Here is a 144,179-nt window from a genome sequence, read left to right as displayed (position 1 = left end):
GAATGAAGTAGAGGGGTTCCATGGCTTCTGGGGGAGTTGACAATGGGCAGTATTCAATGAGAAAAATTTGCCCTGTTTTACGGCGAATTTGTGCTTTTTTCACCTTGCACGGAGCATTTTGCTCTCCAAAAGCGAGCAACCCTATTCAATGTGAAATATTTGCCGTCTTTCTAAGTGATTTTCGCCGTCTCTCTCCGTGTAGCAATTCTACATCTTTTCATGGAGTGCTGGAATGTGAACTTTTAAACTAAAAGGTTTTTTTTTTAAATTTTGGTGTAAAAAAATCAGGATTTTTTTTCTGTGAAGGGGCATGTTATTTTTATTCATGTGCTTATAGCACATGAATATATATTAAATTTAAAAAAAAAAAAAATGTAATTTTTTTTTTTTTTACACAGAGCAGCCAGCAGGGGGCCGGAGCTCTCGAGCCGCTCATTAGATATTCATATATTCACTGCATCCGATCATTACATATGCATGATCGGGTGCAGTGAATACTGGGTCCCCCGCTGGCTATAGGGGGGGGGGGGGGGGCAGCTTGTGCTGCCTGGGTCCCGGGGAGCCCACCTCCCCTCCACATATGTTCTGGGGCAGCCAGGGAGACTTTAATCTCCCTGGCTGCCACCGTCCCACAGCTCCCTGCCGCGGACGCTCGTCCGCTGCAGGGGTTAAGACTCGCCGCGAGTGGCGGCGAGTCTTAACCACATTGAATAGAGGGAGCAGGAGTGGCAGCGAGCCCTCCGGAACAGGGCGAGTGCATGGCGAGAGAAAAAATCTCTCGCCATGCACGGCGAATTTTTTTCATTGAATACTGCCCAATGACAGTCAGCTAGGTAGTTTGGCCACTTGAGTGTCTTGACTGCTTGATCAGAGGATAATGTCAGCTGTAGGTGGATAATACAATAAGGGGTCTTTGCACCACATTAAAAGCACAGCAAGACCAACAAAACTAGCATAGCTCCAAATATACCCACCACTATGAAGGACCTAGAATCACAGTCAAAGTAGGAAGAGGATATTTTGAATTGAAAATACGGTGAGTAAGGATACCAACTAACTGTGGGGGTGACAAAAAATAAAGATTGCATAAAGGCCTTCTTCTGGGGCATAGTGGGAGGGGGTGTGAGGTAAGTCTCTCACAGAAAAGATATACAGTATGTATAAAGCACCCATATTGCAGTGCCAACAACACAAAAGGACTATTCTTAGGGGAGATTAAGCAAGACACATTTCAGAAGCATAGGTCAATGTTTTGTAAAAGGCAGACTTACCATATAATGACCCTGAGACAGGGCAGGGAGGCCAGAATAGTGAAAATGAGACAACCAAATCCAGGTTGAGAGTGAAGACACTCAAGGAGGAGGTTGAGATAAACATTTATATAAAAAAAATTAGGGGAAAAGAGAGAGAGAACATGTAAATTGCACAAGCAGCATAAATATAACAATGAAATCAATTGCAGGGTAAAACTATACTGTTATTATTATCCTTTATTTATATGGTGCAACAAGGGATCCACAGTGCCCAATTACATAGTACATAAACATATAAGCAATACATGAAACAGCCACTTATAGTAAAATACATAGAAGATAAGTACAGGGTACATAAACATATCTGCATCAGAAGATGACACGGAAATAAATGTCAGGGTGGCAGAAGACCACAGGATTTGTGCCGCTGAAGATGGCTTAAGTGAGAGAAGGAAAAGAAAATGAGAGAACGCCCTGCTTGTGAGACCTTAAATCCTATATAAGCAATGGGAAGAGTTTGATGTGTACCCGTCTTACAGTTTGTAAGCGAAAATGCTGTATGCCTTCATTGATAAAGTCCTGTAGACAGGGACTGATTAAAGGTTCCAGGTTCCCTAGGCTAACACACATGTAGCTCTCATTGTAATGCTGCTAACCACAAATGTATGGGTGCTCAGGGACTCCCCAGTCATACTGCCTATGTGCATGTAATGGAGGTTATACAACTGGCATGTAGGATCTAAATCACACAAAAAACAAGAAAAAAGAAACTCGGGTGGGGTGCACGCTAGACCCTCCTGAACTATTGTGCCTTATTGCAGTTTAAAACATTTTATTGAATTAGTTAACTATGTGAGTTCCCACACAACACAAATAATTTTAAAAGAAACTGTTATGTTTCATATCTACAAGCCTTTAGTTTGCGAATATTGATTTACAGTCGGTTGAATAACACTGTTTGTACAGTCATGGAAATATAAAAAAAAATGATGATATAATATACGTAGTACCAAATCTCATAAAAAATGATGATGAAGAATGACCATCATACCTCCTTGTATCCGACCAACCATCGGTACTCCTGTTATTCACCCATCAGGTGATGGATAGTAAAGCGCTCACCTATTGTGTGTTGGTAGTAGTATATATAAGAGATGCAGAGTCAGAAAGTAAAGAAAAGTAGTTTATTGTAGTACAATATATATCTACAGAGAGTGGGGGTAAAAATAAAAATACAATATACTATAAATGGGGTGTGGGTGCCTTGGGCACAAATGTTCACTCTGTAATAGAATGGGTGGTGATAAGTCAATAGCAATGACAATGAGCCCGGGTTGGGAATGAGGGTGTCAGCAGACCCCTTTTTACCATAAACCTCCTGCAGTTTATGTCTCAGAGTTGATGGTGTAATGGTAAGGTGTGCTGGGCCCCTTGGGGAATGAGGGAATCAGCGGATCCCTTTATTACCATAAACCTCCTGGGTTTATGTCCCATGCACTGTGGATTGCATGGTGCAGGCCTTCGTGAGCCTGAGGTGCAGTTAGAGTTAATGTTATTCGGTGAGGGGGTGTGATGGCAGTGAGCGGCATCCCACTCACTTACCACTTACCCAGTCAGCCGGCGGCAGATGTGCGTGACGGAGCTCAATGTGCTGCTCCGTGTAGAGCGTCCCTCGTTCTTATGGGTTCCAGCCCGGTGGGTGCTGGATACAACAGATGGTGCGGCTGCGGATGGACGTGCTGTCCGCCGCTGCCCGTCTGCCCGGCTCCACGGACTGTGCGGCTGGCGCGTCACTTCCGGGTGGCGGTGATTGGCTGTGCGCCGCTTGTGCCGGAATGACGTAGCCAGGTGTCCGTGCGCTCAACTCGGAGGGGAGGAGACTTAGCCGTTGTAGTGTGGATCTGGATGTTGCTCTACCAACGCGTTTTGGCCTCTAAGGGCCTTTGTCAAGGATGCATTGTATTGTTCAGGCAGTCTATTTCTGTGCACTGGGCTGGTCTTAGTGACATGTATAGCCGTCCAGTGATAGGTCTATACTGGCGTGTCTCTGATGTTGCTCATCTGTTCTCAATGAGTGGGATTTTTGATGCTGTAGTCTCTGTGTGCACTTATGGCATTGTGCAGATAATGAAGAGTCATTATGGGATAGTTTGATGAGACAAACGATGGGGGCAAGTTCATAATAAGACTGAGATTTTTGGTGGGATGGGCTATTGATGAGAAGTGAAGTAAATAAAAAATCATAGGATCAAAATGGAAGTGGACAAAAATATAATAAAGATGGATGGATGTTACTATAAAAGTAATAAACATAAAAATAGAAATAATAAAAGAAAAGGCAATGAAAATAATGAAAATAATGATAAATTAAAGATATTAATAATAATAGAGATAAAAATGGAAATAAAGATATCCAAAATTTAGATGGGATAAGAGTAGGAGGGAATAGGTGGGAATGGAACAAAGGAATGAGACGAAGATTGAGAATGTGTTGTACTACTGTTGGAGATGTGTAAAATGGAATGAAGTAGGATAGGATTGAACAGAATGAGAATGCCATGTGACGAATGTTATATGTTAATAAACGTGCTGATTGTAATTAAGAGACGGTATCTGTTGTGTTATCTGCGGTTATATTAGATGACTATTATGAAAGTCAATGTTTAAGCCCCTAGGTGCCATTGTTTTGAGAGTGAAAATCCAGAAGAGCTCTCTCCTGTTGAGGGTTTGTGTGTGGTCCCCCCTCTCCAGTTTCTTTTTGGTGACTCAATGGCCATGAAGAATAAATCTTGGGGATTACTGTTGTGTTTTTGTTTGTAATGTAGTGACACACTGTGGTTTTGGTACCCTATCCGTATGTTTCTTACGTGTTCGTATAGCCTCTTCTTTAACGGTCGTGTTGTCCTCCCTACATACTCAAGACCGCAGGGGCATCTCAAGACGTATATAATGCCTGCGTGTTCACATGATTTGAAGTGTTTTAAGTTAAAGGTTTGTCCCGTAGTGGTTGATGTCCAGGTTTGGATGCTTTTGGTGGTTTTTGTCGTCATATTGGTACAGCCCGTACATCTCCCACAGTAGTGGAAGCCTGTGCTAGAGTTTAGTGTGGTTTGAACTAGGGTTTTGGGCTTGATGTGGTTGTGTACCAGTTTCTGTCGGATGTCAGGTGCTTTGCGGTAGATGATTCTTGGTTTGTCTGTTAGGATGTTTTTGAGATCTTGGTCCTGTTGAAGGATATGCCAGTGTCTATGTAATATGTTGTTGAATTTTCTGGCTGATCTATTGTATGTGGTGATGAATGTGGTTTCCTTGTTTTTGGTGCTGATGGGTTTATGTTTGGTTTGAAGTATTGTGGTTCTGTCTAGTGTTATTGTGTCTTCAAATGCTGATTTGACTATGTGGTTGTCGTATTGTTTGTGCTGGAATTGTTGTATGAGTTCTGTACCTTGTATCCTGAAATCCTCCAATTTGGAGCAGTTCCGTCTGATGCGGCGGAACTGTCCCTTTGGTATGTTTTGCAGCCATGGTTTGTGATGTGCGCTTGTGTATAGTATATAACTGTTGACGTCGACGTTTTTTCTGAAAGTTTTGGTGTGAATTGTGTTATTGTCGATGTAGATCTCAAGATCTAGGAACTGTACTGAGGTTTGACTTGTGTTGGTTGTGAAGGTCAGGTTCATGTTGTTGTCATTAAGGTAGTGTGTGAATGCTGTGAGAGATTCCAGTGGGCCTTTCCAGATGAATATTATATCGTCGATGTAACGCCGCCATAGGATCAAGTTAGAGGCCCAGTCATGCCCACTCTGTATATGGTCCTCCTCCCACTTACCCATAAACAGGTTGGCATAACTAGGCGCCACCTTTGATCCCATGGCGGTCCCTGTGGTCTGTAGATAGAAGATGTCATTAAACCAGGTGTAGTTATGATGCAATATATAGTCTATGGTGTGGAGAATAAATTCTGTTTGTTCAGGTGGAAGTTCTGTGTTTTTGTCCAAAAAATGTTTCGTGCTGTCCATGCCTTGTGAGTGTCTTATGATGGTGTATAATGATGTGACATCGCTGGTAGCCAGCCAGTAGTCAGTTTGCCATTCGATGGTTTGTAAGGTGTTAATCATGTCGGTAGTGTCCCTAATGTATGATGGTAGTGATTTGACCAGATTTTGTAGGAAACTGTCTGCGTATTGTGATAGGTTGGAAGTGAGTGAGTTAATGCCAGAAATGATGGGTCTACCAGGGGGGTGTGATTGGTTTTTGTGAATTTTCGGTAGGTAATAGAAAACGGGTATGATAGGGTGGTCTTGTTGGAGAAATTGGAATTCTTGTTTGTTGATAATGCCATGTTCCTTTCCTGATTTGAGCAGAGTGTCTAATTCAGTCTTAAACTTGTGTGTTGGATCACCTCTGAGTGGTGTGTACGTGGTGGTGTCTCCCAGTAGGCGTAAGGCCTCTGTTTGGTCGTCCTGTTTGTTTAAGATCACTATTCCTCCCCCCTTGTCTACCGGTTTGATAATGAGTTGTTCATTTTTTTCTAGGTCTCTTAGGGCCTTGATCTCTTTATGTGTCATGTTGTTTGTTTGTGTGTGGGGATGGGTGTGGGTGTCTTTCATGTCTTCGAGATCCCTGGCAACCAGGGTCTCGAAGGTTTTGATGTGATTTGACATGTGTAGGGTAGAATGTGGATTTGGGTTTGAGATTGGAGTGCTGGTATTTGTCAACTGTGTCAGCGTGATTTCTTACTATGGGATTGGAGTTGAAGTACTTCTTAAGGGTGATTTTCCGTATGAATGCCTGTAAATTGCAGTAAATGTCAAATTTGTTTGGTTTGTTGGTTGGGGCGAACTTAAGTCCTTTGGATAGCACTTGTTCCTGTTCAGAGGTTAGTGGTGTGTTACTAAGATTGAAAATGGCTGTAGTGTCTGTGGTTTGTGGAGGTATGGTGGTTATGCTGTCGTTTGCCTTTGTTTTTTTGGGGTCGCCTCCTCTGCACCCTCTTCTGGTTCTATAGGCCTTTTCTTTGTGTTTGTCTGTGTGCTGGTTTTTGGTAGACAGGCTAGCCGGCCTGTCTCCGTATCTAAAAAATGTTCCCCCCATTGAGCTGTGGAAGAGGAACCTTTCTCTGTGTTCTGAGTGTCTGTTTGGTAGTCTCTAATGGTGGTGACCCAGCCCTGGTCAAAAGATAGTCGTGCAAGGTTGTCGTATTCTGTGTCTTCTTCTATTTCATGTATAGAGAAGGATGTTTCGCTTTCTGAGTCGGTGGTAGTAGTGTCAAGGGTGATATTGCAATTATTGTCCGTTTTGATGTCTATTGTTGGGTTAGTATCAGTTGTTTTGTTGGTATGTAGTTTGCTCATGTATTGTTGGTACGTCAGGCCTGTGTTTTTGTATATTGTGGTTTTGTGTGTGTTTTTATGCTTCCAGTTTATGTGTTGTCTCTTGTTAGGAGTGTGTGTCAGGAGTGTGCGTCTGGTACGTGTGGGTTGCTTTGTGTTGTGTGTTGCACCGTCTTGTGTCTTGCTGGGTTGCCCTGCGATCTTGAGTTTGAGGTCTCTGTGTATTTTGGCAATCTTGGTTTTGACTATATGGTCCTCTTTGTTGTTTAATCTTTGTTTGGTAATGTCCTCGATGGCTATGTAGCCTGGTTCTGTGGTGTATGGTTCCACTAGTGAGTTGGTGTCGTTTATCTGTTTTGCTAGACTAGCTACAGTAGTTCATGGTCATGTTTTTCTATAATGAGAAAAATCAATTTGCTGGAGCACTCATTTAGAGTATTGTTCCATTTTGTAAGAAATTCTGTGTCGTCTAGTCCGTGTGTTGGTGCTTTCTTTATGTGTAGTCCTTTTGGTATCAGGTTATTTTTGTGGTACCAATTTAAGATGTGTCTATCCCACCATATTCTAGTCTCTTTTTGTATGAGTGTTTCTAGTCTTCTGAAATTTTGAAAAAATTCAGAGGGAGGTATGGTCGGTGTAGTATTGTTGATGAGTCCTATGGCATCTGTGGCCTTCTGTTGTCTCGTGTTTCTGACATCGGTGATCCCCATATATGTATGGGTATATTAGCTGGTGTTAGTGATAAGCAGCCTTCACCCAGTAGACCAGTGGTAAAGTATTGAAAGGGGGGTTTGGGGTAAGGCGCTAGAATCACTATGTGTGCGGGAGCTGCTCAACTCGAGTGGTCTAGGCTCGTACAGGTGCAGTACAGAAGAAGGATAGTAAAGCGCTCACCTATTGTGTGTTGGTAGTAGTATATATAAGAGATGCAGAGTCAGAAAGTAAAGAAAAGTAGTTTATTGTAGTACAATATATATCTACAGTGAGAGGGGGTAAAAATACAATATACTATAAATGGGGTGTGGGTGCCTTGGGCACAAATGGGCCTTTCCAGATGAATATTATATCGTCGATGTAACGCCGCCATAGGATCAAGTTAGAGGCCCAGTCAACGGCTAAGTCTCCTCCCCTCCGAGTTGAGCGCACGGACACCTGGCTACGTCATTCCGGCACAAGCGGCGCACAGCCAATCACCTCCACCTGGAAGTGACGCGCCAGCCGCACAGTCCGTGGAGCCGGGCAGTGCTGGACAGCACGTCCATCCGCAGCCGCACCATCTGTTGTATCCAGCACCCACCGGGCTGGAACCCATAAGAACGAGGGACGCTCTACACGGAGCAGCACATTGAGCTCCGTCACGCACATCTGCCGCCGGCTGACTGGGTAAGTGGTAAGTGAGTGGGACGCCGCTCACTGCCATCACACCCCCTCACCAAATAACATTAACTCTAACTGCACCTCAGGCTCACGGAGGCCTGCACCACGCAATCCACAGTGCATGGGACATAAACCCAGGAGGTTTATGGTAGTAAAGGGATCCGCTGATTCCCTCATTCCACAAGGGGCCCAGCATACCTTCCCATTACACCATCAACTCTGAGACATAAACTGCAGGAGGTTTATGGTAAAAAGTGGTCTGCTGACACCCTCATTCCCAACCCGGGCTCATTGTCATTGCTATTGACTTATCACCACCCATTCTATTACAGAGTGAACATTTGTGCCCAAGGCACCCACACTCCATTTATAGTATATTGTATTTTTACCCCCACTCACTGTAGATATATATTGTACTACAATAAACTACTTTTCTTTACTTTCTGACTCTGCATCTCTTATATATACTACTACCAACACACAATAGGTGAGCGCTTTACTATCCTTCTTCTGTACTGCACCTGTACGAGCCTAGACCACTCGAGTTGAGCAGCTCCCACACACATAGTGATTTTAGCGCCTTACCCCAAACCCCCCTTTCAACCCATCAGGTGATATCAAGGATTTAATCATCGGTCACATACTAATCATCGGTCACATACGATAAAGTGTGATATCTCTTTCCATGCAGTAGGGATTTTTATGGTACACCGGACTTCTGCTGCTCACTTGTCTTGCGATACAGTATCGGACAAGGAGTGAGAGAGTCCCGTGCCCATATATGATCCCTGAGGGATAGTTCAGAAAGGTGATCCTATTAGGCGGACAGCTAGGACACCCCCTTGTTACCAACTGGCATTGCAAGGTTGGTGGTCCTCGAATGTCCGGCTGGACCCTCATTTGATATGAAAATGACGTATTCTCTGTTAGGGATAGCGAAAAACTGTTTTGTTTAATTGAATTTCTACAGTTAGGATTTTTTTTGTGGTACGCAGGACTTCTACTGCTCACTCGTCTTGCTGTATCGTATAGGACGAGGAGTGAGAGAGTTCCGCGGCCATGTATTATCCTAGAAAGAAGATAGAGAAGGTGGCCCTTTAAACGGGAAACCACAGCACCCCCCTGTTACCACAGCATTGCAGGGTGGGTGGTCCTGGTACATCCGTAAAGACTCCACCTTTGAGAGACAGCGAATATTTGAGCAATTACAATATAGATTGCTGAAAAGTATCTGTATGTTGTAACCACTCAGGAGTATATGACACACTTTACATGGATTGGGAAATTAACTGGTTAATCAGGGTCTATTCTACATGCCAATATAGAACACCAGTCCACAGTAGAAAATTTATGGAGACAGCAAGTTTGCTGAATGTGCAGCTATCTATCTGATAGCAGAAAAGGTTGCAACAATAGTCTTTAAGCTAAGCAATCTTAATTAAATTCAGTGCAATTTACCACAAAAGCGATACTAGGTAATGAATATTTTTACCACTGGTAATAAGCTCACAATATTATACTATGTTGCAAGGTGGATTGTCATACATTCATCCTTACTCAGTTGCTGCAACCAAACTCTATTGACATGAATCAAACATATTACTAAGCATAAAGTGTGGTTATATCAATGTGGTTCAGAGCGCTGATAGCTGGCTCCATTTACTTTGTATAAACCACCAGCCGGTAATTACAGACACCTGCCCAATTCAATCCCTGCCTCTATTCATATATACTGTAGAAGGCACTTGGTGCTCACAGTCCCTGTCAGAAAAGCCCCTATTGGTTGTATAATTAAATACCATCGGGTGGGCGACTAAGTCCACCAGTGGTTACTTTACCATCCCTTGATCTGACTGATGCTGGCTGCTGCCCGGCGTCTTTTTTGAGCGGCGATATCCCTGCTCAGTAGCGAGCGCGGCAGCAAGTTTGCCGGTCACGTGTGTACACCACATGATCGGCTTCTCCTTCGTGACGTACGTTTTGCATTGAAGCTTGTTCGCACGGCAGCATGTAGGATCTAATGCTTGTGACGTGTGATGGAGACTCTGACTTTAGTCCACCCGGCTGGTGCTGTAGCACAATGTACATAAAGTAATGTCCTGCACAATCAGTGGTTAATTGTGAAAAGAGAATTAAGAAAGTTGTGTTTAAGACATCCAATCACTGGTCGCTTTTAAAGAAGACCTGTTGAAAAACCTAAAAATATTACCCAGCCATTTTGAAAACGTATCAACTGATGGATAAAAAAGTTAAATTACTTTTAGAATTTTCCCTTTCAAATTTGAAAATGCAAAATTTTATTATTCTATATGGAACAATTCTTTCAGTGCAAACATTCTGATTTGTAGCAGTTAGGCAGAAGACGGCTCTACTGGTACTGTATACTGCATTTACATATGTCTGTTATACATGCATAAGGGGTACTGTAGCAAAAATCCTAAAAGACCAAATTTTTTTCTCTTAGCTGCCAGAAAATATGCCATGAATGGAAATGCCAGCATTAACTGTAATGTAACGTTTGTCATCATCTCTGACAGTAACACTGCTTAGTGCTGCCAGTAAGTTCTGAACCATAGGCTTGCATTCACTGTATTGGCCAATAATAAGCACTTTTTAATGTGCTCTAGTGCAATAGTTTAATGTTAATTATCTTTTTCTTTACTTTTTTATGACATGCTTGTTATACTGTATGTGCTCCATAATTATACACTAAGAGGCCAATGCAGGATAGCTCCTAACGATCCGATTTTGTCCACAGCCCCTATGGTCGGGTTTTGCGCATGTGCATTTCTGCGTATGCGCAAACTCCAGCTCCAAACAGCTTCAGCGAGTTACACACTCGCTGGGCCATTCGTTGCAAAGAGGAAGGACCAGGGGCGGAAATGGGGTTGGAGGAGTCGATACCTGCCGGGGGTGGGCGTCTGACGTCACATGACTTCAGTACCCGCCCCCTCTTCAGCGGACTCTGTGGGAAATAACTTTTATTTCTTAAGGGGACAGAAATCATTCTACGGTCAGGAGCAGACGGTCGGCCGGGCAGCATTTCAGGGCTCGCTAAGCAGCGAATAAATAGTGCTTAACGTGCCTTGCTGAATCAGGTCCAAAGCCCAGGACTACTAGTTGTGAAAGACACGCTTTAAGGATAATGATAATTTCACCTACTGTTTTCTCTTTTATATTCTAGTATCTATTGTATATACCTAGCCCCTAGCTCTTCTCCATTCTTAGCTTAACATAATAATAATAATAATAATAATAATAATAATAATAATAATAATAATTTATGTGGGATAATTTACACAAAAAAATGGCACGCCCTAAAAACATATAATTAATATTGTATAAAAAACACATTTCAGTTGAACATCAATGTGAGGAACTCATCAGAAGATATATAATGTTTCTCCATTGAGTAAGCTAACAAGGTTCAATTTGTCAACTGTGATGTTTTGTTTAGAGGAAAGAGCCTTATCTTCAGTATTGGAATGCCTGCCTTTATTCTTGCTGCAATCATTTTAAGAACATAATGTGTCATTGTCAGCTAAAGCTTTAAGCTGCTTATGTGAACTTGTACTGGTCTTGTTTCACTAGATAAACTGGCAGGAAACTTTTCAAATTGCATTACATTACAAATGAAGAACTATAATTGTATATTGGTAGAATAGAAAGGATTTATATATACAAAAACATTCAATAACATTGTTCCATACATATGATTTCTTATATTGTTAACTAGCAATACTCCAAAATAAAAATGACACTGGGCAGCCACCTCATAGGTGTGTTGGAAGCTGCTAATTCGTTATGAATTGTTGACAGTTACATCCGATTTATTAATAACTTAATATCTTGAATATTTAAACAAAGCACATATAGTGACCCACAGCATAGTTACTCCTCACCGCAAAATAACATAACAGCCTACTATAGACACAGTGACCCTGCAGCGTCTTACCTGAGGATGGCACTGTCCCCCTGACACACCCTTCCATTGTCCATGGCTTTGGCGGAGTCTGGTACAAAGAGGATCAGCCAATAATGTGTACCCAGCTTAGGACATCATGTATACTGTTCAATTACAGGTGCAGGTTTCACTTGTGTATGTAAATTGGATTTAATACTTAAGATCCGTACACATGGGGCGACAGGAGCCCCATCCTGAGCAATGTGCCTAAGCACAGATTAATCAGCTCACTTGCTTGCACACATGTGATGCACCAGCGATCTGCTGAAAATACTGCGTCTCTATGGGGTGTACATACGGGGCAATGTGTGCTTAATTTCTGAGCGATCTAGTCAGATCGCTTAAGGTGCCCATACATCGAGCCGATTGTGACAAATCAAGCTGTGAAATCATCCCAAATCAGCTTGGTTTGATGACCCCTCAGATCTGATGCGCAGTCCCACCTGAGCAGGTGGTCGGACCTGCTGGACGTCTGACCATCCATCCAGGGACCTCCTTCTCATGTAGCGGGGGGCGGGCTGCTGGATCTGGCCAGGTGGTGGCGGGGGGCGGGCAGCGGGGTCTGTCCGAGTGGCGGTGGCTGGGAGGCTGCTGGAGCTTGTAGCATATTGCCGGGCAGCGGGATGCGGCTGCTGAATATTTTGAAATGACTGGCCGGCCGTTGATTGGCTCAGACTCAGCCAATCAATGGGCATGTGCATGGGGCTTAAGTCTGGGTACACTGGTACAGATATAAAAATAAATTATAATGTGTAATAAAAAGCACATAAATAAAAATCAGCACATGGCACCCTTAGCACAATGCTATAGATTATATGGAAAATGAATTGGATCCATTCCTCTTGATTCCGCCAATTGATAAACCACAATGATGTCCATGCACCAGGACACCCCTTGCTTCTTTTTGGGTCCAGACCAGCCACCTATAACAACTTTACCACACCACCACCACCACCATTTATTCTGGGAAATTTTTTTATATCTCCCACTGCCACTTACTATGGAGGGCACTGTGGCAATGCCATCCTAACATGGATTAACTGCTACAGTGGGCACTCAATTCAGTAACTACTATTAAAAGAGAGACCTTCCTGTTGGACATCATTGTGATTTATCAAGTGGTGGTACTAATAGGAACGGATCCAATTAGTTTTCGATATAATCCATAGCATTGTACTAACCATGTGCTGATTTTCATTTATGTGCTTTTTATGTAAAATCTTTATAATTTATTTGAATTATTGTTAGCACTACTTGGTTATTTTTTTTATTTTTTTTTGTTTGAGGGATCTCTCCCTCCCTCACAGTAGCCGCTTTGCGATCCACCCTTCTCAGCACCTCTTAGTGTTGCTTAGGCAACCCACCCCTTTCACCCTTACAGATATATCTGCATTTACATGTACCTGCCCAGTTGAGATGTCAATCACCGCTGGCTTCTGGTGGGGGCGGTAGATGGATCTCCTGTACACACGGCACCACTGTTTTATGCACCTTGAACTAAATGTTTTTAAATTAAGAGAGATTCTCTCTTTATTTTTTACTAGTTGACCCGCCCAGCGTTGCCCGGCAAAACCTTGGGGTTTTTTTATTTCCAAAATTGCTGAAAAATGTCACCTTACAGTATGCTGTGCCAAAGACCTAAGATTGTAATTTGGTAAAGATTCCACCATAAAGTTAGAATGTGTTTGCATTGATACTCAATGATGGCAATGAAATCAGGTGTGGTGTTGTTGTTTGAAACACAACGCTCCTGAGTTGATAACTTGTATGTGTTGATGAATTCTACATCCACTCCTGAGATTTAGCACCTACTGTATGACATATCCTCCAACATCTGAGGGTCAGAAATCAGTACAAAATCAGAAAGGGACGTGGCCACACCTCCATTTCTATACTCAATGGTACAGTTTCTAGGGTGTGTAATTACAGGCGCTGAGTGCGTGGAAAAAATTCACCGCTCCCTGCCACTGCCGCTCCCCTCACTGATCCTGCCTGCAGCAGTCTCTGAGGTCTGGAGATCTGTAAAGCACATGCACCGGGTGTCTCTACCAAACAGTGGGGCAGCCCCTGAGTGTGGGAGCAGGTCCGAGGGCCTGGCCACATGACGTCATGACGCGACGCACGCTACCCGCACCACTGCAATGCACCACTGGGAATGGGTGCAATGGGCCAAATTCTTCCCTACACCCGCAGGGCCAATCCACCAATCCAGCCATCGCAATCATAAATGGGTGCATTAATAAGGTTTGGAGTGTAAGTAGTTGAAGAATAAGACTGAGATAAAGATTTGCAATGTAAAGTGTACAATTTACGCAATAAGTCATGAAAAAAATATATAAGTGTACATAGAAGTATAATCAAGAAATGAAAGTAGGATTAAAAAATAAGTTCTGATTCAAACTGATAATTGTTTGGATGGGGGTGGGTTGCGAAACAAATCTATAGGTGGGGGGGGTATGGATATTGTTGGCATAATTGGTGTTTGGTACACATACAGTGGGTCCTCAATTGATGGGATTTTCACTACAGTGTCATGGTCACAGTGTCACCATAGTGGGATTCCCAATTGGGATCCAGGTGGTCTTTTAGGGACCCTTTACAATCCCGTAGGTCTCTTCTCCTTGAGCCTACGGTCTCCCTTAATGATAGTCAATCACTGAGGGAGACCGTAGGCTCCAGGAGAAGAGAAAATGGGATTGTAAAGGGGTCCCTAAAAGACCACCTGAACCCCTCCACCTATAGATTTGTTTCGCAACCCACCCCAATCCAAACAATTATCAGTTTGAATCAGAATTTATTTTTTAATCCTACTTTCATTTGTTGATTGTACTTCTATGTACACATATTTATTTCATGATTTATTGAGTAAATTGTACACTATAACGTGACAAATCTTCATCTCAGTCTTATTCTTCAACTTCTTACACTCATAACATTCAAACAAATACATGCAGCGCTCATGCCCATCGACCAAACATTATCTGTGAACCAAATGAGTCTGGGAAACCCTTAAGGCAGAGCAGTGCCTAACATCCAACTGACTAACAGGGTGAGTGCAGTGTACCCACTTTGTATTGATCAATGGGTGCATTGACCAGGACAAAGATTTCTCAGTGCAACTGGCCGGGGAGAGCAGTGACAGGCTGGAGGACTGGAGAGACGGATATGGGGAACAAAGTAGAAACGGTACATTAGGTACAGTTTTTATTTGCCGGTACAGACGGTTAAATAAACGGCAAATTATTTTTTATGTGTTCTGTGTGTTTGTGTGTGTTGTACTGTTTTTGTGTGTGTGTTGTAGTGTATGTGGTTGTGTGTGTTGTATTGTATGTATCTGTCCAATGCGTAAGTGTGTGAGTTGTGCTACGTATATACATTATGTGTGTGTTGTGTCTTTGTGTATCTGTGCAATGTTTAAGTGTGTGTTTTGTGTGTGTCGTACTGTTTTTTGGGTGTGTGTGTGTGTTGTGCTGTTAGAGGTATGTTATGTGTGTGTGTTGTGTGTATCTGCCCTATGTAAATGCGTAAGGTGTGCTATGTATAAATCTGTGTGTGTGTAGTGTGCTGTGTGTATCTGTGCAATGTGTAAGTGTGTGTTTTGTGTATTGTACTGTTTTTGGGTGTGTGTTGTAGTGAATGTGGGTGTGTGTTGTACTGTGAGTGTTGTGTTGTGTGTATCTGCCGAATGTGTAAGTTTGTGATGTGTGCTACGTATACAGTATATGTGTGTGTAGTGTGCTTTGCGTATCCTGGCAATGTTTAAGTGTGTGTGTTCTCTGGGTTTGTTGTACTGTTTTTGGGTGTGTGTTGTAGTGTGTATGGATTTGTATTGTACTGCATGTGGTGTGTTGTGTGTGTATATCTGTCCAATGTGTAAGTGTGTGAGGTGCTCTACGTATAAATGTGTGTGTTGTGTGCTATGTGTGCGTATGTGGTGTACTGTGTGTGTGTGCGTGTACAATGTGTATGTGTGTGTGTGTGTTGTGTGGTCTATGTATATCCTCAATTATTTCCTAATTGTTTAAAGCCTTCACCATAATGTTAGAATGTGTCATTCATACCCAATGACAGCAATGAAATCAGGTGTGGAGTTGTTCCTTCGCAAACGGTTTCCCAGATCATCGATCTTTTCCCCAGAACATCAATGAAGGAAAATTACAACTTGGTGTTTTTTAAATTTCTAAGTGAAATTTCCCAAAAACGGCTTCGAGGTGCACACCACCGGGTCCAGAGGTATTTTGCTGCTGAATTTGGTGTCTCTGAGTGCCACGGTGTGTCCGCAATGCGACGGACACGCACACGCACACACGCACACAGACTCTTCAACTTATTATATAGATTATTAATGCATGTAGATACCACCTAGTAGATGTGTTTGATATTTATTAATATCCAGGTTTAACCCAAATTGCAGTATACAAGGAAGAGCTCCCGAAGATAGAAAATGCTAAGGAATCCTGGATGGGCTCCCAACTGGTTGAAGACCCCAGAGGCCCTGGCAGAGGCAGTGGCTATGTAAAAGAGCTTAAAGGCCACTGGCCACCCCCGCCAACCACAGATTATGACACAGGAATTCCCTCATATCCCAGTGTCAGTGGTTCTTAAGGCCCCCATACACCAGAATGAGATTGTACTCAAGCGTACAATCTCAAGGGGTTCTTCGATGGATTGTGTGCACATCATGTAATCATGCAGTGCGCGGTCCCATGGGTTGAATGGTTGGTCCTCTAATCAGATGTCTAATCAGTCGTGATTGGGAGCAGGTTGCATGTGCTTTTATGACATCTTTGTAGAGCATTTTGTATACTTTATGATCGCATCCTCTATTGGCGAAGCTTTCCCCCATTTCAGTGAATGTATCATTTGAGCGCACAGTTTGAAACTGACCCCTAAAGAGGGAATCTCCTGTACCCCTATGGGCCAATTCAGCTCTGGATTTACAGCATTTCTTCCTAGGTGAGCTGTTGTAAAAAAAAAACCACGAAAACACGATAAGATTATCACACAATAAGAGTAGAAAAAAGAAATTCCCTGGGAAGTAGAATATAGTATATATTTATAAATACAGCTACAGCAACTTACCTATAGGCACCCCATGAACCTACAACATGGCACTGTATATCATTATACTGTTGGGCATGAATGTTATCAGTGATTGATGGCTATACTGGTACTTGTAGTACCAATATGCTTTCTGTCTGCCCTTCCCAAGGCACTGTGGGGTAAATGTATGAAACTTGGAGAAGTGGTATCTATCTCCATAAAGAACATTATGTGCAAGGTGATGCACCAGCCAATCAGCTCCTAACCTTCAATTTACATATTACAGCTGATTGGCTGGTGCATTATCACCTTGCACATAACGTTCTTCATACATTTACCTCTGTGTTACTGTTTTCAGCTGGCAATCGCTTTATTATCTACATATTTCACTGTTGGAATTTTCTGTTTATTTGTCCTTTTTATATTGAATTATTAAATGTTTCCTTGTACAGTGTTATGTACACTTGGTAGTACCACAAATAAAAATATATTTTTCATAATAATAATAATAATAATAATAATAATAATATAATAGAGCAATCAGTAATGGTCATGCTATAATTTAGAGCCAGAATCGGGGAAATTAGAATTTGTGCAGTTTTTTTGCTGAAGACTTCATATTGTTCAAACTGCATGAAAGTGAATATATATAGAACTATATTTTATTTCAACGCTACCTCAGGCATACACAGATTTTGCATGTCAAGCTTTGCGTACGATGGGATTATTTTCTTTTATCTGCTATGTGCAGACACTGATTGTCACCACACCCGGTGTTCTATTACGGAATCCTTTTTCTAAAATCTTTTTTAACACGTTGACAGGAACGCAGGCAGATAGGATCAGATCCCAAAAAACAACGTGTTCAATATAATTCCAGGTACATTTTAAACAATAGAAAAACTAAAATGTCTGCTCTTTTTTCATTACAGCTGTCTATTATTGTAGCCACCAACAGTTTTCCATAAAGGACAATAGAAAACAAATGAATGCTTGACAACCAGAAATACAAATTAGACAGTGTTATCATTTCTTGCCGCTCACTGTTTCCGTTGCCTTCTGTACAATCCATCAGGCTAATAAGAATGTAAACACGAGAAGGAGTTGCCAAGTGACAGTTCATTTTGTGTATTTTTATGATTTAGTTCTGTACCTGCAGGCCAAAACAAAGCAGAGAAATATGTTCCGCGCCTAACGCCAATCCACCATAATGATTGATAACACTTAGTTACTGTAAAAGGTGCTGAATGCGTGAACAATACAAGTAACTCTCATACCCCTTTCACATCGCACTTTTAAAACGGTAAATTGCCGTTTTTTTCCCTTTTTAAAATGTTTAAGCCTGCACTGTGAATGCACCACAGCCGATTTACCGTTTAAAGTTAACTGGCATTTCGAACCGTGTAAAAAGCAGAGTCCTACACGGTTCCTTGCCGTTTTTTGTGCAATGTGAATGTGTACAATGCTATGCATTCACAGTGCAGGCTTAAACGTTTTAAAAAAGGGAAAAAAAAAACGTCAATTTACCGTTTTAAAAGTGCGATGTGAAAGGGGTATAAACCGGTATTTAAAACGGTAATCTGCGGCAATGTTAAGGCTCTGACCCGTTTTAATTACCGTTTTAAATACCGGTTTTTAAAACGTGTCGGCGATGTGAAAGTGGTATAAAGAAAAACTCCATCTTAAACTTGATTTTGTTGACATTTATGTCTATTTTTGTTTTCTGTAATCATTAATACTGTGATCTATCCTTGAGCGCAACGCGGCACATAAAATATACATATATTAACATGACTGCATTAAGTAACTGAACTGTGTTGTCCCTTAATGAATTTCTACCATGGAAAGGACATCAAACAAATGAGATTAGGGAATTGAAGGCAAATTAAATTACATTTTAATAAAGTAATTATTTCTGCACAACTATAAAACTATTATGAGACCATACGTGCGAATGGAGAATTGAACACAGTAAGGCTTACGTCTTATGACAGCCATTTCAGAAGTATTTTGTGCCTTGCTCTAGCCCAGAGGTACATTTGTATTTTGAATGTGGTCTTTGGTGAAAAAAAAAGTAAAACACTTTCATAGGGAAATGATGGAGAAAGAGCGACAGAACCATGTTATTAATTTTTTTTATGAAATGTTCACAAATTGTTTTATGAGACAGTACGCAGTGATGTATCTATAATTGGCGCAGTGAATGCAGCAGCGCACTTGGACAAGAGGGGTCCACAGAGGTGCAATCCCTGCACCAATCTTTTTAGTACTTAACTTTCCGGGGCCCTGCCTCAGCAGTGGCAGTGTTGCAAATGGGTGTATGGCAATCACTGGGTAAATGGCATGATATTTTCCTGGAGATTTGCACATGCCCAGTTGACTCTAGCACAGTGCTAGAGCCTATTAGTACTCACAAATTATGCAGCTTGCTAGAGATGAGGGGCCCGGTAGGAGACTGCCTGCAGGCCCAGTCCTCACTACATGATTATAACCAAAATGAGGAAGAGTAAAGCTCTATCAATTGAAAAATTAAAAACAAAAAATAGAGTATAATAAAATATAAAAATTAACCACTAATTTAAAGAACCATATAAACATTGTAAAATATGTTTTTATTAAAAAAGCAGATGTAGAAATGAGCAGCATGATTGCATAAAATCATATAAGAATGCTATAATCTGACAGCTGCCAAAAAAACATTTTTATATTTTAAAATTAATAGCCACCAGATTATAATTACTTCCCCGATTTTAGCTTGGGTGTAATTCTCATTGATACCTGAACCCGATCGAATCAGTTAAAACAGCAGAATGACATCATGGTACATCATTGTAGCACTGGATATAGCTAAAAGATTCGGGTGGGGTGTGTTCTAACTGAATCTAAATTGCACTATAAAAATATAGCAGCCAGTATTTACCCTGCACAGAAATAAAATAACTTACCCAAATCGAACTCTCTATGCACGTTACATATGCCCCACTTGCAGTGCACCTGGTTTTGAACATCAGCGAAAAAAAGATTTGCATTTACGATTGGTGCTGAATCAGGCCCTAAGAGAGAAGCACATGGCCTGAAAGGAAACAGAAATGAAGTACTTTCATTATATTTCTTCTGACAGCTATCATGGAAATAATTTTTCATGATGGACATCATGAAAACTAAATGATGATCATGAAAAACCTGCAACTGAGATGTAAAAATCTCAGTACCGCCTTAACTAGATTGAGCAGTCTAACAGATATTAGAAAGTTTAAAGAAACAAAGAAGTAGACTGTCCCGAACAACTGATATGATGACATTATTGATTTTCTGATAACAGCCATACTTGACATCAGTTTGCAGGTCAGTGAACCGATGGAGCATTTACTTGTAATGAGTCAAAGCCTGTTGAGAAAGGATATATGTTTTTGCACTGCTTCTTATTAAATATAATACTGAAAAGGCTTTAGAGCAAAGTAACAAAATACCAAGAGTGAAAATAAGTTATACAGTTAGATATAATATCAACAATATGACAGAAGTTAAGTTCCCAGCAAGGCACTGTATTTGGTATAAATACCGAAACATTTTGGGGACATGTATTTATAGCTTTATTATTTGGTGATTAGCTTAAACTACTGTATGTTTCAGATTTCAGCAGTAATTTACGTTTAAAACCAGTGATAGCCGTCATAATACCAACCCCGGCATCCCGATAGTGAAACAGGGGCTCCAATGGCTCCCTAACCCTCTCCTCGACCCCCCTTACCCTCCCTTGTTGCAGCCTAACCCCCCCCCCCCACAGCCTGACCCTAACCCTCCCCGCTAGTGCCCAAACATAACCCCCTGCACCTTGCTACTAAACCAAACCCCCACCCTAAAGCCTAGCACTACCCCCTCTTGTAGATGCCTAACCCTAAGCTCCCTCTTCCCGCAGCCTAACCCTAACCTTCAGAAGGAAAAGAGAAAGCTAAATCGCTGAGTCTGGGAAAAGCAATGTAATTTGTAGCTGGATAATTTGAGAGTAAAAGCATAAACAAGTAAATAAATAAAAATCATATTAATAATAATGATAATAATAATAAGCAATTATCTAATATTATTATTAATATCATTATTATTAATATTTTTATATATTTACTTGTATATGATTTTATTCTCAAATTATCCAGATACAAATCAACAAACAAAATTGCTTTTCCCAGATGCTGTGATCTAGCTTTCTCTTTTCCTTCCTTTGATTTGCCTATTCGGTAGGGACTGCCAATCCCGACTGATCACATGCAGCAGGGAAATTATACTGTATACTAAACGAACTCCACTAGTATAACAAGCGCCAGGAGGAATACTGTCCTAGGCAGTGGTGTAACTAGGGCTCCGCATCTCTATCGGTGGCACAGGGTCACAGCTCTCTAATGGAGCAGTAGCCCTGTATGCGCTCCAGCAGCCTGCATGCACCCCCCCTGCCGAGTGGCGATGGATTGTGGCTGCACTGGCTTCTGAGCGATGGATCAGCCAGCCCATCAGGCATGGATGCAGAGGGGGGCGAATAGGGTGATCACCCCTCCTAACACACTGCCGCAGACTGGTCACAGTGTCTGGGCAGCCCAGCCTGCTCCCTCCTCTCCTCACTGAGTGCCGGCTGGCTTACACGCAGTGTCAGTAGTGATGGGCAGCGCTCCGAGACACAGCAACTGCCAGCAGCAGGCAAAACTTGTGCAGAGGGAGGAGAGGACTCTCAGGAGTCCTGACCAATCAGTACTGGCCTTCCCCACTGCTCCTCCTTTCTTCCTTTACTGGCTTTGCCCTGCCCACATTCTTCAGACTGCGTGTGAGCCAGCCTCCTGTGCAAAGCACTACTGGGAATAGGAGCCTGTCTCACTCACGCTTGTCCTACATTATTGTTTCACCTCAGCTTCAGGATTAGCATACATGATAGAAGCAGTGGGGGTAAGGACCATGGGAAAAGTGGTGCCTTGGTTGCTTGGGGGTGCCCCAGAATTTTTTTGGGCTGGGGGGAGAAAAATGTCTAGTTACGCCACTGGTCCGAGGACACTATACTTTACATTCTAGTTTGTCTATAACCTTCCCCGCAACCTAACCCTAACTCCATCCCCCCCCCCCCCCCCCACTGATGCCTAAACCTACACCTCATCCCTCCCGGGCTGCCTGCTATCTAGACCAGCATACTTACTGATCATGATACCGGTTGTGGGTATTCTGGCATTGTGATCCTGATGTATTTGGAATTCCAGTGCCAGTCACGTGAAAGCAGTCAGGATACTGAACACTGGCGTTATAACCGCTGGGACTGCATCCCGCAGTTATAGCCAGACCATAGTCATATGGAGGAACAGGTCATCTTATTAAGCAATGCACTGGACCTTAGTAGTGGTTTAGACCTTAAAAAGTTTGGAGAACTACCTGAGCTTGGATGGTTACATTAATGAGCACTTTCACAAATGAATGGTACGTTTAAGTTTACATGCGCAAGTGAGTCTTACTGTCACTGAACAATAAATCTAACAGGAATCTGGATAGCTGAGCAACCTTAAGGACCTTCAGTTTATGGGAACCATCATAGGCATCTGACTATGACTAGAAGTGAGATAACATGTGCCATTGTAAACTGGGTGACACCATGGAATAATGAGGTTTTAAAGTGATTGATCAGCAATTATAACTAACAGAACCTTTGTCAGATGGGAACTTTCACAGATCTCTGGCAAAAATCCAAACTTACCACAGTGTCCCTCCTGCTATCAGCCATCCAGCAATTAGCATGCTTATAGCAGGTAGAGAATGTTTCCCGGCAGCTCTGATTTTGATTTTGTATATCTCACAACCAAAGCAGCCAGGGAGCAATTTCTACTAGCCTCACAAGAAACTCCAGAGGCACCAGCAACCCCTGCTCCAAGGCCCCTGGAATTGTGGGGCCCTAGGGCAGCTGCCCAGTAAGCCTACTGTATGTGTTAAGCTGGCCTTGTCCTCATGCCTGGTGTACTCTGATGCAGTATTTTTGCAAGAATGTTTACCCTAATTTAATATTTTTAAATAATTATCTAACCTGAAAAACTATTGATTTCTGCATATAATGGAAGTTTAACGTACAGTAGACAAAATCAATATTCTAGAAGGTAAAACAGAACAGATAATAAATGTAGAAATGCAAAGCAGAACATCAGATCAGCAATCAAGGCAAAAATACAGGGAAATATTTGTAATATTGCTGGGAGTGTGCTTAAAACACTAGGGTGCAATTTTTTTAGACTGATTTTTTTTGGTCAAAAATGGCCAAAACTGAATGTTTACCATAAATTGCACCAGCTCCAGGCTCTTTGAGCTGGTCTTGGTTTGACAAATACAGAGGAAAATGAACTGGGCTCCCCCTGTATTTAAGAAACCAGCACTGGGATCTTGGACCGGTCCTGGTTCCAAAAATACAGGGACAAAAAAAATTGACCCTATTTTGGAACCAGCATCGCGCTGGTGTAATGCCACATGAAGGACACTTTTTATACAAGGTCCCCTGGCCGTCACATTCTCCCCGTGACTGATCAACCCTGGACGGGGTCCCTGGGGGAGTGGGGACTCTCCCAATAAAGGGGTCCCCCCTGGCTTCACCCAGGCATGACCATCAAGGGAGCATGTGGGAACAAATAACAATAACATTTATTAAACACACATACACATCTACAATAATCACTAAAAATGACTAAAACACACAAACAATGTATGCATACACCGAATAATTCATTGATGTCAAGGGGACATTAGTGTGACCCTAGGGAATTGAGTGGTAGTGCACTTCAAAGAGGACTCAGATGTAACTCAGTTTCAATGGAGATATTTATTGGTGGCTCACGGTAATATTATTGCAACAATCAAAGGTATACTTCTGGTTGATACTGAGGACACAAAGGGGGAAATTTACTAAAGGAAATTTGTAAAAAAAATAGGTGTATTTGTATCCAGAAATACACTTATTTTTGACATATCCCGAAAATATGGCAATTCGTAGTCGTATTGATGTGCTATCAATGCGAATAGGAATTGCCATATTTTCGGGATAGTAAATGTCAAAAATAAATGTATTTCTGGATACAAATACACCTATTTTTTACAAATTTCCTTTAGTAAATTTCCCTCAATGTTACTTTTGTAGTTGACACAATGTAATTATGTTACCTTCACAAGTTTTCCAGTGTAAGCTGCCACAGACAACAGTCTGCAGTGTCCGTCTGTTGAATAATGGAGAGGGGTTCCTGCGTGTAGACTCGCATGGTTTTATGATTTCCACGAGACTTGAACCAATCGGGCCTGCCCGTGGCTGTTGTATGATCCTCAGGCTGCAGTGTAAAGTACCGATCCCGACTGTCTCTCTGCCACAGCGCCGGTGGTAACACTGACGATAGCCACTTCCAAATAGAGTGTCCGTCAATTGGACATGAGGTATACACGGTTACTTCCAAGGACAGCAGACTCCTCTAAAACGCGTTTCGCCGCTCTCAGGCGGCTTTTTCAATCAAGAGTCTCTTGGGGAAGAACAATGGGGCCCCCTCAATACCCGCGAATCGCGGCGCCCCCCCTTCCTGTGGAGCTGCAGCTTTGTGGGGAAGGGGGCGGCCACACCGCCCTAGTGACGCCGCACCAATAGCGATGCTCATTACACAGTACATTAGCTGGGGCTGTGTTTTTTTTAGTTCGGAGGGGGCGGGACTTAGGACGCTGCAGCAGAAGAAGAAAACTTTTTTTCATCTGCAGCAGAGAGCTTTCCAGGTGCTGTGGGGCTATTTGGTAAACCGGCCCTGCGATCTCTGCACCTGTGACTGAGAGCAGCCACAAGCAGCTTTCGGCCTCAGGATTAAACGGCCTACTGGGAAACTCCCCAGTAACTTTAATGGCCAATCCGCCCCTGGCTTCAGCCCTGGATGGGTGAAGCCTGGGCCTCCCCCAGCGACCATCCAGGGTGTTAATGTTTCTGCTGGAGGACCTTGCATAAAAGTATCCCACAGCTGTGGCATTACACCACTGGCTGTTGGAGCCCAGTACTGGATCCAAATACGGGGGACCTACTGTATATTGTTTTTGCCCCCCTTGTTTTTGGAACCAGGACCAGAACAAGAGCCTGTTATTAAACAATTGCACCTTTACTAAAAAATCACACATTCCCGTTACTTAAAAGTAGGCAGAAATGGCAAGTGATTTCTAGCTTGTTCTAAAAAAAAATCACACCCTATTACATGTAAAATACTGTATGGTGCGACTTTTTTTTCCTAAAAAAAATAGCAGCATTACATTTTGCCCCTAGTCTGTTATTAAGTCCTGTTAGGAGCAAAGGTATACTGTATTTACAACCCCACTCACCAAACATAATAACAGTCCTCATTACGGTGTATTTTCTTGTGTCGCAAAAGGCACTATACAGGTTGGCTGAGATCCATTTCAAGAGAGTACATGGTGATGGGTTGCCTCTCAAAGCTTAAAAGCACTGGGGGTTCTTCCTATCTAATCATAATTCCATTCACAATTTGATGGACAGGGTGTAGCCATTTGGAGGTGGACACCTGACGTTTTCTGGGAATGTCATAAAAACACAGGCGTGCCCAGGTGTTTTTAAGGAGGGTGTGTGACATCAGCTCCGGTCTCGATCAACGTGTATCTGTCGCAGAGTTGTGGAAGGGTCAGACTTACTGTACTCACATTTGCACAGACTGGGAAAATCATTTGATGCTGAGTGAATTGCGTAATGATGTGCATCAAGATAGCGACTGGTACATTTTTACAATTCTCTCACAGATTTACAAAGGGCGGGTTTTCTTTCTGTCTGGCTAGTGGCTAACTACTCACAGTAATCTGCCATTTGGTTCTTGTACTGTATGACCCTTATTGTTTTTAATAAGAGTTTTCCTCAGTTATGCATTTTTTATACATTTGTGTTTGTTCCTTTTTGACCAAGAAAATAAACCTAAAGTACTTAAAACAATCATAAGCAGTGGCGGCTCCTGCTATCGGGCTGCAGGAGTGCAGACCCTCCAGTGAAAACCAGGAGGTTTCCAGTGAAAAACAGACAGCCAGCATCAGAGCTCTGGTGTGTGCGCATTAGCGGGTGTGCGGGTTCATGAGTGCGCGTGCAGTGGGAGTGCGAGATCTACCTCTGGAGCTCTCTGATGGCTGTCTGTGTCTCTCACAGTACTAATGTGTCACATGATCACGTTTCCTGTCAGGAGTCACAACACCAGGCTCCATGTGTGACTTGCTCTCATGTGGGGAGAAATTCAGCATGTAGTAGCATCCTATTGGAAGCTGCTACTGCCCATCATACAGAGGACTGAAAACTTCTCCCCCAGTTGGGCTGCCAGTACATGGAGCGATGACAGTAATAGCATTCCAGCAGGAAGACATTCTGTGCACATCACCAGAGCTACAGTGCTTCAATGGGCTGCTGCCTGTGCAGCCCAGCAGAAGCAATTCCTCTGCAGTGAGCATGCTCAGACTTCAGTGAGTCACTCAGGGGGTTATTCTAGTTCACTCTTTTTTAAAAAATCCCTTCTTAGATGGACAAAACCATGTACACTGCAGGGGGGCAGATGTAACATGTGCAGAGAGAATTAGATTTGGGTGGGGTTTTACTTCAAAGTGAGATCTATATTGCAGTGTAAAAATAAAGGAGTCAGTATTTACCCTGCACAGAAACAAAATAACTCACCCAAATCTAATTCTCTCTGCACAAGAAACATCTGCCCCACCTGCAGTGCACATGGTTTTGTCCATCTAAGAAGGATTTTGTCAGAAAGAGTGAACTAAAATAAGGCCCTCAGTGTGATGCAGCTGAAGGAAGGTATGCACTGCACTAGAGAGGTGCATGGAAGTTGTTGTTTTTTTATAATATTTGAGCCTCTGTGAATAATATTTATTTAAACTATTATTTGTTTGTAGATCTTTTATAGGAGTATAATTTTCTGTACTTTAATTGATATTAAAGTTATTCAAAGTGTGTATTTTGCTCTGTACCTGTGTATGTGTGCAAATGGGTACATCATTTGTTTACAGTATATGCACAAAAACACTGGTACAGAGCAATCACAATCAAGGTTAATTTAGTCCATAGTTTAAGGTGATTTAAAGTAGATTATCTGTATGTTGTGTTTCGTTTGCAATGAGCAGTACCCAGGCAATTGCAGCCCCCCTTAAGTCTAAAGGCAGGAGCCGCCACTGATTACATGGTTTGTACATTAAAAATATACCCACAACCTATAACATAGAACTGTTCGTTCCTTTACTGTACTTCAGGACTTGACTTGATATACTGTACCTGTTCTGTAATATTCAGAAAAATCAACAAATTATTGAAATATGACACAATAGAGCTCACAAAGCATCTGGGGCAGTGGTTCCCAAACTGTGTACCTGGGGTGCCTCAGGACACTTACAGGGGTGCCTTGGGTTGGTGGACCAGGATCAATTCATATTAGTTATGTGCAATGTAACAGGCAAAAGCAGTGTTAGTGGCTGCCAATCATAACATACAGTATGTGGACAAACAGGAGCAAATCCTGCCCCTCACCATGGACCTTATTTTGGTTGCGGCGGCCAAACGTACGTACGTTCCGTATCAGCGTACGTTTCCCGTACGCGGACATTAAAAGTCCACCCACAAAACAGCCGCATACGGACGGTCGCAAACACCGACAAAGGGGAGTGGCGTACACTTGAGCATACGCCACCGTACATGGACGGATCACCGCTTAGACTTCAACAACTGGCATACAACAGAGCGTACGCCACCGTTTATGGACGTCTCTCATCCGTTTTCCCACCGACATCTTGCGGCTATCTGAGCGTACGCCACCGTTTACGGACGGGTCTCTATTGTTTTCAATGGAAAACTCAGCGTATGTCACCGATCGTGAGAGTGAGCGTACGTCCGTGCATGCTGGCATACCCTTCACATATATGGACCTGCTAATCTAGCCTTTCAACTATGATTATGCCAATTAAATGAAATTCTAATTGTTATTCAATTATTGTTTTCTATTACCTCAATTGTCTACCTTAATGAACAGCCTAATAAAAATACATTTTACCCCTCCTTACATGTATATTTATTATGTTCTAATGTTGCATTTTAATCACTATCTATGTGTCCCCACATTGGTTTTACTTTTAAATAAAGTTATGTTGGTGTTACAGTGAAAAAGTTGACACATGTCGACTTCTGTGAATTGAGTGTCCTGCTTTTTAAAGTATACAAAAACACTTATTGAATGGGTGTAGATGGTTATAAAATAACTACCTTGACATATATAAGCAGGTCTTAGAATGAATCTTACCTAAAATTAAACCAACCTTTACATGTAGAGAAGTGTAGAAAGATATGCTTCCAATGTGTTTGAGTGCTGTGTGTGGCTTGCAGGTAGTGAAATAATGGTTTGGACTTAATAGGCTGCAGCATTGCTTATTACATTCAGGTGTTTGTGTTTGAGTAGTAATCAGCGTTAATTAGCAGACCCAGGCGTCCGCTCTCATGCGTTATCTGTAGGGGTGGTCTGGAGGTGGCGGTGGCGGCCGCCTGTTTTGTTTCCGAAATGCACAGTGCTTTCGCCGATCGTGCGGTAGTAGCAGCGTACATTTTTTGTGCACACCCCCGTGTACGCCCATGTTTACGCCCAGTTTTCCTCATTATTTCAGCCTCTCCCCTCAACACGCCCCTATGCCGCCCACAATGACCGTACTCTTGCGGATAGGTTTTTTCGCTCGTAAAGAACCGTCCGTGAGCATTGTGCAGTCGTCGCGCCTGCGCATTGCTGAAGGTACACATGCGCAGATCAAAAAAAAAAACGGAACGTACACTTACGGCCCAGCCGCACGAACCAGAATAAACCCCATATAACTGTGACATTTACACACAATGTACTTACTTTTATATTTTTTCCTGAATTTCTCAATAAGAAACATGTGACGTAGGGGTGCCTTGAACACATTTTGATGCTCTAGGGTGCCGTGATTCAAAAAAGTTTGGGAACCCCTGATCTGGGGGATGAAGATGAAAATTTATAATGAAACATTTTTACCATAGTTTAAGTGCTCAATGTATCAAGTGAGTCACTTCCCCATCCAACGACCTATGTCTATGTTACATAAATTATGTCTATTTTGGACATGACAGAGCTTACATTTCTCTATATTATTTCTTTTTTTTACAAGTTTCTATTACTCACTAATACCCACTTGTGACTTTGCGCTTACTGCTCATTAAGTAGTAAAGGAAAGTTTTCAGTTTGTGTTGTATGACTTTGTGACCCTTTGCCTACCATAATATTCACACACAATGTGAAGACACGTCTATTTTAGTGTTTTTCCAGGAGGGCAAGTGACCTCTTTCAAATAAATTGGCTTCTCATGCATATTGCTTCAGTTTCGTGATAGTTTGGTAGTACATTTAAGCTTAGATCAATCGTAAATGCAACGGCTGGCTTCACAAAGTTATGTAATGTCTTTTACTTTCCCACAAGTTTACAAAAAGTAAGATCCAGTACAGTACTTGGAAGAAGTAAGATATGTATAAGTATATACATCCGTCTATAAGTATATTTAAAGATATCAATCCCATTTCAAAGAAGAATACTCTTGTATATGGGGTGTACAGTATGTTAAATTAAACTTAAGCTGAAATGAAAACTTAATTGCTATGAATAAAAAAAAAAGAGAGAACTACAGGAATTGCGATGGGGACGATAGGGAGTACAGAGAACTTACGCAGGATTTTGCCCTCTGGTGTCAGAAGAATCATCTCCAGCTTAATACAGGAAAGACTAGGAAGCTGTTAGTTGATTTTAGGAGACGTCAACACTCTCCTCCTTCACCGGTGAGGAACCCGGGAGCAGATATTGAGATTGTAAAATCCTTATAAGTACCTGGGTTTTCACCTGAACAATAAAGTGGATTGGACTGATAATTTATTTGTTGAGGAGATTGAGGTCTTTTGGTGGGTGCAGGAAGCACTACTGAGGACTTTCTTTGACTCTGTGGAGGCATCAGCTATATTCTTTGGGGTGGTTTGCTGGCATAGCAGCATTTTGTCTGCTGGATAGGAAAGCCAGGTCTGTTTTGGGAAACCTAGTCCACTTATGACAGAAAAAGAAGAATTGGATATAAGTTATGTACACAAGGAATCTCAGTGACTGCCATACAATTCAATTCAATTAAAAGAAATGCAAAATAATAACTTTGAAAAAATTAAATAGTTGATAAACTTGGTAAGGAATATATTTTTAACATAAAAAAAAATCAGCTATCTTCAACAATAATATCAACTATCATCTATCTTCAGCAATAACTCCTGGTCTTAAGGTCTTTTCGAAAACATAGTTTCTAATAAATAGAAGTAATACAAGGAAGGGTGTATACCCCCAGAATCTTTAATTCCATGCAAAAGCACCGAATCAGTACTTACTGTATCATTTGTATCCACTGTATTCAAGCAGCCTAGTCTAGGGTTGAAACATTCACCTGAAATAGGTTGCAGCAGTCTCCTGAACTAAGCTGCAGTGGTAAGGGAATCACCTTTAAGTAATTCAGTAGCTGTAAGTGCTGCTCATACGTGATATGGCAAAATAGAATGCAAAGTGAACTTAAGGGCCCCATACATCAGCAATCAATTGTGACAATTTTCAGATATGGAGATGATTGCCACAATTAATTTTAGATGTGTGGGCTCCCCCTTTTGGCAATCCCAATCAAAATCGCCAATCTTAATCAGGTTTTTAACCATGTTTAATAATCTGGTATTATCTGCAGATCTTTTTTATATGTGTGGGCGTTCCCAATTCGTCTTCTTCATCTATTTACATTATGAACAGCAATCGATTGGGCAATTTTCAGATATGAAGATGCAATCTTTAGATGGAAAAATCTGCCGATCACTGAAATAAATCTGTAATGTGTGGGCAAAGTCAGATAGATTGTAAAATCCATTTATCTGGCCAAAAAATCCCTGTATCTGGAAATCCATAAATTGTGATTGCTGATGTATGGGGCCCATTACCTTTCTAGTGTTCTTTTTCCTCTAGAGTCCAGTTCATGGCTGGTAGGAGAAATATCCTAACTGCTATTGTTCTCAAACTGCTGTCTTAGCACTGCAGAGGACATGTGTAGTTGGATTGCAGGTGGTTGGCTCAATATGAGCATGCACTTGTTACATCCAAATTAACTAAATGGACCAGATGTGGGGGCGTGGCCTAGCGGCAGATGGAGTAGGACGTGTGCCTGCACTGCTCCTGACCCAATAATCCTGCTATTATCCTGTGACGGGTGGGAAAGGGTCTCCCAGAGGTGGGCATAGCTGGTACCTGTCCCCCTGAGCGCACTGACCTCCAGAAGGGACCCCTGTGCTGTCGGAACTGCCCTGCGCCAGACTCCGGAGAGATCCCTGTGAATGTGTCACGCTGCCGGCGCCATCTTGGAAGCGCAGGGAGACGAGCGCTGACCAGCCGCCTGTCGTCTGCTGTGCGGCACTGCCCGGAGGAAGAAGCCCAGAGACCCCGCTGTGCCCGCTGACGCCGGACCCCCCTCGCTGGCGAGGGCGCGGGGACAGATGACTCCTGAGTCGGTCGGAAGCCTACAACCTCCGCGTGTGCCTGGGCTAACACCCCCAGGCTGTGAGACGCCGGAGCTGACGGGCTCCCTCACGACCCAAGCCTTTTCCCTGCAAGAGCATCTGCACCTGTGGAGCGGAGCGGAGAGGGGGCGCCGACTGCTGCGCCTGACGCTTGTGATCCCCTGGCCGGCTTACATGTAACAGCGAGCCTGCCAAATTGTGAGTATCTGCCGCCATCTTGGAGGCGCCCCCCCTGCAGCTACTGGGTTATTCAGAGACCTGAGGCCCCTCTGAGATAGGCCCCCTAAGTAAGGGGAACAGAGAGAGGGGTGCAGTACAGTATTGGATCCCCCTGCCTTGGAGTACCCTGCCTAACTACTGATACCTACAGGAGGAAAGCTCCTGCCAAATAGTGAGCTGCCCCCCTCCACCTTGGGACAGAAACGCTGCAGTACCTCTGTTCTGCCTGTGCTACCTGCTGGTGCACAGGATACTGCTGATATTCTCCCCATATAAATAGCTGCCTGCTTGGGGCTGCAGGTGGAGTGTGCTGCCTTACCTCACAGAGCTGACTGAATCCAACATCCTACCCTATTACTGTGCTCCGCTCATGTGACAGCTTACTACAACTGCCATTGAGGAGCGTGTACAATACCTTATACTCCTCTAAAGTGGGCTTATACCTGTGCATCCTATGCTGTGACTCTGACTGTGGTGCGACCCCAAGCACTGATATTCTGGGCACCTGATAAAAAACCCCTCCTGCTGACAACCTCTCTAGTGGCGATAAGAAACAGCTGTAACTATCCCTATCTGGGAGTCCTCCTGTTGTTCTATGGGCCGAAAGACCGGCTCTACTGCTGCGGCACGGCTGGCCAAGTTTGCTAGAGAAGAGCGAGCACCAACCCCCCCGCCCTCTATAGCGCCCCCTCCGCCTGGTGTACCGGACTCTCCTGGGCCCTCCTCCCCTGAAACCAGGATGGCGGAGCCCGCTGAAGTGACTCTGGCACAACTCCTGCAGGCCATTACTGATTCTGAGAAACGCCTGACTGGTATGGTAGCGGAGGTAAAAATCGACATATCCTTTATACGTCAGGACATGCAGAAATTGAGGGACCGGGTAGAGGAGACTGAGACCCGGATCTCTACGCTAGAGGATACCACTGCACCTATCCCTAACCGCCTCTCCGCACTGGAATCACAAATGTCTACATGTCAACAGAAGTTGACTGATATGGAGGGGAGGCTCAGGAGGAATAATGTGCGCTTTGTGGGGCTTCCTGAGAGGGCGGAGGGCGCAAACCCAGAATCCTTCCTCGAATCCTGGATGGTGTCACTGTTTGGGAAGGATGCATTCACCCCCCAGTTTGCAGTGGAAAGAGCGCACAGGGTTCCCACGCGCCCACTACCCCCTGGCGCACCACCGCGCACGTTTATTGCGAAGTTCCTTCACTATAAAGATCGGGACACTGTTCTCAGATTGGCAAGGGTGAAGGGACCCCTTGAATATGACGGGCAACGGGTGGCAGCTTTCCAGGACTTTTCAGTTGAGGTCCAGAAGTCCCGGTCACAGTTTACAGGTGTTAAGCAGCGGTTACGTTCCCTACAGCTGAAGTACTCCATGCTCTACCCTGCACGACTGCGAGTGGTTGCTGGCACTCGGACCCATTTCTTTGACTCTCCACAGGCAGCCTCGACGTGGATGGACACACAACCGGCCCCCCGGGAACTCCCTCCCTAAACTACTTGAGTCTCTTGCTGTGCGGGGAAGTAACTAACCTGTGTGGGATAAGTCGTTGTGTTACAATGCCTTCACCTTTAATGCTGTGCAGGGGACATGCTCTTACGGTTGTGCTTCCTTTATGGGAGGTCTACTCCCCTCCCTGACCAAATATCTTGTGGTCAGGACCACCATGTTCTATAGGCCATAATAATAGCTGCCCCTTAGGGGTTCATTGTTCTTGTTTTTTCTCTAGTAGAACGACTCCTTAGAGGGGTCATACAGGGTTTACTGTTAGGGGAAAAGTATACCTATGTTCGGGTGGGTATGCCGGGAGGGGGTGGGGTGTTGTTGGTTTTTTTATGTTATGTTAGATTTTCTTATTTTTATTGAAATGTGTGCGCTACTCCTATATATGTTCTCTTGGGTGGCATGTGGGTCGGGAGGAACTGCTCATTCCAGACCAATAATATGTTGTTTGCTCCTGCCTTTTCATTCCCCCCCTGACATAAAATGGTGAATGTCATAGGTTGGAACGTCAGGGGTCTTAATGACCGAGTCAAACGCACATTGGTATTGAATCAACTTAAGGCTCATTCCCCTGGTATTGTATGTCTTTTTGAAACTCACCTTGTGGGCAGTCGTGTATTAGCTCTTAAAAAACCCTGGGTGGGGTGGACCTTCCACTCCGTCTTTCACCCTAATTCTAGAGGTGTCTCAGTTCTAATACATAAGAATATGGGCTTCAGATGCCAAAAGGTCCAAATAGACCCCAGGGGCTGTTATGTTTTTCTGGCGGGTACCCTGCATGATTCCCCTGTCGTACTGTTAGCTATATATAACCCTCCTCCCTATCAACCCACGATAATTAATAAAGCGTGTACCTTTATGCAGGACTTTCCCTCACACCCAGTTATTTGCATTGGAGACTTCAACGCTGTTATGGATGAGTCTCTGGATAGATGGAGACCTGCCCCCGGTGATGGACGGAGTGGGGCTACGCCCTTCGCTCGTCTTATTGCTGAGGTGGGTCTGGTGGATGTTTGGAGGCTTAGGTTCCCATCGGCCAACTGCTACTCCTGCTTCTCGAGCACACATAGAGTCTTCTCTCGTATTGATATGGCCCTGATCTCTAGACGGCTAATCCCATCTGTGACCGCCACTGAGTATTTACCCCGGGGCATTTCGGACCATTCCCCTGTATATCTGTCGGTGGAGTTAGAATGCCCCAGGGGAGCGAAATTTTGGCGCTTTAACCCTTTTTGGCTGACGCAGATGGGGGCAGCTTCTGAATTGCTGGCGATGTGGGAGGAATTTTTTGCTAATAACCCTATGGAAGAGAACACCTCGCTAGTGTGGGATACATTTAAGGCGTTTCTTCGAGGGTCACTGATTACCCGTGTTGCACAGCTGAAAGTTTTCAGCCGCAGGGCTGAGGTGGAATTGGAGAGACAGAGTACAGGGCTGGAACAGAGATACCTGGCCTCCGGGCTTGAGGTAGACCGTGTGGAATGGCTCGTGGTCCATAAACAATGGAATGAGCTGTTACTAGACAAATCTAAAAGGCGCCTACTGTTTCAGTCCCATGATTACTATACTCAGGGTGATAGATCTGGTAAATTCCTGGCTTACCTGGCTAGGGAGAACCTTCCCCCTACCATTGTGCACAGCGTGCGGCAAGAGAATGGCGTGTTAAGCACTGGGACCCTACCAGTTGCAAACTCCTTCTATAATCATTTTAAGGAAGTATATAGATCACGGGTAGCTTACACCTCTGTAGAGTTGACCGAATACCTGAATAATATCACCATCCCTAGTTTAAGTGCTGACTCTAGAAGTTTCCTGGATGCTCCCTTTACGCTAGAGGAGGTGGAAGGGGCAATTAAAGCCTTCCCCAACTCTAAGGCCCCAGGAGTGGATGGACTCCCTATTGAAGTTTACAAAACCCATATAACCTTCTTTGCCCCCAGACTACTGTCCCTTTATAATAGATTGCTGGAGCAGGGCTCGCTGCCTCCCTCTATGGCGGAAGCACTGATAGTCCTTATCCCGAAGCCCGGTAAGGACCCACTGTCCCTCGACGCGTACCGACCCATATCCTTATTATCCACCGATATTAAAATATTGGCTAAACTACTGGCTGTACGTTTAAACGCGGTTGTATTGGAATTGGTACATCCCGACCAAACTGGCTTTATGCCTGGCAGATCAACGACCCTCAATCTGCGACGCCTCTTCACCTACATACAGTGGGCTAGAGAAGACATGGATGACGCGGTCATAGTCTCACTAGACGCGGCCCGTGCATTTGATTCCGTAGAGTGGGCCTATTTATGGGATGTCCTGGTTAAGTTTGGAGTTGGACCGAACTACCTGGCGTGGATTAAGTTATTATATTCTGGCCCGGCCGCCCGGATAGTGGTTAATGGTTTCACCACAGCCTCCTTTGACCTGGGAAGGGGGACCAGACAGGGGTGCCCTCTGTCCCCCCTACTATTTGCTCTTGCGGTGGAACCATTGGCCTGCTATATAAGAGCCTCCCCACAGATCAGGGGCTTTGGGATCGGGAACAGTGAGGAAAAAATTGGGCTATATGCTGATGATATGATTCTGTACCTAACTAACATGTCTTCCTCCCTCCCAGCACTCCTTGCTTTAATGAAAGAATACGCCCGGTTCTCTGGGGTAGGGATAAACTGGGATAAATCAGTAGTGTTCCCTTTGCTCCCTACCACACAACAGCCTGAGTCATATAACTATCCCCTTCGTTGGTGTACACAGTTTAAATATTTGGGAATACAGGTCTCCCACTCCTCCTCTGATTTCATAGCTTTGAATTTATCCCCGCAGATTGCTTCGTTGCGCCAAAGAGCTCGGGTCTGGCAAACACTCCCGCTATCGGTCACTGGCAGAGTGAACCTCATAAAAATGACTGTTCAACCCAAATTTCTATATATCCTTCAAAATTCCCCAACATATATCCCAATCTCCCAGTTCAAACTTATCCTACAACATATTGTCTCCTTTATATGGGGTGGCAAACGTTCAAGGATAGCAGCCAAAACTCTGTGTAGGTCTCGTTATGATGGAGGCCTGGCACTTCCAGATTTGAGATTGTACTATCTGGCGGCCCAGCTGGCTCAACTGGTAGAGTGGGTTATACCTGCGCACTATGGGAACTTACCTATTGCCCTGCTGAATAGGGTGGGATTAACTTTTTCACCCTTGCAATTCTTATTAGCAAAGACCCCCTTGGCGACGCTCCCCCCTCTCCTGCAACAGGCTCGTAGAGTGTGGATGGCAGTGGGGGCCATCAGAGGTAACCCAGTGGTAGACTCCTGCTCCCCCATATGGAGGAATAGGGACTTCCCTGAACTCTATAAACTAAAGGCTGGGGCGGAGTGGGTGCCTTTCGGGGTCTCCGAGCTCAGACACCTTTTCCAGGATGGGATACTGTATTCTTTTGAACAAATGATGTCTAAATATGAAATACCACGCCAACACTTTTATAAATATCTCCAGCTCAGACACGCAATAAGTGCGCAGTGGAGGGGGAATGTACCTGAACTTGCGGAAAGCCCAGTCCATGGAATGATTCGTAAGCTCCCGGAGCGGAGCAGGGTCTCAGCTCTGTACTCTCCTCTCCTCACCTTCTCCGGCACGGATCAGCTGAACGCCCTTAGAGCTAGGTGGGTGGTGGACATAGGACCTATTGAGGATGAGGATTGGTCTCATATGTTGAGCTCCCCTAGGGATGCCACAGCGTCTGCCAGGTTCCAACAGATCCAGCTGTATATCCTGCACCGAGTCTACTGGACCCCCCGTCGGCTAATGCAGATGGGTGGCACTGGGTCGGACGCCTGTCCTAAATGTCTGGAGCCTGGCGCAGACTTCTGGCATCTGCTGTGGCGTTGCCCGCGGGTGCACTCCTTTTGGGAAAATGTCCTGGCTAATATTCGGGATACAGGTATGCAGACCCCACTCAATGACCCCCGCATTTGTATTTTTGGCCTAGAATTAGAGGAGCTACTTTCTAGGCACCAGAGGATATATGTAAATAACCTTCTCACCCTGGCCCGTGTCTGCATTGCTAGAGCCTGGATGAGCCCCGCATCCCCATCCTCCAATATGTGGGTTGCACTTGTGAATACCACTATATCGCATGAGCGATTTATGTACACTAAACGGAACTGCCTGGGGAAATTTGGCAAGGTATGGGGCCAGTGGCAGGCCTCTACTCTGTATTTACAAGACCCCAACACGTAATTCGTTAAAGGTACCTGTTTGTGTAATAAATGTAGCCTAGAGTCTATGACCAGAACCGGCCCGCATGCCTCCAGGAACGCACCCCCTAATCTATCTATACCCTGTGATCGCAAATGTCTATGTACCTGCTAATTAATACTAGATCATAAATGTATATGAGCGATTATAATACGATACAATATCTCTTGAATGATACAGCACACATATAATGATAATATTTAATTGTCTTTATTGTTAATATTTAACATAATTTCAACTCTCTCTTCTTTCTTCTTTCTTCTTTCTTTCTCACCTATTTCTCTTTTATATGTTAGTAAAGTTAATATATAAATTGTATGTGCTAATTTGAAAATTCAATAAAAACACATGATTCAAAAAAAATGGACCAGATGTACTGTAATAGTGTTTGAATTCAGTGGCCGTGCTAGTTGCCGGCCGAACTCAGAAGTTTTTTTTAAGGGGCAATTATTTATTCATAACATGCATAACAATGCCTTGTAAATAATTGCCCCTTTATAAAAAAAAAATAAAAAAAAATAAGTTTTTTTGGCACACCACACGGCCGCTAAACACGGATGCTGTTACCTCTGGCCCAATAATTTTTAGCAGAAGCATGAGGTGAGGTGGGTGCTGTAAGCAGGGGCGGATTGGGGACAAAAAGTGGCCCTGGAAAATTTCTGGAAGCGGCTTTATGTGGGCGGCACCAAATCAAAATGGGCGGGACCAGCATAACTGTAGGCGGGGTTACTACATCAGTATACCTGCAAAACTTGAAGCTGAAAGATGCACAGGTTTCCACCTAGTCACGGGTGTTGCGCCGCCCAAACATTCAGCCACGGACACTGCAGGAAACAGGGCCGACTACTTTGAATACATATACTTAAAAAATATGTATATGAAGTTTTCAGACCATGTATATTCTGAACAATGGGAGGAGGGAGGGGGAACATGTTATATATATATATATATATATATAGGAGATTTGTGGTGAGGCACTCGTGGCAATTGTAATCCAGAACAAAGCTAGCCAACAGGAGATAGCAGCAACGTTTCAATTTATTACTTCAAATTTTCGTCAGGTTACACAGAAGCAAAGATAAAAACATACCTTTATAGCACACTACACCAGAGGAGTGAGGCTGAGATGCCGGGGGTTTGGGACGACGCCCACAGGACGCCATATGATGACATCACCTGTTCAGCCAGTGCACAGTGACTGGAGAGTAGAGTTACCATAGAAACGGTAAACAAAGACAACTCCTGCACTGAGGGGAAAACACCATAAATTACAAGAGAGTGTGGGAAGGGGGAGCTGGAAAAATATATATAGATGCAGGTAGCGCTATCTGCATACAATCTCAGGATGACTTTCAACAAAAATGCAGGCAGCGCTGTCTGCATGCGATCTCAGACTCACTTCACAAAGGGATGTAAGAAATGTAATAACCGCAAAAATAGATGAGAATAAATGTCAATACCATATATAACAATATCATAGTGACTCAAAACAGACAATAAAACATTATAGCGGTATATACAGAAAAGGACAGTACTAATAAAAAGAAAAACAGACGATATAATGTTAGCAGCATCAAGTAAGAAAACATATTAGCAGCATCAAGTAAGAAAACATGTAAGGGCATAGCAGCATTAACGAAAGACAGCAAACGAAATTTGCTCATTAAGGCCTTTCGGCGCAATGGTGTTAAGGCGGTGTATCCACCGCGCTTCACAGCGCAACAATTGGGTCCCACGGTCCCCACCACGGATATTGGGAGGCACCCAATCAATCATCCTATATCTGAGACTATGTAGAGGATGTTTATGCTCGACAAAATGTCTCGCCACAGGGTGTTCGCTGGCACCAGAAGTCAGTGCCTGGCGAATGGTACTCCTGTGCATAGTCATTCGCTCCTTGAATTTCCTGATGGTTTTGCCTATATAAGACAAACTACAAGGACAAATCAACTGGTAAATAATAAAGGAAGAATTGCAAGTTAGATAATGCCGGATTTTAAAAGCCTGTCCAGTGTGGGGGTGATTAAAGGTATCACCTGTCAAGAGAAATTGGCAAGTAGTGCATGCACATTTAAAACAGCCTTTCTTTTTATTGGCACCCAGCCATGTCGTGATTTGCGGTGCAGGGTCAAAGGAGACATTGGTTTTAACCAAAATGTCCTTTAAACTCCGACCCTTATAATAACAGGGCATAATGCGATGCTCACCAAACGGTAGAGTCGTATCACTTTTAATCAGGGGCCAATTGCTTTTGACCATGGTGGTTGTATCAGTGGAAACAACATTATACCGGTTGACCCAGGGCATAATTTTAGACATTGTTTTGTCTTTGGGTCTAGGTTGTAATAAAGATTCACGGTTAAGTTGTAGAACTCTATTTTTACATGCCAGCAAGTCTTGGCGATTAAAGCCACGTGCCAAAAATTTATCGATGAGGGCATCGAGCTGGAGATTGCAGTTGGCTTGATCGCTATTAATGCGATAATAGCGCAACATTTGAGAATATGGCAGTGACATAACAAGACTGCGGGGGTGACAACTTGTTGGAGATAGCATGGTGTTGCGATCGGTTGTCTTAGTGTACACACTGGTGGTGATTTTACCTGAAACAAGGGTCACCTTAACGTCAAGGAAATGGACCTCCACATTTGAGGTCTCAAAGGTAAACTTAATTGCATTATTGGTAGTATTGTGTTTGGATATTAAATTATGCAATAAAGCAATATCACCTTGCCAGATGGCAAACAGGTCATCTATATACCTTTTGAATACAATAAAATGATCTGCAACCAAGGAATCAGACAAAAAAATATCAAACTCTGCAGAAAACATAAAAATGTTGGCATATGACGGAGCTACGGAGCTGCCCATTGCACAGCCCCGTAGCTGTAAATAAAAGATATTGTTGTAAATGAAAAAGTTGTTATGCAAAATTAAATCCATAAGTTCAACCAAAAAATCAATTTTCACAGAGTCAAAATCACTGTGAGAAATAAGAAAACGTCTCAAGGCAGAAAGACCCATGGAGTGTGGAATGACAGTGTACAAATTTACCACATCAATGGTGGCCAAATGGCAATCGTCGGGCAAATTGGGGAGTTGGTGGAGAATCTGTAAAAAAGTGGTGGTATCCAAAAGAAAAGTCGGTTGTGTCTTGATAAGGGGCTGCAAAATATCGTCCAGATAAGTAGCTGAAGGTTGTAACAAGGACCCGCATGCCGACACAATCGGGCGTCCCGGGGGAGGGGATAAGCCCTTGTGGATTTTAGGGAGTGTGTACAGGCACGGGGTAATAGGAAAATCCGGTATTAAGATGGCTTGTATATCCTTGGAAATAATCTTGGCATCAACGCCCATCTGAAGAATGTTGGACAGTTTTTGTCGACATTGTAGAGTAGGATTAACTGTCAACTGACGATAAGTGTCGACATCAGCCAGTTGCCTCATTATTTCTGTATGATAATCGGACAGATCCTGGAGGACCACAGCCCCACCCTTGTCCGCCTGTCGAATAATGAGGTTTTTGTTATTACTTAAATTTTGTAATGCCAGCCGTTCAGATGGCATGAGATTAGGATGGACATTAGAGGAGCGTTCTATTATATCCGGTAAACCTGCATCCAGCATTCTTGAAAAAGATTTAATGCTGGCGTTGTTGGAGTAAGGTTCAAATGATGATGCTGGTGCGAACTTTTTTAATGTCGGTGGCAAAGGTGGTTTAGCTGGTTTATTGGAGCTGGGCTGGGAAGAGAAAAATTCTTGTAGTTTAATTTTTCTGACCAGTTCATGCTTCTCAATTTGCCACTGAAGATCACTAAAAGGGACAGAGGGTACGAAAGAGAGTCCATGATTAAGGAGTTTAATCTCACTTGTAGATAATTCATGGGACGAGAGATGAAGCTGAAAGATGCACAGGTTTCCACCTAGTCACGGGTGTTGCGCCGCCCAAACATTCAGCCACGGACACTGCAGGAAACAGGGCCGACTACTTTGAATACATATACTTAAAAAATATGTATATGAAGTTTTCAGCCCATGTATATTCTGAACAATGGGAGGAGGGAGGGGGAACATGATATATATATATATATATATATATATATATATATATATGTATATATATGTATATAGTGATCCAAACACAGGCAGAGTATAAATACCTTAACATAACAGGGAGGTTTGAGTGAGGATTTCCAGTCCCGGAGCGGGCCGCCGGCATCTGTTGTCACTTCCGGTGACGTGCGCAGCTTGCTGCTGTTTCTCAGTTGCTAGGCAGCGGGTCTGGCCGGGAAGCTTCCTGTGCTAGCAGGGAAGCGTCTCCGTTGCCTGGATACCGCATCTGACAGAGCCCCATTGCCCCGCTCTAGGAGACGGGAACCCTCTACAATGAAAGTGCGGACAATTAAATGGTGCATGGCAAGAAGAAGCAGGACAAAACCTTACCTGCTATATACATATAAATAAATAAAGATAAAAGAGATGAATAAAGATAATAAAACCATATAGAGACCAATTAAAATAAACAAGATGAGCAGTAAAACTGATTAAACTGTGTTGTATATACAATAAATAATATGTCAGGTCTCACGCCTCCTGGATTACCATCATGTCATAGTGAGTAGAAATACTAAACCAGCGGTTCTTAAATTGTGGGTCCAGACCTTCTAAGCATGTGGTCACGACTCCACGACATCATCAGGCTGATGACTTTTGTAATCTCAGTCAGTGATTCAAGGAGTCTGAAATATCTGTTATGTTAGACTCCTCCCATCATTTTGCGCCTCCACAATGCTGCCATGTATGTGCTGTCTGCTGACTACATGTGATGTGATGACCTTCTGCAGTAACTTGTTGGGGTCCTGTATGATGGGGTCCCAGAGCAAAATAGTTTGAGGACCCCTGTACTAAACTAATAATATCGTTTAGTATTTCTACTTACTATGATATGTAATGCCTAGCCTATATTATAGTAAGCAGTCAGGATTAGTTAGCAACAGTTTACATGATCAGATGGTAATCCAGGAGGTGTGAGACCGAAATCCGCAGCTTTGTGAGTCAACCAGAATCAGGGCCTATAGCTGCTATCCTGCATACTACAGTTGCTAGCCTGCATCCATTTACCACTACTGTTGGAACATAATAATATGCCACCCCCCTCCCAGCACACATAATACTCCATTCCCCCATCCCACATAATAATACGCCACCCCCCCTCCCAGCGCACATAATACTCCATTCCCCCCATCCAGCGCACATAATACTCCATTCCCCCATCCCACATAATAATACACCGCCCCCCCCACTCAGTGCACATAATATGGCATTCCCCCCACCCAGCACACATAATGATATGCCCCCTCACAGCTCACATAATACTCTATTCCACATCTCACATAATACTATGCCATTCTCCCACTTGGAGCACATAATACGCCATTCCCCCCACCCAGCGCACTTATTAATATGTCATTCCCTCTTCCCTCCTGTTGTCATTCTCTTCACACTTCACTCACAGCTCTCCTATACTCCAACACTCAGTGACCATCTTCGTCTGCATACTCATCTCCATCATTGGCCTCCAGCCTCTAGTTGTATGTTGATTGAGTCCTCACTACTTACATTTAAGCTGTAATGTGTATTGATCTGTGGCGCTCTTTATTTGTACTGTATTTTTGTTATTTATTCAATGTTATGCCAAGCTTTGTCTCCCTGTATTGTTCCTTTGTACGGCGCCTTATAAATAAAATTATAATAATAATAATAATAATTCCCCCCTCTCAGCGCACATAATGATATGCAATTCCCCCCTCCAAGTGCACATAATAATATGCCATTCCCCCTTTCAGTGCACATAATAGTACGCCATTCGCCCTTCCCAGTGCACATAATAATACACCCCCCTACCAGCGCACGTAATAATACGCCATTCCCCCTCCCAGCGCACATAATAATACGCCATTCCCCCTCTCAGCGAACATAATAATACACCCCCTACCAGCGCACATAATAATAATAATAAGCCATTCCCCCTCCCAGCGCACATAATAATACACCACCCTACCAGCGCACATAATAATACACCACCCTACCAGCGCACATAATAATACGCCATTACCCCTCCCAGCGCACATAATAATACGCCATTACCCCTCCCAGCACACATAATAAAACGTCATTCACCCCTCCCAGCGCACATAATAATACACCCCCCTACACATAATACGCCATTCCCCCCACCCAGCGCACATAATAAAACGCCATTCACTCCTCCCAACGCACATAATAATACACCCCCCAGTGCACATAATAATACGCCATTCCACCTACCCAGCGCACATAATAATACGCCATTTGCCCCTCCCAGTGCACATAATAATACGCCATTCCCCCTCCCAGCGCACACAATAATACGCCATTCCCCCTCCCAGCGCACATAATAATACGCCATTCCCCCTCCCAGCGCACACAATAATACGCCATTCCCCCTCCCAGCGCACACAATAATACGCCATTCCCCCTCCCAGCGCACACAATAATACGCCATTCCCCCTCCCAGCGCACATAATAATACGCCATTCCCCCTCCCAGCGCACACAATAATACGCCATTCCCCCTCCCAGCGCACACAATAATACGCCATTTCCCCCTCCCAGCGCACACAATAATACGCCATTCCAGGACAGGCAGGGATAGGGGGGATGGCGGGGTGGGAAGGGGCACCGGGGGGAGGCAGTGGGGTAAGCGGTGGGGACCCGTAGCCAGCTCTGTAGCCACGGGGCGCACAAGCGTCTCGTGCACGCTTGACCCCTGGCAGGAGCTGGCAGCTGGCGGGGCTGGCGATAGTTTCGCCAGCCCCTGCCTGAATGAGCTGGGCTCCATCTGTAATACACCAATCCCCCCCTCCCAGCGCACATAATAATAATACGCCATCCCCCCTACAAGTGCACATTACTCTATGACACTCTCCCCTCCCCTAATATGACTCTGTCACTCCCCCCCCTACATCAGAACCCCCCCCACATCACTCTGTAACACCAGTTGTCACTCTCCCCTCCTACCCCAATATTCTCTGTAACAGTCTCCCCCCCTCCCCACACATCACCCTGTGACACTCTCCCCCCACATTGCCCTGTGAACACCCCCATCACTATGTGACACTCTACCCTCCTCCCCCAATATTCTTTGTGACAGTGACACTCTTTCCCTTCCCTCCCCACAGCAGTATTTACCAGAGAAACTGCTGCTCTGTGTGGTGGCTGCCAGCCAGGGACACTGCTCCGCTTACTGGGCTGAGGCTCCTCAAGAGTGCTGCACCATGTGACTCCATTTTTCATCTCCAGCAGCAGCTTGGAGAAAGGGGAAGGATCACTGGTGCCCTCCCTCTGATGGAAGGGGAGGCGGGGAGATGGGGAAACAAGGGGAGGAAGTGAGGGTGCTGCTGCTGCTGCTGCTGCCTGTCTTCCAGCATGACTCCTGCAGCAGGGGGAGATATGTAGTCAGCTGCCAGCGCTGGCTGCTTCCTGTCAGTGTCAGCACACACATGGTACTGTATGAGAGCAGCCGGATGAGCTGCTGCTGCTGTTCACCCCGGCTGGCCTCCTCTCCCTCAGTGTACAAATGCGGAAGAGGAGTAGCTGGAGCCGGGGGACAGCTTCCGACCACTGCTACCATAACTCCGCAGTGGCTGGCTCATGCTTCCTGCCATCACGATGGAGCAGTGCAGTGTGGGGGATTTCAGCTATCCTGGATTAACTGAAGGGGATCTAGACACTACCATCCTGGATTGTCACCTGCAGCTTTCGGACTCAGGGTCGGCCAGCCTCCCAGGTAACTTCCCGGTGACTTTAATGGCCAGTCTGCCCCTGCATACTAGGGCAGGGATGGGGAACCTTTGGCCTTCCAGCTGTTGTTGAACTACACATCCCAGCATGTCCTGCAACAGTTTTAGCATGGCCAAATAGCAAAAATGTAGCAGGGCATGCTGTGATGTGTAGTTCAACAGCTGGAGGGTTCCATCCCTGTACAAGAAAACTTGAGTGAACTGTAATTGACAAAAAATTACCATAATTCATTGCCCAAAAATATTGTGTGGTACTTGTGAGTTATCTGGGCGTCCGATTTCTAAATCGGGTCGGATCGGGCACATCGCATCGCATCGCATGCGACCATCGGATGCGATGCGATGCGATGACCCGATTTTTCCATAGGAATCAATGTTAAAATTTTTACATGGAATTCAATGGGAAAAAGGGGTCCTTTTCATACCCCTACTATCCAAGTGGGTATGGAGTCGGATATAAACCTGTAGCGAGCGTAGCGAGCCCCGCGAGGGGACACGGAATACCGTCCCCTCGCGGGGCTCGCTTCGCTCGCTACGCTTCGGGCTCGGTGGCTCGCTACGCTCGCCACAGGTTTATATCCAACTCCATGCCCACTTGGATAGTAGGGGTATGAAAAGGACCCCTTTTTCCCATTGAATTCCATGTTAAAATGGACTCAGTCCATTTTAACATTGATTCCTATGGAAAAATCGGGTCATCGCATCCGATGGTCGCATGCGATGCGATGCGATATCGCATCGCATCGCATCTGATTGTATGCCTTAACTTAAGGCATACAATCAAAAAATCGGACGCCCAGATAACTCACAAGTACCTTTTGTGTATCTAAAAGCCATGGAAAAGCCACATTGATAACAGAAGGAAAACTTTAAACCCATCTCGTAATATAAAGCTGATTAGAAAACTGAACAGAAAAAAAAACCCTGGGGATTAGGGCTACTAGCAATACTCCAAAATAAAAATGACACTGGGCAGCCACCTCATAGGTGTGTTGGAAGCTGCTCATTCGTTATGAATTGTTGACAGTTACATCCGATTTATTAATAACATAATATCTTGAATATTTAAACAAAGCACATATAGTGACCCACAGCATAGTTACTCCTTAACCGCAAAATAACATAACAACTTACCTGAGGATGGCACTGTCCCCCTGACACACCCTTCCATTGTCCATGGCTTTGGCGGAGTCTGGTACAAAGAGAATCAGCCAATAATGTGTACCCAGTTTAGGACACCATGTATACTGTTCAATTACAGGTGCAGGTTTCACTTGTGTATGTAAACTGGATTTAATACTTAAGATCCGTACACATGGGGCGACAGGAGCCCCATCCTGAGCGATGTGCCTAAGCACAGATTAATCAGCTCACATGCTTGCACACATGTGATGCACCAGCGATCTGCTGAAAATACTGCGTCTCTATGGGGTGTACATACGGGGCAATGTGTGCTTAATTTCTGAGCTCTCTAGTCAGATTGCTTAAGGTGCCCATACATCGAGCCGATTGTGACAAATCGGGCTGTGAAATCATCCCAAATCAGCTCGGTTTGATGACCCCTCAGATCTGATGCGCAGTCCCATCGGACCTGAGCAGGTGGTCGGACCTGCTGGACGTCCCACCATCCATCCAGGAACCTCCTTCTCGTGTAGCGGGGGGCGGGCTGCTGGATCTGGCCAGCGGGGGCGGGCAGTGGGGTCTGTCCGAGTGGCGGCGGCTGGGAGGCTGCTGGAGCTTGTAGCATATTGCCGGGCAGCGGGATGCGGCTGCTGAATATTTTGAAATTACTGGCCGGCCGTTGATTGGCTCAGACTCAGCTAATCAATGGGCATGTGTATGGGGCTTAAGTCTGGGTACACTGGTACAGATATAAAAATAAATTATAATGTGTAATAAAAAGCACATAAATAAAAATCAGCACGTGGCACCCTTAGCACAATGCTATAGATTATATGGAAAATGAATTGGATCCATTCCTCTTGATTCCGCCAATTGATAAACCACAATGATGTCCATGCACCAGGACACCCCTTGCTTCTTTTTGGGTCCAGACCAGCCACCTATAACAACTTTACCACACCACCACCATTTATTCCAGGAATAATTGTTATATCTCCCACTGCCACTTACTATGGAGGGCACTGTGGCAGTGCCATCCTAACATGGATTAACTGCTACAGTGGGCACTCAATTCAGTAACTACTATTAAAAGAGAGACTTTCCTGTTGGACATCATTGTGGTTTATCAATTGGTGGTATTAATAGGAACGGATCCAATTAGTTTTCAATATAATCCATAGCATTGTACTAAGGGTGCCATGTGCTGATTTTCATTTATGTGCTTTTTATTAAAATGTTTATAATTTTTTTGAATTATTGTTAGCACTACTTGGTTATTTTTTTTTATTTTTTTTTGTTGTTTGAGGGATCTCTCCCTCTCTCTCAGTAGCCGCTTTGCGATCCACCCTTCTCAGCACCTCTTAGTGTTGCTTAGGCAACCCACCCCTTTCACCCTGACAGATATATCTGCATTTACATGTACCTGCCCAGTTGAGATGTCAATCACCGCTGGCTTCTGGTTGGGGCGGTAGATGGATCAGGGCCATCTTAACAGCATTATGGGCCCCCGGGCAAAGCAGTCCAGCGGGGCCCCTCCCTACACAACCTTGTGGGTGCCACTGTACTGTATGTATGTGTGTATATTTATGTATATGTTCATACAGGGGCGGATCCAGGAGAAAATGACAGGGGGGCACCATCAGGGCCGTCTTAACAGCAGTGTGGGCCCCTGGGTAAAGCAATGCACTGGGGCCCTTACCCATTCTCCCCTCCTAGGGGTGGGGGGTGCTATTAGCAGCAGCTTTGATGTCCCACGGGTGGCAGGGGGTGCTCTAGCTTCCATTCAACATGTAGGACCTGGAGCAGTAACTTCTGCTAATTACTCCTTTACTGCACAGGTGGTGGGAGGGAGAACACTAACATGTGGAAGGGGGCACTGAGCTGAATGACGGGTCCCTTGTAAATGACTTCCAGGGAGGTAGTGATAGGGTATAGTTTTATACACAGGGGAGGGTTGGATAATGGAGTGGGCTTAATATTCGCCATTTTCCGGTGGAATGGCAGCTTGTTTGACTGCAGATATCGGCAATTATCTGTAAATAGATTTCTTAGCCTTCAATAGTATAAAAACCTAGAGTCCCATCGTTCAGGAGGTGCTGGGGACTTGGGGATCAGGAGCCAGAGCAATCCATTGACAAAAATATAAAACTGTACACCAGACGTTTGGAGCAGGGACCGGCTGCTGGAAGCCTAATATCTCTGGTTCTGAAAAAGATAGAGACAAGCCGTTAGTGTTGACAGAAAGGGGAGAGTCCCAGCTTTTGGACTATACTCTCAGAAAAACCAAGTCAGAGAGAACCTGAGAAATATGACTGGGAAGTAAATGAGTAATTAGCAGAAGTTAATGTGGACTGCTGCTTTGAAGTTGGATATCTCCAGTTCCCCAAGGCCGATTTTCAAAATTCTGGTATCCCTGGAAAAAGGGGATCCTCAGCTATCAGAAAAGGGCCCTTATACACCTGGGGCCCATGGGCAAGTGCCCATTAAGCCCATACGAAAAGACGGCCCTGAGATGGATCACCTGTACACATGGCATGATGGACTAGAGATATATTGACCTCAGGTGCATTGCACAACTGGTGTGATATGATTATCAATAATGCAGGTCACAGACATACAGTGTAGCTAGTACACACTAGTTATTTGACCAGCGATATATTGGCTGCTCATTTGAATGGTTAATATATCAGCCAGGGTTCTTAAATGCTGGAGATAGAAATACTTTAAATACACCAGGGTTTCCCAAAGTAGTTTATTATTATTATTAATAATATTATTTTTATAAATACAAAATCTGAACACGTAAACAATTACCCTCCTCCAAATGACAAATAATGCATTCTGTCACTACTCGTATTAGATCTTTCTACTGTATATCCAGAAGCATTACATGATTATAGGCCTGAAGCTGGGTTGACTGTATGCCTGTATGTGGAACCTATCTTGTGTGGTCTAGCAGTCGGGGCAGGATTATCCATAAGGAGGTACAGACAGCTGCCTAGGGCCTAGGAGACCCACCTGCTTATTGTCTACCATAACAATACACAGCAGACGATGAGCCTTGTTCTAAAAACAAAACATATAGTACTGGTCTCTCTGCTTAGCACTGAGGTCTTGGGTTCAATTCCACCACAGCCCTAACAGAGTGAAGTTTGTATATTATTCCCATCCTGTCCTGTGTTCATTTTACAATCCAAATATATACTAGTAGGATAAATGGCTCCTCACAAAAATGACGAACCCTAAATGTGTATGTAAATGGACTGAGTACATGGGCCAAGTGGTTGGTATATTCCACCAAATTTTATATTTATATTATTATTATCATCCTTTTTCTGTTCTTCCCAGTCCATCAATTCACTTCAGTGTGGATTCAGCAGCAGCGTGAGCAGCAAACCTGAGGAGTCAGACTATGTGGACACTGGATACAGGAGTGAGGTAAGAGCTGCATTGATGTCTGGGAACATTTGGATACATGGGAGGCCTGAGCATCATGCTCCTTTGCAGTATGCATAGATGTCTTCGGGGCTATTGGGTTCAGACCAGTTGGCCTTCACTGCTGTACAAGATACACCTAAAGTATCTAGGTTGCATTAGTTGTCAGTCACTGCGTGAATGGTAAATACTGTCTCTATATTTTTCAAACAGATCATCAACATTCCAGGATCCAGCCAATCAGCAATTGGGCTTAAGACATGAGCAGGTGCAACAGTTGATCAAAAGATGAAAAGGTAAGAGACAGCAACCCAGTGGAATCCCAAAACACACACACACACACACACACACACACACACAAACACATATATGAGTGATTGTGTATGTGTGTCTCGCAGGTATTGGACAATTGGCATATTTCCTGTACACTCAAACAATTTATTTACCATACACCAGAACACATAATAGTTTCAACACAGAAAGGAGTACAGTCATTATAAAAAGGTCTTGATATAGTTACCAAATTCATCATTTAATAGTTTTTTGGTATGATTTTCTACACATTCCCCAAACTTCCGTAATGGGTGACAGCTCCATTTCCCAGTACACCAATGGAATGGAAATTTGGGTAAACACGGAGATGAGACAAGAGCCCAAAAGTAAATTATTCTTAATAGTATTCTCAAATGCTCATATGTTCTGCGTACCATAATAATGGGGGCAATGTCGCATATAATATAACCTCTGGAGTCTGGTCTCCCTGTGGTCATCTCACAGGTTTTTTCATACGTTCAGTCCCCCGTCAGTTGTAATGAATCACACACCTGTTCCTGCTGCCCCCTGCTGCACATGTAACAGCTTCTGCCCCACACCACAGACCAAGCAATATCTCATAAATAGTGTATATAAAATACATACATATCAATCGAAAACATAATAAACATATATAACTAATACATTTCATAAAAAAAATAATTATTTAATTAATATTCACTAACGGATTGAAAACTATATAAATATTTATTTTAAATATATATTCTTTAATGAGAATAATCTAAATAAATCTAAACATATATACACATGTATGTGTCAACATCCAAAATAAACCCTCTGTCTCTGTGTCAGTGTTGCTCACATTTTTTATATAAATTAAAATAAAAAATGTTGTGTAAAAAAAGATTGTGGGCGAAATGTAATATACTGTATGTATTGATGTGATAGCTATGTGTATTGTAGCCGTTTTGGGTGATAGTGTTAGGACCTGCAGAAAAGTGGGGTCCCGTGAAGGGGGCTGCAGGCTCAAATGCATTGATCAATTCATGACCCAAATCTCCAGTATTTATTATCAGTTAATTTAGTGTGTGCAGAGCCCCTACAATGTGTATATATATATATATACGATACGGTTTCCAGTGCAGCACTCCGAACAAATAACGATATCTTCAATAAGCTTCAACCATTTATTGGGAAGCTCAGCAGCAACGTTTCAATGCCACGGCGGGCATTGTCATCAGGCTGAAGAAATACAAAACAGGCACATACCTTTATAATACACCCAGTGACACCGACGCCAAAGCGGGAGCGGTGCGCGTCCCCTAGGCGCACGCCTATGACGTCAGATGCAGCTGACGTCCCGGCGTACATAGAAGAAGCGTGCTCCCATCACCAAGGATACAGTGTAAACAATAACAAAGTCACGGCTGTCGGAATGTTACAGACAACTGCCGCTGCAGCTTCATCGCACACTGTTATAAAAATACAGAAAAGAGATACAAAAAGCATGTTAGACAAGGTACACGTAGACACTTTATATAGAGCAAGTATTAAATATTAAATAGCAGCACAAATGAATCTTATAACAGGACAGAGATACCAGAGTATTTATTAAGCCCGTGGGGTGCTACTGTGCCTAGACGGATGATCCATCTAGCCTCACATCTCATAAGGGCAGAGCCACGATCACCCCCACGGAGCGTGGGGGGGATGTGATCAATCATCCTATATTTAATGGAGGTGGCATTGTGTTTATGAGTCACAAAGTGACGTGCTACCGGCTGGTCACTATTACCAGACAACAGAGCTTTTTTTATGGCGGATCTGTGTCCAGCCATACGTTCTTTGAACGTCCGCTCTGTTTTCCCAATATACGATAATCCGCAAGGGCAGATTATTTGGTAGACCGTATATTGGGAATTGCAAGATAGGGTGTGACGTATCTCCATTTTTTTGCCTGTTTGGGGGTGATTGAATGTAGGCCCAGGGATCATGAACTCGCAGGTTATACAGGTACAACAAATGCAACCCAGTATGCGGGGTTTAGGGACAGTTGTATTAGGGGCTGCATCAGATTTCACCAGCATGTCTCTGATGTTTCTCGATCTTTTATAGCTAGTGAGGAGTTTGGTATTCTGTATGCCAATATCCGGATCCGATTGGACCAAGGGCCAGTGTTTACGGGCAATGCGGTTTATGTTAGGGCTCATTTGGTGGTAAGTGGATACCCATGGAATCACATCCAAGGTTGCTGGGTTGGTGGTTTTTTCAACTAACAGATCTTAACGCTTAAGTTGCATGACCTTATGTTTAGTGGACATCAGCTCATTTACAGGATAGCCCCTGGCAACAAATTTGTCAGCCATACAGTCCATTTGCGCGGATGCCTCAATAGGATCAGATACTATGCGTTTCACACGGAGCATCTGTGAGTGTGGCAGACTTCTCACAGAGGCACGGGGATGACAGCTAGAATATAATAAAGCATTATTGCGGTCTGTAGGCTTAGTATAAAGACAGGTGGTAATTTTCCCATCATTAAGTTTGATAAGCACATCCAAGAAATGGATTTGGTGTTGATCGGCATTGTAAGTGAACTTTATCGGGCTGGGGGATGCATTATGTGCATCAATGTACCCACAAAGTGTCGTTGGTGGCCCTTTCCAGAAAATTAACAAATCATCGATATATCGATGGTAACAGATAATATTGGATGATATAATGGGGTTATTGAAAAAGAAATCCTGTTCAAAACTAAACATAAAAATGTTGGCATATGAGGGAGCTACCGCCGCCCCCATAGCCACGCCCACTAGCTGTAAGTAAAATTTGGAATTATACAGGAAAATTTTTTTTGTAAGTATGATGTTCATGAGGTCAGCAACAAGGCCAATGTCTGGCCCCCCATAAGCACTGGAGTTACATAAAAACGTCCGCAAAGCAGACAACCCATCTGTGTGGGGAATAGTAGTGTATAAAGAGCATACATCAATTGTGAACATATAAATCGACTCATCAGGCAACCTCAGGCTGTGTAAGGAACGTAACAGTGCTGTAGTATCCTGTAAGTATCTGGGGTGGGCCCGTATGCTGGGCTGCAAGATACTATCAAGATATACAGACAGGGGCTGCATCAGGGAATCCCTGGCAGCCACTATAGGTCGACCGGGAGGGTCGACAAGGGTTTTATGGATTTTAGGGGTGCAGTAAAACAAAGGCACCAAAGGGTGACTAGGTAAAAGGGCTTGCTTCAGTTTTTCCGTGATAAGTTCATTATCCAAAGCTGATACAAGGATGGTCTCAAGTTCACGCTTGAATACTGTGGTAGGGTCATTGGCTAATTGCCGATAGGTTTTTTCATCGTTCAGATGTGTCATAACTTGTAGGTGGTATTTTTCAAGGTCCATAATGACAAGGGCCCCGCCTTTATCAGCGGGGCGGAATACCAGAGCGTTATTTGAAGACAAGTCCTTTAATGCATCCCGCTCAAGTTTACACAGATTATTGCGGGGCGCACGGAATTCACGTGCAGAAGCTTGGGTATCATTATTTAAGACCCTAGAGAAGGTCTTAATGGACGGGTTAAATGATTGTGGATCATATGTTGAGCGGGGAAGGATTTTCCTGAGTTGTGCAGGAAGTGGTTCTTCTTGGGGTGAGTCCACAGCATGTAACTTGGGGGGCTGTGGTTTGTTAAAATGTTCTTTCAGCCTTAGTTGTCTGGTGAGTCGGTGATGCTCAATAGCCCAATCGATTTTATTGAAGGACGTAGATGGCACAAAGGATAACCCTTTAGAGAGGACTTTTGATTCTATATTAGAGAGTTGGTATGAGGACAGGTTAATTACTGGGGTTACTTGCCCCTCGGCGGTTTCTTTGTCATTCCTCCTCTGCCTCGAGTTTTGTCCACCTCTTCGGGTGTATCTGCGTGCCCGCCGGTGCGTGCCCGTGTGAGCACCGCTAAAGGGATCATCTTCTTGGGGTTTCTGGATTTACTGCGGGATGATTCTCCGCTGGAGGAGTTGAAATCGGTGGACGATTCGTGATCATTGTCGCGTCTGTTGCGATTGCGACGGAAGAATGGTTTTCCTTCACCACTATTACGATTAGGGACTGTCCATTGATAGACACTGTGTGTCTCATAATCTATATCAACTTTAGCACGCTTATCTTTTTTAAAGCGGATAAGTTCACGCTTATATGTTTGTAATTGCGTATTAAGTTTCTCCAGCCAAGCATTGGTGGTATCCTGCTCTAAATTGGCTTTGTGGATGGATTCAAATGCCGATATTTTGGCTTTGCAGATGTTCACTTCTTTATTGGAGAACTCAATAATGAGCAGCATAAAATCGAATGCGCATTTGTTAGCGATTGCCACCCACCTCTGGCAAAATGCCGAATCATATTTGCCGATGGTGGGTGAATTTTTTACCCTAAGTCCCCTAGGGATTTTTCTAGCCCGGTGGTGTTCACTTAGTGACAGGGCATGGTAATAGTAGTCGATTTCATGTTTTTTCATTTTAAGCAAGTCCCTATAGACTTCTTCCAAGGGAGTTGCTTCCACAAGATCGTCCAGTTGCCCTCCTTGGCAAATCCTATCAGCTTCATCATCCGTGTACGTATATGTCGCACCCAGGGTGTAAATCGGCCTGGAATAGCCGCTAGCACCTGCTGGGTCTTGTGGTGCGGTGTCCATCATGCAGATAATAGTGATACACTTCCAATATGGGCAGTATGGTTATCTGTATCAGTCAGGTTCCGTGACTAGTGAAGGAGAAGTTAAAAGGTGATAAAAAGCTACGGTTGTTGGAAATAGCACTAAGCACAGTGCGGTAGTGTGATAGATGCACAGAGGCAATCACACTTAGTAGCTAGGTAAACAAAATCCGGGGTCACCAGATGACAAATAGGAATAACTTGAGGGGGTGCCTGTAGCAGGGAACAACCAAAGGTATATCCCAATATGCAGAGACTGTCTGGCCCGGCACACCTCCTATGGATGCAGCTGGTTGGGTGACTTCACACAAGTAGTGTATACGATACGGTTTCCAGTGCGGCACTCCGAACAAATAACGATATCTTCAATAAGCTTCAACCATTTATTGGGAAGCTCAGCAGCAACGTTTCAATGCCACGGCGGGCATTGTCATCAGGCTGAAGAAATACAAAACAGGCACATACCTTTATAATACACCCAGTGACACCGGCGCCAAAGCGGGAGCGGTGCGCGTCCCGTTGGCGCACGCCTATGACGTCAGATGCAGCTGACGTCCCGGCGTACATAGAAGAAGCGTGCTCCCATCACCAAGGATACAGTGTAAACAATAACAAAGTCACGGCTGTCGGAATGTTACAGACAACTGCCGCTGCAGCTTCATCGCACACTGTTATAAAAATACAGAAAAGAGATACAAAAAGCATGTTAGACAAGGTACACGTAGACACTTTATATAGAGCAAGTATTAAATATTAAATAGCAGCACAAATTAATCTTATAACAGGACAGAGATACCAGAGTATTGAATCCATCCACAAAGCCAATTTAGAGCAGGATACCACCAATGCTTGGCTGGAGAAACTTAATACGCAATTACAAACATATAAGCGTGAACTTATCCGCTTTAAAAAAGATAAGCGTGCTAAAGTTGATATAGATTATGAGACACACAGTGTCTATCAATGGACAGTCCCTAATCGTAATAGTGGTGAAAGAAAACCATTCTTCCGTCGCAATCGCAACAGACGCGACAATGATCACGAATCGTCCACCGATTTCAACTCCTCCAGCGGAGAATCATCCCGCAGTAAATCCAGAAACCCCAAGAAGATGATCCCTTTAGCGGTGCTCACACGGGCACGCACCGGCGGGCACGCAGATACACCCGAAGAGGTGGACAAAACTCGAGGCAGAGGAGGAACGACAAAGAAACCGCCGAGGGGCAAGTAACCCCGGTAATTAACCTGTCCTCATACCAACTCTCTAATATAGAATCAAAAGTCCTCTCTAAAGGGTTATCCTTTGTGCCATCTACGTCCTTCAATAAAATCGATTGGGCTATTGAGCATCACCGACTCACCAGACAACTAAGGCTGAAAGAACATTTTAACAAACCACAGCCCCCCAAGTTACATGCTGTGGACTCACCCCAAGAAGAACCACTTCCTGCACAACTCAGGAAAATCCTTCCCCGCTCAACATATGATCCACAATCATTTAACCCGTCCATTAAGACCTTCTCTAGGGTCTTAAATAATGATACCCAAGCTTCTGCACGTGAATTCCGTGCACCCCGCAATAATCTGTGTAAACTTGAGCGGGATGCATTAAAGGACTTGTCTTCAAATAACGCTCTGGTATTCCGCCCCGCTGATAAAGGCGGGGCCCTTGTCATTATGGACCTTGAAAAATACCACCTACAAGTTATGACACATCTGAACGATGAAAAAACCTATCGGCAATTAGCCAATGACCCTACCACAGTATTCAAGCGTGAACTTGAGACCATCCTTGTATCAGCTTTGGATAATGAACTTATCACGGAAAAACTGAAGCAAGCCCTTTTACCTAGTCACCCTTTGGTGCCTTTGTTTCACTGCACCCCTAAAATCCATAAAACCCTTGTCGACCCTCCCGGTCGACCTATAGTGGCTGCCAGGGATTCCCTGATGCAGCCCCTGTCTGTATATCTTGATAGTATCTTGCAGCCCAGCATACGGGCCCACCCCAGATACTTACAGGATACTACAGCACTGTTACGTTCCTTACACAGCCTGAGGTTGCCTGATGAGTCGATTTATATGTTCACAATTGATGTATGCTCTTTATACACTACTATTCCCCACGCAGATGGGTTGTCTGCTTTGCGGACGTTTTTATGTAACTCCAGTGCTTATGGGGGGCCAGACATTGGCCTTGTTGCTGACCTCATGAACATCATACTTACAAAAAAAATTTTCCTGTATAATTCCAAATTTTACTTACAGCTAGTGGGCGTGGCTATGGGGGCGGCGGTAGCTCCCTCATATGCCAACATTTTTATGTTTAGTTTTGAACAGGATTTCTTTTTCAATAACCCCATTATATCATCCAATATTATCTGTTACCATCGATATATCGATGATTTGTTAATTTTCTGGAAAGGGCCACCAACGACACTTTGTGGGTACATTGATGCACATAATGCATCCCCCAGCCCGATAAAGTTCACTTACAATGCCGATCAACACCAAATCCATTTCTTGGATGTGCTTATCAAACTTAATGATGGGAAAATTACCACCTGTCTTTATACTAAGCCTACAGACCGCAATAATGCTTTATTATATTCTAGCTGTCATCCCCGTGCCTCTGTGAGAAGTCTGCCACACTCACAGATGCTCCGTGTGAAACGCATAGTATCTGATCCTATTGAGGCATCCGTGCAAATGGACTGTATGGCTGACAAATTTGTTGCCAGGGGCTATCCTGTAAATGAGCTGATGTCCACTAAACATAAGGTCATGCAACTTAAGCGTGAAGATCTGTTAGTTGAAAAAACCACCAACCCAGCAACCTTGGATGTGATTCCATGGGTATCCACTTACCACCAAATGAGCCCTAACATAAACCGCATTGCCCGTAAACACTGGCCCTTGGTCCAATCGGATCCGGATATTGGCATACAGAATATCAAACTCCTCACTAGCTATAAAAGATCGAGAAACATCAGAGACATGCTGGTGAAATCTGATGCAGCCCCTAATACAACTGTCCCTAAACCCTGCATACTGGGTTGCATTTGTTGTACCTGTATAACCTGCCAGTTCATGATCCCTGGGCCTACATTCAATCACCCCCAAACAGGCAAAAAAATGGAGATACGTCACACCCTATCTTGCAATTCCCAATATACGGTCTACCAAATAATCTGCCCTTGCGGATTATCGTATATCGGGAAAACAGAGCGGACGTTCAAAGAACGTATGGCTGGACACAGATCCGCCATAAAAAAAGCTCTGTTGTCTGGTAATAGTGACCAGCCGGTAGCACGTCACTTTGTGACTCATAAACACAATGCCACCTCCATTAAATATAGGATGATTGATCACATCCCCCCCACGCTCCGTGGGGGTGATCGTGGCTCTGCCCTTATGAGATGTGAGGCTAGATGGATCATCCGTCTAGGCACAGTAGCACCCCACGGGCTTAATGAATACTCTGGTATCTCTGTCCTGTTATATCTCTGAGCCTGACGATAATACTTAAGTGAATTGAAACGTTGCTGTGTCATCGTTGTCTGCAATAAAAAGCTTTTGAAAACGGGCCGGAGTGCGACACCTTTGTGGATTATAAATAGCGTACTTGCTGTTTGGGCACCCGCCGAAGCTGAAATTATAAGTGGCTGTGCCGGATCTCCTAGGGCTATTTTCCACTGAATCTAACAATATTCATGTGAACCTGTACAAGCATATGTGCCTTATCCTGTATTAAGCAGTTTTTATGTATATGTGTATATCAGATGTATTTGTGATACCCAAATAAGGGTTTTTTTTACCACTTTTATATTAAACGGTATAAACCGATCTGCACCTGATTGTTATTGATTAGCGCCCTCTGGAAAAACCCCTTTTTTCTCATCTCTATTCTGGGTCTTGTCTAACAGAGGACCCCCCCAGAGGTGCTGCTCCCACTCTCTCAAGCGCAGAAAGGGTACCCCCATTTTGATATATATATATATATATAAAAAACAAGATTTTCTGTCACTCAGCAGCTAATTTGCCAGTGAAAGAGAAAATCGCGTTGATCGCGTCCATCGCGGCCCATTATAATGGTCCGCGATGCGACTGACGCGATCAACGCGATTTTCCCATAGGGAATAATGTTAAATTATGTTTAAAGTCAAAATTGGGTTGATTGCGTCGTTCGCGGGCCATTATAATGGCCCGCGATCAACGCAATTTTACATAGGGGACAATGGGAAATGGGCCAATATGGCCAATTTCTCATTGAAGATGGTGATAAAGTATGGTTACTGCCCCCCCCATTATTAACGCCACCCCACTATTGACGTCAACCCGAAGCGTGGCGGTACGTGTCCTCCAACCTTTTCATACCCCCACTATCCACGTCGGCGTGGAGTTGATTTTATAAAGTGCCACCGAGCCCGAAGCGTGGCGAGCGGATACGGATACCTTCACAGGTATCCACGTCCCCTCGCGGGCTTCACAGGTATCCGTGTCCCCTCGCAGGGCTCGCTGTGCTCGCCACGCTTCGGGCTCGGTGGCACGCTGCGCTCGCCACACTTTATAAAATCAACTCCACGCCGACGTGGATAGTGGGGGTATGAAAAGGTCGGAGGACGCATACCGCTGCCCCTCGCGGGCTCGCTGCGCTCACCACGCTTTGGGTTGGCGTCAATAGTGGGGTGGCATTAACAATGGGGGGGCATTTGAAACATGAGGGGGGTTTGCTATTAAAATGGGGGGTTTTGGGGCTTTTTACATTGAAATCAATGTAAAATCGGGTGTCAGGGACCATTTTACATTGATTCCAATGTAAAAATCGAGTCGATCGTATCGCATGCGATTTGGTTGGCATGCGATGCGATCGACGCGATTTTTCCGACCCGATGCATACAATCAAAATCGGTGGCGCCGTGCTAGAAAACAAGTACTATATATATATAGATATCTATATATATATATATATATATATATATATATATATATATCTATATCTCTATAAATATCTATATATCTATATCTCTATATATATATATATATCTCTATATATATATATATATATATATATATATATATATAGATATCTATATATAGATAGATATATCTATCTATCTCTCTCTCTCTCTCTCTCTCTCTCTCTCTATATATATATATATATATATATATATATATATATATATATATATATATATATATATATATATATATATATATAGGAAACAATAGGAACCGGCACCCAGAGACTGACACGCTGGACTTTAGAAGGTGAAAACGGTGATGTTTATTCCATCAAGTATCTACGTTTCGGGGACCGTGTCCCCTTCATCAGGATAACAAAATAATGTAACTGTGCAAGTATAAGTACATCCACTTACCAATCGGTGACCCGCTCGTTCCCGCTTCAGGGCACCGCCGCCCGTCTCAGCTACCGATACTTCCGGGTTCCTCGCGTCATCTCTGCCGGAAGTCACGATGCCTGGACGCCGGCTGGTTACCCTGACAACCGGGCCAGCGGTCTCCTTGGTGATCTGTTAAACAAGACAAAACAGTGTTCTTACTTAAGTGCATCATACATCATTGCTTGTGATCATAATAAACAACATGTATTAATCCTAAATTAAGAGAATGCTTCAAGATATCTAGCATTCATTCTGAATGAAAGTATGTGTGCCGTGTGCCTGCTCCGTCTGTCCAGAGCCCAGTGTTGACACATCGTGTGTCAACATCCTGCTGTGACCTAACAAAAAAGTGAAAAAAACTAAACATATAAACTGACTTTAACTAAGACCAACAGATGACAGGCATGTGGGTCATTTATTACCTACCACGTATCCTGGCTTGTGCTCATTCTCTAAGCCTATACCATAGTGCTCTTCCAAACCGGACTGCTGCCTTGCTGTAACTATGTCTCTTGTTTATTTATTAACCCTGTCCTGGGATGCGGATTTATAGATACTAATCTGTCCGCAAACATTAAATGAATTACTGTATTGTTTAACTAATTTAATGTTACTATTCATTTTAGTCTAGTTTTTTAGATTTTTTTTATAAAAAATTTTTTTTAACATTTTTTAATTTTTACTGTTTAGTTGTGAGTTTATTTTAAGCACAATTAAATGAAATTAATTAGCCCAGAAGACTCGTTTAGGCCCCTTGGCCTCAGTGTGTCGAGCCGGAAAATCCATCTCGCCTCCAATTGTAGAAGCAACTTTCCTCGGTCGCCTCCCCTTTGTGAACTCGGTACGTGGTCAATGGCTCTGTATTGCAATGTCGCCATGCCATGTCTCAACTCCACAAAGTGGCGCGCCACCGGTTGTTCCCCTTTGCCCGTTGCTAACGCTGCTCTGATGGCTGTCCTATGTTGTGCCATCCTTTCTTTCAGTTGGCACTCTGTTTTGCCTATGTAATATAGCCCGCACGGGCATATTATTACATAGACCACGTATCTGGAACTGCATGTGAGTGGCCATTTAATTTCAAACCGCCTGCCTGTGTGTGGGTGCGATATGTAGTTCCCTGGTGACAGGTAGCTGCATGTTCTGCATCCCACACACCTAAAACAGCCATTCTTTCTGGATGAGGGGTGGGGGGTTGTTGAGGCTTTGAATTTGCTGATGTCCGTTTTAACTACCCAGTCTTTTATGCTTTTGCTACGTGTGTAGCTGGGCATGATCTTCTTTTTGTTAAGTGATTTTAGTTCTCTATCTGTGGACACCATTGGCCAAAGCTGCCTGGCCCTCTGACTGGTTGCTTTACTTAGGGTGTTATACTGATTAACCCAGGGAATGGGCTCGTGTTGGGTTATTTTTTCTTGTATGGGTTTGTGTAAAAGGTCCTGCCGTGGAATGGCCAGAGCCTTTCTCTTGGCCTGTTCTAGTTCATGCAGTGGGTACCCCCTTTGGCAGAATTTCTTCACCATCTCTTCCAGTTGCATCACCATAGTTGGGTGATCACTATTAGAGCGGCACACCCTCAGGAATTGTGAGAACGGCAGCCCCTTTATGGTGGCCACTGGGTGGAAACTGTCGTGTCTCAATAAAGTATTCCTGTCTGTAGGTTTAGAGTATAGTTTGGTTACTATTTGGCCCTCCTCTATCGTGATTTCCAGATCTAAATAATAAATGGAGTGATGGCTGCTGGAGTAAGTTAATTTAATGGGGCTGGCCGAAGCATTGTGTTCCTGAATGATGTGTTCCAGATATATATATATATATATGGTATAGACAAAAGTGAGTGAAAGTTGTGCGCTGACTCCTGTCCAACATACAGTGATATACGTGATAGTGTGTACCCGCTCCCTTATTTTGTGTTAGCAATGGGTGAAACACAAAAATTGAAAATATACTCTCATCTATCGTGTCTTCACCGCAAAAGAGGCTCTCCATTAAATGTATATGATGGATCCATATGAAAACAAGATAATAGATAATAGTGTAATATTGCAAAGTCAAAGAATTTATTTATACAGCCACAATATATCATAAAATTACAAATGGTAATAAAATAGTAGTAAAATTGGTGTTATATGAAATAGGCTACTCCTTCATGCCTTAAAACAATAGGATTGGAGGTTTACCAGATTCCAATGAATAAACGCCTGTAGAGAGGTCTTTTTCTCTTTAAAGTATCCCTGTTTCTCACACAGCACTGGGAAGCTCCTTTCCTAGATGGCAAAACTCCAGACTTCTGCAAAGCGTATCAGGACCAAGATGTCCCTTTGTCAGACTTGGTCCCTACGGGCGCTCTTCACACCGGCGTAAGGGGCTGCGCCCCCTTAATTTGTGAACTTTTGTATTGTGAGAAATATGGTTAGAATTATATGAAAGATGGCCTGTATTTCAACTTGAGTTATAGGTGAAATGTGTTAAATAGAGAGCATATGATTTGGAAGGGGGTGTGTATTGTTTTGTTTAATTAAAAAGCGGTTACAGAGTAAGATGTACAGTACATTGATAGTGTGGAGGGTACAGTGCCATTTGTGTGTGTGTGTGTGCGTGTTGTTTAGGTGTGTGTGCAATAGTATAGTAGGGTGTTTTTGAGTCAGCGGCTCCCCACAGGAGGCTGGGTAGTGATAGGGGTGTGTGGGCATAAGGGGGACTAAAGAGGAGGGTGGGGGACACTGTGCAGCTTCTGCCAGTGGGTGAGGGTCCTGCGTGGCAGCACAGGAGTACAGGATGGTGGCCCTGAGTCAGGGTCTCCTCCTACTGGGTGGGAGTTAGGGTGCATGAGAGCAGGAGGCTGGGCTATGGGGCGTGATAGGGGTATGTGGGCAACACAGCGTCAGCGACTCCCCAGTGGTGGAAGTTACAGTTCAGGAGAGCAGGAAGCTGGGTAGTGATAGGTGTGTGTGGGCATACGGGGGGACTAAAGAGGAGGGTGGGGGACACTGTGCAGCTTCTGCCAGTGGGTGAGGGTTCAGCGTGGCAGCACAGGAGTGCAGGACGGTGGGTGGTGATAGGGGTGTGTGGGTATGAGGGGGACTAAAGCTTTTGCGCTGGTGCAGAGGAGGGTGGGGGACACTTTGCAGCTCCAGCCAGTGGATGAGCATCCAGCATGCCAGATCAGGAGTACAGGACGTTGCTCCTGAGTCAGTGTCTCCTCCTACTGGGTGGGAGTTAGGGTGCATGAGAGCAGGAGGCTGGGTGGTAAAGCATGATAGGGGAATGTGGGCAACACAGGGTGAGCGGGTCCCCACTGGCAGAAGTTACGGGGCAGGAGAACAGGAGGCAGGGCAGAGATAGGGGTGTGTGGGCGTGAATCGCGGGAGGTGCCGCAGGGGTGCCGAGAATAGCGGGAGGGGGTGGGGTGGGTGGTGAATTAAGGGAAGGGAGGATCGCAGGGGACCGCGAATTGTGGGAGGGGGGGTTGTGGGTAGGGATAGCCATCGTTGCAATTGCCATCGATGGTTCCTGCGGGAGGCCCACGAATCACGGGAGGGGGGGTCGCGGGGGTCCACTACATCATGGTGGATGGTGGGCGTGTACTGTAGCCCTGGCTGGGCGGGGGGGGGGGTGTTGATGTCAAGGGGGTGGTGGTGTGTATAACACTGGTCTTTTCCCTAGGGGGGGCGGGTTTGTGTATAACACTGGGCGGGAAAGTTATACACACAGGGGATGAGTGACAGATCTGGCTAAATATATGAGAGATATATATATATATTGTTTTGTTATATATAAAGATGGCGTGGCGTTTTTCACAGTTGCGCATGTGTAGTGAATGGTTTCACCTCAGTTTTTTCATTCCTGGAAAGTTTTTTGCGTGGTCGGATGCATGATGGATTCCTCCAGATGATTGTATAGAGCTTTACGCACGCTTCAGAAATGTATCGCAGAATGAATCCGGAGTACGGAGAGCAGTGTCTCGCATGGTGCACCATATTCCGGTGGTGTCAGCATTATGCGAAAGAATTAAGGACTTGCCATGGCCCAGGTAGGTGCACGTTGTCACCAACCCTGCCACGATTTTGGCTGTGGATGATCTCATTACAAATGGTGCACCGTGCACAGATAAAAAACTAGACACATATTATCATCATATCAGCTGATACGTAGTTGTTTAACCTTTAATCTTAATTATGGCCTTACAATGCATTCCCATGGAGTAAACCAAGTCTTTTAGTTCTGCAGCTAAAAGACTTGTGAAACCAAGATTGAACTATTGCTTCTTTTAATTCGGTTTTATTGCTAAGTAGCTTCTGTGTAACAAGTTTCTTTAGTCGGTACTATAGATTTTCAGATGGGTTAAGATCTGGGCTATTCCCAGGCCATTCCAGCCCTGGAATATGAATATCTTAATATCTTTTTGCACACGTTAGCAACATAACATGGAGGTGAATCCTGTTGAAATATACTTCATTATCTTGGATAAGATCACGTGTGGAAGGCTTCAGTTTGGGCATTATTTCATTTATGTATTTTTAGCCATTGATATCTTTATCAATTACGCAAATGCTGCCCACACCTTTTGATGTCATACAACCCCAGATCATAACACTACCTGGGTGTTTTATGGTATGTGTAATGCAATCAGGATGCAAATCTCCCCAGATTCTTCTTGTGTTTTATGCCATCACTACCAAACTGAGATGTTAGTCTCGGCATACCAAATAACACTGCCTCATTGTTCCGCTGTCCCGCTGACATGAGTTTTTTGCCCAGTTTAATCTTTTCAACCTTTAAATTTTAGCATTTAGACCAAATTCCTGCAGTCTGTGCTGAACAGTTCCTAAACTCAACTTCCCATTGGCTTGCGCCATTTCACCTTGTGTACGCCCAGATGATTTTCTTCTGTCACCTATGCACAGTCACTTCATTCTATCATCACTTGCTGTTATGCACCTATGGCACCTGCCTTTACCAGTCTGGTTTTTGTAGTGACTGAGTCTCCTTTTACATTTTAAAGAATGTGGAAATGCCACCTTTGGTTATGTGTGTCTTCTAATTTCCTCATAACTGTAGATTGCTTTAACTAATAGTATTTTACATCACTTTTTTGGGTGACCAGTAAACTCTTTGTGCAATTTCTTGGGTCCCGGAATTGGCCACTCTAGTTTCAAGGAACAAGGAAAGGAAAGAATGTCACTATGTAGTGCACAAGAAGGTTGACTTAATCTAAAATCTAACTTTTATTAGGATTTTCTAAAATTGTAGCGAAGTATAAGACACAAACATCACAGAACATGAAACATAGAGTGATTTTAAAAAGGATAATATATCCTAATAGGTGTGACTGCAATACTTTTCTCCCCTTATTAGACTGGTTTATTAGATGTCAGTCTCCACGTCTGTATAAATTCAATCGGTGCCTGGAGACTGTTAAAGCCGAGTCTGCCCACTCTCTCCAAGCTTTATTTAGCTGTATGGAGTGTGTGCCCGCTTGTCAATCAGTGGCGGGTCCCGGGTTGGGGATCCGTTCTCCAGTGCTGGTATGCGGGCGGTGTCCGATGTGAGCTGCCACTATCACATTCAGACCACCGTTTTGCCGCAATCGCCTCGCGCTGTGATACAGGTTAAGCCGCGGCGTCTAGAAGTAGTACGCCGGGGGTTAGAGCCCGTTTGACCGGTTCCAGGATAGTGCTGACGTCAAGCACTGCGTTCCTGGCCGGGCGTGTCCAGTGGCGACTGGCACATGCTGGTGAGGCAGAGATACGGCTGTTAATAAATCACAATAATAAATACATTGGTATGGGGGGAAGGGAGTAGGGAGTCACAACAAGTTGCTGACGGGTCAGCGTATGCTTCACTTATGGGAGCTTCATCAGCACTCTAGTTTCAACACGTGACGTCCCAGAAAGGTGCGTGCAGAAATTGTGCAATCTTTTCCAAGATAATAAAGCATATATATTTTAACAGGATTTAGCTCCATGTTATGTTGTAAATTGTGCAAAAAAGTGGTTTCAAGATGATCATATTCAAGTGCTGGAATCACGTGGAAATAGCTCAGACCTTAACTTGACTGAAAATCTATGGAGCCGACTAAAGAAACTTGTTGCACAGAAGCAACCCAGTAATAAAACCCAATTAATAGAAGCATTAATTCAATATTGGTTTCACATTATAACAGCTCCAGAACTATATTATTTATTTATTAACAGTTTCTTATACAGCACAGCAAGTTCCACTGCGCTTTACAATTGGAAATATGTATAAAACAAACCTGGTAAATACAGACAGTCAGATTGTAGGAGGGCCCTGCTTGCAAGCTTACAATCTATAAGAAACTAAAAAATAGGTTCACTCTATGGGAATGTAATGTAAGGCCGTAATTAAGAAACTTAATTAAAGGTGAAACAACTGAGTATTAACTGACATGATCATATTTGTCTATATAATGTCTTTCACTTTTATTCTTTATAACTGCTGTTCAAATGAATAATAATATACCTTCATAAAAGTTATTGCATTACATTCTTAATTAAATTATCTTTCCATTGATATATCATTTAAAAAAAAAGTAGTGTTATTAGCCAAACCTCAAAAATACACCTTTTCAAAAGGTTTTCCACAAGTTTGGCCACTACTGCACATCATACTTCTTGTACAGTAATTATGACATCATAAATGTTCTGTGTCTAAAGATGCCCATACACTAGTAAGTTGAGATGTGTGGCGGCCACTTTTTCGGGTTTTGGTTTTGGATCTGGATCTCCCTTCGTGTTTTGGATCTGGATTGCCTTTGGCAAAACCACCCTTGTGGGTTTTGGTTTTGGTTTTGGATCTGGATTTTTATGAAAAAATGCAAAAAATGTCTAAAATAACAGAATTTGGGCCTGTTTTTGCCCCTAAAGTATTATCGGTACTCTTTACCTAGAAGGGCGCCCATCGCGGGTACATTAATGTATGGCCGCGACGCGACCGACGCGATGCCCGCGATTTCCCATTGAAACCCATGTTAAACATGGAAATCGTGTCGGTCGCGTCGCGGCCGGCCATAAATGTACCCGCGATGCCCGCGACGCGATGCTCCCGATTTCCCATAGGAATCAATGTTAAAAGGCGCGATGGACCCGATTTTACTGTTAAATGGCTCAATGGACCCGATTTGGCCATAGAAATCAATGTTAAATGGGCCACAGAGCCCAAATAAGCACAATTAACCCTTAAATGTCCCCCCCAATTTTTAACGCCACCCCACGATCCACGCGAACCCGAAGCGTGGCGAGCGCAGCGAGCCCGCGAGGGGCGGCGGTACGCGTCCTCCGACCTTTTCATGCCCTACTATCCACTAGGGCGTGGAGTGAGAATATAATAGTGTGGCGAGCGCAGCGAGCCACCGAGCCCGAAGCGTGGCGAGCGGACGCGGATACCTTCACAGTTATACGCGTCCCCTCGCGGGCTTCACAGGTGTCCGTGGCGACGCCGACACCTGTGAAGCCCGCGAGGGGACGCGTCTACCTGTGAAGGTATCCGCGTCCCCTCGCGGGGCTCGCTGCGATCGCCACGCTTCGGGCTCGGTGGCTCGCTGCGCTCGCCACACTATTATATTCTCACTCCACGCCCTAGTGGATAGTAGGGCATGAAAAGGTCGGAGGACGCGTACCGCCGCCCCTCGCGGGCTCGTTAAAAATTGGGGGGGACATTTAAGGGTTAATTGTGCTTATTTGGGCTCTGTGGCCCATTTAACATTGATTCCTAGGGCCAAATCGGGTCCATTGAGGCATTTAACAGTCAAATTGCGGTCAATCAGCCTTTTTAACATTGTTCCCTATGGAAAAATCGCGGGCATCGCGGCCATCCCGATTTACCCGCGATGCCCGCGATGACCGCGATTTTTACCCCCGACGACCGCGATTTCAATCGCTGGCGCCCTTCTAGGTAAAGAGTACCGTATTATCGACCTCAATAACATTAGTTTCCACTCATTTCTAGTCAATTTTGATCACTTCACAGCTTACAAAATTGTTTTCATTTACTGTAGTTGGGCCAAAAGGGTATACCGAGATAGCTGGATGACTAAGCTAAGCGACAGCAGTGGGCATCACATACATGTGGACCTTACACTTCCAACCTGGCAGAGCGGCACTGCAGGGGCAGACAGGGTCGCAGTTTAATAAACTATCCCAAAAAAAGAGAAATGCTCCAAACAGCAAATACAAAGAGGTATCGGCCTAGTCATGACTGGTGGTAGCAGCTTCAGCACTCCCACTATTTCCTCCTCCATCATCCTCCAAAAATGTGTTTTTTTATTTTATTTATTACTTTTATTTATTTTTCTTACTTTACACTGGACACAGCCTGTCACACTGGACACAGCCCCTTGGACACTGGACACAGCCCCTGGACACTGCCCCTGGACACTGGACACAGCCTGTCACCCTGGACACAGCCCCTGGACAATGGACAAAGCCTCTAGACACAGCTCCTGTACACTGGACACAGCCCCTGGACAATGGACACAGCCGTCACACTGGACACAGCCTCTGGACACCGCCCATGGACACAGCTCCTGTACACTGGACAATGGATATATGTCACGCTGGACACTGGATATATGCCGTCACACAATGGTTAGATGTCACACTGGCCACTGGATATATGTCGTCACACTGGACACAGGATATATGTCGTCACACTGGACACTGGATATATGTCGTCACAGTGGACACTGGATATATGTCGTCACAGTGGACACTGGATATATGTCGTCACACTGGATATATGTCGTCACACTGGACACTGGATATATGTCGTCACACTGGTTATATGTCGTCACACTGGATATATGTCGTCACACTGGACACTGGATATATGCCGGCACACATTACATGTCACACTGGACACAGGATATATGTTTTGACTTGTGACACTGGACACAGGATATATTGTTGTCACACTGGCCACTGGATATATGTCGTCACACTGGACACAGCATATATGTCGTCACACTGGACACAGGATATATGTCGTCACACTGGACACAGGATATGTCGTCACACAGGATATATGTCGTGAGTGACTCGTGACACTGGACAATGGATAAGATATAGGCCGTCACACTGGACACAGCCCCTTGTATTACTGCAGCCCCTGTACACAGTGTACTACTCAGCAGCACTGCAGCCCCTGCGTGTGAGCACTGCAGCACTGAGTTAGTTAAATCACAAAAAACACAGGGTTCAGGGCTAAATAAATCACAACACAGGGCTTAGGGCTAAATAAATCACAACAGGGCACGGGGGCACAGGACAGCCCCTGGACTGTGGACACTGCAGCCCCTGCGTGTGAGCACTGCAGCACCTAGTTAGTTAAATCACACTACAGGGCTCAGGCCTATAAACAGTCACTGACTCAAGTCTACAACACAGGGCAGTGAGGGCAGGTCACGGAGCACAGCACGGAGCACAGCACAGGGCAGTGAGGGCACAGGTCAGGTCACGGAGCACATGGCACAGAGCACAGCACGGAGCACACAGAGCTTCCCAACCACCCTCTTCCCTCTCCAAGATTGGAGTGAAGATGGCGGGCGCGCGTGCGTCTTTTATAAGCTCCCGCGAGAATCCGACAGCGCGATGATTCGTTATTGGTCCGGAATTCAGGCGGGAACTCCGGAGCCGGCTCGGATCTGGCCCGGATCCCCGATATTCGGATCTGTCGGATCTCGGGGATCCGGACCCGCTCATCTTTTCTAGTAAAGGGCCCCATACATCAGCAATTAATTGTGACAATTTTCAGATATGGAGATGATTGCCACAATTAATTTTAGATGTGTGGGCTCCCCCTTTTGGCAATCCCAATCAAAATCGCCAATCGATTGCTTAATCAGGTTTTTAAACATGTTTAATATTCTGGTATTATCTGCAGATCTTTTTTATATGTGTGGGCATTCCCAATTCGTCTTCTTCATCTATTTACATTATGAACAGCTGAAGTGACAATCGATTGGGGCAATTTCCAGATATGAAGATGCAATCTTTAGATGGAAAAATCTGCCGATCACCGAAATAAATCTGTAATGTGTGGGCAAAGTCAGATAGATTGTAAAATCCATTTATCTGGCCAAAATATCCCTATATCTGAAAATCCATAAATTGTGATTGCTGATGTATGGGGCCCATAAGATTTATCTTCAGATATGGCTGGTTGGAACAAAAACATGGTTATGGATGAGCAGGGCTGGCAACAGAAATCTTGGGGCCCTGTACACTGATTTTTCTGGGGCCCCCCCGCCCGCTCCCCTAACTCTCTCTTCTTGCAGCTGAAACCTAACCCCCCTTCCCCTCAGCCTAACCCATGCTTTTAAGTGCCTAACACAAAGCTTCCCTCCACATGGCATAACAACAAACTCCCTGCCCCCACGCAGCCTAACCCTAAGCCCCTGCTAGTGATTAAACCTAAACACCCCCCCCCCCCCCCAGGCCTAATGCTAAACCACCCTGTATACTTTAGTCTGCAGGGATGTTAACCACATCCCTATGCACAGACACATACAGTACATAGTTACACCAACACATATATGTAGAAACATACAGTAACGCTGACACATACAGTACATGCACAGACACCTACAGTACATAGTTACACCGATACATATTTGCAGTCACATACAGTAACGCTGACACATACAGTACATGCACAGACACATACAGTACATAGTTACACCGATACATATTTGCAGTCACATACAGTACACACAAATGCAGACACATACATGCACCGACACATACAGTAGTTACGCCACACATAGATGCACAGACACATACAGTACATAGTAACACCAAATCATACATGCACAGACACATACAGTGACACATATATGCAGACTTACAGTACATAGTTACGCCGACACATAACGCTGACATATACATGCAGACACACAGCACAAAGTTAGCCAACACCTACATGCACAGACACATACAGTACATGGTTAACCGACACATACATGCATAGACACATACTTTCACAGACACACACAGTACATAGTTATGCTGACACATACATGCACAGACACACACAGTACATAGTTATGCCGACACATACATGCAGACACACAGTACATAGTTATGCCGACACATACATGCACAGACACACACAGTACATAGTTATGCCGACACATACATGCACAGACACACACAGTACATAGTTATGCCGACACATACATGCACAGACACACACAGTACATAGTTATGCCGACACATATATGCACAGACACACACAGTACATAGTTATGCCGACACACACAGTAAATAGTTATGCTGACACATACATGCACAGACACACACAGTACATAGTTATGCCGACACATACATGCACAGACACACACAGTACATAGTTATGCCGACACATATATGCACAGACACACACAGTACATAGTTATGCCGACACATACAGTACATAGTTATGCTGACACATACATGCACAGACACACACAGTACATAGTTATGCCAATACATACAGTACATATATAGTACCTTACAGATTTGTGGCACTGGCAGCTCCAGCCCTCCGTTCAGCCATGTCAGAGTGCAGCAGTTTTGGCTGTACTCGGTGGTGGGAAGCCCCGCCCCCTGCTGGGACACTGTCAACTCCATCTGTTGTTTTCTTTTTTTATCAAGCATGGTACCTTGGAGGAGGGTGGCCCGGAACACACATGTCCCCAGAGAGCCCCATACTCCTCTGCAAGTAACTGCCTCCTCCTGGTCTGGGAGGCGGAGCTTCTGTCTGCCTTGCTGGGACTGGTGTAGACAGAGAGCAGTTAGCAGTAGGAGCAAGTTCGTTGCAACTTGCAAGGAGGAGGCGGAGCTTGCTGACAGCATGCAAGCCAGGAGGCTTGCATGAAGGGCTCAGGTAGCAGCAGCAGCTCAGCCTCTCTCAATCAGCGCGCAGTGGAGAGAGAGCGCAGGCAGCACTGCAGATTGGCGGGGGTCCCTTTCAAAATTGTGATTCTCTCCTCTCAGGCAGTAATAATCGCGTGAGATCAGCCTGAGAGGAGATGCTGGGGAGCATCTCCTCTCAGGCTGATCTCAAGCGATTATTACTGCCTGAGAGGAAAGAATCACCAGCGCTGCTCAGGTCAGCCGCAGTGACAGCCAGCCATTAGTAATGTCAGTGCGCCGGCACCCACCACGGAACCCGCTGCCGCTGGTGCTTGCTCGTGCCGCGTAGCAACGGGGGTGACACAGACGGGCCCTGGGGCCCTTCAGATCGCCGGGGCCCGTTACACATGTCCCCCTTGACCCCCCCTGTCGCCGGCCATGTGGATGAGTGACAGTTTGTCAGTTTTCCAGCATTTCCAAGCAAATGGTCAACTGTCATTTGGTCTCATCCATAACCATGTTTTTATTCCAACCAGACAGATCTGCAGATCAAATGCACTTATGGGCTGCATATGCAGCAAACAGTGCCTGCCAGGGCAGAGGGAAAAGGTAAGTGCGCTGTTATATTTATTGGTTGTACTTTGGATCACCAAATGGGTGGAGCTCAAACAAATGTGGGTGTTTCTGGGCTGATTGGGCGGTGTTTTGTCCTAGTTTTGAAGGCCCAAATATTGGGAGATAGGTATATTGTACTGATCTTCTCCATATGCACATATTTATCTTAGTATTTTTACTTGTATTGAACATACATTATAATCTATAATGTTTAAAAGTAGTTCCCTATCACTATATAATAGAATTCTGGATCCATGGGTGGGTGAAGTGCATCCCCTTAGTCCTGGTTATTTCTTGGCATTGGGCAAGAGGTGTCCAGCTCATGTAGGGATACATTGGAGGTTTGGGGGTGGTGCAGTACATACAGGTATCATAGTAACATGGGCACAGACATCCCTCATTCACAAACAATGGATGTTTATTTATGCTCCTCCCCAGGAGGAGCCATCCCCCTATACATACCCCTATACATACCCTACAATATGATCCGTCCACCAGGTACAAAATGCTCTGTTCCTGGTCTGTCCTTCCAGATGTATTTGCAAATGGTGAGGCTGCCAAAATTCTCCAACTGCTAGTAGGGGATATTTGGTAGTGTGTGCTGGGATAGGGGTAGGGGCTGCCGTGTGTGGCTTCTCCTGCCAGCAGCTGCCTCCTGCCCCTTCTCCTCACACCTAACTGTCACTAACTGTCCATGCCCATGATGCCTCTCCTATGTAGCCCAGGGTGTGATTTCTTGGTATATCCAAAGAGAATTACACTGACAATATGTGAAATATAATTCAGGTAAGGTACTATGAGAAAGCTGAAAGGATCTTATTTCAATCACATTAGCTCACTGATATATTACCACAAACATATTAATGGTGACAATAAATTATAAGCTACAAGGGTAAAGCTACTGCTAGTCCCACTGCCCTGTTTTGTTTTATTGCATCTACAAACATCTTGAACAGCTCATGATGTCTCTTTCTTCTTCTGCCCCTTATAGCCAAGCAAAACTGCAAGGCCGAAGTATCTGCAGCCTGGCAAAGGACAGGTGTTTGGCGTCCCCCTCAGTGATTTGCATGAAGCAGGCCTGGTGGTGTGTGGTGTGCCAGCAGTGGTGAGGAGTGTGACAGAGTACCTGCGCAGTGAGGGTGAGCTTCTCTTAGCTATTATGTATAGGATGTTTGTATTACTTACCTATAATCAGCACTGACCATATAGTGCAGGGGGAACTGCTTACTACATATAGACATACATGTTATTATGTATGTACGTATAGTGGACATTATTCTGATTGACTCGCAAGGCTGTGAATTTTGCTGCCTTGCAAGTCCATCAGAAGCCACCCGCCGCCCGCAGTGCTGGCCTCCCCCTCCCCCTCCCCCCTTGCACGCAGGACCCCCCGCACTGCTGCAAATGATTACATAATCACCCATTTCTCCAGCGCTTGCAGTTCAGAGACACCTATATAGTGTCACTAAACTGCGGGCGCCCTGTGTAAGGACAGGCAGCTAACATCCGGTGATGTCAGCTGCCTGCCCCCCGCATGTACAGTACATCACAGCCTCAGCCTAAGAACGCTCAGTGTTCTCATGGGAACGCCCATGAAACGCTGGGTGTTCCCATATGTTGATGGGGTTGCCCCCCCCCGCCCTTCTCCGACACCCCACCCACTCCGAATGTTTGCCGTGGGTGAAACGCACCTGAACATGTGCAGATGCGCAACATTGGATCCGAATGGATCAGACTAAGGTCCAATATGTGCTGGCTGGTTCCCATGGATCAAAAGACAGGGGAAAGGGGAATTGGGAATTCTGCACCAGTAGTACTTTTATTGGGGCCCCAATTGATATATTACTGATGTGGGGGTGCAACCAAAGACAATGCATTACACACACACACACACACACACACACACAATTGTCTCTTGTATGGTGCACAAAGATGAAAAGAGAATTATTAAAATGTACCTTTTTCTTGTATATTTATAAAAAAACGTCTACTTAGAGGAATATCAGCCGTATAATATACATAGTAATAAACTACTATTAAAATATAGGTGTCTTTGAGTTTTATTTGTGTGTTCAGTAACTGTCATTAATAAGGAACGTCCTTATAAGTTGGAACTCTAATATACTTGAATATGTGGTTGCCTGCAGAAAGTTAGGTATTGTATTAATATCTGATATCAGGAAAGTACTCAATTGGGGTTTACCAGATTGCAATGTATACATGATATGTGTTGTGAAAAAGACGGAGTCGGTCATTACAGTGTCAGGGTATTATCCAGCACCCAGTTTTTACAATCAATTAAGAAAGCGTACTGAGGTGAATCTGTTCTATTTAGTCAATACAAATCACATTACAATAAAAACAATACACTTAAATGCAATAATAAGCAGGAGTTAGAGCATTCCACTAAAAACATAACATTGGTTTCATGTTTTAATTAAAAAGTCCAATGTTATGTTTTTAGTGGAATGCTCTAACTCCCCAAATTATGCTTAGTATGTTTAATCTATTTATTAAAGTTTTAATCAGACAGCCCCCTGGCTCTTATGCTGGCCACACATCAGACCAACTTTCCTCCAACCATCCAACTAGTTGGTTGGTTGGACTGAAAATATGGGGGAAAATGCCAATAAGCAATTTGCTCACAAACTCAGGAGAATGGACAAAAACATTCAGTGAAATTGTTTAAATCAAATAGGTCCAACTACAGTACATTGTCAAAGTGACAGTTGTGGTCCATTTTTCCGATTTGGGAAACAAATGACTTAATTACAAATTACATTTGCTCCTATCCAGTACCAGATTTTTATGCCATCCAACCAACTAGTTGGATAGTTGGAAAGTTGGTCTGATGTGTGGCCAGCATTTGTCCAAGCAGTCCGTTCTGGTGTGACAGATGAAATCACCAAACATTGGTGGAAGAGCCCCTTTGGGGGTGCACTGCTGATGGAGACCCAGAAGTAGTTTTAATATATCCCGATGTACAAGCGTGTATGTTTTCCAAATGAATCCAAATATCAATTGTCGCTGTCTGTGGAGATGCAATGCTGCTACAGCGGTCACCAAGTTATTACTCACAAGAAATGTGACTGCTCCACCTGCAGTTGGCGTCCTGTACTGCCGCAGCGATCAAAAGAAGGGTGACTGCTCCACCTGCAGTTGGCGTCCTGTACTGCCGCAGCGATCAAAAGAAGGGTGGCTGCTCCACCTGCAGTTGGCATCCTGTACTGCTGCAGCGATCACAAGAAGGGTGACTGCTCCACCTGCAGTTGGCATCCTGTACTGCTGCAGCGATCACAAGAAGGGTGACTGCTCCACCTGCAATTGGCATTCTGTACCGCTGCAGCGATCACAAGAAGGGTGACTGCTCCACCTGCAGTTGGCATCCTGTACTACTGCAGCAATCACAAGAAGGGTGACTGCTCCACCTGCAGTTGGCATTCTGTACCACTGCAGCGATCACAAGAAGGGTGACTGTTCCACCTGCAGTTGGCATCCTGTACTACTGCAGCAATCACAAGAAGGGTGACTGCTCCTCCTGCAATTGGCATTCTGTACCACTGCAGCGATCACAAGAAGGTTGACTGTTCCACCTGCAGTTGGCATTCTGTACTACTGCAGCAATCACAAGAAGGGTGACTGCTCCACCTGCAATTGGCATTCTGTACCACTGCAGCGATCACAAGAAGGGTGACTGTTCCACCTGCAGTTGGCATCCTGTACTACTGCAGCAATCACAAGAAGGGTGACTGCTCCTCCTGCAATTGGCATTCTGTACCACTGCAGCGATCACAAGAAGGGTGACTGTTCCACCTGCAGTTGGCATCCTGTACTACTGCAGCAATCACAAGAAGGGTGACTGCTCCTCCTGCAATTGGCATTCTGTACCACTGCAGCGATCACAAGAAGGTTGACTGTTCCACCTGCAGTTGGCATCCTGTACTACTGCAGCAATCACAAGAAGGGTGACTGCTCCACCTGCAGTTGGCATCCTGTACTACTGCAGCAATCACAAGAAGGGTGACTGTTCCACCTGCAGTTGGCATCCTGTACTACTGCAGCAATCACAAGAAGGGTGACTGTTCCACCTGCAGTTGGCATCCTGTACCCCTGCAGCGGTCACACTTTTTATTTACTCAATTTTGTCATTAATATATGCATTTTCGGTAATGTGCATGTGCAGGGCCCGGCTGCGGATGCTGTCTGCAAATTTCGCCCTTTCCAAGGCACTCGCACTCTGACAGGAGGGGTGTGCGCCATGGTGAAATCCCCATCATTTCCTGGGTGTGCCCACAAAAATGTGGGCACAGCCATAGAAACGCTGGCAGTGCCCAGCCGAATGTAGTTGTTCCCTTGCCTGCTTGGAGCAGGTAGCTGACGTCACATGATGCCAGCGTCCGTCCCCAATTTAGAGAAAACCATGCAGCCGAAAAAGTGAGTCCTGTGCTCCTTTCAGCTGCGTGCAGAGGAAAAATCCTTTGATGGTAAGTAACCATGCGGGCGCATGCGAGTGGATGTATACACAAATGTAATGCTGTCTGTGTTGTTGGTGTATTCTTGTGTTGTATGTGTTAGTAGGGGTCTTATAACTACAGTCATCTTACACACCTTCCTGAAAATATGAATAATAAAGCACATAGAGTAATAGTAAATGTAACAGGTTGTGAGTTCTCTGACGCGACCTGATCACAGTTGTAGTATTAAAGCAGCAACAATGTAAAAAGCAAAACCAACCTATTTTTGCCTTTTACATTATAGTGCTTTAAATTTACATTTCATCCCAGAACTCACAGCCTACTACATATACCCCATAGAAAGTACAAGTGTTAATCTTTATACTTTACTCTATAAGAAGTTTATATGTTGTATGCTCTCAGGGATACGCTGTGAGGGCATTTTCAGAGTCAACGGAAATGCCAGACTGGTTCGTGATCTGCGGGAGAGCTATGACAGGTGTGAGCCAGTGACTCTGTCTGAGCAGGGAAATGTCCACGCGGCTGCCAGTCTTCTGAAGCTGTTCCTCAGGGAAATTCCGGATGGGCTGATCACTACCGAAGTAATGTCCAAACTTACTAAGGCTTACCAGGGTGAGTGCACTTTGTAACATATTATACAGCAAATTAAGAATCTTGTGGAAAAGTTGTATGCAGTGGTGGGCTGGGCTGGGGTAGGGTGCCCTTATAATTATGCGTCACTAGGGCCGCTGGCACAATTGACATTCATAGAATCTATCGCCAGCAACTATGTCATCAGAAGCTCAGATTTTCAGTCTAAAGAAAGCAGTGGACACTGAGGAACTATTAGGTATTGTCTCAGGAGATGACTTATGAGGTGATTCGGGTTTACACTGTAAAATTCTAGTTTGGTCCGAGAACCGATCTAGCGGGTCTCAGCGTGTGTACCGATGAAAATACGCATGTGCAGACCCGCTGTGCGAACTCCTATGGTGAGTACACTGGCCTACAGATGGTGCCAGTCTCATCTAGCCGTCTTTGGATAGCCATGGTGAGCCATACCGAGCCAAGCTCAGCTCAGCTGCAATACAATACAATACATAGAACAATAGAATAGGGGATTAGCAGAGTTATCCCATTACTCACTTAATCCTATTAAAGGGCTGGATGAGGATGGCTCCATCTATAGGTGTTCACCATAGGCGAATCTAGAATTATGGTAATGGGTGGTCCCAGATCTAGACCTATGAGAAGGGGGACCTTTGCGCGGCGCACCCGCGCGTCAAAAAGGGGGTGTGGCCTCATGAAAAGGGGTGTGGTATTACACTTTAGACCATACACAGTAATGCCCATTACACATTTTAGCAAACTCCGTAATACCCATTACACATAAAGCCACACATCATAATGCCAATTACACATAAGGCCACACACCATAATGCCCATTACACATTGTGCCACACATCATTATACCCATTACATACTATATAACAAACCGTAATGCCCATTACATATTTGCCACATAAGTGCTGCTTACCTACGTGCTCATTGCTAGGGGGTTCTTGCTTGATGGCACCATAGTACCCATTACACATGATGCAGCACACATAATGCCCCTTACACATGATGCTGCACACATAATGCCCCTTACACATGATGCTGCACACTTAATGCCCCTTACACATTAAGCCACACATTATGTGTAATGCCCCCATGTACCGCCACTTGTAGCGTCCCTTAAGCAATGCCCACAAAAGTGCCACTTACTGTAAATTTTTAAATGAGCCTTCGCTGCTGCTGCAGGGAGAGATGGAGAGCGGTGCAGCTGCTTCTATGGGGAGAGGAGCAGAGCGCAGCGCAAAGCACGCTCCCACTCCCCTCCTGGTGTCCCCTCTAGCCGAGAGGACATTTGAAATAAAATATTGTGCGCGCTGTTGTTGTGCGTGACGTCGGGGGAGCACGCCGGGCGCCGTCACCACATGATTAAAGGGGGGGGCGGGCTGAGGTGAAAGCAGGGAGAAGAATTGGAGCGGAAGCTGCAGGGGTGACAGCTGGGCAGAGAGCAGGGGGCTGCCCGGCTGTATTCAGAGCACTGCAGGCAGTGACGTAACTAGATACATGTGGGCCCCATAGCAAAAGTTTGTAAGGGCCCCTATTTATTACCTTATGCTGAAAAATGTATACAGCACATGATGTTTTGACAGGCAAAGTGGGCCCCTCTCAGCTCTGGGCCCCATAGCAGATGCACCCCATGCACCTATGGTAGTTACGCCCTTGACTGCAGGTCACGGCTATTTGAAATAATACCCCTTTCACAACAGAAAATGCAGGGATTTACCCGGGAATATGGTCCCAGGATCATGCAGGGACATTCCCAGGCTGACCCCTTATACACCAGCCTAGTCCCTGCATTTTCTGGTGTGAGGGGGAGAGACAACCACTCCCCTCTCCCTACCCCCCTTTAACCAACCAGCTATATCTTCGGAACCAACTGACCCATTTACATGAGACCAGTATCATATTGAAGAACTTTTGAGTTGGCTTCGAATGATTTTGGTCCCGTGAAATCTGCCCTCAAAGAACATAAACAGTCATGAAATTACATTTAAGAAATGAAAAAAAAAAAAACCGGTTTAACCTCAATATCCCTGGAATCAATTAACTCATATGGATCCAGCCTGATATCAGATTGAAGGCCCAGTGATTTGGGTTTGACTAAGATCAACCTCGAGCTTCAGTGATGCCGAAGGGGGAACTGGCAGCCGTTGAACTGGGTGGGGGTCGGAATTAGCGGGTCCCATGTTATCCTATAGGGAAAACATTCCAGATTTGCCTGGCAGTATCTCCAGTTCCCAGGGGGCTAGAGACATGGGGCTGGGCTCGTTGGAAAGCCCCATCCCTCAGCTACAAAATGGGCTAATGGGTGGTCCTGTGCACCCCCGGACCACCCCCTAGATTCACCTATGGTCCTGGGTGCCGGATGGTGGCTTGTGTAAGTATTTATGTGTGCACTGTAATTATATCGATTGCTGTAGGTTGGAGCTGACGAAGGGGCTCATACCCCGAAACGTTCTCCGTGCTGAATACAAGTTATTGATTTAAGCTGACCGTCTCCGGAGTGCCGTTTTTCCTTGTATGGGATAGTATGTGTATGTATATATATTTATATATAGATATATATCTATATATAGATATATATAGATATATATCTATATATATATATATATATATATATATATATATATATATATATATATATATATATATATATATATATATATACACACATGCACGGTACTCTGTGTGCATGCGCGAGCTGTACATACGAAGTCTGCCTTCACTGGCTTCTTGCAGGGTGATTGATACCCTGCAGCCGTAACCATGCATTTTGTGGGATATCCCCAGAAACCGCAGGCGTTCCCCAGCCACTGAAGGGAGGGCCGAGACTCAAAGGGTGCCTTGGACTGAAAAAGTTCTACAGATGCTGGTATATTGCTGTTTTGGCTGAGGCAGTAGACAGTGTCAGTGCATCTGTTATTTGGACAGTAAATCCTTCATACCATACCCGGTGTTCACCAGGGGTCACCCACTTGGATACCAGGGACGTGCGTTGAGGTAAATGGCTGAGGTGTCTCTGGCAAGTATCAGAGCCAGATTTGCACCCAATTTATGAGCCATGGGGTACATGCTGGCATTATACACAAGAGATGTGCTGTACAGGTAACTAGGTGAGACACTGCCTCACCTGCTATAGACTTTTTATTCCAGAGTTTTGACTATAAAAATTATTAGAATAAGAAAAATAAGATTTTTATATGTAAATATATTCTTTGTATTTTTGCCATACTTATATACTTAAAACTCCAGCATATATGTTAGTATGACAGGAAAGGCTGTGCCTCACCTGCCTCACCCCACCACACACCACTGCTGGATACTATCCTGGCCCTTCACTGCTTGGCTTCCAAGTTCTGAAGGTATTGGGCAGCCCAGTGAGGTATGATGTTATATATGGATTGTGCTCCAAAACAGAATGCACGTTACACTGCCGATGGGGCCATGTACCCCTGACAGATGAATTTAGACTGTATAGTCACTTATAGGCAAAAATGGCGGCTATCAGCGGGTGATGATACGCATATTGGGCACTTATAAGTTATATGATACGCTGTTTAGGGGTCTATCCGTAATGGAGAGCCCTGTTTTATGAAGTAGTATACCATCGATTTAACAATTTACCAATTAATTATCTTAGTCTAAATAGACTGAATAAATGTCCTCTATACCTTGACAATCTAACTCAATTTTTGCAAGTACAGTTGTTACAGCTGTAACCAGTAGATGCTGCGCTCTGCAGACAACCTGAGTGAAAACTATTTTTATCAGTATAGATTGCCGCCTATGGTAATTCCCTAGGGAATATACAGGCGCTTTGACACGAGCTGTTGCTTCAAAGTAAGCTGCTGCTCAAAGGTGGGGGTAGTCACTCCCCACTAAAAAGACAAGAAAGGGAGACAAGCACAAGGCAAGTCGAGCAGCGCTATGAATAATTAAACCAGATGATTGGAAAAGGTACAAATAATTTTTACTCACATAAAATACACAATAAAATACACAATATTACATAACAATAAAACAGTATAGGGGGGGAAATAAAAGTAAATTGGAATTAAGGTATAAAAGATGACCAAGCCTCAATGGATTTGTGCAAAAATCGATGGGGAAGAAAACACTGTTGGTAGTGATTGGGTATATATTACCACACAATTGACCAGGTCCCAGGTAGGTGGAGAGAGTCCTCACGATGTATGCGGAATAGTTGATTTTGCCGCTGGAGGATGTAATAGTCGCTGTAGCTCACTGGTGGAATATTACCCAAATAGGGAGATGAGCAGGAGTCACCACTGGAGTGCTTTTCAGCAGACCACCGCCTGGGGTATCACTGGTGGAAATGGATGAAACCGCTTCCGTGCACAGTAATTGAAGAGCACATGTGTGCTGGAGATGGTAGTAGCAGATGTCCTTGGCAGAACTGTGCACGGTGTCCGCCGTTGTAAAGGGAGGTATCAAATGCAAAGTCCACGGTTAAAAGGCAATTTTGTGTGGAATCCAGAGGCTGGTAAAAACACCTCAGATAGATTGCCGCCTATGTGCAATTTGGTAGGTGCAATGTTCTGCAGCGCTGTTGAGTAGTGTAGCTGCCTGTGTGCTATTTTATACAGTGCTAGTCTGCAGCAGAGTTAAATAAGGCAGTAAAGATAGAGGTTATTGCCAGTATGTATTTTCCACTGACGATCCCAATGTATACTGCATAGATAGTGGTTACAGTTATCATGCTCAGGAGCAATGTTCTGCAGACAAAGTACTGTTCTGCAGCAGAGTTAAATGGGGCAGGAGAGATATATGTTTAATGTCAGTAAGCTTTTTCCACTAATGATCCCAATTTATACAGCATAGAGTAGACAGTGGTTATAGTTCTCACACTCTGGAGCAATATTCTGCAGACAGGCAGTATACCTTTGATGTTAGTTAAGGTGCTGCCTGTAGTTAATGTCACAGTCTCTTTCCTGTTGGGGGAACACTTACAGTAAGTACAGGAGGTCACGAAAATAGACCATATATAGGAATTAGACACCTTTCTGAATCCCAAACAAAACTTGATTTTTATGCGGTTCACAATACTTGTTTTTATTGACAATTATGATTTATTGTGTCTCTTTCTCCTGCTCATGCGATTAATATAACTTATATGTCATTTTTGAAACAACTTGACTTAATTGTGGACTAACACAGGTGCCAATTATGATGCCAATTAACATAGATATATGGGTATATAAACCCTTCAGTTCCAATGTTGTTTACACCTTGAACGCGTTGGTGAACAGGAGGGAACTTGCCACCCAGCCATACCTACCTACCTACCGCTACATGCACAAGGATCGAGACCAGCCTCCAGTGTTTTGAACTTTGTGCTCAATACCCAGCAAACTCCTTCCCACTCTTTCCCACAAGGGACGCCTATCAATACCTAGCGCAGTGTACCTCCTTTTTTTCTGGTAGTGAACACAGTCTGAGCGTCCTTCTGCTGCCGCTTGCAGCTGGGGACCCTGTTACCTCCGAGCCGTCTCCAGGCACACAATTATTTTGGCCTTTTGTAGCGAAATCTTTAAAAAAATCGCTTAGTGTGTATGCTCTATATAGTTAACGATGCAGGGTCCCGCACATCGTTAATAACCCCTTCTCCCCTTTCCCTACGTTTGTGCTGCATGGTCGATGTTGACTATATCATAAACGAGCCATGCTAGCAGCAGGGGCCGGGTGACATCGCTGATGATATTGTTTAGGCACAATATAATTTTATATTGGCGGTAAAGCCTGTTGTCTAGTGTGTACAGGGTTTTAAAACGGTACTCTTTACCTAGAACGGAGCCCGCGATTGGAATCGCGGGCGTCGGGGGTAAAAAATCGCGGGCATCGCGGGTACATAAAAAACGGGTGCGACGCGATGCCCGCGATTTTCCCATAGGGATCAATGTTAAAACGGTGATTGACCGCGATTTTACTGTTAAATGCCTCAATGCCCGCGATTTTTACATAGGAAACAATGTTAAATGGGCCACAGAGCCCAAATAGACACCGTGAAGTCTGAAATGGCCCCCACAATTGTTAACGCCACCCCACGATCAACGTCAACCCGAAGCGTGGCGAGCGCAGCGAGCCCGCGAGGGGCGGCGGTACGCGTCCTCCGACCTTTTCATGCCCCACTATCCACGTCGGCGTGGAGTTGAGAATAGAATAGTGTTGCAAGCGCAGCGTCGCCACGGACACCTGTGAAGCCCGCGAGGGGACGCGTATAACTGTGAAGGTATCCGCATCCCCTCGCGGGGCTCGCTGCGCTCGCCACGCTTCGGGCCTCGGTGGCTCGCTGCGCTCGCCACACTATTCTATTCTCAACTCCACGCCGACGTGGATAGTGGGGCATGAAAAGGTCGGAGGACGCGTACCGCCGCCCCTCGCGGGCTCGCTGCGCTCGCCACGCTTCGGGTTGACGTTGATCGTGGGGTGGCTTTAACAATTGTGGGGGCCATTTCACACTTCACGGTGACTATTTGGGCTCTGTGGCCCATTTAACATTGTTTCCTATGTAAAAATCGCGGGCATTGAGGCATTGAACACTAAAATCGGGTCCAATCTCATTTTTAACATTGGTCCCTATGGGAAATCGCGGGCATCGCGTCGCACCCGATTTTTAGTGCATTCGATGGTCGCGATGGTCGCGATGGGCGCCGTTCTAGGTAAAGAGTACCTTTAAAACTTTTGAGGGGCAAATATACGAGCCCACCTACCACTTCAGTTGTTTCCCTAACCTCCCTAATACGGACATTTATACATGTACTGTATCTAGGTAAATGCAGATGAATAACAAAGTCGCGAATGCAGTGAATAAAAAGGTCTGTAAAAACTGATGATTAACTGATGAAATAACACAGGATATTTATTAATAGTGCCCTCAGATTACATTATGCAAGGTGCCCTTCCAAGGAGATAATACATGATATATATATATATATATATATATATATATATATATATATATATATATATATATATATATGTATATATATATATATATATATATATATATATTTAGAGATGTGCAGGTTCTGATTCACTCTGATTTACTCCGATTTCAAAGCAGGATCTTAATGGCTATCAACTATCAACATCTGTCATGTGATTTGAGATAGCCAATAAGATCCTGCTTTGAAATCAGAGTAAATTAGAGTAAATCAGAACTTGCAAATCTCTAAATATATATATATATATATATATATATATATATATATATGTATATATAGGGTGGGGCTTAGTTGTTGGGGCTATCAGGTGGTGTTTCTGGGTCATCTGGCCACCAGTGACCCACATATTGACCTCTTCTGCCGTTCACTGTTAATAGAAACTTCCACTTCTGTCCAAGATCCTGTGATATCTTTCTGACGGCCTTCGGTATATCTTCAAAATTTGTGAGATGTGCTCTCTGTAGTCCGCGCCACAAGTCTCTGCTGTTTGTTGGGGTAAGCTCCTCATAGGATATATAATCCTTCATTGCAATAATATGACTGACTGTGGGCCAAACATCCCAAGCTCTGGCCAGATGTTTTATTGCATGTAGCAGCATTGGCTTAAGCAGATGTTTCTTCGCCAGCTTACGATAAATCGCCTGTATGTACCTGAAGTCCTGCCAGTTGCTGCCCTCTTCCAGCCTCATGGTCTTGCAGCCCAGGTGAGGAAGGCATTGATTGATGCAAACCACTGCAGCAGACACAACGTCCATGTCCTGGCTCTGAAGTTGGATCATTAGTGATCGGAGCTGTTCTGTAATCAGCCTCTTGATGGGACTCCATGGGAACACACTGTATCTGTCAACTATCTCCCCAAACAGTATAGTTGAATACAGCTTGATGTCACGGTGGCAAAAGTCCATAAGTCTTCTGATGTGGGGGAGGACTTTGTCATATGTCTTCTGTGTCTTATGATGACTCAGTCGGACTACTGCCAGTAATGTGTTTAGCAGCGTGGGGAGCAGTTTCATGTCCCGCAATTTGATTTTTTGCAGAATAGCTGTTATGAATATATCTCTGTATCTGCGCGCTTGGTCTGGCGATCCTCTGGTGGAATTTGTGATGCCTTCAAGTACTTTCATGCAAATGTTGGTGTCGATATCAATCAACTTGTTTAGCATCTCCTTAATGACCACATCATAAACATGTCCAGTGACACAATCTGGACAGGCCAGGAGGGCTGCACAAATACTGGCAATGGTCATTTTATTGTGGATGCTGTTAGATTTCCACAAAGGCATAAGATGATCCAACATGTCCTTCCAGTGCCCAGTCTGCACAAGCCTTTTAACATAGTCATCAGCAGACTGGCATTGTGCGTCAGTAAGAGCTGGCGGATGGATTTTGCCTGGTCCATAAGGAAGAAGTGGTGGTCCTCCTTTCTCTGTACCCATAGATGTACTGCATGGGTTCTTCAGCATATACTCTAATTGGACTATGGTGGCCAGTATTATATCCTGATAATAAGGGTTATTCCTGCTTTGTGTTTCCCAGGTGTTCAGTAGGACACAGGCTCTGGTGAATTGTTCCTTTACTCCTGGTTCTAACACAGCAATACAGTCCATGGTCAGTGCAGCATTGTGAATTATTATAGCCAAAATTCTCTGGGTGCGGAGATCAGTTGCAGATTCCATGAACGTGGATATCTTCGGCAACATATAACCCAGGAATCCGAGCGGCACGCTTGTATATGATAGTATAGCGGCCAGTGTGGTAAGTGCTGAATTTGGAGGGAAGCATGAGGACTTCTGTATACAGGTCTGCACTTCCCAGATGGTAATCAGCGTGTAATTATTGGCTAAATGGTAGAGGACCTTACTTGCTGTAATCCAAGTATCATCTCTGCCTGTCTGGTCAGCCTCCAGCATGGTGCTTATGACGATGGGCACTGTATGTTCTGTAAACAGCTGGGCTGTGTCCTTCCTTGTTTCCAAAATCTGGCAGAAAAAGTCCAAGATTATGTGTGTCTCATAACTGGACAGGTTCTTGTAACGCAGGGCGTCACTTAGCTGATCGATGGTGGAGATCAGTTTTTCAGATGCCATCTTGTCAATGATCTCAGGCAAACTTTCCCTTAGCAGTCGGGAATAGAAGATCTTAAGCAGCTGAAGATCATTCTCCATCTTTTGGGTAAATTCCCCGAAGGGTGACCCGATGGGTAAGTTCTTTGTGTGTTTAAAATATGGGTAAGATAGACTTACCAGTTGTAATGCAACAATATAGTCACTAAATACTCAGAGAGTAGCGCTGTGGTTCAAAATATCACCACAAATGACTAGCCACTGACTAGCCGGCCTGTATATAGGGCAGTATGCCATTGTGACATCACAATAGCCTGCTGAGTGGCACTGGGCTGGGTTGGGGCCCCTGCCCCCTTACAGTCTGCCTTATACTATGTGATGTTAATGGAACGTGCTGATTGGAGCATCTATTTTACCAGCACTGGTTAGAACACATGTTTATGCTCAATCACAAACTAACAGAACACAGTTCAGGTTTGCAGCACATATAAGAAAACGCACCTAAATTAGGAATCCTTTATTGCAGTGATAGGCGTCCTGATGCAATTCAGTGACTGGATGGATGGGCGGCTCTCTAACCTCCACAAGGCTGCACATTGCTTTTTATATCAGTAAAATGTTTAATAAACTCATCAGACTTTTTTTTTTATTTTGAGTGGTAGAGTTTCAGCAGTTTTCATAAATGTTAGATCGTATACAGTATAAGCAGCCTTAATACAATATGAAAGCTATAGAATGTAATATTAAAGCCTTCTTTGGTTAATATGTTGTGCACATAGGCGAATCTAGAATTATGGTAATGGGTGGTCCCAGATCTAGACCTATGAGAAGGGGGACCTGTGCGTGGCGCACCCGAGCGTCAAAAAGGGGGCGTGGCCTCATGGGAAGGGGGCGTGGCATCACAAAAAGGGGGTGTGGTATTACACTTTAGACCATACACAGTAATGCCCATTACACATTTTAGCAAACTCCGTAATACCCATTACACATAAAGCCACACACCATAATGCCCATTACACATTGTGCCACACATCATGATGCCCATTACATACTATATAACAAACCGTAATGCCCATTACATATTTGCCACATAAGTGCTGCTTACCTACGTGCTCATTGCTAGGGGGTTCTTGCTTGATGGCACCATAGTACCCATTACACATGATGCAGCACACATAATGCCCCTTACACATGATGCTGCACACATAATGCCCCTTACACATGATGCTGCACACTTAATGCCCCTTAAACATGATGCTGCACACCGTAATGCCCCTTACACATTAAGCCACACATTATGCGTAATGCCCCCATGTACCGCCACTTGTAGCGTCCCTTAAGCAATGCCCACAAAAGTGCCACTTACTGTAAATTTTTATATGAGCCTTCGCTGCTGCTGCAGGGAGAGATGGAGAGCGGTGCAGCTGCTTCTATGGGGAGAGGAGCAGAGCGCAGCGCAAAGCACGCTCCCACTCCCCTCCTGGTGTCCCCTCTAGCCGAGTGGACATTTGAAATAAAATATTGTGCGCGCTGTTGTTGTGCGTGACGTCGGGGGAGCACGCCGGGCGCCGTCACCACATGATTAAAGGGGGGGCGGGCTGAGGTGAAAGCAGGGAGAAGAATTGGAGCGGAAGCTGCAGGGGTGACAGCTGGGCAGAGAGCAGGGGGCTACCCGGCTGTATTCAGAGCACTGCACATGTGGGCCCCATAGCAAAAGTTTGTAAGGGCCCCTATTTATTACCTTATGCTGAAAAATGTATACAGCACATGATGCTTTGACAGGCAAAGTGGACCCCTCTCAGCTCTGGGCCCCATAGCAGATGCACCCCATGCACCTATGGTAGTTACGCCCTTGACTGCAGGTCACGGCTATTTGAAATAATACCCCTTTCACAACAGAAAATGCAGGGATTTACCCGGGAATATGGTCCCAGGATCATGCAGGGACATTCCCAGGCTGACCCCTTATACACCAGCCTAGTCCCTGCATTTTCTGGTGTGAGGGGGAGAGACAACCACTCCCCTCTCCCTACCCCCCTTTAACCAACCAGCTATATCTTCGGAACCAACTGACCCATTTACATGAGACCAGTATCATATTGAAGAACTTTTGAGTTGGCTTCGAATGATTTTGGTCCCGTGAAATCTGCCCTCAAAGAACATAAACAGTCATGAAATTACATTTAAGAAATGAAAAAAAAAAAAAACGGTTTAACCTCAATATCCCTGGAATCAATTAACTCATATGGATCTAGCCTGGTATCAGATTGAAGGCCCAGTGATTTGGGTTTGACTAAGATCAACCTCGAGCTTCAGTGATGCCGAAGGGGGAACTGGCAGCCGTTGAACTGGGTGGGGGTCGGAATTAGCGGGTCCCATGTTATCCTATAGGGAAAACATTCCAGATTTGCCTGGCAGTATCTCCAGTTCCCAGGAGGCTAGAGACATGGGGCTGGGCTCGTTGGAAAGCCCCATCCCTCAGCTACAAAATGGGCTAATGGGTGGTCCTGTGCACCCCCGGACCACCCCCTAGATTCACCTATGGTCCTGGGTGCCGGATGGTGGCTTGTGTAAGTATTTATGTGTGCACTGTAATTATATCGATTTCTGTAGGTTGGAGCTGACGAAGGGGCTCATACCCCGAAACGTTCTCCGTGCTGAATACAAGTTATTGATTTAAGCTGACCGTCTCCGGAGTGCCGTTTTTCCTTGTATGGGATAGTATGTGTATGTATATATATCTATATATAGATATATATCTATATATAGATATATATAGATATATATCTATATATATATATATATATATATATATATATATATATACACACATGCACGGTACTCTGTGTGCATGCGCGAGCTGTACATACGAAGTCTGCCTTCACTGGCTTCTTGCAGGGTGATTGATACCCTGCAGCCGTAACCATGCATTTTGTGGGATATCCCCAGAAACCGCAGGCGTTCCCCAGCCACTGAAGGGAGGGCCGAGACTCAAAGGGTGCCTTGGACTGAAAAAGTTCTACAGATGCTGGTATATTGCTGTTTTGGCTGAGGCAGTAGACAGTGTCAGTGCATCTGTTATTTGGACAGTAAATCCTTCATACCATACCCGGTGTTCACCAGGGGTCACCCACTTGGATACCAGGGACGTGCGTTGAGGTAAATGGCTGAGGTGTCTCTGGCAAGTATCAGAGCCAGATTTGCACCCAATTTATGAGCCATGGGGTACATGCTGGCATTATACACAAGTGCAGAAGTATATACTGCTGTAGTTTTGCTGAGTTTTAATAAGAGATGTGCAGTACAGGTAGCTAGGTGAGGCACTGCCTCACCTGCTATAGACTTTTTATTCCAGAGTTTTGACTTTAAAAATTATTAGAATAAGAAAAATAAGATTTTTATATATAAATATATTCTTTGTATTTTTGCCATACTTATATACTTAAAACTCCAGCATATATGTTAGTATGACAGGAAAGGCTGTGCCTCACCTGCCTCACCCCACCACACACCACTGCTGGATACTATTCTGGCCCTTCACTGCTTGGCTTCCAAGTTCTGAAGGTATTGGGCAGCCCAGTGAGGTATGATGTTATATATGGATTGTGCTCCAAAACAGAATGCACGTTACACTGCCGATGGGGCCATGTACCCCTGACAGATGAATTTAGACTGTATAGTCACTTATAGGCAAAAATGGCGGCTATCAGCGGGTGATAATACGCATATTGGGCACTTATAAGTTATATGATACGCTGTTTAGGGGTCTATCCGTAATGGAGAGCCCTGTTTTATGAAGTAGTATACCATCGATTTAACAATTTACCAATTAATTATCTTAGTCTAAATAGACTGAATAAATGTCCTCTATACCTTGACAATCTAACTCAATTTTTGCAAGTACAGTTGTTACAGCTGTAACCAGTAGATGCTGCGCTCTGCAGACAACCTGAGTGAAAACTATTTTTATCAGTATAGATTGACGCCTATGTGCAATTTGGTAGGTGCAATGTTCTGCAGCGCTGTTAAGTAGTGTAGCTGCCTGTGTGCTATTTTATACAGTGCTAGTCTGCAGCAGAGTTAAATAAGGCAGTAAAGATAGAGGTTATTGCCAGTATGTATTTTCCACTGACGATCCCAATGTATACTGCATAGATAGTGGTTACAGTTATCATGCTCAGGAGCAATGTTCTGCAGACAAAGTACTGTTCTGCAGCAGAGTTAAATGGGGCAGGAGAGATATATGTTTAATGTCAGTAAGCTTTTTCCACTAATGATCCCAATTTATACAGCATAGAGTAGACAGTGGTTATAGTTCTCACACTCTGGAGCAATATTCTGCAGACAGGCAGTATACCTTTGATGTTAGTTAAGGTGCTGCCTGTAGTTAATGTCACAGTCTCTTTCCTGTTGGGGGAACACTTACAGTAAGTACAGGAGGTCACGAAAATAGACCATATATAGGAATTAGACACCTTTCTGAATCCCAAACAAAACTTGATTTTTATGCGGTTCACAATACTTGTTTTTATTGACAATTATGATTTATTGTGTCTCTTTCTCCTGCTCATGCGATTAATATAACTTATATGTCATTTTTGAAACAACTTGACTTAATTGTGGACTAACACAGGTGCCAATTATGATGCCAATTAACATAGATATATGGGTATATAAACCCTTCAGTTCCAATGTTGTTTACACCTTGAACGCGTTGGTAAACAGGAGGGAACTTGCCACCCAGCCATACCTACCTACCTACCGCTACATGCACAAGGATCGAGACCAGCCTCCAGTGTTTTGAACTTTGTGCTCAATACCCAGCAAACTCCTTCCCACTCTTTCCCACAAGGGACGCCTATCAATACCTAGCGCAGTGTACCTCCTTTTTTTCTGGTAGTGAACACAGTCTGAGCGTCCTTCTGCTGCCGCTTGCAGCCGGGGACCCTGTTACCTCCGAGCCGTCTCCAGGCACACAATTATTTTGGCCTTTTGTAGCGAAATCTTTAAAAAAATCGCTTAGTGTGTATGCTCTATATAGTTAACGATGCAGGGTCCCGCACATCGTTAATAACCCCTTCTCCCCTTTCCCTACGTTTGTGCTGCATGGTCGATGTTGACTATATCATAAACGAGCCATGCTAGCAGCAGAGGCCGGGTGACATCGCTGATGATATTGTTTAGGCACAATATAATTTTATATTGGCGGTAAATCCTGTTGTCTAGTGTGTACAGGGTTTTAAAACGGTACTCTTTACCTAGAACGGCGCCTGCGATTGGAATCGCGGGCGTCGGGGGTAAAAAATCGCGGGCATCGCGGGTACATAAAAAACGGGTGCGACGTGATGCCCGCGATTTTCCCATAGGGATCAATGTTAAAACGGTGATTGACCGCGATTTTACTGTTAAATGCCTCAATGCCCGCGATTTTTACATAGGAAACAATGTTAAATGGGCCACAGAGCCCAAATAGTCACCGTGAAGTCTGAAATGGCCCCCACAATTGTTAACGCCACCCCACGATCAACGTCAACCCGAAGCGTGGCGAGCGCAGCGAGCCCGCGAGGGGCGGCAGTACGCGTCCTCTGACCTTTTCATGCCCCACTATCCACGTCGGCGTGTAGTCGAGAACAGAATAGTGTGGCCCGAAGCGTGGCGAGCGCAGCGAGCCCCGCGAGGGGACGCGGATACCTTCACAGGTAAACGCGTCCCTTCGCGGGCTTCACAGGTGTCCGCGTCGCCACGGACACCTGTGAAGCCCGCGAGGGGACGCGTATAACTGTGAAGGTATCCGCGTCGGGCCTCGGTGGCTCGCTGCGCTCGCCACACTATTCTATTCTCAACTCCACGCCGACGTGGATAGTGGGACATGAAAAGGTCGGAGGACGCGTACCGCCGCCCCTCGCCGGCTCGCTGCGCTCGCCACGCTTCGGGTTGACGTTGATCGTGGGGTGGCGTTAACAATTGTGGGGGCCATTTCACACTTCACGGTGACTATTTGGGCTCTGTGGCCCATTTAACATTGTTTCCTATGTAAAAATCGCGGGCATTGAGGCATTGAACACTAAAATCGGGTCCAATCTCATTTTTAACATTGGTCCCTATGGGAAATCGCGGCCATCGCGTCGCACCCGATTTTTAGTGCATTCGATGGTCGCGATGGGCGCCGTTCTTGGTAAAGAGTACCTTTAAAACTTTTGAGGGGCAAATATACGAGCCCACCTACCACTTCAGTTGTTTCCCTAACCTCCCTAATACGGACATTTATACATGTACTGTATCTAGGTAAATGCAGATGAATAACAAAGTCGCGAATGCAGTGAATAAAAAGGTCTGTAAAAACTGATGATTAACTGATGAAATAACACAGGATATTTATTAATAGTGCCCTCAGATTACATTATGCAAGGTGCCCTTCCAAGGAGATAATACATTTTATATGTATAATATATATATATATATATATATATATATATATATATATATGTATATATATATATTTAGAGATGTGCAGGTTCTGATTCACTCTGATTTACTCCGATTTCAAAGCAGGATCTTAATGGCTATCAACTATCAACATCTGTCATGTGATTTGAGATAGCCAATAAGATCCTGCTTTGAAATCAGAGTAAATTAGAGTAAATCAGAACTTGCAAATCTCTAAATATATATATATATATATATATATATATATATATATATACATACATATATATATATATATATATATATATATATATATATATGTATATATAGGGTGGGGCTTAGTTGTTGGGGCTATCAGGTGGTGTTTCTGGGTCATCTGGCCACCAGTGACCCACATATTGACCTCTTCTGCCATTCACTGTTAATAGAAACTTCCACTTCTGTCCAAGATCCTGTGATATCTTTCTGACGGCCTTCGGTATATCTTCAAAATTTGTGAGATGTGCTCTCTGTAGTCCGCGCCACAAGTCTCTGCTGTTTGTTGGGGTAAGCTCCTCATAGGATATATAATCCTTCATTGCAATAATATGACTGACTGTGGGCCAAACATCCCAAGCTCTGGCCAGATGTTTTATTGCATGTAGCAGCATTGGCTTAAGCAGATGTTTCTTCGCCAGCTTACGATAAATCGCCTGTATGTACCTGAAGTCCTGCCAGTTGCTGCCCTCTTCCAGCCTCATGGTCTTGCAGCCCAGGTGAGGAAGGCATTGATTGATGCAAACCACTGCAGCAGACACAACGTCCATGTCCTGGCTCTGAAGTTGGATCATTAGTGATCGGAGCTGTTCTGTAATCAGCCTCTTGATGGGACTCCATGGGAACACACTGTATCTATCAACTATCTCCCCAAACAGTATAGTTGAATACAGCTTGATGTCACGGTGGCAAAAGTCCATAAGTCTTCTGATGTGGGGGAGGACTTTGTCATATGTCTTCTGTGTCTTATGATGACTCAGTCGGACTACTGCCAGTAATGTGTTTAGCAGCGTGGGGAGCAGTTTCATGTCCCGCAATTTGATTTTTTGCAGAATAGCTGTTATGAATATATCTCTGTATCTGCGCGCTTGGTCTGGCGATCCTCTGGTGGAATTTGTGATGCCTTCAAGTACTTTCATGCAAATGTTGGTGTCGATATCAATCAACTTGTTTAGCATCTCCTTAATGACCACATCATAAACATGTCCAGTGACACAATCTGGACAGGCCAGGAGGGCTGCACAAATACTGGCGATGGTCATTTTATTGTGGATGCTGTTAGATTTCCACAAAGGCATAAGATGATCCAACATGTCCTTCCAGTGCCCAGTCTGCACAAGCCTTTTAACATAGTCATCAGCAGACTGGCATTGTGCGTCAGTAAGAGCTGGCGGATGGATTTTGCCTGGTCCATAAGGAAGAAGTGGTGGTCCTCCTTTCTCTGTACCCATAGATGTACTGCATGGGTTCTTCAGCATATACTCTAATTGGACTATGGTGGCCAGTATTATATCCTGATAATAAGGGTTATTCCTGCTTTGTGTTTCCCAGGTGTTCAGTAGGACACAGGCTCTGGTGAATTGTTCCTTTACTCCTGGTTCTAACACAGCAATACAGTCCATGGTCAGTGCAGCATTGTGAATTATTATAGCCAAAATTCTCTGGGTGCGGAGATCAGTTGCAGATTCCATGAACGTGGATATCTTCGGCAACATATAACCCAGGAATCCGAGCGGCACGCTTGTATATGATAGTATAGCGGCCAGTGTGGTAAGTGCTGAATTTGGAGGGAAGCATGAGGACTTCTGTATACAGGTCTGCACTTCCCAGATGGTAATCAGCGTGTAATTATTGGCTAAATGGTAGAGGACCTTACTTGCTGTAATCCAAGTGTCATCTCTGCCTGTCTGGTCAGCCTCCAGCATGGTGCTTATGACGATGGGCACTGTATGTTCTGTAAACAGCTGGGCTGTGTCTTTCCTTGTTTCCAAAATCTGGCAGAAAAAGTCCAAGATTATGTGTGTCTCATAACTGGACAGGTTCTTGTAACGCAGGGCGTCACTTAGCTGATCGATGGTGGAGATCAGTTTTTCAGATGCCATCTTGTCAATGATCTCAGGCAAACTTTCCCTTAGCAGTCGGGAATAGAAGATCTTAAGCAGCTGAAGATCATTCTCCATCTTTTGGGTAAATTCCCCGAAGGGTGACCCGATGGGTAAGTTCTTTGTGTGTTTAAAATATGGGTAAGATAGACTTACCAGTTGTAATGCAACAATATAGTCACTAAATACTCAGAGAGTAGCGCTGTGGTTCAAAATATCACCACAAATGACAAGCCACTGACTAGCCGGCCTGTATATAGGGCAGTATGCCATTGTGACATCACAATAGCCTACTGAGTGGCACTGGGCTGGGTTGGGGCCCCTGCCCCCTTACAGTCTGCCTTATACTATGTGATGTTAATGGAACGTGCTGATTGGAGCATCTATTTTACCAGCACTGGTTAGAACACATGTTTATGCTCAATCACAAACTAACAGAACACAGTTCAGGTTTGCAGCACATATAAGAAAACGCACCTAAATTAGGAATCCTTTATTGCAGTGATAGGCGTCCTGATGCAATTCAGTGACTGGATGGATGGGCGGCTCTCTAACCTCCACAAGGCCGCACATTGCTTTTTATATCAGTAAAATGTTTAATAAACTCATCAGACTTTTTTTTTTATTTTGAGTGGTAGAGTTTCAGCAGTTTTCATAAATGTTAGATCATATACAGTATAAGCAGCCTTAATACAATATGAAAGCTATAGAATGTAATATTTTATTTCACTTGATGCGTTACCGTTAATTAAAGCCTTCTTTGGTTTACATTGTAATATGTTGTGCACATAGGCGAATCTAGAATTATGGTAATGGGTGGTCCCAGATCTAGACCTATGAGAAGGGGGACCTTTGCGTGGCGCACCCGAGCGTCAAAAAGGGGGCGTTGCCTCATGGGAAGGGGGCGTGGCATCACAAAAAGGGGGTGTGGTATTACACTTTAGACCATACACAGTAATGCCCATTACACATTTTAGCAAACTCCGTAATACCCATTACACATAAAGCCACACATCATAATGCCAATTACACATAAGGCCACACACCATAATGCCCATTACACATTGTGCCACACATCATGATGCCCATTACATACTATATAACAAACCGTAATGCCCATTACATATTTGCCACATAAGTGCTGCTTACCTACGTGCTCATTGCTAGGGGGTTCTTGCTTGATGGCACCATAGTACCCATTACACATGATGCAGCACACATAATGCCCCTTACACATGATGCTGCACACATAATGCCCCTTACACATGATGCTGCACACTTAATGCCCCTTAAACATGATGCTGCACACCGTAATGCCCCTTACACATTAAGCCACACATTATGCGTAATGCCCCCATGTACCGCCACTTGTAGCGTCCCTTAAGCAATGCCCACAAAAGTGCCACTTACTGTAAATTTTTATATGAGCCTTCGCTGCTGCTGCAGGGAGAGATGGAGAGCGGTGCAGCTGCTTCTATGGGGAGAGGAGCAGAGCGCAGCGCAAAGCACGCTCCCACTCCCCTCCTGGTGTCCCCTCTAGCCGAGTGGACATTTGAAATAAAATATTGTGCGCGCTGTTGTTGTGCGTGACGTCGGGGGAGCACGCCGGGCGCCGTCACCACATGATTAAAGGGGGGGCGGGCTGAGGTGAAAGCAGGGAGAAGAATTGGAGCGGAAGCTGCAGGGGTGACAGCTGGGCAGAGAGCAGGGGGCTGCCCGGCTGTATTCAGAGCACTGCAGGCAGTGGCGTAACTAGATACATGTGGGCCCCATAGCAAAAGTTTGTAAGGGCCCCTATTTATTACCTTATGCTGAAAAATGTATACAGCACATGATGCTTTGACAGGCAAAGTGGGCCCCTCTCAGCTCTGGGCCCCATAGCAGATGCACCCCATGCACCTATGGTAGTTACGCCCTTGACTGCAGGTCACGGCTATTTGAAATAATACCCCTTTCACAACAGAAAATGCAGGGATTTACCCGGGAATATGGTCCCAGGATCATGCAGGGACATTCCCAGGCTGACCCCTTATACACCAGCCTAGTCCCTGCATTTTCTGGTGTGAGGGGGAGAGACAACCACTCCCCTCTCCCTACCCCCCTTTAACCAACCAGCTATATCTTCGGAACCAACTGACCCATTTACATGAGACCAGTATCATATTGAAGAACTTTTGAGTTGGCTTCGAATGATTTTGGTCCCGTGAAATCTGCCCTCAAAGAACATAAACAGTCATGAAATTACATTTAAGAAATGAAAAAAAAACAAAAAACGGTTTAACCTCAATATCCCTGGAATCAATTAACTCATATGGATCCAGCCTGATATCAGATTGAAGGCCCAGCGATTTGGGTTCGACTAAGATCAACCTCGAGGTTCAGTGATGCTGAAGGGGGAACAGGCAGCCGTTGAACTGGGTGGGGGTCGGAATTAGCGGGTCCCATGTTATCCTATAGGGAAAACATTCCAGATTTGCCTGGCAGTATCTCCAGTTCCCAGGGGGCTAGAGACATGGTGCTGGGCTCGTTGGAAAGCCCCATCCCTCAGCTACAAAATGGGCTAATGGGTGGTCCTGTGCACCCCCGGACCACCCCCTAGATTCGCCTATGGTGTTCACACAGAGTGGGTGCGGGCAGGGGGCTGTCCTATGGGAATGCACATTTCCTGGGCATGCCCACAAATTGGAGGGTGCGCCCAGGAAAACGCTGTGTGTCTTCATGAGAATTTGGGGCATGCAGCCAAATTCGGCCATGTCCAAGTCAAAAGTCATTCTACATTGACTTTTATTTGTGAATGATTTTTTGCCTGTTTGGCTGCATGCGAATGGTTGCAGATATTTCACACGTTGTTATGAAGAGGATCATTCTAGATCATGGGCCTTCAACCTGTGGCCCTCCAGATGTTGTGAAACTACATGTTCCATCATGCATTGCCACATATTTTCCTATGAGAGCATGCCAAAACTGTCAGGGCATGCTGGGACATGTAGTTCTACAACATCTGGAGGGCCACAGGTTGAAGACGTGTTCTAGATCATTCGGACAGGGCTGATTTTAGGCCTATTCCAATGTTTGGGGGTGTGCGTTTGTGCAGCTCCCCTCTGCGAATGGCCATTCACAAGGTTTGGGGTGGAACGGGGCAGACGGCGGCAGGGGTCCTCCATTAGAATGCCCAGCATTTATATGGGCATTCCCATAGCCACGCGGGTGGCTGACATCACAGAACAGCCTCCGCCTACTCTTTCTTTGTCACAGCACACGCAAATAAAAGCCACTGACTTCGCAGCTTACAGAGTCAACCAGAATTAGGCCCCCGAGTGCCGTCCTCCTTTCCCTGCTGATATAAATTACTCTTAAACCCCCATCTCTCCCTCCCCACCCCCCCCCACACACATTTGAATAATGATCTTGTGGCTGGTTTTGCTATTCCCACCCCTTTCTGTGCACACCCCCTTTTCAGCCATCTCTCTGTATGACCAATAGCATATCTAGCTCTCCCCTGTGTGGTGTGATGGGGCGTCATTGTAGTATCAGCCACAATGCTGCAGTGAGGACATGCTGGGCTAGGACAGAGGTGCAGAGCTGGCACCAGGCCACTGAGCCCTAAATGAAATCACTTTTTCTTTATGCTACGGGATCAGCTGCTCATGTGCAATCTTCAGACAGCACTTGCATTAGTGTCCAGAGGATCCCTCTCCTTGTAAAATCTGTGATATGTAGCCCATAGGTTACAGTTGTAAACAATATATTAAGACTGTTAGCTAATGGAGCCAAGCACCGGAATGCACTCGGTAAATCTCACATTATACCAGCCACAGAACCCTATGGTGATTGTTATAATGATCAGAACAGAGAATATCTGCTACGTTACCAACTACATACATAGAAACAAAGTTTGACAGCAAATCAGAACTACTTGGCCCATCTTGTCTGCCCCTTATTTATCCTCTAGGTTTAGGGGGGTATTCAATCTTCGGGTCACGGCAGACGAGCTTGCTCGCCGGCCGTGACCCAGTCCCGTTCTCGGTCAGCTCGACCGAGAACATGCAGGCGGGATTCAATGTCCCGCCTGCAGCGGGACGATAAGGGGGCGTGGCCGCGAGTTGCGGCCGGGAAGTGACGAGATGCAGCCAGCAGCTCGTCACTTCCCGGCTGTTCTCGGCAGAACGAGCCCGACAGCTAGAGATGTCGGGCTCGTTCTGCCAGGAAACCCTGTTCAATGCTGTCGGGGAAGACAGCATTGAATAGGGCCCGTCGAGCATCTCCCCCACGGTAGATGCTCGACGGCGATTGAATATCCCCCTTAATCTTAACTCTTTTTGATCCTTAGTTCTTTGTAAGTATATTCATGTGATCATCCCAAGCAGGTTTATATTGCTCTACTGTCTTAGCCTTTACCACCTGTGACAGGAGGCTGTTCCACTTATCCACTACCCTTTATGTGAGGGATTTTTTCCTTAAATTTCCCCTGAACCTTCATATTTAGTGAATGTCCTTAAGTTGTAATTCTTCTGTCCCTCCTGTACTTTGTTATAACCCCTGGTATAAGTGAAAGTTTCTATCATGTCCTCCTTCCCCTTCTCTGCTCCAAACTATACATGTTAAGATCCTTTGGTCTTTCTGGGTAAGTTTTGTGATGTTGGCCATGCACCATTTTAGTTGCCCTTCTTTGTACCCTCCCTAATGTATTTGTATCCTTCTGGAGATTTGGCCTCCAGAACTGGGCACAGTATACTAGATGAAGCCGTACCAATGACCTATATGGTGGCATTATTACTTCTTTTTTCTTGATCACGATTCCTGTCCCTCTCTAGGGAATACTATGCCCCTAAGCACTTTTGATATGATACCATTTAGCACATATGCACTTAATATAGTTGTTCTTGGACATTAAGTTATTGTCATGAAAAGACTGAAAAGCATATAAATATTTTTAGTTCCTAGAACCAATAATTATAATTCCTTATCACCACTATTTGCGGTAATGTCAATTAAGTGGAGTAGAGCGTGCAGGGGGAGATCCTATGGATCCCAATCCCACAAAACCTTTCACAGTGTAGTCCATAGGCAACAATAGCAGACTGGCGCTAGCATTAGCCATAGGGGTCACTCTCTGGAAAGTGTCTCATGCTAGATCTTGGTAACTTCAGTATTTTAGCATTCCCCATAGAAACCTAGGGGACGGATTTTGCATTTAAATATGGGATGTTAGCATAGATTGTAAGCTTGCAGCAGGGCCCTCTTACCTCCAAGTCTGTTGTTTTTCAGTTTGTTTTATCTCTGTCTACAATTGTAAAGCGCAATTGAATCTGCTGCGTTATATAAGAAACTGTAAATAAATATATCTCGGATGCTGTGGTCCCCATACATACATCCAGATGGTAGAGCCTGAGACGGACATCCTGCAAATATGTTTTCATACAGTACATATGTCCCATAATGTTACACAGGGCTTCCAGAATATTTCCCAGGGACACTGAATGGGGCCTTTAGTGTATTTGTGCCTTATTGATGCTCTCAGTGCTGCATATTGGTAATATAACCCTATCTATGCTGTATAGCATTCAGTGAAGGCTGTTGTACATAGTGGTCACCAGGGCTGTCTTTTTGTATGGGCTTAATGGGCACTTGTCCAGGGGCCCCAGGTGTATAAGGGCCCTATCCTGATAGCTGATGATCCCCTTTTTCCAGGGATACCAGAATTTAGAAAATCGGCCCTGGGGAACTGGAGATATCCAACTTCAAAGCAGCAGTCCACATCCGACCTGTTAATTGCAATTCCCAGTAATATTTCTCAGGTTCTCTCTGACTTATAGTATGAGTATATTCCAAAAGCTGGGACTCTTCCCTTTCTGTCAACACTAGCGGCTTGTCTCTATCATGCCCAGAACCAGAGATATCATCCTTCCAGCAGCTGGACTCTGCTCCAGCTCCAAACGTCTGGTGTACAGTTTTATATTTTTGTCAATGGATTGCTCTGGCTCCTGATCTCGAATATTAAGCCCACTCCATTATCCAACTCTCCCCTGAGTATAAAACACCCCCTACCGCCCTGGAAGTCATTTACAAGGGACCCTTCATTCAGCTCAGTGCCCCCTTCCACACGTTAGTGTTCTCCCTCCCACCACCTGTGCAGTACAGGAGTAATTAGCAGAAGTTACTGCTGCAGGTCCTACATGTTGAATGGAAGAAAGAGCACCCCCTGCCACCCGTGGGACATCAAAGCTGCTGCTGATAGCACCCCCCACCCCTAGGAGGGGAGAATGGGTAAGGGCCCCAGTGCATTACTTTGCCCCAGGGGCCCACACTGCTGTTAAGACATCCCTGGTGGTCACTACAATAGTCTCTGCTTGTAGGTGTTATATACAGTATGGTCCCAATGATGCATTTGTCATGACATCACCCGCACAGTGCATCATTGTGACAGGGGATGCCTCTCAGAATAGACGCGTTTGATGCTGTGGATGCTTGGGGGATGCCGGGGGACCACCTGGGGACCAGGTGAGTGTATGTGTGTATATATATATATATATATATATATATATACCCACAATAGTGTTACTTGGTGCCCTTACAATAAATGGTGATTCCTGTCTCTCTTTCACTTTATAATATACACACAAATAACAGTTTTTAAAACATATAGCATTTATTAAAAAAGCTTTTAAAACACTTTTACGAGTGAAGTTCTTTTCAGAGGTATTTTTCACAAGATTGTGGATGAAAGGGTTACATCCACAATCTTGTGAAAAATACCTCTGTGAAAAGAACTTCACTCGTAAAAGTGTTTTAAAAGCTTTTTTAATAAATGCTATATGTTTTAAAAACTGTTATTTGTGTGTATATTATAAAGTGAAAGAGAGACAGGAATCACCATTTATTGTAAGGGCGCCAAGTAACACTATTGTGGGTATATCTGGATTGGGAAGCCCCACTAGTAGGGGGCCTAGTGCTACTGGCGACCATTGTTTAAACTGTTATAACTAGCGCAATATAGGAGATTTTGTTTCACCTACCACCATCCGGGGCACTGCAGATCAACACGGAACCTTACAAAAAACAAAAATGATTCCCGCACCAGTCTCTTATGTTCGTGGGACAGTCATATCTCCTCTAATAAAAGTATTTTACAGGAAAATTTCCTTTAATTTCTTATATATTGTTTTGAGGAGGTGCTACCTACTACTTAAGTAAAGACACACATTCGTAACAAGAAAAGTAAGTATAGTGTAGGTGCACTGACAGTCACAATATCTGTTTTTAAGATTTAACTTTTATTATTTATTCATTAAAAAGGTGAAATATTAAAAATATGAAAGAAATAAAGAAAGAAATATAGAATTTTAAAATATCAATGACCACTGCTCCCCAACCTAGGTTGTTGCAGGGTTCCTCTTATCCCTGTAGGTTTCCTATATGTTTATATTTTAGCACTTTCTCTTATAGTTTAGGAAGAGATAACTGTGCTTCTGTTGCGAACTCCTATATTGTTACACTGATGTATCAAAGTTTCGTATTACAGTGCAGGTTCCAATTAATGTGTATCCATTCCTGTTTATTCAGTAAATCCTTACACATAAGGTCCTGACATTTAGAGTATTTCTTATATGGAGTTCGAATATAAAGCTGATGTGTAAATTAGAGCTATATTCAGTTGTGATGGTTCAATATAACAAACTGTCCTCTCCTATTTCTGCAGACAGATTGTCAAAATATTGCAGAGAGAGGTACAGGTTTTATATTATGCCGCTGTACTGTTTCGTCAGCGGTATTATGTTGTATCCAACAGGCCGGCAGGAGTTATAAGTAAACTGTTAGACAGGGCATTCATGTGGCTCTGATGTTGAATTATAGGTAATCCTTTTATCCGTGCATCCGACACGTATAGGTATCATTCCAAAGTCAAACACCATTTATTTATTATACATGTTTTAGTTTCCAGATTCTGAGCTATATCTGGTATAAATGCTGCATAGTAGGCAGTCATATAACCCAGCTCATATATAAAAGAAAGTCTGTATGATTTTCTCCCGGGTGCGCTGCGGCTTTATAGGGTGCGCTGCGGCTTTATAGAGTGCTGTGCTGCTGACAGTATATTCATATACACTGTTTATGCCCACTGTGCTGAATATTGCAGTGCTTGGGATTTTGGTTTTAGTATCACCGGTTGCACATAGGCACTACAAATTCAGTGAACTCTCTATCCCAAATTCATATATCGGGCAGGCGCTGTTTATACACTAATCAGCTGTTACTGCATATTCTCTAAAGCCAAACTAAATTCAATTGTTATTTATGTTCAACAATTAATTAAAGTATACAGACATTGAGCTATATCTGGTATTTATGCTATATCGGATAGTCACGTAACCCAGCTAACAAATAATTAAAGTATACAGACATTGGGCAGTATTAAATGACAAAAATTCTCTGTGCATGGCGAGAGATTTTTTCTCTCGCCATGCACTCTCCGTGTTCCGGAGCCTCCTGCGCCCACTATTCAATGTATTTAAGACTCGCCGCCACTCGCGGCGAGTCTTAACCCCTGCAGCGGACGAGCGTCCGCGGCAGGGAGCTGACAGGGAGCCGGGGGACGGTGGCATCCAGGGAGATTAAAGTCTCCCTGGATGCCCCAGAACATATGTGGAGGGTAGGGGGCCCCCCCGGGACCCAGGCAGCACAGGCTGCCCCCCCCTATAGCCAGCGGGGGACCCAGTATTCACTGCACCCGTTCGTGCATATTAACGATCGGGCGCAGTGAATATATGAATATCTAATGAGCGGCTCGAGCGCTCCGGCCCCCTGCTGGCTGCACTGTGTAAAAAAAAAAAAAATTTTTTTTAAAAAATATATTTTTTAATTAAATATATATTCATGTGCTATAAGCACATGAATAAAAATAACATGCCCCTTCACAGAAAAAAAAACCTGATTTTTTTACACCAAAAAAAAAAAAAAAAACCTTTTAGATTAAAAGTTCACATTCCAGCTCTCCATCAAAAGATGGAGAATTTCTACACGGAGAGAGACGGCGAAAATCACTTAGAAAGACGGCGAATATTTCACATTGAATAGGGTTGCTCGCTTTTGGAGAGCAAAATGCTCCGTCCAAGGCGAACAAAGCACAAATTCTACACAAAACACGGAGAACTTTTCTCATTGAATACTGCCCATTGAGCTATAACAATTAATTAAAGTATACAGACATTGAGCTATACAATTAATTAAAGTATACAGACATTGAGCTATACAATTAATTAAAGTATACAGATATTGAGCTCAATGTCTGTATACTTTAATTAATTGTTGAACATAAATAACAATTGAATTTAGTTTGGCTTTAGAGAATATGCAGTAACAGCTGATTAGTGTATAAACAGCGCCTGCCCGATATATGAATTTGGGATAGAGAGTTCACTGAATTTGTAAAATCCCAAGCACTGCAATATTCAGCACAGTGGGCATAAACAGTGTATATGAATATACTGTCAGCAGCACAGCACTCTATAAAGCCGCAGCGCACCCAGGAGAAAATCATACAGACTTTCTTTTATATATGAGCTGGGTTATATGACTGCCTACTATGCAGCATTTATACCAGATATAGCTCAGAATCTGGAAACTAAAACATGTATAATAAATAAATGGTGTTTGACTTTGGAATGATACCTATACGTGTCGGATGCACGGATAAAAGGATTACCTATAATTCAACATCAGAGCCACATGAATGCCCTGTCTAACAGTTTACTTATAACTCCTGCCGACCTGTTGGATACAACATAATACCGCTGATGAAACAGTACAGCGGCATAATCTAAAAACTGTACCTCTCTCTGCAATATTTTGACAGAATCTGTCTGCAGAAATAGGAGAGGACAGTTTGTTATATTGAACCATCACAACTGAATATAGCTCTAATTTACACATCAGCTTTATATTCGAACTCCATATAAGAAATACTCTAAATGTCAGGACCTTATGTGTAAGGATTTACTGAATAAACAGGAATGGATACACATTAATAGGAACCTGCACTGTAATACGAAACTTTGATACATCAGTGTAACAATATAGGAGTTCACAACAGAAGCACAGATATCTCTTCCTAAACTATAAGAGAAAGTGCTAAAATATAAACATATAGGAAACCTACAGGGATAAGAGGAACCCTGCAACAACCTAGGTTGGCGAGCAGTGGTCATTGATTTTTTTAAAATTCTATATTTCTTTCTTTATTTCTTTCATATTTTTAATATTTCACCTTTTTAATGAATAAATAATAAAAGTTAAATCTTAAAAACAGATATTGTGACTGTCAGTGCACCTACACTATACTTACTTTTCTCAACACGGAACCTTGCCGTACGCTCCACGGAGGACACCGTGCACCGAGGGCTTTGTCAGGAACAGATGCAGCAGGGGGATCCCAGCACAGAGAGAGCTCGCCGCCACCAAGCCCCGCCCTAACGCTTTTCGTAATCAACTTCGTCAGATGCCCTCTGACAAAGTTGATTACAAAACGCATTAGTGCTGGACTTGGTGACAGAGAGCTCTCTCTGTGCTGGGATCCCCCTTCCGCATCTATTCCTGACAGAGCCCTTGGTGCACCGTGTCCTCCGTGGAGCGTACGGCGAAGTTCCGTGTTGATCTGCAGTGCCCCGGATGGTGGTAGGAGGCTTGCCTGGCATGTAAAATATACATCATGTGGTAACCAGCCCACTGCTGCTTTTTAATCGGTACGAGTACTGACTGACTGACTGTACCGGAGCTATTTTTATGCTTTCTTAAATGTCATTGGTTTTACACTATGGAGCTCTCCTCTTGTGTTTTATTCTAAACAGATTTCCGATTGTTCCCGTGAGTCCTGGGAAATACTATGGAGTAAGCTGCAGTCCGAATTTGGGACCTCTATTGTGTCTGCAAAGGGTTGAAATACCCTATTTTTAGCTGGTTTATTGACTGCTAATCAGCGCTGATTGGATCCACCTATACCCTGTTTTTCTACAGAGTATATATATATATATATATATATATAAACAATTCCCAAATCCAAAATGATCCCTTATCCAAAATTCTCCTGGTCCCGAGCATTTGGATAAGGGATACTCTGCCTGTAGTAACTTCTAATTGGAACGGATTGATGTTGTAGAGCATTTGTGTCCATGAGCTACATGACTGGGGTTGCTCTGGAGTTTGTGCTCAGACTGTTGCTTGTTTTTATCACAGAGAATGAAAGTGACTCTGGAACTCAGTGTCACTGGAAGGAAGCCCTGGATGAATTGCCTGATGCCCATTACCAGCTTCTAAATCATTTATGCCAGTTCCTTGTAGAGGTGGCTGAATACAGCCATGAAAATAAAATGGACATCAACAATTTGGCCAAAGTATTTGTGCCAAGCTGCTTCAGGTAAGATTTCATACAGTATTACTCTGATGTTTGCAAGAAAGTCTTGGCAAGAGGTGGGTGGGCACTCGTAAGGTTTTCCAATCTGCACGGTGGCAGGGTTAAAGAAGAATAAGTTGAGGACACAAGTTTTGTGGGTCAACGTTTCGGGCTCCTGGCCCTTTATCAAGACATCAAAAAACAGTGCATGAAAACTTACATTTATAGGTGAGCAGGGGGTACCTCGTGCAGCAAACACCTGTGCTCCTCCAGTCGGGGTAGTGATGACGTCACCGGCGCACAGAGCACCGGTGATCACTGAGTCACCCGGGGGCATGTGTCTAACGTGGGAGTGGTAGTCATGACAACAAAAAGGTGTATGTGTCCGGTGCGGGTGCGCACCTGATGGAAGCCTGGGCGGCGTGAGGGAACGATCGTGGGTACGGGAATGTGCAGAGCACATCTCAGGGTGGACGGGCTGGCTACGGAGATGCTGTGTGTGGGCTGCAAGGGTGGCAATACACAGTGAAATAAAATGTATAAAAGCGTAATAATGAAACAAATACAAATGAAGCGCACTGATGTAACAATAAGTCCACGGGCACAGAGGCAGTCACGGGCCATTGACAGAGGTAATGTGGTAATCAAGTCCAAAACACCATGCAGTCACAGCGGATCTGCTGGTGTGTACAAGTTCTTTCAGGCAGCGGGCACAAAGTCTGCGCAATATATTGCCACTGTGAACATTTTGAAAGCATACACTTATCCTCTGACCAGCATCACTCACCCCAGCAGTTCCCTTGCCACTTATTGTTTTACATTCGCCCCTGCCAACTGAACGCAGACTTTGTGCCCGCTGCCTGAAAGAACTTGTACACACCAGCAGATCCGCTGTGACTGCATGGTGTTTTGGACTTGATTACCACATTACCTCTGTCAATGGCCCGTGACTGCCTCTGTGCCCGTGGACTTATTGTTACATCAGTGAGCTTCATTTGTATTTGTTTCATTATTACGCTTTTATACATTGTATTTCACTGTGTATTGCCACCCTTGCAGCCCACACACAGCATCTCCGTAGCCAGCCCGTCCACCCTGAGATGTGCTCTGCACATTCTCGTACCCACGATCGTTCCCTCACGCCGCCCAGGCTTCCATCAGGTGCGCACCCGCACCGGACACATACACCTTTTTGTTGTCATGACTACCACTCCCACGTTAGCCAGGTGTTTGCTGCACGAGGTACCCCCTGCTCACCTATAAATGTAAGTTTTCATGCACTGTTTTTTGATGTCTTGATAAAGGGCCAGGAGCCCGAAACGTTGACCCACAAAACTTGTGTCCTCAACTTATTCTTCTTTAACCCTGCCGCCGTGCAGATTGGAAAACCTTACGAGTGCCCACCCACCTCTACGTATTACTATTCCTACCAGGATTGTGTGGCACCAAAGTGCACACTTTCTCCCTCCGTGAGTGTCCACGACACCCCTGGAGGGAGAATAAATTAGTGTGCCGAGCGTAGCGAGGCACCGGATCCACTGCGTGGCGAGCGCAGCGAGCCCGTAAGGGGGGGCCATCCACATCCCCCCTTGTCGGGATTTCGGCGTCGGGATTCTGAACGCCGGGATCCCGACCGCCGGGATTTCATACTGCTTCCATATATATATATATATATATATATATATATATATATATATATACGGTTGAATCCTCGCCTAACCCTGTTTGTGCAGGGGTACTTGAGAATGAGAAGCGGCACTCCACGGATAGGTTTCAGGTGAAGATATATTTAAACAAATTTTACAGCATGATAAACAGACAACGTTTCAAGACCGGTGCGGTCTTTTCTTCAGGTCGTGCATACAGTGCAAAAAATAGCAGTAAACAGTTTCTTACCTCTCATTGAGACATATATATAAGGAGAGAAAACGTGCAGCATGGAGTAGCGATGCCGTGGCGCTCCGACTTCCGGGAGGCTGGACACTCAGGGACGCCCCGTGGGTGTTGCCCCCGTGACGTCACACCACCAGCCGACATCGCACTGTGTGTACAAAATAAGTGTATAAAAACCGTGCAAACAAATAACCATAAAAGATGTGAGAACAAGTGAACATAAGAAAGTACACATGTACATATATATAAGAAAAACTAGTGTGCATTAAAACACTAACATGGCGGGGTATCGGTTTGTAAGTTCATGACGGGAAAAGATGTTAAATCCCGCAGTCAGTTCATCCGACAGGTATGCCGGTGTGGGGTTCCAGCTGATGTGGATCTTCCCTCCTGGCTACTGTGGATATGCCTGCTGTATGTAATTATATAAGGGCGCCCAGCATATTTAATATATATAACACGTACTAATGTTTAGCCCCAAAAGAAGAAATTATTATTGATCGTGCAGGGTCCGCAATACGCGGCATATGAAGATTGGGTATGTATACATACATGTAGGCACATATGATCAACGGTAATAGGGCTCTATTTAAACATCATGACGGTATGTGAAAAGATAAAAAGTGCAAAAGCAACTTATAAGAAAATGTTCCAAGTGAATTTATCATTAAGGCCATATGGGACCAGTGTATTAAGCGTGTGTATCCATTTGGATTCACATTGCGATAATTTCTTTTGTCGGTCACCACCCCGAATGAGCGGAGGTATGTGATCGATGACCTTGCATCGCAAGCTGGCTAAAGAATGTCCCAATAATTTGAAATGTTTTGCGACCGGTTGTTCCACTCCTTTTGTCTCCTTTCCTTCCAGTAAAGCTCGTATGGACGATCGATGTTGGGCCATCCTGGTGCGGAGGTCACGGATAGTTTGTCCGACATATATCAGTCCGCACGGACAGATGATAATATATATAATATATGTCGTGGTGCAGGTCAAGGTTTGTTTCAGCTTATGCTTTTGGCCAGAGTGTGGATTTTTGACATACGTTCCTGGCTCCATATAGCTGCAAGTGACACATGTGGGGCATCTTACACAGCCTCGATTGCGAATGGGTAAAAACGTCTCCGTGGGCAACGGTGTGAGATTGGATTTAACCAGCATGTCCCTTATACTGCGACCCCGTCTGTAAGCAGGCATCAGTTTCTTGTTTTTTAGACATGGCAAGTCTTTATCACTTGACACAATGGGCCTTTTTCTCTCCTTATATATATGTCTCAATGAGAGGTAAGAAACTGTTTACTGCTATTTTTTGCACTGTATGCACGACCTGAAGAAAAGACCGCACCGGTCTTGAAACGTTGTCTGTTTATCATGCTGTAAAATTTGTTTAAATATACCTTCACCTGAAACCTATCCGTGGAGTGCCGCTTCTCATTCTCAAGTACCCCTGCACAAACAGGGTTAGGCGAGGATTCAACCGTATATTTATTGCTGTAGAAGGCACCGCGGTCTATTGCTGTTATTATCCTGAGTGCCAATCACCTGCTGGACTATATACTATTGGGACATCTCTGCTTAGTATTCCTTTTTGTTGTGGCACCGGAATTTATCAACTGTTTATATCTTCATCACTTACGTTTTTTATCTGGATTACCAAGTAACCGATTTTTACCCTCTCTAACTGGGGACTGTAATTTATCCATTACAAATATGGAAAAGTTGTCATTTCTGGACCTTAAACACCATCTGGGGGAACACCTCACATATTCCCCTGAAGACGCCAGCACTATCTTGTTCCAACCAGCATTAAGCCCTAATGTCGACTCTGTCACCCCGGACGAGTTATATACTACACTGTTTAAATATCTTAAAAAGGAAACTGATTATTTCCTCCATGGCACGTCGTTGTCAGATTATTATAGGGCCAACATGATACCCCGCGGTTTTCGTATACGAAATATTCCGACGATCGGCCGCAATAGTGCAGATTTCTGCAGGAAGTGGGTATCCATATTAAATAAAGCCAGCATGGATCTGATGCTGCTAGTGATCTCCGAGTCGGGCCGTGTCCTGCAAGAAACTAAAGAGAAAATCGCAGAGATAAAAGTGACAAATAAGAAAATATTGGATGACAAAAAGAATAAAGCTCTTTGGGAGAAGCTTGAAGCCCAATGCTTGAAACATAAGGAGGAACTACTCCAGTTTAAAAAAAACAAACTAACAACAGTTAAGTCTGATTATGAAGACTATAAAGTATACAGGTGGCTAAGCGGAACCCAAACATCCACGTCACGCCCCTACAATAAAAACCGTAGTTCTTGGAGAAATAAAAGATCACAAAATAACCGCAACGACTCTGCCTCTAATAGTGACAGTGACTTTCGTGCACCCGACTCGGACGAACCTTCCACTGGTGCCTCCGGCCCTTTAGGAACCACAACCCGAGCAAAAGCCGTCGATTCACGCGGCGAGGGGGCCAGAACCAAAGAGACCTCAAAGCCTCCCTCAAGGGGCACGAGAAATTAGTATTTAATTTATCCACACATATTTTGACTGAGTCCGAGACAGCTGTCCTCAATAAGGGCTTATCTTTCGTGCCAACTACCATTCATCAGGATCTCCAGTGGAAAATCGATTTATATGGCCTGCACCGCACTCTTAAAACTAAAGAATTTTTTCAACATAAAATCCAAACTCCTACAACACAGATTCCTCTACCTAAGAAACAACACACAACTTCATTTGATCCTCCTTCAAGCAATGCATCGTTAAAAACATTTAATCGGCTTTTGGATCACACCATCACTACCAATTATCTTGAACATCCACAGCACTATAACAACTTATCCAGAGCTGAACGGGTGGCGTTAAAACATCTGTCTCAGGACCAATCCATCATCATCCGCCCCGCCGACAAAGGCGGGGGCATCGTGCTCCAGGATAGAGACAAATATATTGCAAACCTGAATACATTACTACAGGATACCACCACTTACCGCCGTTTACCCTCAAATCCGACGGATAAATTTCAGACGGTACTACTCAATATCCTGCAACGAGCCTACAGCACGAACCAAATTGATGGCAAAACTATGAAGCTCCTGAGTAACCAATTCCCGAAGATTCCGGTGATCTATTCGATCCCTAAAATCCATAAGGATGAAATTAACCCACCTCCCAGACCGATTATATCGGCCATTGATTCAATTGCCCATCCGATAGCCCAGTGGCTGGACTCATTCTTACAGCCATTAATCGCTCAAGAAGCCACGTTCTTGAAGGATACTACTCATTTATTGCTTCAATTGAAGAATTTGCCCAATATACCTACGGGTACTGTGATGTGTACATTGGATGTACGGAATCTGTATTCTGTAATACCACATAACAGTGGTTTGGCGGCAGTTGAGACATTCCTACATCGGAAGAAATTTGACATCATTCCAATTTCTCTGTTTATCGAGCTCCTCCAGTACACATTAAGCCATAATTATTTTATGCACAACGGGCAATTTTTTATTCAAACTACGGGATGTGCGATGGGGTCCCCAGTAGCGCCGTCGCTGGCGAACATCTATATGTTCGAACAGGAGCAACAGCTGTTCTTCTCAGACCCTGCTGTATCTAAAAATATTCTCATGTACACACGGTACATTGATGATTTGATGGTTTTCTGGACAGGCACTGAGGATGAACTCTTGCAGATAATTATGTCCATTAATTCACAAAACACCCCCATCAAATTCACCCATGAGATGAGCCAGCACGTCATTCATTATCTGGACGTTGCCATTAACATCAAGGATAATTGTATCCATACATCCGTTTACAGCAAACCGACTGACAGGAACACTTTCTTAGCAAAATCCAGCTGTCACCCGCCAGCATTACTCCGCGGCCTCCCCAGATCCCAGATGTTGCGGGCTGCTCGCATCTCTAGCGACACAACAACTTTAGAAGCGACACTTGACACCATGATTAAGAAATTCGTGGCCAGGGGATATACATACCGGGACCTCCTTAAGTCTAAAGAAGAGATCTTGCTAATCCCTCGGGATGAGCTGCTGCAACCATCAGCCCGGCCCCCGGAAGACCACAGAATTCCGTTTGTCACCAAGTACACGCCTGCTTGTACAATTTTATCCGAGACCACAAAAAAATTGTGGCCCATTGTGTCAAGTGATAAAGACTTGCCATGTCTAAAAAACAAGAAACTGATGCCTGCTTACAGACGGGGTCGCAGTATAAGGGACATGCTGGTTAAATCCAATCTCACACCGTTGCCCACGGAGACGTTTTTACCCATTCGCAATCGAGGCTGTGTAAGATGCCCCACATGTGTCACTTGCAGCTATATGGAGCCAGGAACGTATGTCAAAAATCCACACTCTGGCCAAAAGCATAAGCTGAAACAAACCTTGACCTGCACCACGACATATATTATATATATTATCATCTGTCCGTGCGGACTGATATATGTCGGACAAACTATCCGTGACCTCCGCACCAGGATGGCCCAACATCGATCGTCCATACGAGCTTTACTGGAAGGAAAGGAGACAAAAGGAGTGGAACAACCGGTCGCAAAACATTTCAAATTATTGGGCCATTCTTTAGCCAGCTTGCGATGCAAGGTCATCGATCACATACCTCCGCTCATTCGGGGTGGTGACCGACAAAAGAAATTATCGCAATGTGAATCCAAATGGATACACACGCTTAATACACTGGTCCCATATGGCCTTAATGATAAATTCACTTGGAACATTTTCTTATAAGTTGCTTTTGCACTTTTTATCTTTTCACATACCGTCATGATGTTTAAATAGAGCCCTATTACCGTTGATCATATGTGCCTACATGTATGTATACATACCCAATCTTCATATGCCGCGTATTGCGGACCCTGCACGATCAATAATAATTTCTTCTTTTGGGGCTAAACATTAGTACGTGTTATATATATTAAATATGCTGGGCGCCCTTATATAATTACATACAGCAGGCATATCCACAGTAGCCAGGAGGGAAGATCCACATCAGCTGGAACCCCACACCGGCATACCTGTCGGATGAACTGACTGCGGGATTTAACATCTTTTCCCGTCATGAACTTACAAACCGATACCCCGCCATGTTAGTGTTTTAATGCACACTAGTTTTTCTTATATATATGTACATGTGTACTTTCTTATGTTCACTTGTTCTCACATCTTTTATGGTTATTTGTTTGCACGGTTTTTATACACTTATTTTGTACACACAGTGCGATGTCGGCTGGTGGTGTGACGTCACGGGGGCAACACCCACGGGGCGTCCCTGAGTGTCCAGCCTCCCGGAAGTCGGAGCGCCACGGCATCGCTACTCCATGCTGCACGTTTTCTCTCCTTATATATATGTCTCAATGAGAGGTAAGAAACTGTTTACTGCTATTTTTTGCACTGTATGCACGACCTGAAGAAAAGACCGCACCGGTCTTGAAACGTTGTCTGTTTATCATGCTGTAAAATTTGTTTAAATATATCTTCACCTGAAACCTATCCGTGGAGTGCCGCTTCTCATTCTCAAGTACCCCTGCACAAACAGGGTTAGGCGAGGATTCAACCGTATATTTATTGCTGTAGAAGGCACCGCGGTCTATTGCTGTTATTATCCTGAGTGCCAATCACCTGCTGGACTATATATATATATATATATATATATATATATATATATATATGTATGTATGTATATATGTATATGTATATATATGTCTAGTGTCTGTGTGCAACCAAAACACTGCCATCTTCTGTCAGCAAGTGAAACTACATCTCTTTCACACATACAGAAACACAGAGGCAATCACAAGGTAGCAGACTAGCTTTCGAAGCTTTTGCTTTGAGCGAGCTTAGCTAGTATATACGTCAAGTAATCCGCGTTCCCTCGCAGGGCTCGCTAGGCTTGCCAGGGACAACGGGGACAGAGCCGCTTGATGGGGACACTACGCTGACTACGCAGGACTGTCGCAGATTCACTAAGTTGACTACGCTAGGCAGCCATTGGGCTACGCTGACAACGTAGCTTAGCCTACGCTCAAAACGTAGGCCTACGCCTGCCGCCGTGAAACTACACAAGTACCGAAAATAACTATCACAGCAAATAGTTTGCAAACAAACAAATCCAATTTTGCAGACAGAAACATTATTATCAATACTTTCCCAAAATATATAGTTAATAATGTAATTATTGAAATATCATCCAACAAGCATTTAAGTATATATACAACCATTATGTATATGGAGCTAGACATGCCCTTTGGATGAAGCATGACACGCTCCTGCGACAGGACATCTTGCTATACTACCAACTATAATCTTCCTGAAACTATTTTTTAAAATTAGGCAAGCATGCATTATGGGCCTGATTCTTGTTCTTGACACTAGCACAAGCAAATTCTAAGGGGTTAATCTGGTCGATTCCCAAGGTTGTGAATTCGGGCCGTCCGCCATCCATTCACAAGGGCAATTCACTCGCAGGGCCTGCAAATGGATGTTACACAGTAACATCCATTTGCAGCCTTAGTGGATCCTCCCACATCATTCGATGGTTGGCGACCATGGAATGGCACAAGTCACATATATATGCCTGGACGCTCAGGAGGAAGTGGGTGGGCATCCGGTGATGTCAACTGCCTGCACCCCTGTCATCGGCCCATTAGCATGAGAATGCCCCACGCCCCTCCCTGCCCCCCACCTGCCCACTGTTCGCCATGGATGCACGCACTTGGCATATGCACATATACGCAGAAATGACCCTGCACATGCGCATACGCCCACCATCGATGCCCTTACGAAGATTCTGGTAGAGTGGACCAGAATAAAGGCCTCTCTCTCTAATGGACAAAACCATGTGCACTGCAGGGGGGGGGGCAGATGCATGTAACATGTGCAGAGAGAGTTAGATTTGGGTGGAGTTTGTAATTCAAACTGAAATCTAAATTGCAGTGTAAAAATAAAGCAGCCAGTATTTACTCTGCACGGTAACATAATAACTCACCTAAATGTAACTCTCTTTGCACATGTTACATCTACCCCAACTGCGGTGCACATGGTTTTGTTCATTAGAGAGAGCTTTTGCGAGTGAACCAGAATCAGACCAATGACACATGCACTGCGAGACCAATATAAATTATGTTTCCTGCCAATTTATCAAAGCTACAAAACAGGAGTTATTGTATTTTCCTGTGTTTCCACAGTTTTCTAGGTAACAAGCTCTGAGAAGCCTAGCTTTTAGGGACTTGTCTCTGTTGGCAATAAGCTGGGTGTATTATTAGGGCATTCATGTGAGACAAATGTGAGACAATTTATTGAGGGGAGATGGGCACTTGTTACTGCAATACAATGAGCAGATTTCTGCTAAATACATGGGCAGAAGATGAATAGTGGGAGTGACGTCTCGCATGTCTTCCTATTCCTAATCTATCTCCTGCCAGATGCAGTCTCCAAGTGACATAACTCGGTACTTATATGTTAGCCGGGCGCCCGGCTACGCTACGCTGACAACGTAGCTTTGGCTACGTTGTCAGCATAGCCATTGCTGGGTGCCCGGCTAATAGGTGCGGGCGGACAGAGGGTATGTGCGGCCGGGCGGAGGGGGAGATGGCGGCCGCCCTGCTGTCACTTATGGGCAGGGCGGCCATCCACGGCAGTGTGGTCTGAAGGGCTGCATGGCGGGGCTGCGTAATGGCGGCGGAGGGCGGCGACCCCGGCAGCCGCTGGGGGAGCATCACATGGTTTCCCTGCTCCCCCAGCGGCACTATGCTAATAGCGTAGTAAAGAGCAAATGTCATGGCGTCCACGAAGCGGGGATACCAGTCCCGGAGGCGCCGGGGACATGTGGATGGTAAGTAAAATGACACACACACACACTACACACACACACACACACACACTACACACACACACACCACCCACTAACACTATCATATGCCCACTATCCATGTCATACCCCCAGTGTCCACATGGGCTTGGAGTTAATGTTAGAAAGTGTGGCGAGCGCAGTGAGCCACCGAGCCCAAAGCTCGCCGCGCTTCGGGCTTGGTGGCTCTCTGCGCTCGCCACACTTTCTAAACTTAACTCCAAGCCCACGTGGACACTGGGGGTGTGGCGTGGATACGTAATTTGGCTCCAGTTACGTAATTTGCGTAATTTATGTCATTTGCATAAATTACATAGTTTATGTAGTCAGCATAGTGGTGTATTGGTATTCTCAATACACCACTACGCAAACTACGTAACGGGCGCCCAACTAACATATAAGTACCCATAACTCTTCCAGTGCAGAATTTGTAGCAATAACTGTACAAATTATGGCAGTGGTGGCCAAACGGTTCCTCAAGAGATCTTGAGGAACCGTTTGGCCACCACTGCCACAGTTTGGCCACCACTGCCACAGTTTGTTTTCCAGGCCACCTGTGCATGTGTAGAATGAGTCGGTTAGGAATGACTGGAAATGTGAACGGTTAGGAGATCCCAAGGACCGGTTTGGCTAGCCCAGCCCTATGGGGATCTGGAATAGAGAGACTGTGACGGGGAACTAATAATTATCTCTCTTTATAGTCTGACTCCTGGCAGTAATGTTATGGAACAGAATAAGATCTGCTGTAACATCATGGTGGACCTGCTAATGGAGCGTGATTCTATTTGTAAATGTGAGCACACAGATGAGGACAAGGTATGTGAAGGCATGGGCAGTATTATTACAGTACGTAAAATATAGTTATGCTTTTATCCTTTTTTCCCCTTGATGTCTATTTTCTTTTGAGGTGTAAAAGTTTTCAAACCTATAACATATATTTTTATCAATTAAGAAAATTGAAAAGGAAGCTCAGAGAACACAAAAGGCCCCCATATATTACACCGACTTCCCCTGAGCACCCCCGGTAGGTCCCATGGAGAGCTCAAGGATTTGGCACTTGATGTACTATTTTGTACATGTGATAAATTGGACGCTCCCTGGACCTCGCTCTCTCTGCCGCATTGACTGCTGGACATAGGAATTATCTTATGTGCAGACCGTCCGACCTCTGAGTCCAATCCGATGCGCCCAGGGCCGCGTATCAGATCGGATGTCACTTACTACGCAACTTGGCCCTATTTCACCCGATCCTCAGGAATCACATAGTGTGTAGAGGCCAAAATAGTCAATGCAGGCTCTGTTTCTCAGGTCACAGTCCACCATACATCACAGAGAGCATCCCAATGACCATATACTATACAGAGAGCCTACCTGTTAGTGACATTCTATACAGACCACATGCCATTAAATAATATAATATCCCAGTAAACAACATAATTGGATTCGCAAGAAGTGTGGTCACGGACATTATTTAGAAGTATTTTGGGTACTTGTTTCCTAGCACGGCCACAACGATCATGATCGCCGTCATCGGGGGTAAAATCGGGGCCATCGCGGGCATCGCATGCACTAAAAAATCGGGTGCGATGGGCCAGACGCGATGCCCGCGATTTCCCCATAGAGAACAATGTTAAATGCCTCAATTTACCCGCGATGACCCCGATTTCCCATAGGAAGCAATGTGAAATGGATCAATTTACCCAAATTATCATAGGGAACAATAGTAAATGGCCCAAAAACCCCCCTGAACATTAAAATGTCCCCCCAAAAGTACTATACGCCACCCCGCGATCAACGTGAACCCGAAGCGTGGCGAGCACAGCGAGCCCGCGAGGGGCGGCGGTACGCGTCCTCCGACCTTTTCATACCCCCACTATCCACGTCGGCGTGGAGTTGAGAATAGAATAGTGTGGCGAGCGCAGCGAGCCACCGAGCCCGAAGCGTGGCGAGCGCACGCGGATACCGTCACAGTTATACGCGTCCCCTCGCGGGCTTCCCAGGTGTCCATGGCGACGCGGACACCTGTGAAGCCCACGAAGGGACGCGTTTACCTGTGAAGGTATCCGCGTCCCCTCGCGGGGCTCGCCACGCTTCGGGCTCGGTGGCTCGCTGCGCTCGCCACACTATTCTATTCTCAATTCCACGCCGACGTGGATAGTGGGGGTAGGAAAAGGTCGGAGGACGCGTACCGCCGCCCCTCGCGGGCTCGCTGCGCTCGCCACGCTTCGGGTTCACGTTGATCGCGGGGTGGCGTGAACTACTTTTGGGGGGACATGTCAATGTTCAGGGTTTTTTTGGGGGGTTTCTGGCCCATTTACCATTCTTCCCTATGATGATTTGTGTAAATTGACCCATTTAACATTGTTTCCTATGGGAAATCGCGGTCATCGTGGGTAAATTGAGGCATTTAACATTGTTCCCTATGGGGAAATCGCGGCCATCGCGGGTGGAGCATTTAAGCATTTAAGCATTTTTGGACGCATACGACCTGACCGACGCGATTTTCACTGTTTTCAATGCATTTCAATGGAAAAATCGGGGGCATTGCGTTGGTCGCATCGCAGGCCACTAAAAATTACTCCCGATGGCCGCGATTGTGGCCGTGCTAGGAAAGTACCATATTTTGCATGCTGACACTTGGAGGCCACAGAAAGATGGCACACTTCCCCTTGCAGTCAGAAAACAATTGCAGCCGGGCTCATGTCCTTCTCCCATTGGCCCTTATTCTGATCGGTGCGTACTTTCCCGAATTCTTACGGTGCGGTCCGCACGCAACGCTGTGCGGTGGCGTGCGGGCATCGTCCGTAGAAACGCCCACGTGTCCTCCGCATTCGGACGGACTCACTCTTTAAGAACAGGGCGTGTGTACGGACGACATACAAACCTTGCGTGTGCGGTGGACACGTACAGATTCTGCACAGTCTTACAGCGTAAGCACGGTCTTACCGCGTCAGAACGGACGGGAATCTGGCCGTACGCACTGATGCGGAGTATTTACGCTAAATCCAACACTATTTCTCTGAGCACACACAGCGATCACATGATCCACTTATGCAATTAGGCAACCTGATTAAAAAGGGATTGTTATCTATTTGAATCAATTAAATCCTAATATATACTGAAACACATTCATTACACACAGTAACCCTTACATCATGTGAACCTAACATACATCTATATACAGTATGTACATTTTACACATTTAAAAAAATCTAAACAATTTACACATATACTGTTTCATGTAAAAAAAACACAGACAACTTCGAACTATTGGCAACTATTTATTATTAATTTTTTAAATTTTTTTATTCAAATATTAAACAAAAATTAAGTTAGCAGGTCCGTGAGGTCCTGTATAGCTGCAAGGGCCAGCTGCATGTGTGTCCTCACTCGTATAAGGGCCCCACGGATACCCTCATCTGCTTGGGGTGGCTCATCTGTGGGCATGTTAAAAAGGGTACAATTAGTAATGATAATCATACATACATTTAACATAGTCATACATCAATACAATAATCTCAGGAATGCACAGTACATTTGTGCAATCAAGCATGGCTTGCCTGCTGATGGTCTGCTCCCTAAATCATTGTCATATTGCCAGTTCGGTGAAGCTGCGTCACTAACCCACTCCCATGCACAAAATCATTATTAAGACAAAATCAACCAACAATTATGTTAGCAAAAATACATTCCAACCACAGGGGGTGGCTAGCTAGGGGAGGGCCCAGGGGCACTGACCACTTGTGACTGCAGGGCCGGCTCTACCACTAGCCAGCTTTAGGCAGCTGCCTAAGGTGCCAGGATCTAGGGGGGCACCACCAAGTCTGGCTAGGGAAAAATCAAGGATGTCTGTGAGGATCCTTGTTGTACTTAATGCAGGAGGTTGCTGTGGAACATCTACGACCTCACCTCCATACTTCCGCTTGAGGCATACTTTCTTATTTTGCTACCTTCTCTTCCTGTACTCTGTTGTGGGTGGCAAAGGGGAGGGTGCTGGGGGCCTCCAGAGAAAACAGGGGTCTTTCTCAACTACCAGAGGGGCTGGGCAGACCACTCAATTGTGGGTGGCTCCCTGCCATTACTGAATGTTAGGCAAGTATGCATTGATGTTGGAATATGGTTATTGGTGGCATTATGGGGGGGGGGAGAAGGGCAGTAGTTTGAACTTTTGGCTAGGGTGATGAGAAGCCTTAGACCGGCCCTGTGTGACTCCATTATAAGCCACGCCTGTCCATTTATGCCATACTTAATCTTGTTTAGAAATAACATTCCACTATAAACTCTATTCACCTATATGAGGCTACAGATTGCACGCTTGCAGCAGGGCCCTCTAACCCTAAAGTCACCAACTCATCCCTTTAATCCAGGATACCGATGACATACACATGATCTGTGGCAGTTTCAATGGTGCTGAAAGCCATCCCCCAAACCTGTGTCATTAAGATGTGTCCCGGATGAAATGGATGACTTGGTCACCCTATCTAACCCCTGTGTATGTTGTTACCCACTTTGTTTTTTTACTGAATACTATAGTAATACACAATTGATTCTGCAGTGCTACATTACAAATAATTGTTCTACTAATTATTAGTGATGCATTATGTATACCTACCACTTTCAGCCACCTGCACCTCACAGGCCTCCTCCTCCGTCAGCACCTCCTCTCCCACTTCCTCCTCTGCAAACTCCACCTCTGCAGCCTCCTCCTCCACAAGCACCTCTGCAGCCTCCTCCTCCACAAGTACCTCTGCAGTCTCCTCCTCCACAAGCACCTCTGCAGCCTCCTCCTCCACAAGCACCTCTGCAGCCTCCTCCTCCACAAGCACCTCTGCAGCCTCCTCCTCCACAAGCACCTCTGCAGCCTCCTCCTCCACAAGCACCTCTGCAGCCTCCTCCTCCACAAGCACCTCTGCAGCCTCCACCTCTGCAGCCTCCTCCTCCACAAGCACCTCTGCAGCCTCCTCCTCCACAAGCACCTCTGCAGCCTCCTCCTCCACAATATATTCCTCTGGCACCTCCTCCCGGCCCTGTCCTCCTCGGCCTCCTCCCGGCCCTGCTCCTCCTCGGCCTCCTCCCGGGCCTGTCTTGCGCGTTCACGTGCTGTAAAAATAAATAAAAATAAAGAGTGTTAATGAAGGCACATGATTTTTACATGCATCATTCCATAAAAAAAAAAAACATATACCTACATTACAGCATGTCAAACAGGAAGTCACACATATATAGTGAATGATTTTTCTAATCATTACCAGCCATTTACCCACATTAACTGAAATAATCTATTAAAAACATTCACTGGTTAATATGTAATATTTGCATTAAAACTCACATCTTGCGATCTGTAGCCTGAGGCGTTGCAGTAGCTCAGGTTGCCGCCGCCGCAGATCTGACCACCTTCGCTCCAATTGTGCCACGGACCTCCGCACCTGTGTGCGTGCGAAGATCCGTCTGCGGGCTGTACGATAGGCCTGGCGCTTTTGGGCATTTGTAATAAAGGGCCCCGCACGCCCTAGCCTGGTCTCCATTACAGACACCAGGACCCTTAGCTCAGCAGTACAGAATGGTGCTGCACGATGGGAGGTCGCCATTTTCCCAATGGGGCACCACAAGCAATCATGGACTGTCATTGGTTGGGAAGATTGTTATTTGGTATTAACTTTATTGTTCATTTTTACAGTAACAGCGTGTATGCGCCAGAACAGACGGCTAACCCTTTGCATCGCAAACCCACACTTGCTGTACCTTTGCATATTTTAGCAGACCATTATATATAATCTATAACATTCACCAAACATGGCTATAAGCAACAGGTGAAATAGTCTGCATCACTAGCCACTTACACCTAACTCAACACGGTACTAAACAGCTATTTTATAATGAAAGCTATGCAGCAGAAACATAGCAAATAGTGCCAGACCTTTTACCAATATTAGGCCATGCTGCCATGTGTACACTTACCTTCTACAGGCCCATACTAGAGAGGTAGAATGAAATGAAGCTAGCATCAAGGCTGAATTTGGAGAGCTTTCACATGTGTTTTGGATGCTAGCACTGATTACTTGTGCCTAAGTGGTGGACTGGATTTACATATGGAATGGGTATTGTCATTTCTACTACATACCAAACAAGTGCACAGTACAGATGTACATTCACATATACATTTCATGTCTGAACTCAGTTTTATTTGGTCATTGGTGTACTAATCTGCATTTACCTAGTAAATCAGACTTACTCAGTCTGCCTGGTTTTATTTGAATTTTTGCCTGCAGCAGGGGGCGTGGCCTATGCGCCGCACGGTTGACGCTGCCGTACGGAACGTGGCCGTACGGAACGCGGCCGTACGGAACGCAGGGTGGCGTTGATGTACGCCGATTACAGAAATAGTATATACAGGTGTGTGTGCCAAATGCAATGTGGTTGCACACATGTCTGCATCTGAGGAAGAGCAGGAGTTGCAGGCCCTATTTGCTCAGAGCTCCAGCACCACCTATGTCCCCATCAACCCTGAACAGCCATTGGGGGAAGAGCAGCCAGATGGGCCATCGACATCAGGCCAATCGGCAGCTGGCCCATCCTCAGCATCAGCAGAATCATTGGGAACACAGCAGGTGGCTTCCCAACAGAGTAGCCTGGCCAGCACTTCAAGTACAGCAACCGGTGGCGGTGCCAGTGGCAGTGCCAGTGGCAGTGGCCGTGGCCGCAATCGGGCAACAGAGGAACCAACCACCAGAAACATGGCATATGAACCGCAGGAGCTTGCCATCCTGGTGACCCGGGCACGGGATTTGATCGAGTGCCCACCGGAAAAGTTGACACACACAAGGAGATGGAAGATCTGGGAGGAGATAATGGCGGAGATTAATACGGTGGCTCCACAAGTTCGTGAGGCGGAGCACGTTAAGAAGAGGCAAGTTCATGTGTGTTACATTTGAGCAGTACAAGTCCAGTAATGTTTACATTAGATATTAGATGGAGTTGGTCAATGGGTGGTCACGTTGCTTGGAGGCACAGACATGTTTGCCATGTCATTGAATTGATAGTTATTGTAGGGTGAGTGTGATTGTATCTTCTAAGGGTTGTTTTTCAAAATGAATATAATCTAAGTTTGGTGTCAGGAGGCACATGTTGTATTATGTTTCAGATTGTAATGGGTGCTACAGCAAACATGAGGAGTGACATGTATTAATATGTACACTTTGATTGCAGGTGGCACGACTTCAAAGGGAACCTCAAAAAGAAATTGACCCAGCGGTGGGAACACAGCCACACCTCTGCATTGCAGTGGAGGAGGGCCGGGGGGTGAGCACCATAGACAGCGAGTCCCCAGCGGAAGTGATGGCTTCTTTGCTTGAAGGTAATTATTTGCCAGGCCATAAGTAGATGTTTTGAATTTTGCATGGAATGTGTGGTAATTGGTATTTTCTCTTTCAACAGCATCCCCACCGCTTGGTCAACAATCTCTTGAGGAGGTTGTGGAGTCTGTGCCACCTGCCCCCAGTAGCAGGCCCGTGCAGCAGCAGCCACCAATGCCCGCGGCTGAATTGGCCACGTGGGGGCATGTGCTTGAAAATATTGTGCAGCAGGGAGAGTCGGCATCAGAGCGGGTGCGTAGGGCCGAGGAGGTGCTTCAGGGTTTGACCACCAGCCAGCAGAGTATTGCTGTGAGTCTGCAGGCTATGAGTGCCAGCCAGCAATCTATTGCTGCTAGCCTGCAGGTGCTGGCTGATCAAGCCCTGCGGCAAAATGAACTCCTCCTCCGCCATAATGATCTTATGGTGGAGCTAGTTGCCACCAATAGGGTCCTAATGTCACCCGTTTCTGGTGCATTACCACCATCAGCACTCCCTGCTGCCAGAGGGGGAAGACGATCCACCCCCTCCCCAGCATGTGCTCCACCTGACCCACCATCTGACCGTGGCCGTGGGCGAAGAGCTGCTGCACGTGGCAAGGAGCCTGCCAGGGGCAAACGTGCCCGCAAATGAACTTGTGTCCACATTAATCTCCACCCTTATGTCTTCCCAAATCTTCCATTGAGCTGTGTGTGTCAGCATCCTGTGTCCAATTCCGTGCCAAGGGTCACCACATTTGCCCTCGGTTCAAATGTCACGTTTGGTTCCCCTGTTGCCCTGTTTCGGCTAGCATTACTGTGTGCTGTACTTGAAGTGTTGGTGCTATGCTTTTGTTGTGAAGCCACCTGATGTGTTCCTAATGATTCTGCTGTGGCTATGTATGTGTATAATACATGTATTTATTATATATTATTTACTTTTAGTCCTGCTATGGTACCATTTATTTTGTGATGGTTTCGAAATTATTTTCTAAGTTCATTTAATAAATGTTATTTTTGTCCCCCAAATGTCTGGATTAATTGATACATGTAGAAGTGACATGTGTATTTCTATTATTAATATTAAGTTGTGGTCATTATTTGCAGTGTAAAAGTGTGTGAAAACTGCTGAATATATGTGTGTGTTTAGTAATGGTCCATTTAAGCTGCAATGGTTTCAATTGAAGCAGTGAGAAGCGTGTAATTAACAAGTAATGAGTAAATTAGGTGATTGTATTGTGTTCAGCTGACATTGGTTGAGGTGCGTCCGTCCTGATTAGGCATTCCGATTGCCTAGCGCATGACCGAGTGGTGTCTGCCAAGCAATACTTGCCTTTTGGACACCGCACATTTCTTCCCTTTTTGTTCGCGTGCATTCGGCGTGCTATCCGAATGCACGCCTACCAAAATAAGTGCACTCCCCCGTGTCCGCCCATGTTTCCGCCCAGTTTAGCCCACTTTGAAACTACGCCCCTGTGTCATTCCGAATGACGCCCATAACACGCCCATATTTCCCGAGTGATTGCGGTGCACATTTCTGTACGGTATTAGTGAGAACTAGTACGGAGACCATGCGTGGCACATGCGCATGGCGTTCCCCACGCATGCGCAGACGGCTACAAAACGCTATCCGAAAGAATTCGGGAAAGTACGCACCGATCAGAATAAGGGCCATTGTAACGTATGCATAGTGAGAGTGTACTCACTGTGGAAATAACAGAAAAGGACACATCTGTATGTCTGTAGCTTTACAGGTTGCAGGTTTCCTCTACACATAGAACAGGAAATACAATTTAGTAATACTTTATTTTGAAGCCATAGTTTGCTGTGGAAATGTCTTTTATTATCTTATACACAGACATGTCCAACCTGCGGCCCTCCAGCTGTTGTGAAACTACACATCCCAGATTGTCTTGCCATAGTTTTAGTATTCCCTAATAGGAAAACTATGGCAAGGCATGATGGGACTGGTAGTTTCAGAACAGCTTGAGGGCTGCAGGTTGAACATTCCTGCTTTAACATTTCTTAATGGGTGCCTCTTACCATAGGTCTGTACCCCCAACCCTGATGAACATCTTCAGGAAGATGAGGTGCCACATCGTATAATTTTGGTGGCAGAAAAAATAGAATGTTCTTCATCAAAGCCAGTGGATGATATATCCCACACAGCCTCTCCTATCAGCCCGGACCCAGTGGATGACATATCCTGCATGGTCTCTCCTATCAGCCCGGACCCAGTGGATGATATATCCTGCACAGCCTCTCCTATTAGCCCAGACCCAGTGGATGACATATCCTGCACGGTCTCTCCTATCAGCCCAGACCCAGTGGATGATATATCCCGCACAGCCTCTCCTATCAGCCCGGACCCAGTGGATGACATATCCCGCACAGCCTCTTCTATCAGCCCAGACCCAGTGGATGAGATGTCTGTAGCAACCAGCAGCACAGACTTACCTCACAGGTAAGTTACTGGGAGATCCTATGGAATATGTGAGTGTTCTGTGCTCTGGTTGCTGGGGTAGGTTTCAGGTCTCTTGTGTTACAATCATGTGGTGATGAAGTAACACCATATCTGCCTAAAGTACTCTGTGGCAATTTCCTATAGGACTAGATCATTTCCCATAGCATTGTTCTGTAGCCAGAAAAGCTGGAAAGTTCCCATCATCCTTTGTATGGAAAGGATTGTGGCTGGTGCCCCCTAGCACTGACACTGACTATATCCACCTCTTACCCCACACCTCTTATACACAACAGCATCCATCACTTGGCTGCACAAATTACAGCACCAGCCAGCAGCACCCATCACCCCTCATCACCCCTCATCCATAGCTATCCTCATCCATAGAGCTGTAATTCGGCATTTTGGTGCCAACAAGAGCATTACCATCTCCGCATGTCTCAGTACCGTGACTCTGGGCCACATGCACTGTGTGACTTTAGTTTAATGTTATAACACATTGTAAATATTAATATTGCATCCTGCTCAGAATCAGGCCCTATGTGAGACTACTTGTAAATGATAGGAGTGTCTGGTGGCGGGAGGGAGGAGGTTTGTTTTTTGATAACAATTAAAGTATTTTTTAGTGATATAATCATAACAAGTAAAAATGTCCCTTCTGTGTGCAGGTGGGCGGAATATTGTCCTGGAACACCGAATGTGGAGGTGTAGAGGAGGCGCGCACTCCTGAGCCTCTGACCTGTATCTCGGACATGTATCTCGTATCTCGACCATGTATCTCAGCCATGTATTTCACCCATGTATTTTAGTCATGTATTTCGGACTGTAACTCTAATATATTTCAGTTATTTATTTCAGTCATGTATCTCAGTCTGTATTTCTGTCATATATTCAGTCATGAGGAAAAGTAGTGTACCCCAACCTTGTCTTAGGTATATAAAGCTGGGCAGCAGCGGTCCCTGAAGGTACAAACAGGGTTTGAAAAAAAAAACTCAGGAGCCCGAGGTGTGCTCCCCACCACCAGTGCTGTGCCTAAACACGTGCAAAGGGGCCGTGCGATCGAAGTGGGTCCGTCTCCCGAAGGAGACAGGGCCCCGTTTTTCCCCTAACCCCTCTCAACCATAAGGCCGAAGAGGGGAAAATAGGGAACGGTGGGTCCTCTTCGCCGAAGCTTAGAGAGACCCTCATTCCTCAACCCCCGGAAGGGTTAGGACGGTGGGTCCTCCGCACCCGAAGGTTTGGAGAGACCCTCAGTAGACTTCCCTCCGCCTTGCGGCTCGGGGTCGTCCTCGGGGGGCACGAAGCTCTCCCCAAAAGGCGAGAGCTTCGGCACATTGGGGAAATGGAAGGCCCGAAAGGGTCGACCACACTACCCAAAAAAAGTGACAAAACTACAAAAAACAAGGAACGTGAAAAGTGACGAACGTGAGAGGGGAAGAGAAATAAATAATAAAGGACCCTAGCCAGAAGGCCAGGGTGGGGGTGTGAAAAATTGTCCTACCCCATCCAAAAGGACAGGGTAAGGACGTGAATCGCTACCTGAAGGGAAGTGCGCAGTGCAAGTGCCATACTAGTGCATGGTGATTTTGGGATCACCCGTGCATGTTCGGCACCCCCGAGTTTCCCCAGGGGCACAGTGCAGCCTCGGACTCCAAGCAACCGACCGATCAGCGTCCGACCAAGGTTTCTCTGTTCCCATCGTAGGGCATTTTCCAGCCCCTGGCATGGGAATGGGTACTCCACTGGGCTTTTCGAAAGACTCCCTTAGGGGCTGCACACCCCTCGGAAGAGCAATCTACTCAGTCCCAGTGTTTCTCCGCTCCCAGGGTTAAGATACTAGGCTGAGCTTTTCGCTGTGCCCAGGCTGGAGGCTTAGCCAACCTGGACCAATCTACTTGGTCTCAGCTTTTCTCCACTCCCTGGGAATGGATACTCGACTGAGCCTTTCGCTGACTCATCCTTCGGGGGCTACGAACCCCGTCAAGAGAGTCAAACTACTAGGCCCAGTGTTTCTCCCCCCCTCTTACCAGTGGATTTACGGAAACAACACCTCCTACCAAAGGCAGAGGTGAAGGTACTCAGCCAGACTTTTCACCACTCCCAGGCAAAAAAGAGGGGTCCCACACCCTCCGCCCATCAGAGCAGCTACTCAGTCCAGCCTTTCTCTATTCTCTGCCAGAGGCCAGTCCATACCCACTGATAAGAACAGATACTACACTTGATCTTAGCCAAAAGGCCGAGAAGCGACAGCTTGACTTCCCACAATACCTAGAAGGCCCACCGATTCTTGAGTGGCAGCTGGTATACGGGAGCGTGACAAGTAACAGTGAGGGGGACCTCACTGCGAGAAATCATTCTTCTTGATATACTATAGGTATATAAAGTTGGAGAACCGTCACCTACGGGGAAAATTCCTTCTATTTCCTTTCTCTCTCTTTTCCTCTTTTTCTCCGCTTCTTTCCTTCTTCTTTTTCTCCCTTTTCCAGCTTTTTCTTTACCCAATTTATCCTCATTATTTCTTTCCCCACACCCATTCTCTCCCTCTGGGGGAGGAGGCAGTCTTTTTCCTTTAACATCTACCAATATGATATATTTTCGCTGGTTTTTAACTATTTGTAATTAGACTGCTATTGTACGCATCAATCTCAGTATTTTTCAGATTGCCTTGGTAAATAAGTGAGTAAATTATTTTGAATAGTGAGTTTTGGAACATATACTCTGCCGGTGCGATTTAGCAGCAAAATTGACTAGCTAGAGATTGGACAGTCTAATTTGTATCAAACAGACCAATCACTGTTACATTGTTATTGTCAGGCCATTCAACAAATGTATCCAAAATGTACCTTTATGTATTTTAGATTGGATAGACAGACATTGGCCTATTGCATTGACCACGTTTCTCTGCCAATAACCGTCTAGTGTGGATTAATCAGCAAATTTGCTACAAGCGTCTGATTTATATACTTATAAACTGTCCTTCAGTATCTATGCTGTCATAAATTCATTTTGGAATTGCTATTTCTGAACATACCTATCAAAATCTATGAATCAAAGGTTTTAGTTAAGCGCTCTCCTTTGTATGTGAAAATGAGTGACAAGATGCTGATAGTGTGAAATCAAAAAATGTTTTTATTTATAAAGTTGCAAACAAATGTACATATGAAAATGGGGTAAATGGTGAGAGCCTTGAATGAGCCCCGTGGGGGAATTGGGGTGCCAGCAGGCCCCTTTCTACCATAAGCCTAGCAGGCTTATGTCTCATACAGGTTAGGGTGATGTGGATGTTGCCAGTGATAAGCCCTTGCGGGTGTAAGGGGTCAGCAGAACCCTTTAACCATAAGCCAGCAGGCTTATGTCTTATGTAGGCAGATGAGCGTGTTAGGTAAGGGAAAGGGGTTGAACTGTGGGGCGAGTGGGTGGAGGTAAAGTCCAGAACAACAACAACAACGGGGGCTGGAGGCAAAGTCACTGGATCACTGTGTGGGTTGTGCTGGGCGGCGGTGTCCCGCTCCCAGGAGTCTTACCCAGGTGATCCTTTTGCAGAGTGGTGCGCAGCGGTGCTGTGCTGAAGTCCCGTGCTGTTTGTGCCAGTCCGAGGTGAGGGATGCTCACCCGGCTGGCTGAGATGTTTGTAGCCGCTCTGCTGGAAGTGCGGCCTGCACGGACGCTACTTCCGGGTTGGCGTGATGACGTCACCGGGGGACCGAGCGCTCGACTCCGGCTTGGAGGAGACTTCGTTCTGTGTAGCAGTGGATGCTGGAGATGCTGTAGGATGAATCTTGTAGTGTCCAACGCGTTTCAGCCACTGGGGCCTTTGTCAAGGATGGTGCATATGAGGGTACAGCTTGATTTATGCTGGAGGGGCGTGTCTGTAAACGCAACCATGGGATTTGATTGGTCTGGGTTGTGGGTCTCTGATTGGCTGTTATGTGGTGTCAATCAGAAAGAGATGTTCTGTGTGCGTGGGACGTGGGGCTGTTAACCCTGTGAGGGCTGGATGTCAGTTCTTGTGTGGTGGGTGGTGTAAGTCAGGGGTGATAGCTAGGTTCTTAAGTAATGGAGATGGGGTAATAGGAGAAGTATCAGTTTCTTGTGTGTTAGAGGGTGGTTGCAGGATAGATAGTAATGGGTGAAAATCACAGTGTCTGTTAGTGTGTTAGTATTTTATAAACAAAAGGGGTTAGGACTACAGGGTTTAGCCCAAGTGGCTGTTATGAAAATCAATGTTGAGTCCTTTTGGGTTAAGTGTCTTAATGGTATAAATCCAGAAAAGCTCTCGTTTGTTGAGAGTGTCTATATGATTTCCCCCTCTCCAATTTTTAAGGGGGGTCTCTATTCCCATGAAGAATAGATCCTTGGGGTCGCTGTTGTGATGGTTTTTATAATGTAGGGATACACTGTGATTTTCATATCCTATGCGGATGTTCCTAATGTGTTCGTATATGCTCTGTTTGAGTGTGCGAGTGGTCCTTCCTATGTATTCTAGACCACAGGGGCATCTCAGAAGATATATCACCCCTGTGTGTTCACATGATGTCTGTTGTGCAATTTTGAATGTTTTACCTGTTGTTGTGGATGTCCAGGCCTGGACTTTCTTAGTGGATTTGTTAGTCATGTTCTTGCAGCCCGTGCATCTTCCACAGTAGTGGAAGCCTGTAAAGTGGTCAATGGTTGTCTGGGTCAGAGTTTTAGGTTTAATGTGATTGTGTACCAGTCTTTGTCTGATGTCCGGGGCTTTTCGGTAGGTGATTTTCGGTTTGTCAGGTATTGAAGGTGTGAGGTCAGGGTCCTGTTGTAAAATGTGCCAGTGTCTTCTTAGTATGTTGTGGAATTGTTTTGCTGATTGGTTATAGGTGGTTATGAATAGTTGAAACTGCACTTAACGAAGTCACAGCACTAGATAGATCCACCACACTACAAACCAGACCTAAACCAAATCAGATAGAGAACAATGAAGTCACATTCATAACCACCTATAACCAATCAGCAAAACAATTCCACAACATACTAAGAAGACACTGGCACATTTTACAACAGGACCCTGACCTCACACCTTCATTACCTGACAAACCGAAAATCACCTACCGAAAAGCCCCGGACATCAGACAAAGACTGGTACACAATCACATTAAACCTAAAACTCTGAACCAGACAACCATTGACCACACTACAGGCTTCCACTACTGTGGAAGATGCACGGGCTGAAAGAACATGACTAACAAATCCACTAAGAAAGTCCAGGCCTGGACATCCACAACAACAGGTAAAACATTCAAAATTGCACAACAGACATCATGTGAACACACAGGGGTGATATATCTTCTGAGATGCCCCTGTGGTCTAGAATACATAGGAAGGACCACTCGCACACTCAAACAGCGCATATACGAACACATTAGGAACATCCGCATAGGATATGAAAATCACAGTGTATCCCTACATTATAAAAACCATCACAACAGCGACCCCAAGGATCTATTCTTCATGGGAATAGAGACCCCCCTTAAAAATTGGAGAGGGGGAAATCATATAGACACTCTCAACAAACGAGAGCTTTTCTGGATTTATACCATTAAGAAACTTAACCCAAAAGGACTCAACATTGATTTTCATAACAGCCACTTGGGCTAAACCTTGTAGTCCTAACCCCTTTTGTTTATAAAATACTAACACACTAACAGACACTGTGATTTTCACCCATTACTATCTATCCTGCAACCACCCTCTAACACACAAGAAACTGATACTTCTCCTATTACCCCATCTCCATTACTTAAGAACCTAGCTATCACCCCTGACTTACACCACCCACCACACAAGAACTGACATCCAGCCCTCACAGGGTTAACAGCCCCACGTCCCACGCACACAGAACATCTCTTTCTGATTGACACCACATAACAGCCAATCAGAGACCCACAACCCAGACCAATCAAATCCCATGGTTGCGTTTACAGACACGCCCCTCCAGCATAAATCAAGCTGTACCCTCATATGCACCATCCTTGACAAAGGCCCCAGTGGCTGAAACGCGTTGGTCACTACAAGATTCATCCTACAGCATCTCCAGCATCCACTGCTACACAGAACGAAGTCTCCTCCAAGCCGGAGTCGAGCGCTCGGTCCCCCGGTGACGTCATCGCGCCAACCCGGAAGTAGCGTCCATGCAGGCCGCACTTCCAGCAGAGCGGCTACAAACATCTCAGCCAGCCGGGTGAGCATCCCTCACCTCGGACTGGCACAAACAGCACGGGACTTCAGCACAGCACCGCTGCGTACCACTCTGCAAAAGGATCACCTGGGTAAGACTCCTGGGAGCGGGACGCCGCCGCCCAGCACAACCCACACAGTGATCCAGTGACTTTGCCTCCAGCCCCCGTTGTTGTTGTTGTTCTGGACTTTACCTCCACCCACTCGCCCCACAGTTCAACACCTTTCCCTTACCTAACACGCTCATCTGCCTACATAAGACATAAGCCTGCTGGCTTATGGTTAAAGGGTTCTGCTGACCCCTTACACCCGCAAGGGCTTATCACTGGCAACATCCACATCACCCTAACCTGTATGAGACATAAGCCTGCTAGGCTTATGGTAGAAAGGGGCCTGCTGGCACCCCAATTCCCCCACGGGGCTCATTCAAGGCTCTCACCATTTACCCCATTTTCATATGTACATTTGTTTGCAACTTTATAAATAAAAACATTTTTTGATCTCACACTATCAGCATCTTGTCACTCATTTTCACATACAAAGGAGAGCGCTTAACTAAAACCTTTGATTAATACTATTTTTGAGCACGGACCACTCAGTTAAGCTGCCCCACATACAAAAGGTTTATAGCGCTGTAACCACCCCAATTGTTTACTATCAAAATCTATGGTAGGGTTTGTGTTTTTGAAGAGTATACCTTAACTACTTTCCATACCCAAGTGCTCACTCTGAAAGCTCTGAGAGAAAAAATTACTTTGTGTTATGTGTACCGTTTTGTGTGTCAATGTCTAGTGCTTAATTTTAAAGAATTACTATTAAAGAAATCCTTTTAATTCTTCATCAATCCTAACTCTTACATACAAGATAAAAGCAGTGTGTCACTAAACTATCTTAACTATCATATTGTGATTGGGTTTCCTTTGTAGTTCTTGTCTGGTTCAAATCCAAGGGACTATTCACGTATTTTTGTAATTTTTCTAATTAAGAGTGCCCCAACAAAGAGAGAGTCTTTCCCTTCTTCCTCCAAAACACATATATTCAGTCATATCAGTCATATATCTCAGCCATGTATGTCAAAAAATCATGTATCTCTCCTTTATGTATCTCTCCAAAAAAGTATACATAATAATAATAATAATGATAATAATAAATTTATATATATATATATATATATATAATGTCGGCTTGTAACAAAGGCGGCACTCGGCGGGCTTGGTGAAATAAATTATAATCACAAAAGGTGTCTCCAACGTTTCAGAGCAAACGTGCTCCTTTTTCAAGGTGTACAATTTAAAAGTGAATAACTCTTACCTTAAATACCCCACCCGGGTGTGCATGGAAGTCCCGTCCACGGAGCTGGAGCCGGCGTCTGACGTCACGTCCGGCTGTGCGTGCTGTACGGGCACGCAGCCGCGTCTATGTTGCTAAGATACTGCTGTGGCCGGGCATTGATGACGTACTGAGCGTCTATGTTGCTGGGATACCGTAGCGCTGACAGAGGTCTCTCCGCTCCTGTGGACGGGAAGGCTGTGAAAACAGAAACATACATGAAAGTGCAATACTCTATTGTAGGAAGCCTGCATATATATACAGGCTATTATGTGGTGACATGTAAAACAGATATTACAAGGTTAAAAGGTTAAAAACCAGTGCAAACGGATATCTGAGCGGTCACCAGTCTGGGGCATCTCACTAGTGAGTGTTACGCCTATTGCCCTCAGTATGAATACCAATTTGGGGAGCCTGCGTAGGCTTCTGGAAGGGGGGCCAGCAATATCCTAAATCTAACACAGTCTCTGTATGGGTTAAGCCCTATGGGGAGGTGAGGTAGTCCATTGGGCTAGGTCCCTAATCAGGACAGACAGACAGGGGTAGGGGTAGGGGAAGTGAAGATGGATCTACTTCGAAGTCAGCGACTGCGATGTTCATGCCAATGTGGATGCAGGCCTTTTGTGGCCTTGGAGCACTCTAGGGCTCAACGGAATGTGCCGTGCTGTATATAAGTGTGGCAGAATCTGCTACACAAAAAAGTGAACTTGTTCCAACGAAGAAATAACTTCCCCAAAAAGATAATGCCAATTAAAGTTTCTGTTCAGTCTGACATTGGTTAGGGCAGTTTCAATGTAATTTATCTGCATTTGTTTATTACTGTACATACATTCCTAAATTGTCTTGTGTCACCTACCATAGGTGCAAGGGGTGCAGCTGCTATGGGGCCCAGAGCTGAAGGGGGCCCATCTCCACTGTCTAAGTAATATGTTTTACATACATGTATCACCATCGATTGCTAAATAGGGGGCCCTTACAAACTTTTGCCATGGGCCTACGAATATGTAGTTACGCCCCTGTTAAATCTTCACAAGAAAACCCAGACATCTGCTTAAATACAGAGACCATAGTTTCAAATGACTTATAAGATTATAATGAAGGGAAAGGATAAAGTGTGAGTATCCCAGGCAATGGAATGATTTTTAGTTAGAAGCCATGTGATTCCTGAAAAAATAGGAAACTTGAGTAAAGGAATCAAAGTAAAGCTTTTAGTTTTAATTTTACATTGGCTTAATTAAAAGCTTGATGATTTGATGAGTAATTGGATTTTAAAAAAGGGAATCGACCTAAAATCAACCAAATACTGTATTAGGATCTTGGTTAGTCTGTGATTCAATGTGGTTATCCTGGACAAAGTTGACACCCATTGAATTGGAATCAGCCCCAGAGATGCTGTAATTTAGAATGTCCCAATTATTGTATGACAAAGTGTTTGAAATGGAAGATTCGCTTGGCACACCTGGTACATACAAGTAGGCAGCGGGCATCATATCATTCATGGAGTCTAGTTGCGGCAGTTGTAGTAGCACATTAATAATGCTACATAAGAAGTGCCCCAGGCAAGAGAATCCTCATTCAAAGAATAATTATAAATCTTTAATTTGTCATTAATGAACTGTATAGGTTTCATTTTAAAAGTGAAGCAATGATTTCGGAAACTTCTGCATCGATGATCATCTCCACTGAACCTTGAAGGCATAGATAGACATGAGATATGTGAAGCGGCAGAACTGTTGTTTGTTAAGGTTTGCTGCAAATTAGCTATTTGTTCTTGCTGAGAGTAAACAAGAACTTGCTCTTTACCTACTGTGAGTCCCATTGATTTGTACAACTGTCTTTTCAAAGCTTTAAATGAGAGAAGTCAACCTTTTCCTGCAAGGGAAATGTTTGTCTGAAAACCACTAGAATAACAAAATACCTAAGGGCTTCAGAATCAAAAACATCACTATTGGCTGCAACACAAATTGTTGTAGATTCTAAGGGGTAAATTTACTAATGGTTCTAAAAATAAAAAGGGTGGTGTTTCTATAGCAATTGATCAGATTCTGTCTATCATTTTGTATAATAATAATAGACAGAATCTGATCAGTTGCAATTGACATTGCAGATATATGGTTAGACAAATAGCAAAATAACTGAGACCTAGGGCCAAATGTAACAGGTTGTGAGATCTAGGCCCTTATTCTGGTTGGTGCGGTAATATCCGCGTGCGTTCGTGCCACAGATGTTTTGTGTCTGCGTATGTGCAGAGGCGTCTCTGCGCATGTGCGAGCGGGGCGTACGGCCAAATTCCGCATGAAATGTGAACACTCCGAACAGGGGGTGGAGAGGGGCGTGGAGGGCTATTTGGGCTCATTACCATATGCATACGCCCCGCGTTTCATGGAAGTTTCCATGCAAACGCTGGGCGTACGTATAGTAATGCAGTCGTGACGCATGTGTAGGGGGCGGACATATGACATCGCCGGATGTCAGCTGCCCACCCAGATCCCTGCTTTTGCACGGAGAAATGCCCGTGTGGTCTGAGGTTGCGGGAGCTGGCGGATCACTCGGTCCTGCAGTCGATGGTCTGCGACCATCGAATGATGGGGGAGGTTCCCTGAGATGGAGGAGGCGTATTCCATGAAAAATACACTTGTGGTCCGTGCGGACAGCTTATTACCGCGTATGGACGGAGTTGGCGATCCGTTCTAAAGGCGGGGATTCGGACGCACGGTCCTGGCCGCATATTCAGATCCGGCCGCACCGATCAGAATAAGGCCCCTAGTGAGAGATTTTGGGAGAGTTTTTACAATTTTTTTAAAGTGGCAATCAATTACATGGCAAAATGAACCTGGTTTTTCAATGTAAATTATTGCCGCTTTAAAAAAAAAAAAAAGGGAAACCTGTCCCAAAATCTCTCACTTTCTGATTCTCACACCCTATTTCATTTGGCCCCTAATTTATTTTTTAAATGTGAAACTCAAGAAGGTAATTGGTGGGTTATGGGTAGTGCCACCTATGATGGCCCCTTTATTTCCAACACGGTTTATTCTGTCTGCTCCATTATCTGATTATCAGTGTCAGGGTCAGGTAACTGGTGTCCCCGGAAGTGGCAGCACTGAGCCAGTGGAGGGTTATGGGTATTGGAACACTGGAGCTTTGAGACACAGTACCTGCAGTTCATATTACACTGAGCACTGTGGCCACTGCTAGATGGGGAGTTGACATGACTCTGATCAGAGGTCTAACCCCACCGATGGACCCTGCAACGGCATATGGACTTCGACACAATTGGTGGACAGGTCACGACCCTCTGTCAGAGTTCCACACCTAACTGTACCACTAGTGAGGGATGAGCACTGATGGGTCAGTGATGGCTATTAGGGAGGGCCTGGGAACCGCTGGTCTGTAATATTGGACAATGGTCTGTAGTATCAGGATGGGAATCGATGGCTTGTGTCAGTCTTGGACCTGAGGGTCCAGGACGACCTGGAAGTCAATAATCTGGGTCAGCCTGGGAGCTGATGTTCTGGGTCGGCCTGGGAGCTGATGGTCTGGGTCGGCCTGGGTCGGCCTGGGATCCGATGATCTGGGTAGTAGATAATGCTCAAGATGGTGTTAGCAATCTGTATGGCAGATGGTCATAGACCAAACAAGGTAAGATACTCTGTAGAGATAAGGTACTCTGTAGAGAGGTAACCTGGAGCCTAGAAATGGGAACTGATCTGGACTATTTTTTTTAATTCTGTTATAATAATCACACCAAACTTCTATCTTTTCATTAACATATGACGTGCTTGATTCGAGGTGTAAGTAAAGTGTTTACAATTCTGATGTTTTCGCATTTGCTCAATTATTGTACTCGTGTTGTGCTGCCATGGTTTTGAGAAGATGATCACAGTGAGAAGTTGTTTGCAGTGTGATTGACAATCAATGAGTATTCATTGATGGAAATAGGATGGATGGCTTGTCAAATGTGTGCAGCAAGTATGTGCGGCAGCCTGATACTGTGAATTTGTTCACAGTTGTAATGGTTCCGGCAACTTACTTTCAATGGACATTGGCCCTTATTCAGATCTGATTGCAGTACAAATTTGTTCTCAAAATGGGCAAAACCACGTGCACTGCAGGTGGAGCAGATGTAACATGTATAGAGAGAGTTAAATTTGGGTGAGGTGTGTTGAAAATGAAACCTAAAATGCTGTGTAAATATAATGCAGCCAGTATTTACTCTGCACAGAAACAAAATAACTCACACAAATCTAACTCTCTATATATATTTTACATCTGCCCCACCTGCAGTGCACATGATGTAGCCGCTCATCATATGCACTGCAAGTGGGGCAGATGTAAAATATATATAGAGAGTTAGCTCCTCTTCATTTGCCACAACATTACTAAAGGTAATAGATGGTGGCAAGGACACAGGAGGGTGGCCTGGACCCCAAAAATAACCATCGCAACTCACTGTACGCTACAAAGTTCCGTAGCGTAAGCGGTGGCCACAAAGATGAGGAAGTACCAACATGCCTTTTAAAACAGAGTGGATACAAGTACAATGGGTACAATTCAGCTCTTTGATGGTTTGCGACCATGGAATAATTTCTCTTCCCTTCAGTCACATACAGTATGAGGGGATGTGTTCTCGGATAAATCTCTGCACATGCTACCAAGGGGATGCACGTGACACTAGCGGCGGGGGGGAGCTTTGGTGTTTGCCAGCTCACGAAGCAGTGAAAGAACGGTCTGAATCAGGACCCATATCTTTACCAGCACAAACTATGTAGCTCAAGAAAGATATGGGTGAAGTCCACAAGGAGTAGTTTGCCATCTTTTTAAAATTGTATCTCTTACAAAACTCCTTAAACTACAGTACTAGAACTTTTTTCCTACCAGGACTCCAGATAATCTCTGTGAACAATCCATTATTTCTACCTAGTTTTCCATCTTTATATGTTTATCTCCAACCTTGCATTAAAGCTACTGCAGGTTAATTAAACAAATTAATTAGACACAAGTGCATTTCTAAGACCCTTTGTTAGTAACAATGGATGTCTCTTCCTTTATATCTAATAGTCATTACCGATGGAATAGAGACAGTGAAGAGCCTAATGAACAGTGGTCACTAATTACTGTAGTTTATTGTTAGATCTAACATCATTTGTTTATGTTGCCTACACTATTGTATGTGTATACTGTTTTCACTACATGTTCTTGAATACAACTTCATCCTATGCCAAAAAACTGTATACTATATTCAGATAATTCATAATATTTTTCTCATTCTAACTTCACTGTTATTTGCCATTTATATTATTTTATTATTATTATCGTTAAATTTATATTGTGCCATAAGGGGCCCGCAGTGTCTTACAACATAAATAAACATAAACATTATGTAAAAAAAAAGAAAAGAAAAAAGTGAGTTATTGCGACTGAGCATTACAGGACATAAATGTGGTTAATAAACATAGCTGCATCCAGAGGCAAAGCTACTATTGATGTTGCAGTGCACTGGAGTCCCTGAGAACTAGTGGGCCCACTGCTACCCCTGTCACCCTCTTCCTGTCACCCACTGTTTCTCCCTGTCACACTCTGCCTCCCACTGTCACCCTGTGTCTCTCCCTGTCACCCATTGCCATGTTGCATATTGTAAACTGGGTTCACAAGTTCCACTACTGGCTACATTATTGGTCATAATATTCAGATAAGCAGCAGGGTGGAAGAACCCAAGGGGTTAACTACCATTGTAGGCAGAAGGTAGAAGATATATACAGTATGTATTGTCCTGGTCATGACAGCTTACATTCTAAAGGGAAGGAGTTAGCTACCAAACTATGGGCCCGATTCAGATGCTGCTTGGCAAATTCGCACATTGGACGATTAGCAATACACTGTACATGTGTATGCCCCATGGTACGCATATGCAAAGCAAGCTAACAAAGACATCTTGCTACTTTTTTCCTTCGCTAGTCGTTTACAAGGTGATTGACAGGAAGTAGTCATCTGAGGGTGGTTCCCGGCCATTTAGTGGGAATGCTAAGGAACACGTTAGGCGTGCCTAGTAATATGCAGGCGTGCCCAAGCGTTTTAAGGAAGGGTGTATGATATCAGCTCCAGTCCAGATATGCCTGTATTAATAGTAGCTGATGAGTAAGTATCTGGCTACTCCTAGCTTGTGATGACTGGAGCCCCGTGGTAAAATCATTCAATGTTGTGCCTGTAGCAAAGGATTGTGGACATTTTCACTTGGCTGCAAATTCTACGCTATGCGTACACATCCATTCACTGATCGCTGGGTGCTCCTGATTTGCTCAGCAGCAATCAGGTCTGAATTACCCCCTATATCTCTTGTGAAACCCAACAGATTGTAATGAACAGCAGGTGACCGTGTTGTGTTTCAGATATATGTCGACTATTTGTGGTTGCTTTTCACAGCTATTGGTGTGTACACACGGTGAGATGTGCTGCGTCGCACGGCATGCATGCGATGGGATATAATTTTGACTATATAGTGCAGATCTGCACTATATAGTCAATGCAGCCAAGACTTTCTGCCTTGCGATACAGGAGTGCGCATTGGGATCGCATTGGGATAAAACCCTTGCAATCTGCATGTGATCTGCATGTGATGCCGACACAATGTTGACTACATCGTCAACATCGGAAGGCAAATTGTACCGTGTGTACACATTATATGACTTCTCTTGTGTTTAGCTGTGTCCCCCGATACGTGTAGTCACATGCCCATTATATGCCTCTCTGGAGGCTGGTCTCATTGGTGCTAGCAAACTTCAGCAGGGGATCATTGCCGGTAATAGCTTTCCATGATAATATTCCAATTAGCATTTACCTGTTTGCAAGGCTGCAAACAAATGCAGCCTAGCGAACAGGTCAGAACCATGCCCTATATTTGGCCCTAATGCCCTCGTTTTATATTTCCCTCACATACTGTACTGTATGAGGGTGCAGTTTAAATCTCAATCTGGTTTCATGAATAGTTATGTACTGTACACATATTGTGATGAGGAACATTCCTGTGCTCTGTCATCGTCAATATGCCTTGGGCACTTAAGCCACTTGCTATGTTTCCAGCCCTAGGGAACATTGTGGGTGCACCCAGGTCCTGATTAACAATGGGGCTGCAGCTCCAGGCCTCCACATAAAAATAGGCCCATCACCAGGACCACATGACGATCACCAGACAAGCACCAGCTGGCCACATGGTTAGCCATAAAAAATTGCATTTCTATTTTACACATGTATGCAAATGTTTAATATATTTTCGGGAGACACTGGGGTTTATAGTGTATAATCCCTAGTGTATAAGCCCTACATCCCTACATGGCATTGGCCTCACCTCCTCCACTTCTTATAATGGGCCCTTGAACATTTTCAGCACCAGGCCCTTACTCCTGCCCTAGCTGTACCTACAGTATGATTCAGATGTGACTATTTTTGAGACATTTGTTTGCAGTGCATTGCTATTGTTTTTTCCATTTGTGTTGCCGTCAGTATGAATAGTACTGTATGGTGATTATTATTAAATCAATAAAATATTCTATGTTGTTCACCTCTCACTTTAAATCAATTTATACCACAATAACAGCAACATGATTTGACTGATATGCCTGCATTAGTGCTACAAGATCATTAGTGATAATCGACAGGCTTTTTATAGAACGATACTTGTGGTGTTATGTCTAAACTATTTACATTATGTGACATATGGGGTGCTGTTTCCACATACTGTCTGTCAGAATGCTGGCTGGATATTTGAAAGTATCTGCACAGTAGTTTGTTGAAACCCTGCACTGACTGATGATCTGTTTTCCCATAAAGGGATCATACAATGGATGATTGGTGTGAGAATTATAATGTGTAATTGATTGCTTTTCATTATTTCTCTTACAGAGTATTCTGTTAACAGCATAGCACTAAAATTCACCTTCTTCTTCATAGCAGCTACTATGCAGAATGTGATTACTTTGTGCTTTACCCCCTTCAGTAGTGTGTTTTTTTTTAGGGAGCCCTTCTCACTGCATTTCCCTGGCCGGGCAGCACCGCTGAGCACTCCATCAGCCACTACTCGGCCCTACCCCCAGCAACCCGGCTGTGTGCGGCGTGATGTTAGCAAGGTCACGCCACACACAGCTGGGGTGAGGAGGCGGTGCAGGGTAGCAGAAGCCGGGCAGCGGCTGAAGCTGAGTGCAGCGCTGATCTCAGTTCTCAGCGGCGCTGCCCGGCAGGAGGGAGCGCAGGCAGTGGCACTCCCGAGAATTTCCGGGTTTCACAGTCTGCGCACTGGAGCATAACCCAGAAAATTCTCGGAAGTACCAGTGAAGGAGTTAAAAAGTATAAGACATTATTACTTAGGGCCTGATTCAGACCTTTTCGCAGCCTAGCGAACAGGTCAGAACCGCTCTCCATCCTTTACCGAATGCCTGCCGCCTATGAGGAGCATACAGTACCACTGCTTTGGCATAAACATACAATGTGCTGTTCCGGAGGCCTCCAATCGGCATGCATTATGTGAAATGCACTGTCTCCATGCAAATGCACATTAAAATGAAGTTTTATAATATAATTTAGGTGTACTTTGCAATCCTTTTGACTAATGTAGAGTATATGAATCACTTCCAATTCTATCTGCAATAGTGTATTCCAAATAAAATCTGATATAATAATGCAATCAAAATACTTTTATTTACAGACATTTCAACATCCATCTCTTTAATCCCATTCTTAAATAGAATTTTTATTATATATATCTGGAACCCTGAATAAGATTTATATTTGTTTATAATGTTATAGTAAATGGATTGTATATACTCTGATTTTGGTGCATCAGGGGGGGGGGGGGGTGCGGCCCTTATCCCAATTCTTCTCTTGAACAGCATATTTTTTCATGGTTGAACTCAGTAGTAGTATCATATACTTGCACCCCATGCCATTCTTCCTTCCAAGGTTCCATTTTTACTCCTTGTTTTCAGATACCTGATGGCTCAGCACCTTGAATGTACTGTGCACTGCATCTGACCTACTCCAGAGCACTCTGGCAAATGTACTGCAGTCCATGTACACTGTTGGGCACCCCCATACATTGATATCTCTCAGGCCCCCTCAAACACTATTACACCCCCCCCCTCCCCCTTGCTGGGACATAAACTGGGAGCGCATGCCCATTACTGGGTTGTGCTCTCATTAGGCGAACCTGGGCCAGTGCTTTGGGTACTTTATAAAGGTACAGTGGTCATACAATTGTACCCCCAATTTTAATTATTTCACACAGTAGCACAATCTCATTCACATTACACATTGCACCACATGTAGTGCCCCTTACTCACTTTTTCGCGTTACCCTATACAGTAGTACTCCGTATACATGTATGCAACACAGCAGCATTGCTTATACACAATGCCCACAGTAGTAATGCCGCTTGCATCTAATGCCCACAGCAGTAGTACCTTATGACAGCTTGAAATCTTATGTGCTGTGCCAGAAAAGAAAGTTGCTGGGACAGTCTTTCCTGTTGGAATTAGTGTTCAGGGCTGCAGTGGAGGTGGAACTAGTTCCCCCTACCATTAGAGGTGGTGGAACTCAGTTCCCCCTCACTTTAACCCCTGGATGCGCTCCTTCACCCCACGGTTTGTACTTTAGCACACTGACGCACTCCCTCACCCTGCGCTCTATCAATTGAAATGCTCCCTCACAACGCGGTCTGCGCTTTTGCATACTGACGCACTCCCTCGCCCATGGCCTGCGCTCTAGCAAACTTATGTGCTCCCTCACCCTGCGGCCTGTGTTCTATCATGCTATTGCACTCCCTCACCTCATGATCTGCTCTTTAACAAACTGGCGCACTTCCTCCCCCTGTTTTCTATCACATTTATTCTCTCCCTCACCCTGAAGCCTGTGCTATATTAATTGACATGCTCCCTCACCCTGCAGCCTGCGCTCTATCACACTGACGTACTAACTCACCCTGCCGGCACTCCCTCACCCTGTGGCCTGTGCCCTATCACACTGATGCGCTCCCTCACCACGCAGCTCTTACGCTCATACTTAAGCACTCCCTCATGCCCCGGCTTGTGCTCTATTACACCGACATGCTCCTTAACCCTCCCAACCCCCCATGCAGCCTAATCCTGACTCTCCTCACTAGTGCCAACCCTAGTATGCTGTAACCTAACCCTAACCTCCCCCCAAACCCTAACCGTA

General features: G+C 44.7%; 1 protein-coding gene, 1 long non-coding RNA gene and 1 pseudogene across 3 annotated transcripts; 1 reads left to right on the top strand and 2 right to left on the bottom strand.

The window, feature by feature from the left end:
* Positions 1-17,449: 17,449 nt before the first annotated feature.
* LOC146062533 (uncharacterized) lies at positions 17,450-24,262 on the bottom strand. The gene is made up of 3 exons (XR_014471375.1): positions 24,141-24,262; positions 19,916-20,043; positions 17,450-18,123 (listed from the first exon to the last, which is right to left on the bottom strand). It is a non-coding gene; the product is annotated as an uncharacterized LOC146062533 (long non-coding RNA).
* Positions 24,263-72,741: 48,479 nt separating this feature from the next.
* Positions 72,742-127,356, top strand: LOC146062532 (protein FAM13A-like). Of its 2 annotated transcripts, XM_083174647.1 has the most exons (7): positions 72,742-72,807; positions 73,805-73,952; positions 77,691-77,900; positions 106,704-106,884; positions 117,351-117,465; positions 126,025-126,440; positions 127,106-127,356. In XM_083174647.1, the coding sequence occupies exons 1-7, from the start codon at positions 72,760-72,762 to the stop codon at positions 127,146-127,148; spliced, it is 1,161 nt and encodes a 386-aa protein (XP_083030773.1). In that variant the 5' UTR covers positions 72,742-72,759; the 3' UTR covers positions 127,149-127,356. The 2 variants fall into 2 exon arrangements, with proteins under 2 accessions (XP_083030773.1, XP_083030772.1); XM_083174646.1 differs by lacking the exons at positions 126,025-126,440; positions 127,106-127,356 and adding an exon at positions 121,271-121,789.
* Positions 127,357-128,465: 1,109 nt separating this feature from the next.
* LOC146066064 (U2 spliceosomal RNA) lies at positions 128,466-128,685 on the bottom strand (annotated as a pseudogene).
* Positions 128,686-144,179: the final 15,494 nt, after the last annotated feature.

The sequence above is a fragment of the Crinia signifera genome, chromosome 3 (genome assembly GCF_055691185.1).
Source record: "Crinia signifera chromosome 3, ASM5569118v1, whole genome shotgun sequence".
In the NCBI taxonomy this organism is placed as follows: Eukaryota; Metazoa; Chordata; class Amphibia; order Anura; family Myobatrachidae; genus Crinia; species Crinia signifera.
The sequence above is the reverse complement of the archived record's forward strand: the minus strand, read 5'-3'. Positions and strand labels throughout refer to the sequence as shown.

Bases quoted from the DNA above. Each gene is read 5' to 3' on its own strand.
- LOC146062532 (XM_083174646.1), top strand. From the start codon at position 72,760: ATGGGCTGCATATGCAGCAAACAGTGCCTGCCAGGGCAGAGGGAAAAG. The intron at 106,885-117,350 runs GTAAGATTTCAT...CTCTCTTTATAG, and splicing joins TTTGTGCCAAGCTGCTTCAG to TCTGACTCCTGGCAGTAATG. The intron at 117,466-121,270 runs GTATGTGAAGGC...TACCACTTTCAG, and splicing joins AGCACACAGATGAGGACAAG to CCACCTGCACCTCACAGGCC.